This window comes from Taudactylus pleione, unplaced genomic scaffold (genome assembly GCF_031769625.1).
Source record: "Taudactylus pleione unplaced genomic scaffold, aTauple2 ptg000302l, whole genome shotgun sequence".
In the NCBI taxonomy this organism is placed as follows: Eukaryota; Metazoa; Chordata; class Amphibia; order Anura; family Myobatrachidae; genus Taudactylus; species Taudactylus pleione.
In genome coordinates, this window is record NW_028284703.1 from 2,361,830 (window position 1) to 2,506,008 (window position 144,179).

The following is a 144,179-nucleotide window of genomic DNA, read 5'->3' on the forward strand; positions in this document are numbered from 1 at the left end:
GAGCGAAGGAAAGTCCTTCGCTCGTCGTGTCTGGCGCATGCGCACGACGGAGCTCCCTCCGTCGTGCGCATGCTCAGTGCAGACCATCGACCCACTTGCGAGCGGACAGCCGCTCGCGAGTGGGTCTGAATCAGGCCCAATGTATATTATCCATGTCCTTGTCCTTCATTGTATTGTATTTTACTGTAAGTGACTTTTTGGATATGTACCTTGTAAGGTGCTGCGGAACACTTGTGGCGCCATATAAATAAACGATAATAATAATAATAATAATAATAATAATAATAATATGCACATAACTGAAAACATATCACATCCGTTGCACATGCACATAACTGAAAATATCTCACATGCACTTCACATGCACATAACTGAAAACATCTCACATGCGCTGTACATGCAAATAACTGAAAACATCTCACATTCGCTGCACATGCACATAACTGAAACATCTCACAAACATTGCACATGCACATAACTGAAAATATCTCACATGCACTTCACATGCACATAACTGAAATCATCTCACATCCGCTGCACATGCACATAAATGAAAACATTTCACATTTGCTGCACATGCACATAACTGAAACATCTCACATCCATTACACATGCACATAACTGAAACATCTCACATCCGTTGCACATGCACATAACTGAAACATCTCACATCCATTGCACATGCACAGAACTGAACATCTCACATCCGCTGCACATGCAAATGAATGAAAACACCTCACATCTGCTACACATGCAAATAATTTAAAACATTTCACATCCGCTGCACATGCAGCGGGGGGGCGCTGACACAATTTGCGTCATTTTGCCCCCTGCTTCAGAATGCCTGTTTTCGGCGTTGTGTAGCGGGTGCAGGGACAAAATGACGCAATCGCGTAGCCCCCGTCTCCTGTCACATCGGCAAACTCCCCTCAGCCTGCCAGGCCACGCCCGCTTTTGCCTGCCACGCCCCATGTTCTGCCGATCTGGCTGCTCCCTCCTGGAAGGAGCAGCCAGATAGTCAGGCAGTATGCATCTCACATCCGCTGCACATGCACATAACAGAAACATCTCACATCCCCTGCACATGCACATAACTGAAAACATCTCACATACGCTGCACATGCACTATACTGAAAGTATGTCACATCCGCTGCACATGCTCAAAACTGAAAACATCTCACATCCACTGCAAATGCACATAACTGAAACATCTCACATCAGCTGCACATGCACAAAACTGAAATATCTCACATCCGTTAAACATGCACATAACTGAAACATCTCGCATCCGCTGCACATGCACATAACTGAAACAACTCACATCCGTTGCACATGCACATAACTGAGAACATCTCACATCCGCTGCACATGCACATAACTGAAAACATCTCACATCCATTGTACATGCAATTAACTGAAACATCTCACATCCATTGCACATGCACATAACTGAAAAAATCTCACATTCGCTCCACATGCACATAACTGAAAACATCTCACTTCCGCTGAACATGCACATAACTGAAAACATATCACATTCGCTGCACATGCATATAACTGAAACATCTCATATCCGTTGCACATGCACATAACTGAAAATATCTCACATGCACTTCACATGCATATAACTGAAAACATCTCACATCCGCTGCACATGCACATAACTGAAACATCTCACATCCATTGCACATGCACATAACTGAAAACATATCACATTCGCTGCACATCACATAACTGAAAATATCTCACATCCGATGCACATGCACATAACTGAAACATCTCACATACGCTGCACATGCACATGAATGAAAACACCTCACATCTGCTGCACATGCACATAATTTAAAACATCTCACATTCGCTGCACTTGCACATAACTGAAAACATCTCACATCCGTTACACATGCACATAACTGAAAACATTTCACATCCATTGCACATGCATATAACTGAAAACATTTCACATCCATTGCACATGCACATAACTGAACATCTCACATCCGCTGCACATGCACATGAATGAAAACACCTCACATCTGCTGCACATGCACATAATTTAAAACATCTCACATTCGCTGCACTTGCACATAACTGAAAACATCTCACATCCGTTACACATGCACATAACTGAAAACATTTCACATCCATGCACATGCACATAACTGAAAACATTTCACATCCATTGCACATGCACATAACTGAAACATCTCACATCCGTTGCACATGCACATAACTGAAACATCTCACATCCATTGCACATGCACGTAACTGAGCATCTCACATCCGCTGCACATGCACATTAATGAAAACACCTCACATCTGCTGCACATGCACATAATTTAAAACATCTCACATTCGCTGCACTTGCACATAACTGAAAACATCTCACATCCGTTACACATGCACATAACTGAAAACATTTCACATCTATTGCACATGCACATAACTGAAACATTTCACATCCGTTGCACATGCACATAACTGAAAACATCTCACATCCGCTGCACATGTACATAATTGAAAACATCTCACGTCTGCTGCACATGCACATAACTGAAACTTTTTACATCCGTTGCACATGCACATAACTGAAACATTTCACATCTGCTGCACATGCACATAACTGAAACATTTCACATCCTCTGCACATCACATAACTGAAAACATCTCACATCCGCTGCACATCACATAACTGAAAACATCTCACATCCGCTGCACATCAAATAACTGAAAACATCTCACATCCACTGCACATGCACATAACTGAAAACATTTCACATCCATTGCACATGCATATAACTGAAAACATTTCACATCCATTGCACATGCACATAACTGAAACATCTCACATCCGCTGCACATCACATAACTGAAAACATCTCACATCTGCTGCACATGCACATAACTGAAAACATCTCACATCCGTTACACATGCACATAACTGAAAACATTTCACATCCATGCACATGCACATAACCGAAAACATTTCACATCCATTGCACATGCACAAAACTGAAATATCTCACATCCGTTAAACATGCACATAACTGAAACATCTCGCATCCGCTGCACATGCACATAACTGAAACAACTCACATCCGTTGCACATGCACATAACTGAGAACATCTCACATCCGCTGCACATGCACATAACTGAAAACATCTCACATCCATTGTACATGCAATTAACTGAAACATCTCACATCCATTGCACATGCACATAACTGAAAAAATCTCACATTCGCTCCACATGCACATAACTGAAAACATCTCACTTCCGCTGAACATGCACATAACTGAAAACATATCACATTCGCTGCACATGCATATAACTGAAACATCTCATATCCGTTGCACATGCACATAACTGAAAATATCTCACATGCACTTCACATGCATATAACTGAAAACATCTCACATCCGCTGCACATGCACATAACTGAAACATCTCACATCCATTGCACATGCACATAACTGAAAACATATCACATTCGCTGCACATACATATAACTGAAACATCTCATATCCGTTGCACATGCACATAACTGAAAATATCTCACATCCGATGCACATGCACATAACTGAAACATCTCACATACGCTGCACATGCACATGAATGAAAACACCTCACATCTGCTGCACATGCACATAATTTAAAACATCTCACATTCGCTGCACTTGCACATAACTGAAAACATCTCACATCCGTTACACATGCACATAACTGAAAACATTTCACATCCATTGCACATGCATATAACTGAAAACATTTCACATCCATTGCACATGCACATAACTGAACATCTCACATCCGCTGCACATGCACATGAATGAAAACACCTCACATCTGCTGCACATGCACATAATTTAAAACATCTCACATTCGCTGCACTTGCACATAACTGAAAACATCTCACATCCGTTACACATGCACATAACTGAAAACATTTCACATCCATGCACATGCACATAACTGAAAACATTTCACATCCATTGCACATGCACATAACTGAAACATCTCACATCCGTTGCACATGCACATAACTGAAACATCTCACATCCATTGCACATGCACGTAACTGAGCATCTCACATCCGCTGCACATGCACATTAATGAAAACACCTCACATCTGCTGCACATGCACATAATTTAAAACATCTCACATTCGCTGCACTTGCACATAACTGAAAACATCTCACATCCGTTACACATGCACATAACTGAAAACATTTCACATCCATTGCACATGCACATAACTGAAACATTTCACATCCGTTGCACATGCACATAACTGAAAACATCTCACATCCGCTGCACATGTACATAATTGAAAACATCTCACGTCTGCTGCACATGCACATAACTGAAACTTTTTACATCCGTTGCACATGCACATAACTGAAACATTTCACATCCGCTGCACATGCACATAACTGAAACATTTCACATCCTCTGCACATCACATAACTGAAAACATCTCACATCCGCTGCACATCACATAACTGAAAACATCTCACATCCGCTGCACATCAAATAACTGAAAACATCTCACATCCACTGCACATGCACATAACTGAAAACATTTCACATCCATTGCACATGCATATAACTGAAAACATTTCACATCCATTGCACATGCACATAACTGAAACATCTCACATCCGCTGCACATCACATAACTGAAAACATCTCACATCTGCTGCACATGCACATAACTGAAAACATCTCACATCCGTTACACATGCACATAACTGAAAACATTTCACATCCATGCACATGCACATAACCGAAAACATTTCACATCCATTGCACATGCACAAAACTGAAATATCTCACATCCGTTAAACATGCACATAACTGAAACATCTCGCATCCGCTGCACATGCACATAACTGAAACAACTCACATCCGTTGCACATGCACATAACTGAGAACATCTCACATCCGCTGCACATGCACATAACTGAAAACATCTCACATCCATTGTACATGCAATTAACTGAAACATCTCACATCCATTGCACATGCACATAACTGAAAAAATCTCACATCCATTGCACATGCATATAACTGAAAACATTTCACATCCATTGCACATGCACATAACTGAAACATCTCACATCCGCTGCACATCACATAACTGAAAACATCTCACATCTGCTGCACATGCACATAACTGAAAACATATCACATTCGCTGCACATGCATATAACTGAAACATCTCATATCCGTTGCACATGCACATAACTGAAAATATCTCACATGCACTTCACATGCATATAACTGAAAACATCTCACATCCGCTGCACATGCACATAACTGAAACATCTCACATCCATTGCACATGCACATAACTGAAAACATATCACATTCGCTGCACATACATATAACTGAAACATCTCATATCCGTTGCACATGCACATAACTGAAAATATCTCACATCCGATGCACATGCACATAACTGAAACATCTCACATACGCTGCACATGCACATGAATGAAAACACCTCACATCTGCTGCACATGCACATAATTTAAAACATCTCACATTCGCTGCACTTGCACATAACTGAAAACATCTCACATCCGTTACACATGCACATAACTGAAAACATTTCACATCCATTGCACATGCATATAACTGAAAACATTTCACATCCATTGCACATGCACATAACTGAACATCTCACATCCGCTGCACATGCACATGAATGAAAACACCTCACATCTGCTGCACATGCACATAATTTAAAACATCTCACATTCGCTGCACTTGCACATAACTGAAAACATCTCACATCCGTTACACATGCACATAACTGAAAACATTTCACATCCATGCACATGCACATAACTGAAAACATTTCACATCCATTGCACATGCACATAACTGAAACATCTCACATCCGTTGCACATGCACATAACTGAAACATCTCACATCCATTGCACATGCACGTAACTGAGCATCTCACATCCGCTGCACATGCACATTAATGAAAACACCTCACATCTGCTGCACATGCACATAATTTAAAACATCTCACATTCGCTGCACTTGCACATAACTGAAAACATCTCACATCCGTTACACATGCACATAACTGAAAACATTTCACATCCATTGCACATGCACATAACTGAAACATTTCACATCCGTTGCACATGCACATAACTGAAAACATCTCACATCCGCTACACATGTACATAATTGAAAACATCTCACGTCTGCTGCACATGCACATAACTGAAACTTTTTACATCCGTTGCACATGCACATAAATGAAACATTTCACATCCGCTGCACATGCACATAACTGAAACATTTCACATCCTCTGCACATCACATAACTGAAAACATCTCACATCCGCTGCACATCACATAACTGAAAACATCTCACATCCGCTGCACATCAAATAACTGAAAACATCTCACATCCACTGCACATGCACATAACTGAAAACATTTCACATCCATTGCACATGCATATAACTGAAAACATTTCACATCCATTGCACATGCACATAACTGAAACATCTCACATCCGCTGCACATCACATAACTGAAAACATCTCACATCTGCTGCACATGCACATAACTGAAAACATCTCACATCCGTTACACATGCACATAACTGAAAACATTTCACATCCATGCACATGCACATAACCGAAAACATTTCACATCCATTGCACATGCACATAACTGAAACATCTCACATCCGTTGGACATGCACATAACTGAAACATCTCACATCCATTGCACATGCACGTAACTGAACATCTCACATCCGCTGCACATGCACATAAATGAAAACACCTCACATCTGCTGCACATGCACATAATTTAAAACATCTCACATTCGCTGCACTTGCACATAACTGAAAACATCTCACATCCGTTACACATGCACATAACTGAAAACATTTCACATCCATTGCACATGCACATAACTGAAAACATTTCACATCCATTGCACATGCACATAACTGAAACATTTCACATCCGCTGCACATGCACATAACTGAAACATTTCACATCCGCTGCACATCACATAACTGAAAACATCTCACATCCGCTGCACATCACATAACTGAAAACATTTCACATCCATTGCACATGCACATAACTGAAACATTTCACATCCGCTGCACATCATATAACTGAAAACATCTCACATCTGCTGCACATGCACATAACTGAAAACATCTCACATCCGCTGCACATGCACATATCTGAAAATGTCAGAAACATCAGGTGCAGATCAGTTGTCCTCCATCCTGGTTAGTAGGTCTAACCTGTCGCAAACACGCAGATGGCCTCCTGCTGCAAACAAGAATGCAAAGGCTAATTTATGCATGCCCAGAAAACAGTGTTTAAAGGGTTCTGACACGCATGATTTTTTCTAGACACCCCACATTTTCTCCCCCAAACGCTGTCTACCTGTCACTCATTTTGAGAATGAATCCTCTGTGCAAACATAATCACAATACAATGGCTGTGCATGCGCAGTCTGGCTTATACACATGCCCAATGGCAAAAAATAATTGCTCAATCTGCGCAAACATCAGCATTTGCATACAAACTTGATTCAGGCCCAATGTTACATATTGTAACATTTCACATCCATTGCACATGCACATAACTGAAACATTTCACATCCGCTGCACATGTACATAATTGAAAACATCTCACGTCTGCTGCACATGCACATAACTGAAACTTTTTACATCCGTTGCACATGCACATAACTGAAACATTTCACATCCGCTGCACATGCACATAACTGAAACATTTCACATCCTCTGCACATCACATAACTGAAAACATCTCACATCCGCTGCACATCACATAACTGAAAACATCTCACATCCGCTGCACATCACATAACTGAAAACATCTCACATCCACTGCACATGCACATAACTGAAAACATTTCACATCCATTGCACATGCATATAACTGAAACATTTCACATCCGCTGCACATGCACATAACTGAAACATTTCACATCCTCTGCACATCACATAACTGAAAACATCTCACATCCGCTGCACATCACATAACTGAAAACATCTCACATCCGCTGCACATCACATAACTGAAAACATCTCACATCCACTGCACATGCACATAACTGAAAACATTTCACATCCATTGCACATGCATATAACTGAAAACATTTCACATCCATTGCACATGCACATAACTGAACATCTCACATCCGCTGCACATGCACATGAATGAAAACACCTCACATCTGCTGCACATGCACATAATTTAAAACATCTCACATTCGCTGCACTTGCACATAACTGAAAACATCTCACATCCGTTACACATGCACATAACTGAAAACATTTCACATCCATGCACATGCACATAACTGAAAACATTTCACATCCATTGCACATGCACATAACTGAAACATCTCACATCCGTTGCACATGCACATAACTGAAACATCTCACATCCATTGCACATGCACGTAACTGAGCATCTCACATCCGCTGCACATGCACATTAATGAAAACACCTCACATCTGCTGCACATGCACATAATTTAAAACATCTCACATTCGCTGCACTTGCACATAACTGAAAACATCTCACATCCGTTACACATGCACATAACTGAAAACATTTCACATCTATTGCACATGCACATAACTGAAACATTTCACATCCGTTGCACATGCACATAACTGAAAACATCTCACATCCGCTGCACATGTACATAATTGAAAACATCTCACGTCTGCTGCACATGCACATAACTGAAACTTTTTACATCCGTTGCACATGCACATAACTGAAACATTTCACATCTGCTGCACATGCACATAACTGAAACATTTCACATCCTCTGCACATCACATAACTGAAAACATCTCACATCCGCTGCACATCACATAACTGAAAACATCTCACATCCGCTGCACATCAAATAACTGAAAACATCTCACATCCACTGCACATGCACATAACTGAAAACATTTCACATCCATTGCACATGCATATAACTGAAAACATTTCACATCCATTGCACATGCACATAACTGAAACATCTCACATCCGCTGCACATCACATAACTGAAAACATCTCACATCTGCTGCACATGCACATAACTGAAAACATCTCACATCCGTTACACATGCACATAACTGAAAACATTTCACATCCATGCACATGCACATAACCGAAAACATTTCACATCCATTGCACATGCACAAAACTGAAATATCTCACATCCGTTAAACATGCACATAACTGAAACATCTCGCATCCGCTGCACATGCACATAACTGAAACAACTCACATCCGTTGCACATGCACATAACTGAGAACATCTCACATCCGCTGCACATGCACATAACTGAAAACATCTCACATCCATTGTACATGCAATTAACTGAAACATCTCACATCCATTGCACATGCACATAACTGAAAAAATCTCACATTCGCTCCACATGCACATAACTGAAAACATCTCACTTCCGCTGAACATGCACATAACTGAAAACATATCACATTCGCTGCACATGCATATAACTGAAACATCTCATATCCGTTGCACATGCACATAACTGAAAATATCTCACATGCACTTCACATGCATATAACTGAAAACATCTCACATCCGCTGCACATGCACATAACTGAAACATCTCACATCCATTGCACATGCACATAACTGAAAACATATCACATTCGCTGCACATACATATAACTGAAACATCTCATATCCGTTGCACATGCACATAACTGAAAATATCTCACATCCGATGCACATGCACATAACTGAAACATCTCACATACGCTGCACATGCACATGAATGAAAACACCTCACATCTGCTGCACATGCACATAATTTAAAACATCTCACATTCGCTGCACTTGCACATAACTGAAAACATCTCACATCCGTTACACATGCACATAACTGAAAACATTTCACATCCATTGCACATGCATATAACTGAAAACATTTCACATCCATTGCACATGCACATAACTGAACATCTCACATCCGCTGCACATGCACATGAATGAAAACACCTCACATCTGCTGCACATGCACATAATTTAAAACATCTCACATTCGCTGCACTTGCACATAACTGAAAACATCTCACATCCGTTACACATGCACATAACTGAAAACATTTCACATCCATTGCACATGCACATAACTGAAACATCTCACATCCGTTGCACATGCACATAACTGAAACATCTCACATCCATTGCACATGCACGTAACTGAGCATCTCACATCCGCTGCACATGCACATTAATGAAAACACCTCACATCTGCTGCACATGCACATAATTTAAAACATCTCACATTCGCTGCACTTGCACATAACTGAAAACATCTCACATCCGTTACACATGCACATAACTGAAAACATTTCACATCTATTGCACATGCACATAACTGAAACATTTCACATCCGTTGCACATGCACATAACTGAAAACATCTCACATCCGCTGCACATGTACATAATTGAAAACATCTCACGTCTGCTGCACATGCACATAACTGAAACTTTTTACATCCGTTGCACATGCACATAACTGAAACATTTCACATCTGCTGCACATGCACATAACTGAAACATTTCACATCCTCTGCACATCACATAACTGAAAACATCTCACATCCGCTGCACATCACATAACTGAAAACATCTCACATCCGCTGCACATCAAATAACTGAAAACATCTCACATCCACTGCACATGCACATAACTGAAAACATTTCACATCCATTGCACATGCATATAACTGAAAACATTTCACATCCATTGCACATGCACATAACTGAAACATCTCACATCCGCTGCACATCACATAACTGAAAACATCTCACATCTGCTGCACATGCACATAACTGAAAACATCTCACATCCGTTACACATGCACATAACTGAAAACATTTCACATCCATGCACATGCACATAACCGAAAACATTTCACATCCATTGCACATGCACAAAACTGAAATATCTCACATCCGTTAAACATGCACATAACTGAAACATCTCGCATCCGCTGCACATGCACATAACTGAAACAACTCACACCCGTTGCACATGCACATAACTGAGAACATCTCACATCCGCTGCACATGCACATAACTGAAAACATCTCACATCCATTGTACATGCAATTAACTGAAACATCTCACATCCATTGCACATGCACATAACTGAAAAAATCTCACATTCGCTCCACATGCACATAACTGAAAACATCTCACTTCCGCTGAACATGCACATAACTGAAAACATATCACATTCGCTGCACATGCATATAACTGAAACATCTCATATCCGTTGCACATGCACATAACTGAAAATATCTCACATGCACTTCACATGCATATAACTGAAAACATCTCACATCCGCTGCACATGCACATAACTGAAACATCTCACATCCATTGCACATGCACATAACTGAAAACATATCACATTCGCTGCACATACATATAACTGAAACATCTCATATCCGTTGCACATGCACATAACTGAAAATATCTCACATCCGATGCACATGCACATAACTGAAACATCTCACATACGCTGCACATGCACATGAATGAAAACACCTCACATCTGCTGCACATGCACATAATTTAAAACATCTCACATTCGCTGCACTTGCACATAACTGAAAACATCTCACATCCGTTACACATGCACATAACTGAAAACATTTCACATCCATTGCACATGCATATAACTGAAAACATTTCACATCCATTGCACATGCACATAACTGAACATCTCACATCCGCTGCACATGCACATGAATGAAAACACCTCACATCTGCTGCACATGCACATAATTTAAAACATCTCACATTCGCTGCACTTGCACATAACTGAAAACATCTCACATCCGTTACACATGCACATAACTGAAAACATTTCACATCCATGCACATGCACATAACTGAAAACATTTCACATCCATTGCACATGCACATAACTGAAACATCTCACATCCGTTGCACATGCACATAACTGAAACATCTCACATCCATTGCACATGCACGTAACTGAGCATCTCACATCCGCTGCACATGCACATTAATGAAAACACCTCACATCTGCTGCACATGCACATAATTTAAAACATCTCACATTCGCTGCACTTGCACATAACTGAAAACATCTCACATCCGTTACACATGCACATAACTGAAAACATTTCACATCCATTGCACATGCACATAACTGAAACATTTCACATCCGTTGCACATGCACATAACTGAAAACATCTCACATCCACTGCACATGCACATAACTGAAACATCTCACATCCACTGCACATGCACATAACTGAAAACATCTCACATCCGCTGCACATGCACATTACTGAAAACATCTCACATCCGCTGCACATGCACATAACTGAACATCTCACATCTGTTGCACATGCACATAACTGACCATCTCACATCTGCTGCACATGTACAAAACTGAAAACATTTCACATCCGCTGCACATGCACATAACTGAAAACATCTCACATCCGCTGCACATGCACATAACTGAAAACATCTCACATCCGCTGCACATGCACATAACAGAAAATAACTCAGATCCACTGCACATGCACATAACTGAACGTCTCACATCCATTGCACATGCATATAACTGAACATCTCACGTCCACTGCACATGCACATAACTGAAAACATCTCACATCCGCTGCACATGCACATAACTGATCATCTCACTTCTGCTGTACATGCACATAACTGAAACATCTCACATCCACTGCACATGCACATAACTGAAACATCTCACATCCACTGCACATGCACATAACTGAAAACATCTTACATCAGCTGCACATGCACATAACTGAAAACATCTCACATCTGTTGCACATGCACATAACTGAAAACATCTCACATCCACTGCACATGCACATAACTGAAAACAACTCACATTCGCTGCACATGCACATAACAGAAAACATTTCACATCCGCTGTACATAAACATAACTGAAAACATTTCACGTTTGCTGTAAATGAACATAACTGAAAACAACTCACATCCGTTGCTCATGCACATAACTGAAAACATTTCACCAGGTTTGCCTTCCCTCCCGATTTTGGGGGGAGCCTCCCAATAAACGGGTGCAGTTCCCGCCCCCTGGAAAGGCAGGCAAGCCTCCCACCTGCTGCCGATCCCCCGTCTCTACCCCGCCAGTACCTGTTAAACCCCTGCAGTGGGGGGCGCTGACGCAATTCGCGTCATTTTGGCCCCGCCCCATGCTTCACAGTGCCTGTTTTTCGGCGTTGTGTAGCAAGGGGAGGGCAAAAATGACGCAAATGTGTAGCCCCCTCCCCTGTCACACCTGCAAACTGCCCTCAGCCCGCCTGGCCATGCCCCCTTTTGCCTACCATGCCCCCTATTCTGACGATCTGGCTGCTCCCTCCCGGAAGGAGCAGCCAGATATTCGGAAGTATGCATCTCACATCCGCTGCACATGCACAATACTGAAAAGATCTCACATCCGCTGCTAATGCACAAAACTGAAAACATCTCACATCCGCAGAATATGCACATAACTGAAAACATCTCACATCCACTGCACATGCACAAAACTGAAAACATCTCACATTCCATGCACATGCACATAACTGAAAACATCTCACATCCGCTGCACATGCACATAACTGATACCATCTCACATCTGCTGCACATGCACAATACTGAAAACATCTCACATCCGCTGCACATGCACAATACTGAAAACATCTTACATCCGCTACACATGCACAAAACTGAAATATTTCACATCCGTTACACATGCACATAACTGAAAACATATCACATCCGCTGCACATGCACCTATCTGAAAACATCTCACATCCTCTGCACATGCACATAACTGAAAATATCTCACATCCGCTGCACATGCATATAACTGAAAATATCACACATCCACTTCACATGCACATAACGGAAAACATCTCAATTTCGCTGCACATGCACATAACTGAAAATATTTCACATGCGACGCACATGCACATATCTGAAACATCTCACATCCGCTATACATGCACATAAATGAAAACATTTCACATCCGACGCACATGTACATATCTGAAACTTCTGACATCGGTTACACATGCACATAAATGAAATCATTTCACATCCGACGCACATGCACATATTTGAAACAACTCACATCCGTTACACATGCACAAAAATTAAAACATTTCACATCTGTTGCACATACACATAACTGAACATCTCACATCTGTTGCACATGCACATAACTGACCATCTCACATCCGCTGCACATGTACAAACCTGAAAACATTTCCCATGCGATGCACATGCACATAACTGAAAACATCTCACATCCGCTGCACATGCACATAACTGAACATCTCACATCTGTTGCACATGCACATAACTGACCATCTCACATCTGCTGCACATGTACAAAACTGAAAACATTTCACATCCGCTGCACATGCACATAACTGAAAACATCTCACATCCGCTGCACATGCACATAACTGAAAACATCTCACATCCGCTGCACATGCACATAACTGAAAATAACTCAGATCCACTGCACATGCACATAACTGAACGTCTCACATCCATTGCACATGCACATAACTGAACATCTCACGTCCACTGCACATGCACATAACTGAAAACATCTCACATCCGCTGCACATGCACATAACTGATCATCTCACTTCTGCTGTACATGCACATAACTGAAACATCTCACATCCACTGCACATGCACATAACTGAAACATCTCACATCCGCTGCACATGCACATAACTGAAAACATCTTACATCAGCTGCACATGCACATAACTGAAAACATCTCACATCTGTTGCACATGCACATAACTGAAAACATCTCACATCCACTGCACATGCACATAACTGAAAACAACTCACATTCGCTGCACATGCACATAACAGAAACCATTTCACATCCGCTGTACATAAACATAACTGAAAACATTTCACGTTTGCTGTAAATGAACATAACTGAAAACAACTCACATCCGTTGCTCATGCACATAACTGAAAACATTTCACCAGGTTTGCCTTCCCTCCCGATTTTGGGGGGAGCCTCCCAATAAACGGGTGCAGTTCCCGCCCCCTGGAAAGGCAGGCAAGTCTCCCACCTGCTGCCGATCCCCCGTCTCTACCCCGCCAGTACCTGTTAAACCCCTGCAACGGGGGGCGCTGACGCAATTCGCGTCATTTTGGCCCCGCCCCATGCTTCACAGTGCCTGTTTTTCGGCGTTGTGTAGCAAGGGGAGGGCAAAAATGACACAAATGTGTAGCCCCCTCCCCTGTCACACCTGCAAACTGCCCTCAGCCCGCCTGGCCATGCCCCCTTTTGCCTACCATGCCCCCTATTTTGCCGATCTGGCTGCTCCCTCCCGGAAGGAGCAGCCAGATATTCGGAAGTATGCATCTCACATCCGCTGCACATGCACAATACTGAAAAGATCTCACATCCGCTGCTAATGCACAAAACTGAAAATATCTCACATCCACTGCACATGCACAAAACTGAAAACATCTCACATTCCATGCACATGCACATAACTGAAAACATCTCACATCCGCTGCACATGCACATAACTGATACCATCTCACATCCGCTGCACATGCACAATACTGAAAACATCTCACATCCGCTGCACATGCACAATACTGAAAACATCTTACATCCGCTACACATGCACAAAACTGAAATATTTCACATCCGTTACACATGCACATAACTGAAAACATATCACATCCGCTGCACATGCACATATCTGAAAACATCTCACATCCTCTGCACATGCACATAACTGAAAATATCTCACATCCGCTGCACATGCATATAACTGAAAATATCACACATCCACTTCACATGCACATAACGGAAAACATCTCAATTTCGCTGCACATGCACATAACTGAAAATATTTCACATGCGACGCACATGCACATATCTGAAACATCTCACATCCGCTATACATGCACATAAATGAAAACATTTCACATCCGACGCACATGCACATATCTGAAACTTCTGACATCGGTTACACATGCACATAAATGAAATCATTTCACATCCGACGCACATGCACATATTTGAAACAACTCACATCCGTTACACATGCACAAAAATTAAAACATTTCACATCCGACGCACATGCACATATCTGAAACATCTCACATCCGTTACATGCACATAAATGAAAACATTTCACATTCGACGCACATGCACATATCTGAAAAATCTCACATCCGTTACACATGCACAAAACTGAAAACATTTCACATCCGATGCACATGCACATATTTGAAACATCTCATATCCGTTACACATGCACATAACTGAAAACATCTCACATTCGCTGGACATGCACATAACTGAAACATCTCGCATCCATTGCACATAACTGAAACATCTCACATCCGTTGCACATGCTCATAACTGAAAACATTTCACATCTGCTGCACATGCACATAACTGAAAACATCTCACATTCGCTGCACATGCACATAACTGAAACATCTCACATCCATTGCACATGCACATAACTGAAAACATCTGACCACGGTTGCCTACCCTACCGATTTGGGTAGGAACCTCCCGATAAACGGGTGTAGAAGCAGGCAAGCCTCCCACCTGCCGCCGATCACCCGTCTCTCCCCCACCAGTACCTGTTAAACTCCCCCAGCGGGGGGGGGCGCTAACGCAATTTGTGTCATTTTGGCCACGCCCCCTGCTTCACAATGCCTGTTTTTCAACGTTGTGTAGCGGGGGCGGAGACAAAATGTCACAATCGCGTAGCCCCGTCCCCTGTCACACCCGCAAACTGCCCTCAGCCTGCCTGGCCATGCCCCCTTTTGCCTGCCACACCCCCTCTTCTGCCGATCTGGTTGCTCCCTCCCGAAAGGAGCAGGCAGATAGTCGGCCAGTATGCATCTCACATCCGCTGCACATGCGCATAACTGAAACATCTCACATCCGCTGCACATGCACATAACTGAAAACATCTCACATCCGCTGAACATTGAGAATGTAAGCCCTTGCGAGCAGGGCCCTCTACCCTCTTGTGCTTCTCCTTACTATATGTTCATCTACCTATTACTCACCACTAGGACACCTAACACTTGGTGCCTATGCTTTGCTGCTTATGTGGGTGTTATGGCCACCTATGTATCAATGGCCCTCATTCAGAGCCGTACGCTCTGAGCAGAGCGCACGCTCTGCATGAGGGCCGGGCTCCATTTTCATGGAGCGTCCTCCTGGACGCTCGTATAGCTGTGGGTCACCACCCACAGGCTATACGAGCGTGCATTTTGATGGCCGCGATGGTTGTGACCATCGCGACCATCGAAATTGCGAGCCGGAGCCTGCGGTTGAGGTTTTCAACCGCAAGCTCCGGAGTGATTTTGGCTCTATCAGAGCCAAAATCACTCCCACTGACATCACTAGTGATGTCAGTGGGCCGGCTTCTGACGGGAGGCGTTCCCGTGGGAACGCCCCCATCAGGGAGGCACGCCCCCGGCACGCCCACCAAAGGGGGCGTGCTGTCAATCAACATTGACAGCACGCCCCCTTTGATCGGACACAACGAGCGAAGGAAAGTCCTTCGCTCGTCGTGTCTGGCGCATGCGCACGACGGAGCTCCCTCCGTCGTGCGCATGCTCAGTGCAGACCATCGACCCACTTGCGAGCGGACAGCCGCTCGCGAGTGGGTCTGAATCAGGCCCAATGTATATTATCCATGTCCTTGTCCTTCATTGTATTGTATTTTACTGTAAGTGACTTTTTGGATATGTACCTTGTAAGGTGCTGCGGAACACTTGTGGCGCCATATAAATAAACGATAATAATAATAATAATAATAATAATAATAATAATAATAATAATATGCACATAACTGAAAACATATCACATCCGTTGCACATGCACATAACTGAAAATATCTCACATGCACTTCACATGCACATAACTGAAAACATCTCACATGCGCTGTACATGCAAATAACTGAAAACATCTCACATTCGCTGCACATGCACATAACTGAAACATCTCACAAACATTGCACATGCACATAACTGAAAATATCTCACATGCACTTCACATGCACATAACTGAAATCATCTCACATCCGCTGCACATGCACATAAATGAAAACATTTCACATTTGCTGCACATGCACATAACTGAAACATCTCACATCCATTACACATGCACATAACTGAAACATCTCACATCCGTTGCACATGCACATAACTGAAACATCTCACATCCATTGCACATGCACAGAACTGAACATCTCACATCCGCTGCACATGCAAATGAATGAAAACACCTCACATCTGCTACACATGCAAATAATTTAAAACATTTCACATCCGCTGCACATGCAGCGGGGGGGCGCTGACACAATTTGCGTCATTTTGCCCCCTGCTTCAGAATGCCTGTTTTCGGCGTTGTGTAGCGGGTGCAGGGACAAAATGACGCAATCGCGTAGCCCCCGTCTCCTGTCACATCGGCAAACTCCCCTCAGCCTGCCAGGCCACGCCCGCTTTTGCCTGCCACGCCCCATGTTCTGCCGATCTGGCTGCTCCCTCCTGGAAGGAGCAGCCAGATAGTCAGGCAGTATGCATCTCACATCCGCTGCACATGCACATAACAGAAACATCTCACATCCCCTGCACATGCACATAACTGAAAACATCTCACATACGCTGCACATGCACTATACTGAAAGTATGTCACATCCGCTGCACATGCTCAAAACTGAAAACATCTCACATCCACTGCAAATGCACATAACTGAAACATCTCACATCAGCTGCACATGCACAAAACTGAAATATCTCACATCCGTTAAACATGCACATAACTGAAACATCTCGCATCCGCTGCACATGCACATAACTGAAACAACTCACATCCGTTGCACATGCACATAACTGAGAACATCTCACATCCGCTGCACATGCACATAACTGAAAACATCTCACATCCATTGTACATGCAATTAACTGAAACATCTCACATCCATTGCACATGCACATAACTGAAAAAATCTCACATTCGCTCCACATGCACATAACTGAAAACATCTCACTTCCGCTGAACATGCACATAACTGAAAACATATCACATTCGCTGCACATGCATATAACTGAAACATCTCATATCCGTTGCACATGCACATAACTGAAAATATCTCACATGCACTTCACATGCATATAACTGAAAACATCTCACATCCGCTGCACATGCACATAACTGAAACATCTCACATCCATTGCACATGCACATAACTGAAAACATATCACATTCGCTGCACATCACATAACTGAAAATATCTCACATCCGATGCACATGCACATAACTGAAACATCTCACATACGCTGCACATGCACATGAATGAAAACACCTCACATCTGCTGCACATGCACATAATTTAAAACATCTCACATTCGCTGCACTTGCACATAACTGAAAACATCTCACATCCGTTACACATGCACATAACTGAAAACATTTCACATCCATTGCACATGCATATAACTGAAAACATTTCACATCCATTGCACATGCACATAACTGAACATCTCACATCCGCTGCACATGCACATGAATGAAAACACCTCACATCTGCTGCACATGCACATAATTTAAAACATCTCACATTCGCTGCACTTGCACATAACTGAAAACATCTCACATCCGTTACACATGCACATAACTGAAAACATTTCACATCCATGCACATGCACATAACTGAAAACATTTCACATCCATTGCACATGCACATAACTGAAACATCTCACATCCGTTGCACATGCACATAACTGAAACATCTCACATCCATTGCACATGCACGTAACTGAGCATCTCACATCCGCTGCACATGCACATTAATGAAAACACCTCACATCTGCTGCACATGCACATAATTTAAAACATCTCACATTCGCTGCACTTGCACATAACTGAAAACATCTCACATCCGTTACACATGCACATAACTGAAAACATTTCACATCTATTGCACATGCACATAACTGAAACATTTCACATCCGTTGCACATGCACATAACTGAAAACATCTCACATCCGCTGCACATGTACATAATTGAAAACATCTCACGTCTGCTGCACATGCACATAACTGAAACTTTTTACATCCGTTGCACATGCACATAACTGAAACATTTCACATCTGCTGCACATGCACATAACTGAAACATTTCACATCCTCTGCACATCACATAACTGAAAACATCTCACATCCGCTGCACATCACATAACTGAAAACATCTCACATCCGCTGCACATCAAATAACTGAAAACATCTCACATCCACTGCACATGCACATAACTGAAAACATTTCACATCCATTGCACATGCATATAACTGAAAACATTTCACATCCATTGCACATGCACATAACTGAAACATCTCACATCCGCTGCACATCACATAACTGAAAACATCTCACATCTGCTGCACATGCACATAACTGAAAACATCTCACATCCGTTACACATGCACATAACTGAAAACATTTCACATCCATGCACATGCACATAACCGAAAACATTTCACATCCATTGCACATGCACAAAACTGAAATATCTCACATCCGTTAAACATGCACATAACTGAAACATCTCGCATCCGCTGCACATGCACATAACTGAAACAACTCACATCCGTTGCACATGCACATAACTGAGAACATCTCACATCCGCTGCACATGCACATAACTGAAAACATCTCACATCCATTGTACATGCAATTAACTGAAACATCTCACATCCATTGCACATGCACATAACTGAAAAAATCTCACATTCGCTCCACATGCACATAACTGAAAACATCTCACTTCCGCTGAACATGCACATAACTGAAAACATATCACATTCGCTGCACATGCATATAACTGAAACATCTCATATCCGTTGCACATGCACATAACTGAAAATATCTCACATGCACTTCACATGCATATAACTGAAAACATCTCACATCCGCTGCACATGCACATAACTGAAACATCTCACATCCATTGCACATGCACATAACTGAAAACATATCACATTCGCTGCACATACATATAACTGAAACATCTCATATCCGTTGCACATGCACATAACTGAAAATATCTCACATCCGATGCACATGCACATAACTGAAACATCTCACATACGCTGCACATGCACATGAATGAAAACACCTCACATCTGCTGCACATGCACATAATTTAAAACATCTCACATTCGCTGCACTTGCACATAACTGAAAACATCTCACATCCGTTACACATGCACATAACTGAAAACATTTCACATCCATTGCACATGCATATAACTGAAAACATTTCACATCCATTGCACATGCACATAACTGAACATCTCACATCCGCTGCACATGCACATGAATGAAAACACCTCACATCTGCTGCACATGCACATAATTTAAAACATCTCACATTCGCTGCACTTGCACATAACTGAAAACATCTCACATCCGTTACACATGCACATAACTGAAAACATTTCACATCCATGCACATGCACATAACTGAAAACATTTCACATCCATTGCACATGCACATAACTGAAACATCTCACATCCGTTGCACATGCACATAACTGAAACATCTCACATCCATTGCACATGCACGTAACTGAGCATCTCACATCCGCTGCACATGCACATTAATGAAAACACCTCACATCTGCTGCACATGCACATAATTTAAAACATCTCACATTCGCTGCACTTGCACATAACTGAAAACATCTCACATCCGTTACACATGCACATAACTGAAAACATTTCACATCCATTGCACATGCACATAACTGAAACATTTCACATCCGTTGCACATGCACATAACTGAAAACATCTCACATCCGCTGCACATGTACATAATTGAAAACATCTCACGTCTGCTGCACATGCACATAACTGAAACTTTTTACATCCGTTGCACATGCACATAACTGAAACATTTCACATCCGCTGCACATGCACATAACTGAAACATTTCACATCCTCTGCACATCACATAACTGAAAACATCTCACATCCGCTGCACATCACATAACTGAAAACATCTCACATCCGCTGCACATCAAATAACTGAAAACATCTCACATCCACTGCACATGCACATAACTGAAAACATTTCACATCCATTGCACATGCATATAACTGAAAACATTTCACATCCATTGCACATGCACATAACTGAAACATCTCACATCCGCTGCACATCACATAACTGAAAACATCTCACATCTGCTGCACATGCACATAACTGAAAACATCTCACATCCGTTACACATGCACATAACTGAAAACATTTCACATCCATGCACATGCACATAACCGAAAACATTTCACATCCATTGCACATGCACAAAACTGAAATATCTCACATCCGTTAAACATGCACATAACTGAAACATCTCGCATCCGCTGCACATGCACATAACTGAAACAACTCACATCCGTTGCACATGCACATAACTGAGAACATCTCACATCCGCTGCACATGCACATAACTGAAAACATCTCACATCCATTGTACATGCAATTAACTGAAACATCTCACATCCATTGCACATGCACATAACTGAAAAAATCTCACATCCATTGCACATGCATATAACTGAAAACATTTCACATCCATTGCACATGCACATAACTGAAACATCTCACATCCGCTGCACATCACATAACTGAAAACATCTCACATCTGCTGCACATGCACATAACTGAAAACATATCACATTCGCTGCACATGCATATAACTGAAACATCTCATATCCGTTGCACATGCACATAACTGAAAATATCTCACATGCACTTCACATGCATATAACTGAAAACATCTCACATCCGCTGCACATGCACATAACTGAAACATCTCACATCCATTGCACATGCACATAACTGAAAACATATCACATTCGCTGCACATACATATAACTGAAACATCTCACATACGCTGCACATGCACATGAATGAAAACACCTCACATCTGCTGCACATGCACATAATTTAAAACATCTCACATTCGCTGCACTTGCACATAACTGAAAACATCTCACATCCGTTACACATGCACATAACTGAAAACATTTCACATCCATTGCACATGCATATAACTGAAAACATTTCACATCCATTGCACATGCACATAACTGAACATCTCACATCCGCTGCACATGCACATGAATGAAAACACCTCACATCTGCTGCACATGCACATAATTTAAAACATCTCACATTCGCTGCACTTGCACATAACTGAAAACATCTCACATCCGTTACACATGCACATAACTGAAAACATTTCACATCCATGCACATGCACATAACTGAAAACATTTCACATCCATTGCACATGCACATAACTGAAACATCTCACATCCGTTGCACATGCACATAACTGAAACATCTCACATCCATTGCACATGCACGTAACTGAGCATCTCACATCCGCTGCACATGCACATTAATGAAAACACCTCACATCTGCTGCACATGCACATAATTTAAAACATCTCACATTCGCTGCACTTGCACATAACTGAAAACATCTCACATCCGTTACACATGCACATAACTGAAAACATTTCACATCCATTGCACATGCACATAACTGAAACATTTCACATCCGTTGCACATGCACATAACTGAAAACATCTCACATCCGCTACACATGTACATAATTGAAAACATCTCACGTCTGCTGCACATGCACATAACTGAAACTTTTTACATCCGTTGCACATGCACATAAATGAAACATTTCACATCCGCTGCACATGCACATAACTGAAACATTTCACATCCTCTGCACATCACATAACTGAAAACATCTCACATCCGCTGCACATCACATAACTGAAAACATCTCACATCCGCTGCACATCAAATAACTGAAAACATCTCACATCCACTGCACATGCACATAACTGAAAACATTTCACATCCATTGCACATGCATATAACTGAAAACATTTCACATCCATTGCACATGCACATAACTGAAACATCTCACATCCGCTGCACATCACATAACTGAAAACATCTCACATCTGCTGCACATGCACATAACTGAAAACATCTCACATCCGTTACACATGCACATAACTGAAAACATTTCACATCCATGCACATGCACATAACCGAAAACATTTCACATCCATTGCACATGCACATAACTGAAACATCTCACATCCGTTGGACATGCACATAACTGAAACATCTCACATCCATTGCACATGCACGTAACTGAACATCTCACATCCGCTGCACATGCACATAAATGAAAACACCTCACATCTGCTGCACATGCACATAATTTAAAACATCTCACATTCGCTGCACTTGCACATAACTGAAAACATCTCACATCCGTTACACATGCACATAACTGAAAACATTTCACATCCATTGCACATGCACATAACTGAAAACATTTCACATCCATTGCACATGCACATAACTGAAACATTTCACATCCGCTGCACATGCACATAACTGAAACATTTCACATCCGCTGCACATCACATAACTGAAAACATCTCACATCCGCTGCACATCACATAACTGAAAACATTTCACATCCATTGCACATGCACATAACTGAAACATTTCACATCCGCTGCACATCATATAACTGAAAACATCTCACATCTGCTGCACATGCACATAACTGAAAACATCTCACATCCGCTGCACATGCACATATCTGAAAATGTCAGAAACATCAGGTGCAGATCAGTTGTCCTCCATCCTGGTTAGTAGGTCTAACCTGTCGCAAACACGCAGATGGCCTCCTGCTGCAAACAAGAATGCAAAGGCTAATTTATGCATGCCCAGAAAACAGTGTTTAAAGGGTTCTGACACGCATGATTTTTTCTAGACACCCCACATTTTCTCCCCCAAACGCTGTCTACCTGTCACTCATTTTGAGAATGAATCCTCTGTGCAAACATAATCACAATACAATGGCTGTGCATGCGCAGTCTGGCTTATACACATGCCCAATGGCAAAAAATAATTGCTCAATCTGCGCAAACATCAGCATTTGCATACAAACTTGATTCAGGCCCAATGTTACATATTGTAACATTTCACATCCATTGCACATGCACATAACTGAAACATTTCACATCCGCTGCACATGTACATAATTGAAAACATCTCACGTCTGCTGCACATGCACATAACTGAAACTTTTTACATCCGTTGCACATGCACATAACTGAAACATTTCACATCCGCTGCACATGCACATAACTGAAACATTTCACATCCTCTGCACATCACATAACTGAAAACATCTCACATCCGCTGCACATCACATAACTGAAAACATCTCACATCCGCTGCACATCACATAACTGAAAACATCTCACATCCACTGCACATGCACATAACTGAAAACATTTCACATCCATTGCACATGCATATAACTGAAACATTTCACATCCGCTGCACATGCACATAACTGAAACATTTCACATCCTCTGCACATCACATAACTGAAAACATCTCACATCCGCTGCACATCACATAACTGAAAACATCTCACATCCGCTGCACATCACATAACTGAAAACATCTCACATCCACTGCACATGCACATAACTGAAAACATTTCACATCCATTGCACATGCATATAACTGAAAACATTTCACATCCATTGCACATGCACATAACTGAACATCTCACATCCGCTGCACATGCACATGAATGAAAACACCTCACATCTGCTGCACATGCACATAATTTAAAACATCTCACATTCGCTGCACTTGCACATAACTGAAAACATCTCACATCCGTTACACATGCACATAACTGAAAACATTTCACATCCATGCACATGCACATAACTGAAAACATTTCACATCCATTGCACATGCACATAACTGAAACATCTCACATCCGTTGCACATGCACATAACTGAAACATCTCACATCCATTGCACATGCACGTAACTGAGCATCTCACATCCGCTGCACATGCACATTAATGAAAACACCTCACATCTGCTGCACATGCACATAATTTAAAACATCTCACATTCGCTGCACTTGCACATAACTGAAAACATCTCACATCCGTTACACATGCACATAACTGAAAACATTTCACATCTATTGCACATGCACATAACTGAAACATTTCACATCCGTTGCACATGCACATAACTGAAAACATCTCACATCCGCTGCACATGTACATAATTGAAAACATCTCACGTCTGCTGCACATGCACATAACTGAAACTTTTTACATCCGTTGCACATGCACATAACTGAAACATTTCACATCTGCTGCACATGCACATAACTGAAACATTTCACATCCTCTGCACATCACATAACTGAAAACATCTCACATCCGCTGCACATCACATAACTGAAAACATCTCACATCCGCTGCACATCAAATAACTGAAAACATCTCACATCCACTGCACATGCACATAACTGAAAACATTTCACATCCATTGCACATGCATATAACTGAAAACATTTCACATCCATTGCACATGCACATAACTGAAACATCTCACATCCGCTGCACATCACATAACTGAAAACATCTCACATCTGCTGCACATGCACATAACTGAAAACATCTCACATCCGTTACACATGCACATAACTGAAAACATTTCACATCCATGCACATGCACATAACCGAAAACATTTCACATCCATTGCACATGCACAAAACTGAAATATCTCACATCCGTTAAACATGCACATAACTGAAACATCTCGCATCCGCTGCACATGCACATAACTGAAACAACTCACATCCGTTGCACATGCACATAACTGAGAACATCTCACATCCGCTGCACATGCACATAACTGAAAACATCTCACATCCATTGTACATGCAATTAACTGAAACATCTCACATCCATTGCACATGCACATAACTGAAAAAATCTCACATTCGCTCCACATGCACATAACTGAAAACATCTCACTTCCGCTGAACATGCACATAACTGAAAACATATCACATTCGCTGCACATGCATATAACTGAAACATCTCATATCCGTTGCACATGCACATAACTGAAAATATCTCACATGCACTTCACATGCATATAACTGAAAACATCTCACATCCGCTGCACATGCACATAACTGAAACATCTCACATCCATTGCACATGCACATAACTGAAAACATATCACATTCGCTGCACATACATATAACTGAAACATCTCATATCCGTTGCACATGCACATAACTGAAAATATCTCACATCCGATGCACATGCACATAACTGAAACATCTCACATACGCTGCACATGCACATGAATGAAAACACCTCACATCTGCTGCACATGCACATAATTTAAAACATCTCACATTCGCTGCACTTGCACATAACTGAAAACATCTCACATCCGTTACACATGCACATAACTGAAAACATTTCACATCCATTGCACATGCATATAACTGAAAACATTTCACATCCATTGCACATGCACATAACTGAACATCTCACATCCGCTGCACATGCACATGAATGAAAACACCTCACATCTGCTGCACATGCACATAATTTAAAACATCTCACATTCGCTGCACTTGCACATAACTGAAAACATCTCACATCCGTTACACATGCACATAACTGAAAACATTTCACATCCATGCACATGCACATAACTGAAAACATTTCACATCCATTGCACATGCACATAACTGAAACATCTCACATCCGTTGCACATGCACATAACTGAAACATCTCACATCCATTGCACATGCACGTAACTGAGCATCTCACATCCGCTGCACATGCACATTAATGAAAACACCTCACATCTGCTGCACATGCACATAATTTAAAACATCTCACATTCGCTGCACTTGCACATAACTGAAAACATCTCACATCCGTTACACATGCACATAACTGAAAACATTTCACATCCATTGCACATGCACATAACTGAAACATTTCACATCCGTTGCACATGCACATAACTGAAAACATCTCACATCCGCTGCACATGTACATAATTGAAAACATCTCACGTCTGCTGCACATGCACATAACTGAAACTTTTTACATCCGTTGCACATGCACATAACTGAAACATTTCACATCCGCTGCACATGCACATAACTGAAACATTTCACATCCTCTGCACATCACATAACTGAAAACATCTCACATCCGCTGCACATCACATAACTGAAAACATCTCACATCCGCTGCACATCAAATAACTGAAAACATCTCACATCCACTGCACATGCACATAACTGAAAACATTTCACATCCATTGCACATGCATATAACTGAAAACATTTCACATCCATTGCACATGCACATAACTGAAACATCTCACATCCGCTGCACATCACATAACTGAAAACATCTCACATCTGCTGCACATGCACATAACTGAAAACATCTCACATCCGTTACACATGCACATAACTGAAAACATTTCACATCCATGCACATGCACATAACCGAAAACATTTCACATCCATTGCACATGCACAAAACTGAAATATCTCACATCCGTTAAACATGCACATAACTGAAACATCTCGCATCCGCTGCACATGCACATAACTGAAACAACTCACATCCGTTGCACATGCACATAACTGAGAACATCTCACATCCGCTGCACATGCACATAACTGAAAACATCTCACATCCATTGTACATGCAATTAACTGAAACATCTCACATCCATTGCACATGCACATAACTGAAAAAATCTCACATCCATTGCACATGCATATAACTGAAAACATTTCACATCCATTGCACATGCACATAACTGAAACATCTCACATCCGCTGCACATCACATAACTGAAAACATCTCACATCTGCTGCACATGCACATAACTGAAAACATATCACATTCGCTGCACATGCATATAACTGAAACATCTCATATCCGTTGCACATGCACATAACTGAAAATATCTCACATGCACTTCACATGCATATAACTGAAAACATCTCACATCCGCTGCACATGCACATAACTGAAACATCTCACATCCATTGCACATGCACATAACTGAAAACATATCACATTCGCTGCACATACATATAACTGAAACATCTCATATCCGTTGCACATGCACATAACTGAAAATATCTCACATCCGATGCACATGCACATAACTGAAACATCTCACATACGCTGCACATGCACATGAATGAAAACACCTCACATCTGCTGCACATGCACATAATTTAAAACATCTCACATTCGCTGCACTTGCACATAACTGAAAACATCTCACATCCGTTACACATGCACATAACTGAAAACATTTCACATCCATTGCACATGCATATAACTGAAAACATTTCACATCCATTGCACATGCACATAACTGAACATCTCACATCCGCTGCACATGCACATGAATGAAAACACCTCACATCTGCTGCACATGCACATAATTTAAAACATCTCACATTCGCTGCACTTGCACATAACTGAAAACATCTCACATCCGTTACACATGCACATAACTGAAAACATTTCACATCCATGCACATGCACATAACTGAAAACATTTCACATCCATTGCACATGCACATAACTGAAACATCTCACATCCGTTGCACATGCACATAACTGAAACATCTCACATCCATTGCACATGCACGTAACTGAGCATCTCACATCCGCTGCACATGCACATTAATGAAAACACCTCACATCTGCTGCACATGCACATAATTTAAAACATCTCACATTCGCTGCACTTGCACATAACTGAAAACATCTCACATCCGTTACACATGCACATAACTGAAAACATTTCACATCCATTGCACATGCACATAACTGAAACATTTCACATCCGTTGCACATGCACATAACTGAAAACATCTCACATCCGCTACACATGTACATAATTGAAAACATCTCACGTCTGCTGCACATGCACATAACTGAAACTTTTTACATCCGTTGCACATGCACATAAATGAAACATTTCACATCCGCTGCACATGCACATAACTGAAACATTTCACATCCTCTGCACATCACATAACTGAAAACATCTCACATCCGCTGCACATCACATAACTGAAAACATCTCACATCCGCTGCACATCAAATAACTGAAAACATCTCACATCCACTGCACATGCACATAACTGAAAACATTTCACATCCATTGCACATGCATATAACTGAAAACATTTCACATCCATTGCACATGCACATAACTGAAACATCTCACATCCGCTGCACATCACATAACTGAAAACATCTCACATCTGCTGCACATGCACATAACTGAAAACATCTCACATCCGTTACACATGCACATAACTGAAAACATTTCACATCCATGCACATGCACATAACCGAAAACATTTCACATCCATTGCACATGCACATAACTGAAACATCTCACATCCGTTGGACATGCACATAACTGAAACATCTCACATCCATTGCACATGCACGTAACTGAACATCTCACATCCGCTGCACATGCACATAAATGAAAACACCTCACATCTGCTGCACATGCACATAATTTAAAACATCTCACATTCGCTGCACTTGCACATAACTGAAAACATCTCACATCCGTTACACATGCACATAACTGAAAACATTTCACATCCATTGCACATGCACATAACTGAAAACATTTCACATCCATTGCACATGCACATAACTGAAACATTTCACATCCGCTGCACATGCACATAACTGAAACATTTCACATCCGCTGCACATCACATAACTGAAAACATCTCACATCCGCTGCACATCACATAACTGAAAACATTTCACATCCATTGCACATGCACATAACTGAAACATTTCACATCCGCTGCACATCATATAACTGAAAACATCTCACATCTGCTGCACATGCACATAACTGAAAACATCTCACATCCGCTGCACATGCACATATCTGAAAATGTCAGAAACATCAGGTGCAGATCAGTTGTCCTCCATCCTGGTTAGTAGGTCTAACCTGTCGCAAACACGCAGATGGCCTCCTGCTGCAAACAAGAATGCAAAGGCTAATTTATGCATGCCCAGAAAACAGTGTTTAAAGGGTTCTGACACGCATGATTTTTTCTAGACACCCCACATTTTCTCCCCCAAACGCTGTCTACCTGTCACTCATTTTGAGAATGAATCCTCTGTGCAAACATAATCACAATACAATGGCTGTGCATGCGCAGTCTGGCTTATACACATGCCCAATGGCAAAAAATAATTGCTCAATCTGCGCAAACATCAGCATTTGCATACAAACTTGATTCAGGCCCAATGTTACATATTGTAACATTTCACATCCATTGCACATGCACATAACTGAAACATTTCACATCCGCTGCACATGTACATAATTGAAAACATCTCACGTCTGCTGCACATGCACATAACTGAAACTTTTTACATCCGTTGCACATGCACATAACTGAAACATTTCACATCCGCTGCACATGCACATAACTGAAACATTTCACATCCTCTGCACATCACATAACTGAAAACATCTCACATCCGCTGCACATCACATAACTGAAAACATCTCACATCCGCTGCACATCACATAACTGAAAACATCTCACATCCACTGCACATGCACATAACTGAAAACATTTCACATCCATTGCACATGCATATAACTGAAACATTTCACATCCGCTGCACATGCACATAACTGAAACATTTCACATCCTCTGCACATCACATAACTGAAAACATCTCACATCCGCTGCACATCACATAACTGAAAACATCTCACATCCGCTGCACATCACATAACTGAAAACATCTCACATCCACTGCACATGCACATAACTGAAAACATTTCACATCCATTGCACATGCATATAACTGAAAACATTTCACATCCATTGCACGTGCACATAACTGAAACATCTCACATCCGCTGCACATCACATAACTGAAAACATCTCACATCTGCTGCACATGCACATAACTGAAAACATCTCACATCCGTTACACATGCACATAACTGAAAACATTTCACATCCATGCACATGCACATAACCGAAAACATTTCACATCCATTGCACATGCACATAACTGAAACATCTCACATTCGTTGGACATGCACATAACTGAAACATCTCACATCCATTGCACATGCACGTAACTGAACATCTCACATCCGCTGCACATGCACATAAATGAAAACACCTCACATCTGCTGCACATGCACATAATTTAAAACATCTCACATTCGCTGCACTTGCACATAACTGAAAACATCTCACATCCGTTACACATGCACATAACTGAAAACATTTCACATCCATTGCACATGCACATAACTGAAAACATTTCACATCCATTGCACATGCACATAACTGAAACATTTCACATCCGCTGCACATGCACATAACTGAAACATCTCACATCCGCTGCACATCACATAACTGAAAACATCTCACATCCGCTGCACATCACATAACTGAAAACATTTCACATCCATTGCACATGCACATAACTGAAACATTTCACATCCGCTGCACATCATATAACTGAAAACATCTCACATCTGCTGCACATGCACATAACTGAAAACATCTCACATCCGCTGCACATGCACATATCTGAAAATGTCAGAAACATCAGGTGCAGATCAGTTGTCCTCCAGCCTGGTTAGTAGGTCTAACCTGTCGCAAACACGCAGATGGCCTCCTGCTGCAAACAAGAATGCAAAGGCTAATTTATGCATGCCCAGAAAACAGTGTTTAAAGGGTTCTGACACGCATGATTTTTTCTAGACACTCCACATTTTCTCCCCCAAACGCTGTCTACCTGTCTCTCATTTTGAGAATGAATCCTCTGTGCAAACATAATCACAATACAATGGCTGTGCATGCGCAGTCTGGCTTATACACATGCCCAATGGCAAAAAATAATTGCTCAATCTGCGCAAACATCAGCATTTGCATACAAACTTGATTCAGGCCCAATGTTACATATTGTAACATTTCACATCCATTGCACATGCACATAACTGAAACATTTCACATCCGCTGCACATGCACATAACTGAAACATTTCACATCCTCTGCACATCACATAACTGAAAACATCTCACATCCGCTGCACATCACATAACTGAAAACATCTCACATCCGCTGCACATCACATAACTGAAAACATCTCACATCCACTGCACATGCACATAACTGAAAACATTTCACATCCATTGCACATGCATATAACTGAAAACATTTCACATCCATTGCACGTGCACATAACTGAAACATCTCACATCCGCTGCACATCACATAACTGAAAACATCTCACATCTGCTGCACATGCACATAACTGAAAACATCTCACATCCGTTACACATGCACATAACTGAAAACATTTCACATCCATGCACATGCACATAACCGAAAACATTTCACATCCATTGCACATGCACATAACTGAAACATCTCACATCCGTTGGACATGCACATAACTGAAACATCTCACATCCATTGCACATGCACGTAACTGAACATCTCACATCCGCTGCACATGCACATAAATGAAAACACCTCACATCTGCTGCACATGCACATAATTTAAAACATCTCACATTCGCTGCACTTGCACATAACTGAAAACATCTCACATCCGTTACACATGCACATAACTGAAAACATTTCACATCCACTGCACATGCACATAACTGAAAACATTTCACATCCATTGCACATGCACATAACTGAAACATTTCACATCCGCTGCACATGCACATAACTGAAACATCACACATCCGCTGCACATCACATAACTGAAAACATCTCACATCCGCTGCACATCACATAACTGAAAACATTTCACATCCATTGCACATGCACATAACTGAAACATTTCACATCTGCTGCACATCATATAACTGAAAACATCTCACATCTGCTGCACATGCACATAACTGAAAACATCTCACATCCGCTGCACATGCACATATCTGAAAATGTCAGAAACATCAGGTGCAGATCAGTTGTCCTCCAGCCTGGTGAGTAGGTCTAACCTGTCGCAAACACGCAGATGGCCTCCTGCTGCAAACAAGAATGCAAAGGCTAATTTATGCATGCCCAGAAAACAGTGTTTAAAGGGTTCTGACACGCATGATTTTTTCTAGACACCCCACATTTTCTCCCCCAAACGCTGTCTACCTGTCACTCATTTTGAGAATGAATCCTCTGTGCAAACATAATCACAATACAATGGCTGTGCATGCGCAGTCTGGCTTATACACATGCCCAATGGCAAAAAATAATTGCTCAATCTGCGCAAACATCAGCATTTGCATACAAACTTGATTCAGGCCCAATGTTACATATTGTAACATTTCACATCCATTGCACATGCACATAACTGAAACATTTCACATCCGCTGCACATGTACATAATTGAAAACATCTCACGTCTGCTGCACATGCACATAACTGAAACTTTTTACATCCGTTGCACATGCACATAACTGAAACATTTCACATCCGCTGCAAATGCACATAACTGAAACATTTCACATCCTCTGCACATCACATAACTGAAAACATCTCACATCCGCTGCACATCACATAACTGAAAACATCTCACATCCGCTGCACATCACATAACTGAAAACATCTCACATCCGCTGCACATGCACATAACTGAAAACATTTCACATCCATTGCACATGCATATAACTGAAAACATTTCACATCCATTGCACATGCACATAACTGAAACATTTCACATCCGCTGCACATCACATAACTGAAAACATCTCACATCTGCTGCACATGCACATAACTGAAAACATCTCACATCCGTTACACATGCACATAACTGAAAACATTTCACATCCATGCACATGCACATAACCGAAAACATTTCACATCCATTGCACATGCACATAACTGAAACATCTCACATCCGTTGGACATGGACATAACTGAAACATCTCACATCCATTGCACATGCACGTAACTGAACATCTCACATCCGCTGCACATGCACATAAATGAAAACACCTCACATCTGCTGCACATGCACATAATTTAAAACATCTCACATTCGCTGCACTTGCACATAACTGAAAAAAATCTCACATCCGTTACACATGCACATAACTGAAAACATTTCACATCCATTGCACATGCACATAACTGAAAACATTTCACATCCATTGCACATGCACATAACTGAAACATTTCACATCCGCTGCACATGCACATAACTGAAACATTTCACGTCCGCTGCACATCACATAACTGAAAACATCTCACATCCGCTGCACATCACATAACCGAAAACATTTCACATCCATTGCACATGCACATAACTGAAACATCTCACATCCGTTGGACATGCACATAACTGAAACATCTCACATCCATTGCACATGCACGTAACTGAACATCTCACATCCGCTGCACATGCACATAAATGAAAATACCTCACATCTGCTGCACATGCACATAATTTAAAACATCTCACATTCGCTGCACTTGCACATAACTGAAAACATCTCACATCCGTTACACATGCACATAACTGAAAACATTTCACATCCATTGCACATGCACATAACTGAACATCTCACATCCGCTGCACATGCACATGAATGAAAACACCTCACATCTGCTGCACATGCACATAATTTAAAACATCTCACATTCGCTGCACTTGCACATAACTGAAAACATCTCACATCCGTTACACATGCACATAACTGAAAACATTTCACATCCATGCACATGCACATAACTGAAAACATTTCACATCCATTGCACATGCACATAACTGAAACATCTCACATCCGTTGCACATGCACATAACTGAAACATCTCACATCCATTGCACATGCACGTAACTGAGCATCTCACATCCGCTGCACATGCACATTAATGAAAACACCTCACATCTGCTGCACATGCACATAATTTAAAACATCTCACATTCGCTGCACTTGCACATAACTGAAAACATCTCACATCCGTTACACATGCACATAACTGAAAACATTTCACATCTATTGCACATGCACATAACTGAAACATTTCACATCCGTTGCACATGCACATAACTGAAAACATCTCACATCCGCTGCACATGTACATAATTGAAAACATCTCACGTCTGCTGCACATGCACATAACTGAAACTTTTTACATCCGTTGCACATGCACATAACTGAAACATTTCACATCTGCTGCACATGCACATAACTGAAACATTTCACATCCTCTGCACATCACATAACTGAAAACATCTCACATCCGCTGCACATCACATAACTGAAAACATCTCACATCCGCTGCACATCAAATAACTGAAAACATCTCACATCCACTGCACATGCACATAACTGAAAACATTTCACATCCATTGCACATGCATATAACTGAAAACATTTCACATCCATTGCACATGCACATAACTGAAACATCTCACATCCGCTGCACATCACATAACTGAAAACATCTCACATCTGCTGCACATGCACATAACTGAAAACATCTCACATCCGTTACACATGCACATAACTGAAAACATTTCACATCCATGCACATGCACATAACCGAAAACATTTCACATCCATTGCACATGCACAAAACTGAAATATCTCACATCCGTTAAACATGCACATAACTGAAACATCTCGCATCCGCTGCACATGCACATAACTGAAACAACTCACATCCGTTGCACATGCACATAACTGAGAACATCTCACATCCGCTGCACATGCACATAACTGAAAACATCTCACATCCATTGTACATGCAATTAACTGAAACATCTCACATCCATTGCACATGCACATAACTGAAAAAATCTCACATTCGCTCCACATGCACATAACTGAAAACATCTCACTTCCGCTGAACATGCACATAACTGAAAACATATCACATTCGCTGCACATGCATATAACTGAAACATCTCATATCCGTTGCACATGCACATAACTGAAAATATCTCACATGCACTTCACATGCATATAACTGAAAACATCTCACATCCGCTGCACATGCACATAACTGAAACATCTCACATCCATTGCACATGCACATAACTGAAAACATATCACATTCGCTGCACATACATATAACTGAAACATCTCATATCCGTTGCACATGCACATAACTGAAAATATCTCACATCCGATGCACATGCACATAACAGAAACATCTCACATACGCTGCACATGCACATGAATGAAAACACCTCACATCTGCTGCACATGCACATAATTTAAAACATCTCACATTCGCTGCACTTGCACATAACTGAAAACATCTCACATCCGTTACACATGCACATAACTGAAAACATTTCACATCCATTGCACATGCATATAACTGAAAACATTTCACATCCATTGCACATGCACATAACTGAACATCTCACATCCGCTGCACATGCACATGAATGAAAACACCTCACATCTGCTGCACATGCACATAATTTAAAACATCTCACATTCGCTGCACTTGCACATAACTGAAAACATCTCACATCCGTTACACATGCACATAACTGAAAACATTTCACATCCATGCACATGCACATAACTGAAAACATTTCACATCCATTGCACATGCACATAACTGAAACATCTCACATCCGTTGCACATGCACATAACTGAAACATCTCACATCCATTGCACATGCACGTAACTGAGCATCTCACATCCGCTGCACATGCACATTAATGAAAACACCTCACATCTGCTGCACATGCACATAATTTAAAACATCTCACATTCGCTGCACTTGCACATAACTGAAAACATCTCACATCCGTTACACATGCACATAACTGAAAACATTTCACATCCATTGCACATGCACATAACTGAAACATTTCACATCCGTTGCACATGCACATAACTGAAAACATCTCACATCCGCTGCACATGTACATAATTGAAAACATCTCACGTCTGCTGCACATGCACATAACTGAAACTTTTTACATCCGTTGCACATGCACATAACTGAAACATTTCACATCCGCTGCACATGCACATAACTGAAACATTTCACATCCTCTGCACATCACATAACTGAAAACATCTCACATCCGCTGCACATCACATAACTGAAAACATCTCACATCCGCTGCACATCAAATAACTGAAAACATCTCACATCCACTGCACATGCACATAACTGAAAACATTTCACATCCATTGCACATGCATATAACTGAAAACATTTCACATCCATTGCACATGCACATAACTGAAACATCTCACATCCGCTGCACATCACATAACTGAAAACATCTCACATCTGCTGCACATGCACATAACTGAAAACATCTCACATCCGTTACACATGCACATAACTGAAAACATTTCACATCCATGCACATGCACATAACCGAAAACATTTCACATCCATTGCACATGCACAAAACTGAAATATCTCACATCCGTTAAACATGCACATAACTGAAACATCTCGCATCCGCTGCACATGCACATAACTGAAACAACTCACATCCGTTGCACATGCACATAACTGAGAACATCTCACATCCGCTGCACATGCACATAACTGAAAACATCTCACATCCATTGTACATGCAATTAACTGAAACATCTCACATCCATTGCACATGCACATAACTGAAAAAATCTCACATTCGCTCCACATGCACATAACTGAAAACATCTCACTTCCGCTGAACATGCACATAACTGAAAACATATCACATTCGCTCCACATGCATATAACTGAAACATCTCATATCCGTTGCACATGCACATAACTGAAAATATCTCACATGCACTTCACATGCATATAACTGAAAACATCTCACATCCGCTGCACATGCACATAACTGAAACATCTCACATCCATTGCACATGCACATAACTGAAAACATATCACATTCGCTGCACATACATATAACTGAAACATCTCATATCCGTTGCACATGCACATAACTGAAAATATCTCACATCCGATGCACATGCACATAACTGAAACATCTCACATACGCTGCACATGCACATGAATGAAAACACCTCACATCTGCTGCACATGCACATAATTTAAAACATCTCACATTCGCTGCACTTGCACATAACTGAAAACATCTCACATCCGTTACACATGCACATAACTGAAAACATTTCACATCCATTGCACATGCATATAACTGAAAACATTTCACATCCATTGCACATGCACATAACTGAACATCTCACATCCGCTGCACATGCACATGAATGAAAACACCTCACATCTGCTGCACATGCACATAATTTAAAACATCTCACATTCGCTGCACTTGCACATAACTGAAAACATCTCACATCCGTTACACATGCACATAACTGAAAACATTTCACATCCATGCACATGCACATAACTGAAAACATTTCACATCCATTGCACATGCACATAACTGAAACATCTCACATCCGTTGCACATGCACATAACTGAAACATCTCACATCCATTGCACATGCACGTAACTGAGCATCTCACATCCGCTGCACATGCACATTAATGAAAACACCTCACATCTGCTGCACATGCACATAATTTAAAACATCTCACATTCGCTGCACTTGCACATAACTGAAAACATCTCACATCCGTTACACATGCACATAACTGAAAACATTTCACATCCATTGCACATGCACATAACTGAAACATTTCACATCCGTTGCACATGCACATAACTGAAAACATCTCACATCCGCTACACATGTACATAATTGAAAACATCTCACGTCTGCTGCACATGCACATAACTGAAACTTTTTACATCCGTTGCACATGCACATAACTGAAACATTTCACATCCGCTGCACATGCACATAACTGAAACATTTCACATCCTCTGCACATCACATAACTGAAAACATCTCACATCCGCTGCACATCACATAACTGAAAACATCTCACATCCGCTGCACATCAAATAACTGAAAACATCTCACATCCACTGCACATGCACATAACTGAAAACATTTCACATCCATTTCACATGCATATAACTGAAAACATTTCACATCCATTGCACATGCACATAACTGAAACATCTCACATCCGCTGCACATCACATAACTGAAAACATCTCACATCTGCTGCACATGCACATAACTGAAAACATCTCACATCCGTTACACATGCACATAACTGAAAACATTTCACATCCATGCACATGCACATAACCGAAAACATTTCACATCCATTGCACATGCACATAACTGAAACATCTCACATCCGTTGGACATGCACATAACTGAAACATCTCACATCCATTGCACATGCACGTAACTGAACATCTCACATCCGCTGCACATGCACATAAATGAAAACACCTCACATCTGCTGCACATGCACATAATTTAAAACATCTCACATTCGCTGCACTTGCACATAACTGAAAACATCTCACATCCGTTACACATGCACATAACTGAAAACATTTCACATCCATTGCACATGCACATAACTGAAAACATTTCACATCCATTGCACATGCACATAACTGAAACATTTCACATCCGCTGCACATGCACATAACTGAAACATTTCACATCCGCTGCACATCACATAACTGAAAACATCTCACATCCGCTGCACATCACATAACTGAAAACATTTCACATCCATTGCACATGCACATAACTGAAACATTTCACATCCGCTGCACATCATATAACTGAAAACATCTCACATCTGCTGCACATGCACATAACTGAAAACATCTCACATCCGCTGCACATGCACATATCTGAAAATGTCAGAAACATCAGGTGCAGATCAGTTGTCCTCCATCCTGGTTAGTAGGTCTAACCTGTCGCAAACACGCAGATGGCCTCCTGCTGCAAACAAGAATGCAAAGGCTAATTTATGCATGCCCAGAAAACAGTGTTTAAAGGGTTCTGACACGCATGATTTTTTCTAGACACCCCACATTTTCTCCCCCAAACGCTGTCTACCTGTCACTCATTTTGAGAATGAATCCTCTGTGCAAACATAATCACAATACAATGGCTGTGCATGCGCAGTCTGGCTTATACACATGCCCAATGCCAAAAAATAATTGCTCAATCTGCGCAAACATCAGCATTTGCATACAAACTTGATTCAGGCCCAATGTTACATATTGTAACATTTCACATCCATTGCACATGCACATAACTGAAACATTTCACATCCGCTGCACATGTACATAATTGAAAACATCTCACGTCTGCTGCACATGCACATAACTGAAACTTTTTACATCCGTTGCACATGCACATAACTGAAACATTTCACATCCGCTGCACATGCACATAACTGAAACATTTCACATCCTCTGCACATCACATAACTGAAAACATCTCACATCCGCTGCACATCACATAACTGAAAACATCTCACATCCGCTGCACATCACATAACTGAAAACATCTCACATCCACTGCACATGCACATAACTGAAAACATTTCACATCCATTGCACATGCATATAACTGAAACATTTCACATCCGCTGCACATGCACATAACTGAAACATTTCACATCCTCTGCACATCACATAACTGAAAACATCTCACATCCGCTGCACATCACATAACTGAAAACATCTCACATCCGCTGCACATCACATAACTGAAAACATCTCACATCCACTGCACATGCACATAACTGAAAACATTTCACATCCATTGCACATGCATATAACTGAAAACATTTCACATCCATTGCACGTGCACATAACTGAAACATCTCACATCCGCTGCACATCACATAACTGAAAACATCTCACATCTGCTGCACATGCACATAACTGAAAACATCTCACATCCGTTACACATGCACATAACTGAAAACATTTCACATCCATGCACATGCACATAACCGAAAACATTTCACATCCATTGCACATGCACATAACTGAAACATCTCACATTCGTTGGACATGCACATAACTGAAACATCTCACATCCATTGCACATGCACGTAACTGAACATCTCACATCCGCTGCACATGCACATAAATGAAAACACCTCACATCTGCTGCACATGCACATAATTTAAAACATCTCACATTCGCTGCACTTGCACATAACTGAAAACATCTCACATCCGTTACACATACACATAACTGAAAACATTTCACATCCATTGCACATGCACATAACTGAAAACATTTCACATCCATTGCACATGCACATAACTGAAACATTTCACATCCGCTGCACATGCACATAACTGAAACATCTCACATCCGCTGCACATCACATAACTGAAAACATCTCACATCCGCTGCACATCACATAACTGAAAACATTTCACATCCATTGCACATGCACATAACTGAAACATTTCACATCCGCTGCACATCATATAACTGAAAACATCTCACATCTGCTGCACATGCACATAACTGAAAACATTTCACATCCGCTGCACATGCACATATCTGAAAATGTCAGAAACATCAGGTGCAGATCAGTTGTCCTCCAGCCTGGTTAGTAGGTCTAACCTGTCGCAAACACGCAGATGGCCTCCTGCTGCAAACAAGAATGCAAAGGCTAATTTATGCATGCCCAGAAAACAGTGTTTAAAGGGTTCTGACACGCATGATTTTTTCTAGACACCCCACATTTTCTCCCCCAAACGCTGTCTACCTGTCACTCATTTTGAGAATGAATCCTCTGTGCAAACATAATCACAATACAATGGCTGTGCATGCGCAGTCTGGCTTATACACATGCCCAATGGCAAAAAATAATTGCTCAATCTGCGCAAACATCAGCATTTGCATACAAACTTGATTCAGGCCCAATGTTACATATTGTAACATTTCACATCCATTGCACATGCACATAACTGAAACATTTCACATCCGCTGCACATGCACATAACTGAAACATTTCACATCCTCTGCACATCACATAACTGAAAACATCTCACATCCGCTGCACATCACATAACTGAAAACATCTCACATCCGCTGCACATCACATAACTGAAAACATCTCACATCCACTGCACATGCACATAACTGAAAACATTTCACATCCATTGCACATGCATATAACTGAAAACATTTCACATCCATTGCACGTGCACATAACTGAAACATCTCACATCCGCTGCACATCACATAACTGAAAACATGTCACATCTGCTGCACATGCACATAACTGAAAACATCTCACATCCGTTACACATGCACATAACTGAAAACATTTCACATCCATGCACATGCACATAACCGAAAACATTTCACATCCATTGCACATGCACATAACTGAAACATCTCACATCCGTTGGACATGCACATAACTGAAACATCTCACATCCATTGCACATGCACGTAACTGAACATCTCACATCCGCTGCACATGCACATAAATGAAAACACCTCACATCTGCTGCACATGCACATAATTTAAAACATCTCACATTCGCTGCACTTGCACATAACTGAAAACATCTCACATCCGTTACACATGCACATAACTGAAAACATTTCACATCCACTGCACATGCACATAACTGAAAACATTTCACATCCATTGCACATGCACATAACTGAAACATTTCACATCCGCTGCACATGCACATAACTGAAACATCACACATCCGCTGCACATCACATAACTGAAAACATCTCACATCCGCTGCACATCACATAACTGAAAACATTTCACATCCATTGCACATGCACATAACTGAAACATTTCACATCTGCTGCACATCATATAACTGAAAACATCTCACATCTGCTGCACATGCACATAACTGAAAACATCTCACATCCGCTGCACATGCACATATCTGAAAATGTCAGAAACATCAGGTGCAGATCAGTTGTCCTCCAGCCTGGTGAGTAGGTCTAACCTGTCGCAAACACGCAGATGGCCTCCTGCTGCAAACAAGAATGCAAAGGCTAATTTATGCATGCCCAGAAAACAGTGTTTAAAGGGTTCTGACACGCATGATTTTTTCTAGACACCCCACATTTTCTCCCCCAAACGCTGTCTACCTGTCACTCATTTTGAGAATGAATCCTCTGTGCAAACATAATCACAATACAATGGCTGTGCATGCGCAGTCTGGCTTATACACATGCCCAATGGCAAAAAATAATTGCTCAATCTGCGCAAACATCAGCATTTGCATACAAACTTGATTCAGGCCCAATGTTACATATTGTAACATTTCACATCCATTGCACATGCACATAACTGAAACATTTCACATCCGCTGCACATGTACATAATTGAAAACATCTCACGTCTGCTGCACATGCACATAACTGAAACTTTTTACATCCGTTGCACATGCACATAACTGAAACATTTCACATCCGCTGCACATGCACATAACTGAAACATTTCACATCCTCTGCACATCACATAACTGAAAACATCTCACACCCGCTGCACATCACATAACTGAAAACATCTCACATCCGCTGCACATCACATAACTGAAAACATCTCACATCCGCTGCACATGCACATAACTGAAAACATTTCACATCCATTGCACATGCATATAACTGAAAACATTTCACATCCATTGCACATGCACATAACTGAAACATCTCACATCCGCTGCACATCACATAACTGAAAACATCTCACATCTGCTGCACATGCACATAACTGAAAACATCTCACATCCGTTACACATGCACATAACTGAAAACATTTCACATCCATGCACATGCACATAACCGAAAACATTTCACATCCATTGCACATGCACATAACTGAAACATCTCACATCCGTTGGACATGCACATAACTGAAACATCTCACATCCATTGCACATGCACGTAACTGAACATCTCACATCCGCTGCACATGCACATAAATGAAAACACCTCACATCTGCTGCACATGCACATAATTTAAAACATCTCACATTCGCTGCACTTGCACATAACTGAAAACATCTCACATCCGTTACACATGCACATAACTGAAAACATTTCACATCCATTGCACATGCACATAACTGAAAACATTTCACATCCATTGCACATGCACATAACTGAAACATTTCACATCCGCTGCACATGCACATAACTGAAACATTTCACGTCCGCTGCACATCACATAACTGAAAACATCTCACATCCGCTGCACATCACATAACCGAAAACATTTCACATCCATTGCACATGCACATAACTGAAACATCTCACATCCGTTGGACATGCACATAACTGAAACATCTCACATCCATTGCACATGCACGTAACTGAACATCTCACATCCGCTGCACATGCACATAAATGAAAACACCTCACATCTGCTGCACATGCACATAATTTAAAACATCTCACATTCGCTGCACTTGCACATAACTGAAAACATCTCACATCCGTTACACATGCACATAACTGAAAACATTTCACATCCATTGCACATGCACATAACTGAAAACATTTCACATCCATTGCACATGCACATAACTGAAACATTTCACATCCGCTGCACATCACATAACTGAAAACATTTCACATCCATTGCACATGCACATAACTGAAACATTTCACATCCGCTGCACATCATATAACTGAAAACATCTCACATCCGCTGCACATGCACATATCTGAAAATGTCAGAAACATCAGGTGCAGATCAGTTGTCCTCCAGCCTGGTGAGTAGGTCTAACCTGTCGCAAACACGCAGATGGCCTCCTGCTGCAACAAGAATGCAAAGGCTAATTTATGCATGCCCAGAAAACAGTGTTTAAAGGGTTCTGAGTCTGACACGCATGATTTTTTCTAGACACCCCACATTTTCTCCCCCAAACGCTGTCTACCTGTCACTCATTTTGAGAATGAATCCTCTGTGCAAACATAATCACAATACAATGGCTGTGCATGCGCAGTCTGGCTTATACACATGCCCAATGGCAAAAAATAATTGCTCAATCTGCGCAAACATCAGCATTTGCATACAAACTTGATTCAGGCCCAATGTTACATATTGTAACATTTCACATCCATTGCACATGCACATAACTGAAACATTTCACATCCATTGCACATGCACATAACTGAAAACATTTCACATCCATTGCACATGCACATAACTGAAACATTTCACATCCGCTGCACATCACATAACTGAAAACATTTCACATCCATTGCACATGCACATAACTGAAACATTTCACATCCGCTGCACATCATATAACTGAAAACATCTCACATCTGCTGCACATGCACATAACTGAAAACATCTCACATCCGCTGCACATGCACATATCTGAAAATGTCAGAAACATCAGGTGCAGATCAGTTGTCCTCCAGCCTGGTGAGTAGGTCTAACCTGTCGCAAACACGCAGATGGCCTCCTGCTGCAACAAGAATGCAAAGGCTAATTTATGCATGCCCAGAAAACAGTGTTTAAAGGGTTCTGACACGCATGATTTTTTCTAGACACCCCGCATTTTCTCCCCCAAACGCTGTCTACCTGTCACTCATTTTGAGAATGAATCCTCTGTGCAAACATAATCACAATACAATGGCTGTGTATGCGCAGTCTGGCTTATACACATGCCCAATGGCAAAAAATAATTGCTCAATCTGCGCAAACATCAGCATTTGCATACAAACTTGATTCAGGCCCAATGTTACATATTGTTTTAGGGATTAAAATAGAATGACAGGTCAAATTTGGTAAAGGTGTATTAATCAGACTATTCCAATTTGTAAACCACTTGTTCTTGAGATGTTTGTGTAAATTACATAAGTTAATGAACATAATATTGATTTTGAGTAATATTGCTATACAATAGGGTGTTGTATCAAATATGGAAATTAAAAAGTGGCAATGAAAACTTACTTTTTTCAGATAATAGAAATTTACTATACTATATAGGAATAAAGTAAAATATTAGTGAGGCTTTCCTTTAGAATTATCACTGTAATCCAAAATCAATACTGAGGGCCTCATAGGCTAGATAAATACATGTTTTAAAAACTTGCTTATTCACATTATTTCTGTACTTATTACATCTTTCATTTGGGTTCAGTATTTTGCTATGATATATAATGAAGTCCAGTATCTAGGCCATAAGAAGGACGATGAGGCGTTGCCACTGCACAGGGTGAAATGCCCTAGGGGGGGAACCAGCCATACTCAACTTCCACTGCAACCCGAGTCTTGCTCTGGCTCACAGCTCCAGCACTGTGTGGGGAGAAGGTGATAACTAGGGCACTCAGTTAAGAAGGCTTGAGAGCCATGTAGTTGGCAGTTGCAGCACAGGGTGCAGTGGCACCCTTCTACGGGGCTGTACACATTAATTTGTAATTATGGTAATAATAGATAGATAGATAGATAGATAGATAGATAGATAGATAGATAGATAGAGATTTCTGCGTCTCAGCAACTGAAATTCTTACCGATTTGTCATGTCACGGAAACAGATTTGGATTTGGTGTACTGCCTTTGATAACTGCAGGAGAGAACGTCCAGCCGGCCAATCACTTCCACCACAGATGACAATATCTGCTGCATTGAAGGTCTGATTCAGAAGGACAGATGTATTTCAGTTAGTGATATTGCCGACGAACGAAATATCTGCACAACATCAGTCATGACTCATGAGCAACTGAGGTACAGAAAAAAGTGTTCATGTTTGGTTCCGAAGTAAATCACAGAAGTTCATAAAACCAATAGGATGTGATTACCTCTCATGCCCTTGATGTAGTACCATGACAATGAAGTGCAGTTCCTGCACTGTGTTGTTTCAAGCGATGAAACGTGGGTGCATCGTGTGACATGGAGATGAAGCAAGCATCCGTTATATGGAAGCATGCATCGTCCCCACCTTTAAAGAAATTCAAAACAACTCCATCAGCAAAGAAGGTCATGGTGACTATGTTCTGGGACCACAAGAGCGTGATTTTTTTTTACTTCCTCGCCAAGGCATATACTATGAATGCTGTCCTCTATTGAGACACATTGAGCCGGTTGCAGAGGACAATTCGTTGAAAACTATCTGGGTTACTGCAAACAAACATCATATTGCTGCACATTATTTCAAGGCCACACTCAGCCAACTGCATGCATCAGTTGTTATGGCGCTACCATTGGGGGGGCACTGGACCATCCTCCCTACAGCCCTGACCTGGCACTGAGTGATTTCCATCTCTTTGAAGAAGCACCTGGGTGTCAGGCGATTCGCAATTGACAGTGAAGTTCAGCAACCAGTCATGTACTGATTTTATGTGCTTGTCACTGATGTCTTCTATGCTGGGATAGATGCCTTGGTGTACCACTGGAACAAATGCTTAGACAAGTATGGAGACTATGTGGAAAATTATTCTGTACCAAAGCCATACGACTGATTATATGTACAGTATATTTAAAAGTTTAATATATTTATGCAATGGTAGGCCTTGCTACTTTATTTACTGAACCACCCATATATATATAATCCGTTCAGGAGGCACTCCCAAATAGAGTAATCAATAGTCCCAGGTGCCATCCATAGAAAGCTCCAACGGGGCTTCCAACATATACACCGTAATGGCGGCACTCTGGTAGTAATACATACAATGGCAGGCAATAGTTGTTCAACGTTTCGATTGTTTAATTCATCATCTTCAGGATACAACATATATAAAAAACAAACACTTACTTTATATCCCTCACCACACCACGTGCAAAAGCCACGGCTTCCGGGTCCGGACATGTGTCGCACAATCATGACATCATAAAATCGGCCCATTTGCCATAGTATTAAATTGGAACAAATATTGCTAATATTGATCTAATATTGCTAGATATCAAGGAGGCGACATGTGAATTAAGTCTAAAAAAAGATAAGATAGCCACCTTTGAGCAGATGCATAAAGAAACTATGACTATGGATACCCAAATTAATTGGATGGAGAAACTGAATGCCCAGTTGATTACTTATAAGAGGGACCTTATCCAGTTTAAGAAATCAAAGTTATCTAAAGTCATTAATTACTATGAACATAATCACGTATATAGGTGGATTAGTGGTGGTCAGAATGATCAGCCACGAAGGAGGGGTATACGCCGTTTACATCAGGAAACAGATTCCATGCAGGATGTTTTAACCACCAGTGATCCAGATAACTGTGATATTGGACGTGGTAATTTATCACGTGTCCCTTTAGGTACAGTAACCTGGAGACAAAAACTGGAGCAAGAAGGAAATACACATGTCGTGGTAAACAATGGATGAGGAAAAAGACATCCGGGACGACCTCCTCTGCAGAGAAGACACTAGTGTTTAACCTCTCCGAGAGACAATTTATGGACAACGAGATTAAGGTACTCTTGAAGGGGCTTTCTTTTGTAGCAACTGTCCCATTTGATGACCATAATTTGGAAATAGAAAAAAATAAACTTTACCGCCAATTAAAGGTTCACAAACATTTTAATGGTTCTGAAGCCAAACCCATTATTCCTATCTCCACTGATGTACCATATGCGGTCAAAAGACTAACATCTAGATCGACATATGAACCTAATTCCAATAATCATTCTATCAAAACACTGATGAATATGATAGATAAGGATGTTAATGTGATTAAGATTGGGAATGTGTTTGATGGATGCAATAATCTTAATAGAGAAGAATTTCAAGCCTTATGTTCACTGTCTTCCTATACTGACATTGTGATACAACCCGCTGACAAAGGCAGGTCCATTGTAATACAGGATCTACAATGTTATAAGATGGAGATATTGAGACAATTGAGTGATAGATCTGTGTATTTGCTATTAGATTGTGATCCAACTACACGATTCAGAATGAAATTACAAGATCTTTTAAAGGGGGCTGCTAAGAATGGGATTATTTCACAAGATTTATGTGATGTATTAATACCTAAACATCTGGTTATCCCACTTCTATATACACTCCCAATAGTACTTAAGACCATGGACAACCCCCCCAGTTGGCCCATTATATCGGCATGGGGGTTGTTGTCCCAGCCATCTTCTGTTTATCTGGATACAGTATTACAGCCATGCATCATGGGATATCCAGACTATCTGATGGATACTACCACATTTTTGAGGAAAGTAATGTCTGTAGGCGATGTACCAAATTAAAGTCTGCTATGCAGTATTGATATATCTAACCTGTATACAATTATTCCTAATACTGATGGCATTGGGGCTGTATGTGATTTGATAAAGGGGAACCCTTTGTACAATGGTTCTAATATTGATTTGGTTGCACAATTGTTAGACATGATTTTGACGAACAATTACTGTATCTTTGATGGTTATCTATATCTTCAATGTGTCGGTTGTGCGATGGGGTCCAATGTGGCCCCATCATATGCCAATGCATACATGTTTAAAATGGAATAGGAAATATTTTTCAAGTCATCTATTATATCAGAGAGTATTAAATTCTACACACAGTATATAGATGATATTTTTATTATTTGGACAGGTTCAAGGGTTCAGTTCATTGACTTTATTAATACACATAATGATTCTGACAGTCCCATTAAGTTTACTTATACTGTGGATGAAGCTTGTGTAATGTTTTTGGATGTTGAAATCCACAAGTGTAATGGTGTTCTCAGTACTAGGTTATACAGTAAACCAATGGACAGAAATACTTTTATACACGCTAGTAGCTTCCATCCCAAATCCACAAAGTATGGATTACCCTATTCCCAATTCCTGAGAGTCAGACACATCTGTAGTAGCCCGAGTGTTGCTTCTGATAAAATTGATATTATGATCAATAATTTTGTTGAGAGAAGTTATGACAAGTGTTCATTATTGGCAGCAAATTCTAGAGACATGTTGATACCCCATGAGAAGTTGTTATTGCCCAAGGTTATGGAACCAAAAGGGAAACGCATGCCATGGGTTAACCACTTCAACACTTTAAGTGATAGAATATGTTTGGTCTTCAAAAAACACTGGCCTATTGTTCAAAATGACAGTGAACTCAAACTTAAAGATATGTCCCTGATGCCATGTTATATAAGGGGCAAAAATTTATGTGATTTGGTGGTTAAAACAGACATTAGCAGGCTAGTCATGGAAGATGGAGATAGCCTTCTTAAATCTAAGCATGGATGCTATAGGTGCTCAATTGCCTCACATGTAGGTATTTGACTGTTGGAGATGGTTTTAATTATCCCCACAGTGGTAAGAGGTATGTTATAAGACATAGGTTAAGCTGTCAGACCAGATTTGTAATATATCTTATAACTTGTCCATGTGGACTCAGTTACATCGGGAAGACTGACCGGACTTTGTGTGATAGGATGGCCCTACACCGGTCAGCAATTAGGGTGGCAATCAAATCTGGTACGAGTGACCAACTGGTCGCTAGACATTTTGTTCAGGCAGGACATAGTCTAGCGGCATTAAGGTACATCCTTATTGACCACATTCCACTGTTTGATAGAGGTGGCAAAATATCGCAAAGACTCTTACAGTGTGAGTCACACTGGATATATAGGTTAGGTACATTATTCCCCAAAGGTCTTAATGAGAATTTGGGACTTCATTGTTTTGTGTAAAACCTCGCTTTAAAACAAAGGTATATATAACATGATAATGTGCTATTTCAATTTATAGGGTGTGCAGGGTGATATTTTTTGTAACTGTATGCATATTGATATATATTACATACATATAACAAAAATGTATGCACTCATGGAGTAACCACTGGAAGATACCACCACATATCCAGAGGGAAGTGGAGGCAAGGGATAGACCATTCTTCTAGAATCTCCTGATAAAGCAATACCATTATGTGCATGATTTGATATCATATATGGTACGCATATTTATTACCCTGTCTATTAAATATCTGAGTTATTCTAAATAATACACTATGAGGTGCTTTTTTCTCACCTTTTGTCTTACATAATTCTTTTTTGGACTTTGCAACAATGGACCCATTGGAGAAAAGCAAAGCTGCCTCCATGAACACGGGAGTGTATAGAGGGAAGAAAACCTATAAGGTTTAATTCTTTGGACATACAATATTGACATTTGGAGTAGTGCCGTTATTAGTACCATTTGTTCAGATATATATATATATATATATATATATATAGTCCTGTATTTCCACCAAAGGAAGGAGGCACTCACCACTTCAAATATTGTTTTAAAAAATTTTTTATTTATAGACTTTAGATTTGATTGGATGCATCCATATCTGGTCGACGTTTCAGATCCACATTGAACCGTTTTCAAGACCTCATTCAGAAACTGATAATAACAATTCATTCAAAGACACAGTCTGTGAAACACAGAAAAACATATTGACATGTCTGCCAGGCTCCCTGCAATAAATAAGTCACTAATTATGTTTAAATCACCCGTATGTGACACATGCATTGCCACTATAGGTTGCTGCTGGTTGCACATAATCATAAATGGACACCTTCACCAGATATCATATACAGCAAAAGGAACCAACCCTTAGTGATACACACACACCTCTCAATGTTTAACCACCTGCTGCTAAAAGATCTCTAATGTGAATACCTCAATTATCCATAGCACTGTAAATGAAACAACTGGTTTCACAACCCCTCCTGGTCCTAAACCTAAGGAGAACATAACACAAATGTGGTCAAAGTAAAAGTGTAGTGTTAACCGCTAAGTGTCTGTAATCTGGCTCACGTACTCACTCGGGGCTGCTCCCGCCTTCAGTACAGCGTCCTTTCAGTGTGCCGCATGCCCGTTCACCATCTGGTGCATGCCGCTTGTATTCCCCTGTCCAGCATCCGGCTAAAGAAGCCGCGAGACCGGAAGTGCAAAGTGGTGCTGTAAAGCACTTCAGCGTGTCTGTGTGAGATGCAAGCTAATGTGGGTTACCAAGGTAACCACTAACAGAGGCTTAATGGTGTCAGACTCAGGGTGTGTGCATATATTTATATATTTTATTTTAGCGCAACCAGATATAAACAAATATACAAATGTATCCACAATAAAGTGAACTACAATAATAACAATATTAACATGCTATGGGAGCCTGGTATATACATATCTACATGCTAGTACACCACAATAAAACACAGAGCTTATGCTGCATAACTGTAGTATAGCAAAACATCAGAAATGTAATACCTTACACATAAGTAGGTACAACATTCCATCCCCCAAAGGGAATTTGATCCAATGTCAGTCAATGTATGATAATAGGCTTAAAGAAATAAACACATGGATTGCACATAGGGAATCTTATTCATTTTAGCACAAAACCAACATACATACAAACAGGACTTTACAATATATACAAACCAAATATATGAAAATGTAAAAAAATAAACTATAGAATGATATTATCTAGACCTACATGGTCTAGTATATCCTAATGATATACACTCCTCAAATAATACATTCATGGTACTATAAAGATCCAGAAACGTGGACTTATATTGGGAAAGGCAAACTTATTTTTCTCTGCCTTAGTATTTAAATAAATACATTCAGCGGGTTACATTCGTTCAATCCCCTTGGCATGACCGTGTTTAGCTCATGTATCCTGAAGCTTTCACGCCTTTTTAGGGCCAAAATCCTATCAATACCCAACCTATGTGGTATCCAATCAATTAATTTACATCTTAGTGATGCTACTGGATGTGCTAGTTGCAAAAAATGCCTAGCTACTGGCTTATCACTTGCACCTGTTGACAAAGCTGCTCGTATAGACGCTCTGTGATTGGCCATGCGATCTCTGAATCTTCTGGCCGTAAGGCCAATATAATATAAGCCACATGGACATACTAAAATATAAATTAAATGGTCAATTGCACAGTGTAATCTGTACTTAATTTTTATCATCCGGCCCGAGTGTGGGTGGGTAAACGTAGACCCCACAATCATGGAGGCACAAGTGACACAACTACCACAAGAATAGCTACCAGGCCTTCTCAACATAAGGTCCAATATATCACTCTTCTTATCAGGATACAGTGTGGGTCTCATCAGTAGCTGTCATAAATTCGGCCCCCTTCTATACGCCATCATAGGTGGTGCCATTTTTTGAAACGGTAACGATTGATCACTTTTAACAATGGGCCAAAATTTATTAAGTGATTTTTGTGTAGACTGTGAATTACCATCAAATGTAGTGGTATATATAAGACGCGACTCCTTCTTGTTGGTGGTATTCCCTACATTTGATGTGGTCAAGGACATACATTTAGCTTTCTTCAGACACCTGGTTAGAGATTATTGTTGATAGCCCCACTCCAGAAATCTTCTCGTCATCTCTTCTAATTGAACTTCTCTACCAGCCTCTGTAGAGTTAATATGTATAACACGCAAATACTGTGACAATGGTAGATTTTCTTTTAGAGTGGTGGGATGGTGACTCGAGGGCAACAGAGCCAAATTTCTATCTGTCGGTTTCCTAAAAAGGGTGGTGGATAGTTTCCCATCGATATATCTTATCGATACATCTAAAAAGTTAATCGTTCTAGTATCAATATCATGGGTGAATCGAATTAGAGAATTCAATGAATTTAGATCAATCACCATCGATTCAAAGGCTTCAATGGACCCTTGCCAAATAAGAAAAACATCGTCAATGAAGCGACGATAAAATATAATCATATCACCATAAACCGACAATATGTGTTCCCTTTCATATTTAGCCATAAATAAATTGGCGTACGATGGAGCCAAATGTTAGCCCATCGCCGTACCCGATACTTGAAATAATATCGATCTTTATTTTGAAAATGATTATTATACAGGACTAAAGTCGCCAATTCAATCAAAAATTCCGTAGGAATCTTTTTGGTCTGTCTAGTTGACAATGCTTCTCTTAGTGCCTCCAGACCTGTGTCATGCGGTATTACTGTATACAATGACTTGATGTCCAATGTGGCTAGCAGGATGTTATACAAGGCTCCCATTTCTGATCAATTCTAGGAGATGTCCGGTGTCTCGAAGGTAAGAAGGATTACCACACACCAATGGTTGCAATTCATAGTCAACAAAAATAGCTATAGGCTGCAGTACCGACCCTTGGGCCGAGATGATAGGTCTACCTGGGGGCTTGACTAAAGTCTTATGGATTTTGGGTAGTGTATAGATGATTGGACATTGTGGTTTATCAACCGTCAAGAATTTCAATTCGTCTTCATTGATCCACATCTGTGTATGAGCGTGTTTTAAAACTGTATCAACATGAGTTTTAATTTCGTCAACAGGTCTAGCGGTAAGAGCTAAGTATACATTTGGATCATTTAATTGGGACATGATCTCCTCATCATAATCTACCCAATCCTGTACAACAATGGCCCCTCCTTTATCCGCAGAACGGAGGATGTGAAGGAGGGTCAAAAGTAGATGGTCCCTTGAATTTTTTAACTAGCATAGTCGAATTTCTATCTATAAAGAGTTCTTTTAACCTCATAGATCGTCCAAATTTATACATATCTATTGCAGTCTTGAAACTGCTATGCCTATAGGTGGGTACAAATGTTAAACCCTTTGCTAACACTTTCAATTGTACATCATCAAGTTGAATACTAGATAGATTTAAGACCAGACTTAAATCCGTTGTCCCCTTCTGCGTCGTCTTGTAGCCGCCCCACCTCGGGTGCGGTCTTCGGTTCTTCCTTGTACTCCTTCTTGTATATTCTGGTCTTGGTCCACCCCTTGTTCTAAAAAATGACTGCTGGTTGCAGTGGTACTATAGTGAACATCAGTGTCAGATGTGGACACAGAAGAGCCAGATTCCATCGGGTATCTTGGAGTACGATAGCGATGTGGGGGTCGATTTTGTATTCTAAGTTTAGTTTGTGCATTGTCACCAGATAACCAGTGATAAACTGTGTGATTTTGGTAATCACTGGTGACAACATTGAGTTTCTTCCTTTTAAAGAAAGTTAGATCCTTTTTATAGGTCTCAATTTGAGATTGCAATCTCTCCAACCAATTGGTGCCCTTGTCCTCTTTCAATTGAGGTAATGCCACCAAATTGGCTTGCTCAATGTCGTTTTTAACTTTACGTAGTTCAGTACCAACCTCCTCTATCACCAGAACCATCAGGTATAAAGAACATTTATTTAAAATTGCACACCATCGACTGCAGCATACTGGGTTGTTTCTACCTATGGTTGGGTTATTATTTATCCTAAAACCCCTGGGAAGCTGCTTACGCCGACGGTACTCAGATAGAAATTGGCCATGTAATAATAGATCTATCTCCCTCCTCTGTAGTCTTAATAATCTATAAAAGATATTGGCTGAAGATTCAGCTGGTAATTCACTAAAATCCAATTTTTCAAACAGTACCTTGCTAATCTCCTCATCAGTGAATGAGATTGCGCCACTCTCTGCCTGAGATAGTAAACATTCATCTAAGAAGCCAATATTGCCTGAAGCCATGGTTACAAATGATTAAATTGATATAATGATATTTGCTGCACACAAATGCAAGAAGCAGTGTACACTAAATAGGTGCACGGTGCTTAAATGGAATACAACCTCTTTAAAAGCTATTGACAGAAGAATATCGTGTATGTTAATAGGCAATGTATTTCAGATATTGTATTCATATTATTCACACGAATTCACACACATTGGAAAATATATAGATGTTGAGTCCCAGAGATCGAATTTACACACAAGTGAAGCAAACTCGACAAAATTTACATATTTAATATTCTCAAGAGTGTTTTTTTTAAAGAAACACAAATACAATGGCTGTGCATATCATAAGAATAAAAAGAAAAGATGCTTAAATTAATAAACAATTTGTGCTAATAGTAGAAAAGTCTCCTATATGTAGATAAGCACTACAAGTCAAATAATGCAATCTTGGTTTCCACAAATATTTTGAAAAAATATTGAAAAAAGTATATGTTGGGTTTCAGGAAAAGCGTGCACAGATATAAGTCAGATACAAGCTCAAATATTCCACAGTGTCCTGCACTCACAACAATAAAATATGCAATGTTGGAGTGCTTCCAAGGATCAAAAGTTATTGATCCCAAAATAGTCCTGTATTTCCACCAAAGGTAGGAGGCACTCGCCACTTCAAATATTGTTTAAAAAAAATTTGTATTCATAGACTTTAGATTTGATTGGATGTATCCACATCTGGTCGATGTTTCGATTCCACATTGAACCTTTTTCAAGACCTCATTCAGAAACTGATAATAACAATTCATTCAAAGACACAGTCTGTGAAACAAAGAAAAACATATTGACATGTCTGCCAGGCTCCCTGGAATAAATAAGTCACTAATTATGTTTAAATCACCCGTATGTGACACATGCATTGCCACTATAGGTTGCTGCTGGTTGCACATAATCATAAATGGACACCTTCACCAGATATCAATTACAGCCAAAGGAACCAACCCTTAGTGATACACACACACCTCTCAATGTTTAACCACCTGCTGCTAAAAGATCTCTTATGTGAATACTTCAATTATCCATAGTGCTGTAAATGACACAACTGGTTTAACACAACCCCTCCTGGTCCTAAAACTAAGGAGAACATAACAAAAATGTGGTCAAAGTAAAAGCGTAGTGTTAACCGCTAAGTGTCTGTAATCTGGCTCACCTACTCACTCTGGGCTGCTCCCGCCTTCAGTACAGCGTCCTTTCAGTGTGCCGCATGCCCGTTCACCATCTGGTGCATGCCGCTTGTATTCCCCTGTCCAGCATCCGGCTAAAGAAGCCGCGAGACCGGAAGTGCGCGGTTGTGAAGAAAAGCACTTCCGCGTGTCTGTGTGAGACGCAAGCTAATGTGGGTTACCAATGTAACCACTAACAGAGGCTTAGATGAATGTTTACTATCTCAGGCAGAGAGTGGCGCAATCTCATTTACTGATGAGGAGATTAGCAAGGTACTGTTTGAAAAATTGGATTTTAGTGAATTACCAGATGAAACTTCAGCAGATATCTTTTATAGATTATTAAGACTACAGAGGGAGATAGATCTATTATTACATGGCCAATTTCTATCTGAGTACCGTCGGCGTAAGCAGCTTCCCAGGGGTTTTAGGATAAATAATATCCCAACCATAGGTAGAAACAACCCAGTATTCTGCAGTCGATGGTGCGCAATTTTAAATAAATGTTCTTTAGACCTGATGGTTCTGGTGATAGAGGAGGTTGGTACTGAACTACGTAAAGTTAAAACCGATATTGAGCAAGACAATTTGGTGGCATTACCTCAGTTGAAAGAGGACAAGGGCACCAATTGGTTGGAGAGATTGCAATCTCAAATTGAGACCTATAAAAGGGATCTAACTTCCTTTAAAAGGAAGAAACTCAATGTTGTCACCAGTGATTAAAAAAATTACACAGTTTATCGCTGGTTATCTGGTGACAATGCACAAACTAAACTTAGAATACAAAATCGACCCCCACGTCGCTATCGTACTCCAAGATACCCGATGGAATCTGGCTTTTCTGTGTCCACATCTGACACTGATGTTCACTATAGTACCACTGCAACCAGCAGTCATTTTTAGAACAAGGGGTGGACCAAGACCAGAATATACAAGAAGGAGTACAAGGAAGAACCGAAGACCGCACCCGAGGCGTGGTGGCTACAAGACGATGCAGAAGGGGACAACGGATTTAAGTCCGGTCTTCAATCTATCTAGTATTCAACTTGATGATGTACAATTGAAAGTGTTAGCAAAGGGTTTAACATTTGTACCCACCTATAGGCATAGCAGTTTCAAGACTGCAATAGATATGCATAAATTTGGACTATCTATGAGGTTAAAAGAATTCATTATAGATAGAAATTTGACTATGCCAGTTAAAAAATTCAAGGAACCATCTACTTTTGACCCTCATTCACACAATGCCAGTTTGAAAACCTATTTAAGGCTAGTCAATAATGAAATTAATTCTAAAATCACTACCATGAGTTATGATAATTTATCATCAGATGAAAAAATTGCTTTACAGACTCTTAGGGATAATCCCCATCTGGTCATCCGTTCTGTGGATAAAGGATGGGCCATTGTGGTACTGGATTGGGTAGATTACGATGAGGAGATCATGTCCCAATTAAATGATCCAAATGTATACTTAGCTCTTACCGCTAGACCTGTTGATGAAATTAAAACTCATGTTGATACAGTTTTAAAACACGCTCATACACAGATGTGGATCGATGATGACGAATTGAAATTCTTGACGGTTGATAAACCACAATGTCCAATCATCTATACACTACCCAAAATCCATAAGACTTTAGTCAAGCCCCCAGGTAGACCTATCATCTCAGCCCAAGGGTCGGTGCTGCAGCCTATAGCTATTTTTGTTGACTATGAATTGCAACCATTGGTGTGGTAATCCTTCTTACCTTCGATACACCGGACATCTCCTAGAATTGATCAGTGCGATGGGAGCCTTGGATAACATCCTGTTAGCCACATTGGACATCAAGTCGTTGTATACAGTAATACCGCATGACACAGGTCTGGAGGCACTAAGAGAAGCATTGTCAACTAGGCAGACCAAAAAGATTCCTACGGAATTTTTGATTGAATTGGCGACTTTAGTCCTGTATAATAATCATTTTCAATACAAAGATCAATTTTATCTACAAGTATCGGGTACGGTGATGGGCTCAAATTTGGCTCCATCGTACGCCAAATTATTTATGGCTAAATATGAAAGGGAACACATATTGTCGGTTTATGGTGATATGATTATATTTTATCGTCGCTTCATTGACGATGTTTTTCTTATTTGGCAAGGGTCCATTGAAGCCTTTGAATCGATGGTGAGTGATATAAGTTCATTGAATTCTCCAATTCAATTCACCCATGATATTGATACTAGCACGATTAACTTTTTAGATGTATCGATAAGTTATATCGATGGGAAACTATCCACCACCCTTTTTAGGAAACCGACGGATAGAATTTTGGCTCTGTTGCCCTCGAGTCACCATCCCACCACTCTAAAAGAAAATCTACCCTTGTCACAGTATTTGCGTGTTATAAGTATCAACTCTACAGAGGCTGGTAGAGAAGTTCAATTAGAAGAGATGACGAGAAGGTTTCTGGAGTGGGGCTATCAACAATAATCTCTAACCAGGTGTCCTTGACCACATCAAATGTAGGGAATACCACCAACAAGAAGGAGTCACGTCTTATATATACCACTACGTTTGATGGTAATTCACAGTCTACACAAAAATCACTTAAAAAATTTTGGCCCATTGTTAAAAGTGATCAAACTTTACCATTTCAAAAAATGGCACCACCTATGATGGCGTATAGAAGGGGGCCGAATTTATGACAGCTACTGATGAGACCCACACTGTATCCTGATAAGAAGAGTGATATATTGGACCTTATGTTTAGAAGGCCTGGTAGCTATTCTTGTGGTAGTTGTGTCACTTGTGCCTCAGTGATTGTGGGGTCTACGTTTCCCCACCCACACTCGGGCCGGATGATAAAAATTAAGTACAGATTACACTCTGCACTTGACCATTTAATTTATATTTTAGTATGTCTATGTGGCTTATATTATGTTGGCCTTACGGCCAGAAGATTCAGAGATCGCATGGCCAATCACAGAGCGTCTATGCGAGCAGCTTTGTCAACAGGCGCAAGTGATAAGCCAGTAGCTAGGCATTTTTTGCAACTAGCACATCCAGCAGCATCACTAAGATGTAAATGAATTGATTGGATACCACATAGGTTGGGTATTGATAGGATTTTGGCCCTAAAAAGGCGTGAAAGCTTCTGGATACATGAGCTGAACACCGTCATGCCAAGGGGATTGAACAAATGTAACCCGCTGAATGTATTTATTTAAATACTAAGGCAGAGAAAAATAAGTTTGCCTTTCCCCAATATAAGTCCACATTTCTGGATCTTTATAGTGCCATGAATGTATTATTTGAGCTGTGTATATCATTAGGATATACTAGACCATGTAGGTCTAGATAATATCGTTCTATAGTTTATTTTTGAACATTTTCATTATTTGGTTTGTATATATTGTAAAGTCCTGTTTGTATGTATGTTGGTTTTGTGCTAAAATGAATAAGATTCCCTATGTACAATCCACGTGTATATTTCTTTAAGCCTATTTTCATATATTGACTGACAGTGGATCAAATTACCTTTGGGGGATGGAATGTTGTACCTACTTATGTATATGGTATTAAATTTCTGATGTTTTGCTATACTACAGTTATGCAGCATAAACTCTGTGTTTTATTCTGGTGTACTAGCATGTAGATATGTGTATACCAGGCTCCCATAGTATGTTAATATTGTTATTATTGTATTTCACTTTATTGTGGATACATTTGTATATTTGTTTATATCTAGTTGCGCTAAAATAAAATATATATATATATATATATATATATGCACACACCCTGAGTCTGACACCATTAAGCCTCTGTTAGTGTTTACCTTGGTAACCCACATTAGCTTGCATCTCACACAGACACGCGGAAGAGCTTTACAGCACCACCTCGCAATTCCGGTCTCGCGGCTTCTTTAGCCGGATGCTGGACAGGGGAATACAAGCGGCATGCACCAGATGGTGATCGGGCATGCGGCACACTGAAAGGATGCTGTACTGAAGGTGGGAGCAGCCCCGAGTGAGTAGGTGAGCCAGATTACAGACACTTAGCGGTTAACACTACGCTTTTACTTTGACCACATTTGTGTTATGTTCTCCTTAGGTTTAGGACCAGGAGGGGTTGTGTTAAACCAGTTGTGTCATTTACAGCGCTATGGATAATTGAGGTATTCTCAAATAAGAGATCTTTTAGCAGCAGGTGGTTAAACATTGAGAGGTGTGTGTGTATCACTAAGGGTTGGTTCCTTTTGCTGTAATTGATATCTGGTGAAGGTGTCCATTTATGATTATGTGCAACCAGCAGCAACCTATAGTGGCAATGCATGTGTCACATACGGGTGATTTAAACATAATTAGTGACTTATTTATTGCAGGGAGCCTGGCAGACATGTCAATATGTTTTTCTTTGTTTCAAAGACTGTGTCTTTGAATGAATTGTTATTATCAGTTTCTGAATGAGGTCTTGAAAAAAGGTTCAATTTAGAACCGAAACATCGACCAGATGTGGATACATCCAATCAAATCTAAAGTCTATGAATAAAAAAATAATGTAAACAATATTTGAAGTGGCGAGTGCCTCCTTCCTTTGGTGGAAATACAGGACTTATTTTGGGATCAATAACTTTTGATCCTTGGAAGCACCCCAACATTGCATATTTTATTGTTGTGAGTGCAGGACACTGTGGTTTATAAATATATATATATATATATAAATATATATATATGGGATGGGTACTGGATGCCAGTGCTTGGTATCCCGGTGGTCAGAATCCCGACATCAGCATCCTGACAGGGCTAGAATACCAACAGTTGTTGGTCAGAATTTTAACCCTCCCCCTCTCCCTACCCTAACCCTAACTCTCCCTCCCCTGGGCCTGACCCTAACATCCCCACTAGTGCCTAAACCTAACTTCCCCCTCCCCACACCCTAAATCTACCCTCCCCCATAGAGCCCAACCCTAACCATCCCCTTAGTGCCTAACCCTTCCCCCAACCCTGCTACTTACCATCGGGATTCTGGATGTCAGGATGCCGGCACAGAGATTTTGAAAAGTGTTGGGATTCTGGCACCAACATTCTGAGTGCCTGAATCCTTGCGGTCAAGATATTATATATATTTATATATATATATATATAAATATATAGATATAAAAAATTTTGGAATTTTACCAAGAGAATCTATAGGGTACAGTAGGCTCACTTTTAATCATTTGCATATATTTATCCTTTTTTTGGTAAATTGAACTGGAAGTTCTAAGTTGCATTATGCTATTTACAATGTACACTAAGTGAATAAAAATTACAAAATGAAGAACAGAAATATTCTCACAGTGATCAATAGGTGTACTAGCTACTACCCAGTGTACAATGAAAAATGCAACTATTAACAATACTGTAGTTAGTCATTTTGGTATACAAAATGAAGATGAGTTTTATAAATGTTAGCTTTTATTGCCATACTGTACTTAAATGAATTTACCGCACTGCAAACACAATTTCAATAACAATGTTCAGCATGTACGTCTGAGCACGGCACCCATTTAGATTTTTGTGTAGTAAAGTTACTAAATGGAACAAAACCAAGTAATCACAGTGGTTCTTATGTGAGTTAGTGACTAGACATTAAAATTAATAACCAGTAATTATTCTGTATTTTTTTATATGGCAATGCTTTGCTGTTTTACTCCTATCCATGCTCCTAAACCAACCCCACAACAGAGATTAAAGTAGTTATCTGTTGTTCCAGCTTGATTATAAATCCCACAAATAATATAGTTGCAAGTAAAATTGTAAAACGGCCAATATGGTGATTGGAAAAGTAAAAGTGGGACTCAAAGATGGTATCGCCAGAAATTCACGCCTCTGCTATTCAACCTAATTTTATTTGTGTGATAGTTCCTTGCACCTCCGCTCTTCACTGCTCACGAGCAAGGACATCCAGATAATGATGGTTCACTTTAACTCTAAACTTTTTAAAAGCTTTAAAATGTTTCCTTAAAATATATTGACACCTTTTTAACCTATAATTACAAAGTTACACTTATTTTTTTGCTAAAAATTACAAGAAATTAATTTGCATATTAATTATGTCTTTTTACTGAAATGCACTTAATTAAAAGTTTTAAACAAGATTTTTAATTAAACTTATGCAATCAAAATTGGGACTGTATTTATAATACTAAAGTATACTGCTTTATATAATTCATGTTTTATTTTAGTGCTTTTAGAAATACATTTTTATTTAATTTTTAATGTTGCTTATTTGACTTTTTTACTGTACTCTACTGATATGGTACTCTAGTAAAAAGGGTCTGTAGGCTTGCAGTTGATACTTAAATTAAATTCATTATAAATTCTACAGTTTTTCACTAATAATGTTTGAAGTATGATACGTCTGTATTTATATTAAATATAATATTGTTAGAGAAAAGAAATATGAGTTTGGGAGCTTGCACAAAATTAAAATAAGACATTTAAAATGAGCATATTACTTGGTTGCACATAATAAATTTCAAAAGATAGTGTAGAATTAAGACGTATGTTAAATGGCCTAATGACGATCTATGTTGAGACGCTAGGGTTGTTTGCTGGAGCCTCTTGGGAGGTCTGCAAAAAGATCTAATGAGAAAGACCCATACTGTAGAAAGGGTTACAAAAATAATGTCACTGCTCATTATTGTTAAAATTTCTACTGAAATTATAATGCATTTCTTAAAATTGTGTGCTACCACGATAAACTTTAATAAACAGATCTTCAAAAAAAATTAAATCATACAGTTAAATAATTTTCCCCAAATCTGTTTTTCACGGTTTTATTAAACAGCAGATGCATTTGGGAATCTCTATCCACAATGTAAAACAATTGTAAATAAGAAAAAATAAACTTACAATATTTAACAACATAAACTGTTGCTTTTGGCACCAAGGTGCAGCTGCTCAGCAAGTGTTTTCCCACACTAGTCACATGTGATTGGCTGAGCAGCTATTGCCTTTTCCCTAGAGGCTCCTGCTCTATGTTGAACAGCCTGGACTTGGTTCACATTATGACATGATGCCACACTGCAGGAATCCCAATTATATTCTGATCCATCCTTTGAAGCTTGGTTCTGGTTAATACTTTAACTTCAAACTTTTTGACCGCAATAAAGATACATGTTGGTGCTGTCATCATCATTAACATAAACTACACCTGCCATGGGGATGCTTTAATGTTATGCTGCCTAATTGGTGTATCTAGTGATGGCAATGCCTAGGGGTATGTGTTTCTCTGGCACAATGCATGCCCTTACTATACTAAACATAAATGAGAATTCGCCTGATCCGACTCTCCAGTCACACCATGCACAAGTGCATGTTTTCATAAATGAAAATTCAGAGTGTAAGCTTTGTTGCAGGGTGAGCACATTAAAATCCATTTATATGGAATAATTTAATTCCATGTGATGTTGCATAACATTACAGGAAATATAGGTAATGTGTGGAGTGCATATCACCCCATACATGCGGTAACCCAGCATTACATATTTTTCTGCCCACTCCGATGGGTATGCGAGGGAAAATATGAGGTGTTGAGATGATTTTGGAGCAATGTTGTGCCACTGTTATCAATGTTTACATAATTTTAATGCACTTCATGGGCATCGCTGCAGCATCACCTGGAATTGAATCATCCCCATGGTTTGCATTATTCATTTATTATTCACACAATTGATTTGATTTACAAAAACAACATTGCCAACCTTAAAGACACACAGATCTCTTTTATTGCGATCTGCTGATGTCAAGTATGAATTTAATCTGCTATAATTAATCTGCAATTTAAGAATTACCTCTTAAATCATTATGGACGCCCAACAGATCTAATCAATTGTTGCTCTGCTCGGGCACAAGTGGCATGGTTATCGCTCTTGTAGCGTGCCCTATATAAAAATATATTATAAACTCCCTGTGCCCAAGAGAACATAGTCAAACAGCACAAAATGTATATAGTCATTGACTTAAGACACATACCACCCTGTGCTTCATTCTCATTTTACAGATCCCAAACCTCATGAACAAACTGAATGAATTATAATGCCTGGACATGAGAATAACACAGTAGGTTGCCCAGCTACAGTGTAAAGTAAATTCAGCATATTTGCCTGCAGTGCATGCTGATACTCTATGCTCTCCTGCAGGGATGGACTGGGGCTGTATATCAGCCCTGGCAGTCCACCCTGCACTTCCATGTAGAGGAGGGCATGGTAAATGCAAGTGGGCGTGCCGTGAGTCACGGGGGCTGGCCTCGCGGCACACCCCTGTCTCTTTTTGGCCCAGCACAGCAACCGCCGGCCCATACACGCTGCCACCCCTTCCGGCTCCATGAAATCTTAATGATTTCAGAGCTGTTGGGTGGAGGGCAGGGGTTTTTTCCTTCACCCCTCCTCGAGCCGGTCCTTAGGCCATTGGCCCTTCTAGCATATGCCAGAAGTGCCCGATGGCCAGTGAGGATCTGCTCTCATGAGTGCTAAAAGTGTGTATATAAAAATATATATTTTTTCAATATAATGTACATTGCACAAAAGACACTATGAACTATATTTTTAACTACACAGTGACTGGTTTCTGCAAAAGGGGCCCATACTGTACATCTGTGACGGACTGCCGCAATTCCCCGTTCTGCTGACGTCTGTACATTCGGGATATTTAACATGTTTAAAAATCTTGATTCCTCCATTATGACCCGAAAATGGTCGGAAAAAGTAAGTTGTGGATTTCTAACATGGTGAATTTCCTTGATCTGCTGTTGGATTGCCTATCATTGATATCCATGGATTGGCAGAATGGGTCAGTGTAGAAATCGCCACTCAGGTGTATAAGAGCCTAAAGATTGTATCAAGATTCCTTCCCTTTAGTATAAATCAGCAATATCTGCATGATTCCATGTTTTATTAAAATTCACATATAGATACTGTATACATAATATAAATGCAGGTTTTGGCTTGGTCATATATATAAAGAGATAGATAGATAGATAGATAGATAGATAGATAGATAGATAGATAGATAGATAGATAGATCTACACACACACATACAAAGGTATGTGTAACATTTATCTATAAGTATTGTATGTTCTGTGAAACCTTACACCACATAATTAATATTATAATAACAGCATATTTTATACCTTTAAGTGAATTTAATATAGGATTATTTGCATTTCCGTACATGTAATATACATTTTATTGCTAGTCACAGTGATATTTTTAGATACTTATTTAGACATTTAATAGTGAAGACTGTCATTCGCTACATAAAATGTAGTGGAAATTATTCTCCAAACTGCTTCACTGCACCTCACTGGGTTGCATCAGCTTTCACATATTCTTTTGGTTCTCCTAATTGTATTCAGATTGATGCTGAGGCCATACATTAGCTACACTCAGTGCCTCAACTCTCTGGCCCCATTGTTACCCTGGTTAATGCCACATTCACTCATGTCTGGGAGTGCAGAATTGCATGAGTTAGTCTTTATACAAACTGTATGTAATTCACATCTGTAGTTCTGATGGGGGTGGTGACATTGGAGTCTATGTTCATTTCCAGGTACTGCTAGAATAAATTTATATATACAGTCAGGTCCATAAATATTGGGACATTGACAGAATTTTCATATTTTGTCCTCTATTCACCACCACAATTGCTTTGAAATGAAACAAACAAGATGTGATTTAACTGCAGACTTTCAGATTTCATTTCAGGGTAATTACATCCAAATCAAGTGAACGGTTTTAGGAATTACAATGGTTTCTATATGTGCCTCCCACTTTTTAAAGGGCCAAAAGTAATGGGACAAACTAAACAATCCTAAATCTAATTTTCACTTTTTAATACTTTGTTGCAAATCCTTTGCAGGCAATTACAGCCTGAAGACTGGAATGCATAGACATCACCAGACGCTGGGTTTCATCCCTGGTGATGCTCTGCCAGGCCTCTACTGCAAATGTCTTCAGTTCCTGCTTGTTCTTGGGGCATTTTCCCTTCAGTTTTGTCTTCATCAAGTGAAATGCATGCTCAATCGGATTCAGGTCAGGGGATTGACTTAGCCGTTTGCATAACATTCCACTTTTTAGCCTTAAAAAAACTCTTTGGTTGTTTTTCAGTATGCTTTGGGTCATTGTCCATCTGCACTGTGAAGCGCTGTCCAATAAGTTCTGAAGCATTTGACGGAATATGAGCATATAATATTGCCCGAAACACTTCAGAATTCATTCTGCTGCTTTTGTCAGCAGTCACATCATCAATAAATACAAGGGAACCAGTTTCATTGGCAGCCATACATGCCCACGCCATGACACTACCACCACCATGCTTCACTGATGAGGTGGTATGTTTTGGATCATGAGCAGTTCCTTTCCTTCTCTTCCAATCACTCTGGTACAAGTTGATCTTTGTCTCATCTGTCAATAGGATGTTGTTCCAGAACTGTAATGGCTTTTTTAGATGTTGTTTGGCAAACTCTATTCTGGTCTTCCTGTTTTTGTGGCTCACCAATGGTTTACATTTTGTGGTGAACCCTCTATATTCACTCTTGTGAAGTCTTCTCTTGATTGTTGTCTTTGACACATATACATCTACCTCCTGGAGAGTGTTCTTGATTTGGCCAACTGTTGTGAACGGGTTTTTCTTCACCAGGGAAATAATTATTTTGTCATCCACATCAGTTGTTTTCCGTGGTCTTCCGGGTCTTTTGGTGTTGCTGAGCTCTCCGGTGCATTCTTTCTTTTTAAGAATGTTCCAAACAGTTGATTTGGCCACACCTAATGTTTTTGCAATTTCTCTGATGGGTTTGTTTTGATTTTTCAGCCTAATGATGGCTTGCTTCACTGATAGTGACAGCCCTTTGGATCTCATATTGAGAGTTGACAGCAACTGATTCCAAATGCAAATGTCACACCTAGAATCAACTCCAGACCTTTTACCTGCTTAATTGATAATGAAATAATGAGGGAATAGCCCACACCTGTCCATGAAATAGCTTTTGAGTTGATAGTCCAATTACTTTTGGCCCCTTAAAAAGTGGGAGGCACATATTGAAACTGTTGTAATTCCTACACTGTTCACCCGATTTGGATGTAATTACCCTCAAATTAAATCTGAAAGTCTGCAGTTAAAGCACATCTTGTTTGTTTCATTTCAAAACCATTGTGGTGGTGAATAGAGGCCAAAATCTGAAAATTCTGTCAACGTCCCAATATTTATGGACCTGACTTTATATATTTTACAGAGGTCAAACATGTTGGGGGCTGAGGAACACTGCAATGTTGGGTAAAGAGTTTTGGCCCCGCAAAAGTGTCCTAGGGAGATAATATATCAAGCCTGCTTAGATTATCGTTATAGAGTCTTTATCCTCTCTTGTATATTCCATAATGAATTCCTTCCACATTCCTTGCACAGTGATACAATATTGGATATAGAGTCGTATTCAATTAGAGCGGATCCGCGATACTTTTCCGCTTTCCAGACTTTTCGCCTACATCGCGTCTTTTGTAGGCGGAAAAGTATCGCGGCCGTGCGCGATAAACTCCGTATTCAATATGGAAGTATGCGAAAACAGGACCCGGCAAAACTTGAACGGGCGGAAAGTACTGTCAGATTTGTGGAAATCTGCCTTACACCACCCAAAAGATGCTCTGACATGGGGGTTCACTATGGTACCCCCCAATTTGGCTTGCTAAAGGTATTTGGTGTTTTTAAATTGGCTCAATAGCTGCTAAATAGCGTTTTTGTATACATGGTGAAGAATAGTATTCAGGAATATTTTTTCCAGAAAATAAGTTATCCCAGCAAATTTGGGGTACTTGAAAATGGGGGCCAGCATATTTAAAAGTTGCTAAAGTTAAGTTGACAAAAATGTGAAAAATCCACCTGCCGCAAGCCCCTGCAATCAAAAAAAGCACTTAGGGCATACTTGGGGACCCCCCAGAGTCAAGTTGGCTAGTTTTTAACTTTGTCCCCCAAAATTTATTTTTTTCACCCCTAAATTCAAAGTGATTTTTTTTGGGTGTCCTTAAGTATTGTTTTTAAATGTTTTGACACAGTTTACCTTTTGGGGACTGTCTGAAGGCTGCACGGGGACCAACGTTGCACCCCAAAACCACAATTCTGCACTTTTTTCCGCCTGCTATTCATAGGCAAAACTGTTTCGCCTATTACATTGCATTGATTTTCTGCCTAGGCTTAAAGTCTTCCAAATTGAATACGGAGTAAAACCAAATCAGGCGAAAATGACACCATTGGTGAAAAGTTTTCGCCAAAAACACGTGCAAACGGCTTTTCGCTTCAAATTGAATACTGCCCATAGCTGGCATCCTAATGCACACAATGCCAGCAGTTAAAATCCAGGCTCCAGAATCCTGACAGCTTTGATCCTGACTGTGAGTATTAGGGTTAAGGGGAGGTTTAGGAAGAGGGTTATTGAGAGGGTTAGGCACTAGGGGGATAATTACAGTTAGGCTAGAGGGGGTGATGGTTATGGTTAGGCTGCCGAAAGGGAAGGTTAGGGTTAGGCTGCAGGGTAGGGTTAAGGGAAGGGTTGGAATACTTACCTGCATACATCAGGATTTCCACTGTCGAGATTCCACTGCAGGGATTCTGACTGCTGGCATTATCAGCACCAGGATTGCATGCCCAACCCATATACTCCATACATTACTTCTATATATACATATGTTTGAAAATGTGCTCTGACCAGTTCTTGTTTCATATGAAAAAAGTTACCTGTACTATGAAAAAGGTACCTGTACTCACCTAAACTCATATCCTGCGTGTGAAAAATCCTTTTACTAGGTTAATTATATCTCTGGGCTATAAGGTGTCTGATGATACAAGTTCCACACAATAGTGTGAAAATATACCAGTCATGAAAGAAAAATAACTTCCTGTACACGAAACAAAAGAAGTGCTTGTGCTCGGCACCGTTGAGTACTTTCAGAATAAAAAAGCACTGGTTCGGACAAATGTATTTTATTCATATGTTTGATTTACCACAGAATTAATTCTATATATTTTTTGACATCTAATAAGCTTTATTAATACATGTGCAATAAGTACATTATCACATTATATGTTTCGCTCTCTGCCTGGGTTTGTAATAACTCAGCATGTTTTCAAGGGCTGATGGCAGCGATGGCTCTTAGTCGTTCACATTATACTGAAGTAGCTCTATTGCATAACGGCTGTGTAAACATTCGCAAAACTTCTTCTAAAGGTATACTCTTATAATTGAAAACTACAAAACATTTATAATCTATTTTATTTTGCCTTGAACAGTAAAGTAAGTCAATGCACAGTAGGCAGTCTTGCAACATATTAGAAAACTGTTAAATATTAGCATAGATATCCACTGCTCCTAAAAGATCCAACACAGATAGATATAAATAAATTGTAGTCTATCTAAAAGCATAAAATAGATCATAGTGCAATTATTTATTTTATTTATTTATTAACAGTTTCTTATATAGCGCAGCAAATTACATTGCGCTTTACAATTTGAATCAAGATTAACATTATACTGGGTTGTAACAGACATACATACATGACATACATAAGGGTAAGAGGGCCCGCAATTCACTTAAAATTATTGTGTACATTTTTTATATTCATTTTTTATCGAGTCCTTTAGCTCCACTTCTCCTGGAGTCAGGTGTGTATCTTACATTTCATTTTTCATGGCCTAATCTGCTATTGTCATTTTGACAGGGTATGAATTTCGATATGTACAGAATATGCAATAACATGCAACCTGTCAACATTCACAATGCCCCTCGTGCCCATTTTACCTCTGAGTATGTGTGTATTAAGGTACATTAGAGACCCCTTCTGTTGGGCTAGCGCTCCTCCCACCTGCCCCAGGTGATTTTAATTGGTATGGGTCCTTTACATTGCAGTACACACATTTAAATGTGCTCTATTAAAGGTGAGTCCGAGATAACTTAATTTAATGTATCAGTATTAGGGATGTTAGGGATTCACCTTATGAGGTTCACCAAGACGTGGTAGGTGGACAAACATCTTTGGCCACACATTTACTAAGAAACTTACATAAAATACCATGTCAATTGTTAGAGATTATTATTATACATAGCTTGATCATCAGAATTCTTAGTGCTTCGAGTGTGCACCTGCATTTTACTTTATTACTGCATTAGAGATACAGGTCTCAGAATGGTAGCACCTCTTATTATGTTTAAGATTAGGATGTGCAGTCCAGCCCTCCCCGCCACCCTATTATTGTCAGAATGTTGACATGCTGAATGTTGACACTCGCTTTTAGGGTTAAAGTTAGATTAGGGTTAGGGATAGACTGCAGATAGGGTTAGGGTTAGGCTGAGGTCAGTTTTAGAGTTACTGTAAATGAAAAATGCATGCAAAATGTCATTGTATGCATGGCGACTGTCGACATTCACAATGTCAACAGTTTGCTCATTTCTATAAACCCAGGCCTACTGGGGTGTCTAAAACATCAACATTTGTTTATTTAACTGTCCAATATTTCATGAGACAGACAGTTGATAACTTTCAATTACTGGTGCAATTTCCTTGAAATGTACTGAGATTATTCTGAAATTAAATACTGTATTCACCTAAAATCGAGGTACATTTGCTACCACAAGGAGTTTGTGACAAGGCACATGCATTTAAGAAATATTGTAGAAATAATTTTTTGAGTAATAAATCCTAGGATATTAATAGAATGCAGTTTATACTCCTCTTGAAACATTTACTATTTGTAACATGACTAGGAAAGCAAGGAAGCAAATGATCCTTTACAGTATATGGCCTGTGGAAAGAAAATAGAAATAAAAAAAAAAGATTCTACAAAATAATCTTAAAGAAATCAGTCTATAAAGTACAGTTGTGGGCTTCTGAATTTTTCACATATGATCATAACTATAACTTGTCCTAAAAACTTCCTTTTTCTAACTTAAGCTTAATAAAATTAAATGGCATATTATCCTTATAAATATACTGGACAAATCAATAATTTGTGATTTCACTTACAATCATGGTAATTGCCAATAGATATCAATTTAAAGTCCCCCCACTTACAGCAGAAAGTCTAACAAAAAGACAATGCATAGGGTGTTTAATGAACAATACAGTATACTGGATGCTGATAAGATTCTCTTTCCAAGTAACAGGAATAACTGGATAAATTGTAGAATTGACCCAGGAACATCTAATTGTGTGGCAATACAATCATTCTGTTGAAAGAGGGTAGGGGATCTCACATGGGGATTTAAATTGTTATGATTTTACAATTACAAGTGAAATCGTTGCATTGCTGTACATTTAATTTGTCCCAAAAAAATTAAAAGTTAATGGAGTGCTGTATGCCAGGACTGATGTTCTTTTGTGTTCTATCTTTTCTCTGAACACATGTGAAAAACATCTGAATACCTATCTGGGAAATAAGTTCTATCGACAGAAAAAAGAAGCTTAAATTTATAAGCTACCAGAGCTTCCTGTAAACATATATCTGATGAGATCCCATGAAATCTTTGGTGTTTAATTTATGGGACAATTATTTGATTTTTTCCGTACTGTACCTACAGTATTTCATCATAGCCTCTGAAAATCAAGATGTGATTACTTTCCATATCACCTGTACTTATATCTGTAACTATATTAGTATACTGTAACAGACTATGTTAATGAACAACATTGTATGAAGTTTTTTTTCTCTACTTTTCCTACTTGAGAGTAAAAATGGGACATGGAGGGTGTCTTTTGTTGTGTCGACATTCATAACATCGACATGACGGTTATGTCAACATGCACAATGTCAATATAATCATTGTGCATGTTGATAGCAAGCATTTCCGCCTGCGGTAAAGTCCTTCCCTTCACCACAGCCTAACCCTATACCAAAACCTAACCCTAAAACTAACACTAAACCTAAAACTAACCCTAACTATAAATGTAACACTAAACACTAAACCTGTACTATCAACATTGTGACTGTTAACATTCACAATGTAGCCATAATGACTCTGTCAACATTATGTCCATATTGATGTTGTGAATGTCAGCATGAATGTTGATATTCTAGTATCGAAAAATTCTGGTGTTGAAATTCTGAATGTAGTCATTATAACTACATACCATCCCCAGAGCATGTAATAGGTGTAACACCAAAATCTCAGTTATCCACCTCCGCCATGAGACAGCCACTTCCCATTTCTGGATTGCCATTGCCCATTTGCTCATACAGAATAATCATATATTTGCTGGAAGGGTGGAAAACCACTGTAGTGATAATATAATCATCATCATCAACTAAGAGTTAACAAAATCAGTCAATCATGCTTACATTATTTTACATTGCATGCAGTTTACCTGTATGCCGAGATGCACTCATCTATGCAGCAACACTGCTGCTATTCCCTATCCTTCTTTATCATCAGGTACTTTCACCAAACCTATCATTGATGCAAAAGAGCCATCTCAAATCATATAGATCTCTGCATATATAAAGCACAGCATAGCCCATAATTCTATTTGGAAGCCCTCAACACACTCTCATTAAACTTAGCCTACTTACCAAAGACCCATTTCCACCTACTTATGCCCTTTTCAGCTACTAGCAGACATGCAACTGTAAATACAGTAGACTTTGAAACATGCAAATATACATATATTTGGCCATGGAGCACATGCAGTACTAAAAATCATAGATAAATCCACAAAGTGGTTTTACATTCGACTATACATTAGAGCCCAATGTGATGTATAGGAACTTTTATCATTATTAATTCTAAGAACACCTCAAAGCAGGTTTCAGTTTATCTCACACAGAAATGCTTCAGTACATTATTTATTTGCCTTGAAAAAAAACAGTATTAAACTAATAATAATAATAATAATAATAATAATAATAATACTTATTAATTCAACTCATAAGGGACTCAATATATGTACAAATACATTATTGTGTTGCACTTTTCTTGATGAAAACCTAAAATGCCTATACTGTAACTAGATTGGGAATATGCTGAATTAAATCAATTGATCCCTGGATTGAGAAAATTAACTTCCACGGTATCTTATCTCCTATGCCCCACTTGTCTTATTAATTGTGTAAATTGTATTCTGCTTAGAGGAAATTGATGTTATGATCATATATTGCAAGGTAAACTAATTTAACTAATCAGTTTTATGTGCATTGGACAATTTATCCGTTTCAGACCATTGCAGGCAATATTTGATATGGAATTTCAATTTCATTATTACTGTAGAATGTTTTGCTGTTTTGATTTTTCCATTAATTTTAAAATGCTGTTTTCTTTTCGTTTCTGCATAATATCACCTAGTATGTGTGTCGAAATAAGTCACAAGAGTGTTTAGATATATGCATTTGATCAAGTAATGTATGAGCCATTACGATATAAATGCAGTCAGACAGATGAGCATAATGTGTGCACATATGAGTGTGTCATTTATTTTGCTCAGGATGATGATTTGCCTTTTATAATTTTTCATCTCTATTATGCCTGAGAGATGTATTGGGAAGTTCCACGACAGCTTAATATTTCACAGCGAGTGAGGTTTGGATTCTCTTGCACATTTACTGTTCTTCACTTTATATTTACTTATTGCATTCTTCTTTAATGATCTTGCCCCACTATCATAAACTATCAATTTCTCTCAAGCATACTATCCTGGGTATGCCACCTGGGAACTCTATCCACTTCTTATTTAGCTAAAGATGTCTCCTCATACACTATGGCTTCTGTCATGCCAAACAGGCCCTCTCAGGTTCTAGGTGACTTAGTCACGTGGAATGTCTGAATTTGTATACAAAGTGCTACAATGCAGCGGCTACGGAATTTTCTCACTCCAAATTTTATTGGGCTTCCTCTGTGTCTTTGTATGTGTTTAAAACTAATTATTTTTCCTAAAATTAACTATTTTAGGAATATTCAGACTTGTTCTGGAGATGCAAGGAAAAAAACTCCAGGTGCTCAAAATCTAAAAGACCCCACACCAGATTGAATAGCAAAAAATCCAGCACCTGCAGGAAAAACCTTGCAGGTGCAGGATTTTTGCTATTCTCTCCCCCATTTGAATTGGTCCCATTGTGGGCGTCTCATGCCTTATGTCATATTGAGGCTACAGATCTGCCCAGCCACATTGTTGTCCATAGCGCAGCGAATTGCACTATGCATGGCGCGAGATGGACTCACTCCCACGATCGGGGATGCAATTTTGCATGACCATAGGACTGAATGGAGATGCACTCCTGCGATCGGGGATGCACCATAGCATAGCATGGCGATCAGCCACAATGATCGTGGGAACATCTGTAGGTTTATGAGGACACAACTGTACACTCCAAAGGTGGGAAATAAATATTCTACAAATATGTTGTACAGTCATTTGCTTCTTACTGTCTTTGTCTATAAAATTAAATATTTTGACTCCATCTCCCTCTTGTTTCACCTCCCAACTGAATATCCTTAGAGCTTGCATGGTACAGGAGTTTGTGTGAGTGGCACAGACATCTTTACACCTCACAAATGAGTGGATGTCACTGGTAATGTATAGAACAACATCAGTTTTGGTCAGTCTGAACACCCGGATTGCCCACCTGCACATAGACTTTAGTCATAGCACAGAAACTTGGACATGACACTCCGAGACTTCTACCAGACCCCCGTGCTACCAGCGGATGGGTTCTCTTGAGCCACCTACAGGGACTAAAGCTGTATTGGGCTTATAGTTTTTCAACAGATGGAGAGCTAGCTATGGCTTAAGCCTCAGTAAAGTAAAAATTCCAGACATGTAAAAAAAACTTTAAACCACCACTAACATATCAGTGGAAATTTTAACTATGTTGGAGGATAGCGCTCTGTGGCATATAGGGGTTTGATTGCATCCTGTGTATGGCAGGTATAAACCAGAGTGTGTTTTCTTCATAATAAACTCCTGTCTATAGTTATATACATGGTAGGACCTGCGCTCACTATATATAGAGTTGTACGTAGGTCAGCTGCAGGACCTATAGGGTGTAACCCATCCATATTTGTAATACAATAAATAGATGGAAAGATCTGCGCTATGGGTCTGTATGTTAGCTCTGCGTTTTCAGTGATGGGTGGTAGTATTAATCAGTGTGGATTTAGGTTCCAACGTGTATCAACCTCCAGGCCTTTCTCAGGGAATTAGATTTTAATATAAGCCAACACATCACTGGCATTACAAGAGGGTGCGGGGGGTGCGGGTCACACTGGGTGACACCATCTGAAGGGGGTGACATCAAAATAGCAGAGCTGCTCTGATATTTTGGTGTCACCCCATAGGATGGTGTCACTGTGATGCCAGGATGTGGAGAGAGGCAAGGAGAGACTGTGGGCAGCCCCAGCAGCTGCAGGAGCGCTGGGGAAGTCTACTGTGTGCCTAGAATGGGAGGTGGTAACGCCGCCCAGATCAACACACATAAGGGGCATGGCTTCGCGGGTGAGACCACACCCCATTATCACAGAGCCATGCCCCCTTTTGGGGGTGCGTGCCTAAGGCGCGCAGAGGACTCAGAGCGCCCGCACCAGGTGTCGCCAAGGTAGGTGATGCCACTGCATCACATCATTAATATTTTTACATATTCTTATTAGCCATCTGAGCATCCCTTCATTCCCTCCCCCCTCCCATATACATGTGCTAATATTCCCTATAGTAGCTATTGAACTAGAATAACTGGAGAGGAGCACTGTGACTCCAGTGACTTTTATAGTATAGAATAAAGGAACATACATCTTTACATCATTACTGTGTACCACTGTCCTTTTTTTTCACTGAACACACAAAAGTAACATACAGACCTTCCCATCTATTTTCCTGCCTACAGTTATCGCCCACCAGGACATAAAGAATACACACCGACTAATAATAATATGGATTCATTACTAATGACACGTATAGAGATGTACTAATACATCAAGGTTTACAGATAATGGGTCCACACAACAATTAAAGCATAAATAATAGGTTTAAGGCTTATACCTGCCATACACCGGTTGCACCGTAATTAAAATTTTCATTTAAGGAAGTCAGAAAACTTCCAAAGGAAGCAGCTAGTGATATCATATACCCCCACAGCCTGTGATCACTGACCGTGTATATTTTAATACTAACATATCAGGGGAACTTAGAGACAAAATGATGGAAGTGCTGATTGTGTCAGTCTCTTTTAGACTTGTATACAAAGATATATATGTAATACACTCTGTATATGGCCAAATCTCACACACCTATCTTGTTTATTTTAATTGGATAGAATAATTTGTATGGTAGTTTTGCAATGTAGTGTTTTCTGTGGCTATGTTTCAAGCTTCTTGCTTTGATATAACAGAGGATGCTTAGGTTGTAAAATAATTATACTTGTATTCCTTCAGTATTCTTGAATTTAGGTGCTGCTTTCTTACATTCTCAATCTTCTGATACCAATAAGGAGCCAACATATTTCCTAAGTATTTTCTCTGTAGAAAAAATCCATTGCCAATCATTGATGCTGCTCTGAAGTGTTACCAATAAGAAAGCCCATGCTGAATGCTCTGCATGAATTTGATTCCAACATATGCATGATCATTTATTTGAGCCTAGTGGTTAAATTCTTCTGACTTTGACTTGGAATATTGGATGTGGCTGCTTTTCCCTGTGGCTTGATCTGTCAATACCACTTACAGACAAAACGTGTTCATGAAATCTACAAATTCACTATATACTTTCATCACAGCAGTCTATGAGTGCTACCAGCAATGTTACATCCATTTAGGTTTTATTGTTACAGTGACTGGAAGAAAGATGAGTGTGATAAATTCCGTGATACACTGTAACCTACAGTACTATGTAAATTATCTCTTGTCTGTGCATACTGTAAAATGACTTTTCTCTTCAAACATTTGTAAAAAAAAAAATTGGAGATATATATATTCTATAGTAAAAATAATGAAATGCTCATGAGGAGCTCTTTTTTGTGTAACACTAAGCAGATCCTGGAATGTGTTAGTGCTCACAATCACAAGAGCCTCCCAGCAGGTGGGTCAATAAACAAATAAAAGTAGGAGCACAGTATATACCTCATGTCAATAATTATTAAATGTACTCAGGGTTCTGATTCTGATTTGGGAATAAAGCAAGAAAGAGCAAATAACTGTGCATCTTGGTAAAACCATTCAATGGTACAACAGTATTTACAATATAAATGTTGACATTTATGTTGCTACCATTGTTGAAATGTTGATATTGAACATGACAGCATGTGAAGAAGGGTTAGGGTAAGACACTGGGGGGTTAGGGTTAGACTGCAGGAGGGGAGGTTAGGATTTGGCACTAGGGAGAGGGTTAGGGTTAAGGGTTAGCATCAGGGCCGCCATCAGGGGGGGACTGCTAGGTCTGGAGGCCCGGGCAGAGAGAGGGGCCCACACAGAGGCAGACCTACAAGTCATGCAGCAGGTGCCCCTTGGGAGCAATGGCCTGCAGGTATCCTGGTGCATAGCAGATCCTTATCACTGAGGATCCACACTACAGCCCTGGGCACCTGTCAGTGACAGAGATGAATGAATGATCATAGCTTCCTTTCTTTACTTCCTGGTGGCTGGCCTCTCCCCCAGACCAGCCACCTGACAATGAGCACACAGCAGCTCAGCATATGCCTGACTGAGCAGTGAGAGCAGCACACGCCAGTCTGCCCACTCAGACTGCAGTACTCTAGGACAGCAGACTACTCCCCCTTGTTATAGACAGCAGTGCGGGCAACTCTGGGCACTGACAGAGGCAAGTTAATTGGGTAGGGGAGGTGGGGGCACCACTGAGAGATGGGGAATGTCTGATATAGAGGGGACTGTCTGGGAGGGGGGGCACTGATACATTGGGGAATGTCTGGGGGTGCACAGATACAGAGAGGAATGTCTGGGGGGGCACTGATACAGAGGGGAATCTCTGGAGGGGCATTTATACATAGGGGAATGTCTGGGGGGACACTGATACAGAGGGGAATGTCTGGGGTAGAGCACTGACAGACAAAGGGGAATGTCTGTGTGTGGGGGGGGCACTGACAGAGAAAGGGGAATGTCTGTGTGTGTGGGGGGGCACTGACAGACAGAGGGGAATGTGTGTGGGGGGAGTCACTAACAGAAGGGAATATGTATGTGTGGGGAGGCACTGACAGACAGGGGAATGTGTTTTGAGGGGAGCACTGACAGACAGGGGAATGTGTGTGTGGGGGAGGCACTGACTGACAGAGGGGAATGTATGTGTGTGGGGTCACTGAGAGAGGGGACTGTAGGGGGAATTGCTGGGAGAGAGGGGAGAATGTGGAGGGGATCCTTGAGAGAGAGAGAGGGTTAAGTAGGGGGGTGTCATTGAGACAGGGGGTAATGCGGGGGGATCTCTGAGGGAGGGAAATGAGGGGATCGCTGAGAGAGAGTGAAATGTGGGGGGATTGCAACTGCCTGGTATAATAAAGTTTTTTTTTTTTATTGAGGCAAGGCATGCATGACAATATTACATCAAGCACACTGCACCACTGATAGAGGATCCGGCCACAGCGCGAAGAGGAACAGCCAGAAGATACAGGAGAAGGTAAATGTCTGTGGTCTGTAGGGGGCAGAATAGAGACAGAGGGTTGCTTGCTAGGGAGACACTGTGGGGCTGGAGTTGCAGAAACACGGGGAGGGGGGGCCTGCCTATTTTGTGAGTCCTGGGCCCCACGATTTCTGATGGCAGCCCTGGTTAGCATTAGCAAACTCACCCCTGAAAGCACCACAGTATCTGCCAAAAGTCATCATGAAATCACCGCTGTACCTGGAAGACACCTCTGGAGCCACCAAACCCGCTGTACCAGGTAATTTACCAACTCATTTACAAAAGCCCGTTTTCAATAAGTCTCGCGTATGCGATAAAGTTTTGCATGCCAGACTTTTCGCCTACATTGGGTATTTTAGCAGTGGAAACTTATTGTGCGCGTACCCGCGATTCGCCCTATTCAATTCCAAAAGATGTGAAAACGGAGACACACAAAGTCAGAACAGGTGAAAAGTGGTGTCAGAATCGGGGAAATCAGTCTGAACAACCCAAAAACATGCAGAAACATTGGGGATCAATGTAGTTTTGCCCGATATGACCTAATTAAACTGTTTGGGGTAATTAAGTTGGCACAATTGCCTCTAATTGGCGTCTTTGAACAACTGGTGAAGAATAGCATTAAGCAGTTTTTTTGGAGAAAATAAGTATTCCTGTCAAATTTGAGGTACTTGAAAATGGGTGCAAGCATATTTAAAATTCGCTAAAGTGAAGTTATAAAAAAAGTTAAAAATGCACCTTAAACAAACACCTGCAATCAAAAAAATCACCCATACTTGCAGACCCCCAAAAAGTCTATTTTGCTACTTTTCATGTTTGTACCCCCACTTTGTACTTTTTTGCCCCCAAATTCAATCTACTTTTTTGGGGTGTTCCTTACTTTTTTTAGGTTTTTTTGCGCAGTTGTCCTTTGGGGGCTGTTCCAAGGGTTCTGAGTGGTTTCCCCACCTTTGCACCCATAAATAAAAATGTTGCACTTCTTTTCTCCTGCTATTCAGAGGCAAATCTTTTTCGCCTATTACATTGCATTGTGTTTCCATGTACGTGAAAAGTGGATGGAATTGAATATGGAGATAAGCTTCCACCTTGCAAAAAGTCGCAATCGGCGATACTGTTTCGCGGATCTCGGCTTTTTCGCTTCTAATTGTAGAAATAGTAAAAATTACTTAAAAATTAAATTGATTGAATAAATATGTTTGAATAGTGATAAATAAGAATGAAATTTTGAAGGATTGTATTCTATACTATTGAAGAATTTTTATAAAGATTCTTGAATGTTAACTGTAAATATATGACTAAGCAAAGATGAAGGCACCCATAAGGGAGCCAAGAAAATGGCACTGGCCATATTTGTATAGTCCAGATTAATTATGTTGTTTTCAGAGTTAAAACTGATATATAGAGATGTAAAACAATGCTCTATAGAGCACTGGAATTGACATATAGATTAAGACTGAGTAATGGACTGACCAATTGCAAACAGGGAAGATGGATATAAGGACACTCTGGTTAAGATTTCAATATGCTACTGATAAAGTTGGAAAATGAAATGCATTGAGCAGAGATCAGGAAGTGACTCAGTGTGATCTGGAGAAGACCTGGAGGAATCAGTACTATTAATGTTCCAGGGATTGGCAAACTGGTCAATACCTGAATCTGGAGACTTAGATGCATGTTTCTTGCTACTATTAAAATTATGTTTTTATACATTATCTTACCATTATGCACCCCCTTATTTGATCATACTTATTTATTTATTTATTTTCTGTCTACATTTAATGGCCATTCACATGTGTCATTTGGTCATTGCTCCAGTTACTGTAGTTTATTCAGGAAGCCAGTTTTCATCACTTTTGGCAATACACCAGGTCTCATAATCAAGGGGAAAATATTGTGTGTGAGGGGTGGATTGGGAGTGTAATGAAGAACATTTTGCCAAATTGCCTGATTTAATATTCAGCAATCTGGGGGTAAAAATTAAAGTTGCTGGTGATGTGACGCAGGTCTACAACTGACGTTGACTTGTGATAGTGTCTATTTTTCAAGAAAGCAAAAGAATAGGTGTGGACACCCCTCTCTACAATACACCAGTTCTATAGGGCCTCCAGAACTCCTGATTGGCGGTGTGTCATTGTGATGCTTGCAGCTTATTGACGGTCTGAGTGATTCAGCAGTAAAGTGGATATAATCCTAAGGGAGAAAAAGCAGACACTTGTTTGGACTTTAGGTGGACAGTGGCTTTGTTGGCAAATTGGTGCAGTGACATGGTGGTAGTGACACTGAGATATACAGTGGGAGAGGTAGAACAGTGCAAGGACAGGCATTTTTAAATGGTCTCCAAGTACATGCAAAGAGGAGCTGCTTGAGATTGGAACTGCCATGGTACATGAGAGAGGGATACAAGTAGAAGTACAGGGAGTCATTACTGTAGTGGCACTCTGATGTACCTGTCAGTAAGAAGACTGAGAGCCATGTAGCAATTGAGAAGGTCTGAGTGATGATTACCATGGTTTTATGATTGAAAGTAAAAACCAGTGTGATGATGTGCAGCTTCTTCTTGGGATAAGGAGAGATAGCTTTGACTGATTGTGTGAAGGAACTGTCTTAGTGCTGAATTTCTGGACAGAAGGTTGATTTCTATCAATTTCAGGACCATCAGTCCTGTGAAACTCCAGTCAAAATATGAAGAAAATAATTTCTAAAACAAAAATATAGATGATGCTTGCCAGCTGGAACTAAACACAAAAGCCTCTTCCCCATTCAACTGCTGAAGTCTAAGGACATGGTAATGGAGCTTTACCTTAAGAGCAAGTAACTCAGGCATGCAATTAGCTCAGAAAAGGGTTTACTGCACCACATTAAAAGTCATTAAGAAACATTAAGACTGACATGTTCAGTGATGTGGCGGCAAATTTAATATTAAGGAAAAGGAAAGACACTACAAAATTTAAGCTAAATTATTCTTTTCAGAGGTAGCTCCTAATAAATGTTATTTTTAAATGGGACTGGTCTAAGCAATTACAGTTAACTCAAGTATCTAAAGTATTCATTTTATAGCAGAAGATCAGGAGAAATTAGCCATTAATGTAATACTTCACTACTTCATAGACAATCTGTTCCAAGTTCAGTAGAGTGTGAGGCATTCAGGATAGAGTGAGACAATATGTGTAAAAATCACACCAGAATTAAGACCTGAGTCCAACTGAATAAAACTAAAAAGTGCACATACAGATATGTCTACTTGAATCTTTGCCGCTTGTGAGGCAAATCGTGCCACATATGGTGCCACCTGCAACCTAAACACCACTCACGACCCAAATGCAGAACACAGCATGGTATACAGTTGCTCACACATGGGAGTATTTGCACATAACTTTTGAATAACTGTAATAAAGGACATGGCTAATTAGAGTATATAACAAAAGGATATTAGGGTATATTGTGTTTATTGTGGATAGATGGTAAAGGGATAGCAAGGTATATTATGTTTAACAGGGTGAATTACTAAAAATTTTAACTTTAATGTAGGGGGTGAATTATATAAGGAGTTCTATATGTTTGAGTTGAAAACACTGATATGATAATTTTGTTACTAAGTTAGTATTGAACCAATTTGAAATAAATTTATAGTTTCCCTATTACTCAGTGTCCCCTTATTACTCAAGACGGTAGGGAACTTTGTATACCACATCCACTGACTCTGCATACGCAAGGGGTTTTCCTAAGCCAATTTTGTTTTAAAAGGTTGTAGTAATAAAAATTTATGAACGCAGCTAGAATAAATTATGAGTTTAAAAAAGGGAACACATAATGAATTATCATGACCCTGCATCCCATAAACCAGTGATACCAGAAAGGGTCCAAGAATATACATCATTGTGCTCTTAGCTCTTGGTAAGTCCCCTCCCTCCTCCAGTGGACCAGTCATGATGTGCAGGCCTATTGTTGGAGAGAGAAGTGGCCACACACCATTTATTTTTTCTCTTCAGAGCAGTTACTTACCAACCGGAGGCATTTTTATTGTTTAGTGTTTTTTTGCAGCATGTTTGGCATGTACTTGTGAATTTGGCACTTACAACATTCAGCAATTTCTATACTGAACATAATTAGTAAAGCAATTTGTTGCAACTGGATTGAATATTTTTTTTAAAGTTTGTTTATTGAATAAACTGAAAGTATCTCAAGATTAAATAACAAGTTATCAAACAGAATCAGTGGGATATCAGATAACAATGAGAGGGGAAATGTAAAATGAAAGAGATAAAAACAGATGTGGTCAAACTATTCTTGATTTGTCAATGATTTGGAGGGTTGGTAGGAGGAAAATAAAGAAAGGAAGCAGAGGGAGGATACAGTGGTAATGGTTGAGCAAATAAAGAACAAGGAAAGTTATAATGTAATGTGATGCTATAGTATGTAAAATCCCACATCACAGGTTAAGGATAGGATGAAGAAAGCATAAGGTCCAAGGAGCCCATATTTTGTGAAGGGATGCAAAGAAGTTCCACAGAATTATTGCAATCTATTCCATCTGGTTCACATACTATACTCAATTATAGACCAAATAAATGGTGGGGAGTAATAGAAAAGTAGTTTAAATGAATGTTTGTGCAACTCGAGGATGGCCAAAGGGAGTATGACATATTTTAGGTCATGTGAAATCTTTTAAGTCAGTATCTGGGTGATCAAAAAGATAACTTCTTTCCACAATGGTGGGAATTTAGGGCAGCCCCACCAAACATGCAGAATTTAACCAGTCATGATCCAAAGCACTTGAGTGAATGCTATAGAGCCTGCCTATGATATAACACTGTTGATACAGCAACTTATAGACAATTTCCTTAAGGAACACGCTGATGGGTGACATGACATGTCCCATTGTGCTTGGGAGGAGTCCTTAAATTCATCAGTGAAGAAAGAAGAGAGTAAAGCTGGCAATACTGTATATCTAAAGGTTATCTGTCCAACCAGCCAAAATAGTTGATTGGGTGAAATTAAAATCTGGTAACGTATGGGAGTAAATGTTGATCAGCAATTTGCTCATAAATGCCAGAAAACAGATGAAAATGGACGTTCAGACAAGTTTGTTAAATGTTTGATCTAAACAATTTGTTCAAACAAGTTTTTTTCCCTTTTCCAGCATTTGGGAGCAAATTGCTGATTGTCATTTGCTTTCATACCTTAACAGATTTTGATTCTAACCAATCAACTAGTTGGCTGGTTGGACAGATAATCTTTAGATGTGTGGCCAGATTTATTGAATCTGGATGTGAGGACCTTGGAAAAATGAGCAGTTAGGTAAAGGCACTCAAGTGGAGAAGTGGGCTGACACCAAAGACATGGACCAATTCGCTAGCATAATACAGTTTTATTAAGAAATTTATAAAACATTAAAAACAGTGAACAATCAGAAGAAAAAGCCACAAGTGGCCAACGTAGATTCCTACCAGATGAAGGAAGGTATGTGCATGTGTAGTCAATTACAGGTGACGGAAATAACACAGGCAGCACTTTCACTCAACAAACCTCCTCCCTGGTATGGATCCCATCTTCATCCCCTGTGATTCAGGATATGAACATAGCCTCTCCAGGTAGTGAATATCCTCCTTCATCTACTAGTTTTAGGCATACAAATGGAAAAGGCTACCCATTTATGAAAGATAACAGTTGCGGCTTTGGACAGAAAAACAGTGGGTGAAACCATACCAATATTTGCATTAGCATAAGGTAGTGAGTCTGGCTGGTGTGGCCATCTGCATTTACAGCCGGTTTGCATCCAGTTCAGAATCAGGCCCATTGTCAGCAAAGGTTTTGCATACAAATTGAGGATTAGACAGGTATACATAGGTCTTACCTGGGAATGATTTAGGGGTTAGCATCCCCAAAAATGGCTAAAATAAAATTGTTTACAACTTAATTGACCTTTCTATACAGGTGATGAAGAGTTTGTTTTTCACACTGTGAGTATGGTAAAGGTAGAGACCAGGTATAACTAATACCATACCATTATATATATATATATATATATATATATATATATATATTGGAATGTATTAATATAACTCATATATTTGAAATGGTTTTATTTTATTACATAGAGACATACAATTTTACTTGGATATGGATAATTTCAATATCAGAATGAGTGCTGCTTCTTGCTCTCATTTATCATACTGTGGTGAATACATACCACTTCTATGTGTTAACCAATAATACTGTAAAATTGTTTTTATGTGGGTTTTTTTTTTACTGTGAGTAGAAATTTGTCATTATGGCAATTATTACATTGTGATGAAACAACAATTTTGGATTGTAGAGTTTTTTTTAGTAAGGTAAGACACTGAATTTAAATAAATTCTTCATGTATATTAAAAAAAAAGAGAAGAAAAAACAAACCTTGAAAACTAAAAGCAATAAACTAGGTTAGGAAACTGCAAGCCTTGCAGTATACATTCAGTTTTGAGTCCAGCTGCAACAAAAGCATTAATCATTAGAGAATTATTTTGAGCAAAATAACTTTAGGCATAAGATCGTATCTTTTTTGTTTTTTTTTGTTTTTTGTGCGTGCACGGTACAGAAATAACTTTCTTGTTATTTTGAAAATAAATGACTACATGGTTTCAAAGATGTTACATACTGTAGATGGTCACAATTATTTTCAAACACAAACCTATTTAACATGAATGATTATTTCTCCCAAATGTATGTTCAATTAGTAGTTCACAGTTTTATCTAAAACAGAGAGAGAAAAGAACACATACAAAAAAATGCATTAATAATAAAAGTGATAAGTTAAAAATACTGGGCTGTTGTATAACAAGAGAAAGCTAAATATATAGTTGAATAGAACATCTGTGTACATAATAAGACAAACTGTTGTGGGACAATGTGATTGCATTTTTTAAAACAATACTTGTTCCATATCTGTAAAGGAAATTAGTCAAATAATCTGTTATAAAAAAAACAGAAAAGCTCAATGGATAAAAATTATAAAAATGAATCACAACCTTTTATTTATTTTCCCAAAATTGCACAATTTAAGTTTTTTTTTATCTCTGTGTCCAGATGCTCAACTGATGGTGAATTAGATGCATTTGCATAAAAAAAAACATCAAATACATAAAAATAGCATATACTGCATACACCTATATATTGAGCTGGAGGCTTCTCAAAATGCATGTGCACCATGTTTTCATCAGGTAAACACTCCCAGCCTGTCTATGAGAAATTTCTTCTCACATTTGTTTGGATAGCGATAACAGATTCACTGTTAGGTCTGATTTAATGAAAGTAGAAAAAATAATTTCTAATATACGGCCATGAAGTCATGTAATATTGGAATGGTCAAAAAATAAAGCAATATCAGTTTCTTAGATGAATCCACAACCAGCTAATCAGAAGCAGCTAGAAAATGCTGGTAATTGTCATCCTCATCAGTTTTTGCAAGCCTATAGGTACCTGCAAGAGATACGGGAACTGACAGGTGATTCTACATTGCAGGTCTGCTTCAATTTGAAATAACTTGAATACATCCTTTCTTTGATGGAACTGTGCTTATATGTCCCCTACTTCCCCCATTCCACCTCTCCAAGCATGAAGGCATCATATCTGCATATGGACATTGGCGTACATATGTTTTTGTAGACATTTGATTTACAAATTTGATTATTTTGCACTAAACAAAGAAGCAAATGTGGAACTCAGCATGAGCCTCTATGTGTTTAACTTCTTAATGGGAAAGGCAGATTTTCATTCTTACCTAAACTCTTGCAGTAACACCATAACACTCACGGCATACCTCCCAACTGAACTGCTTTGGGTGGTACAGTCCTGTCGACCCACCCATGGGCTGCAGTGTCTCGTAGGATGGGTGGGGGGAGTTGGGTGAGCTCTTTCACACAATTCTGGATATTTACAGACTCTAATAAGTGACTTTTAAATTGGTGTTTTCATCTTTTTATGGTTGTTTTATGGCACTGTAATGAGTTTAAATTATAATATAGAAAAACATGTTATGATAAGTATCCTCACAAAATAATAGTTCATTATATTTATTTAATGATGCCATCTAACCTATTTGGTTAATCCTACATGCAGTCCTTATGTGATGGATGTTAGAACTCTCGCTAATACCTGCATTTTGTTTTGGCTGTAATTAAAAGTATAATCTATATGGTTAGGCAGAACTGTCAAGCAGTTAGCCTGTTAGCATCTACACAGTGCAGAGAAGAGAACTTGGGCAGAGCCGTAACTAGACTTTTGGTGCCCTGTGCCAGAAAGAGCATTGGAGCCCTCCTCATTTTTCAAAAGGACATAATGAACCCAAAAAAGGGCCATGGCCTTATGGGGAAGGGCCAGGGAAGAGATAGGAGAGGCCAGGAGATGCTGGGGATGAAATAAGAGGAAGCTACAAGCAAGAATGATAATAAACAGAAATTTGATGGGCCCAAACAGCGCCCCCTGACCTGTGGTGCCCTGTGCGATGGCACCGGCCGCACTACCCTAACTACGGCCCTGAACTTGGGGGCAACCCAGCATCTACCCCCAGAGTGATGCAAATGAGGGTGTGCCATGAGGCCATACCTCATTCCCCAATAGGCCTCACCCCCATTAGGCCATGCCCCTTTGGCACTTGCAGAGGGCTTCCTAATTTATATTCTCATATGTTTGGAGGTATGCTCACTGGAATAGGCAGCACAGTGCTACAGTGGTTAGCATTCTCCATACATCAGTGCATATTGTAACATGGTGATCATTTTAAAGGAAAGTTAATAATTATATGACACTCTGTATAAACCACATCCACTCACTTGCTGTCTTTGTAAAAATCCAAAGAGATTTGTAATATACTGACTTAGGTAAACTATTATTATTGTAGTACCAAAAATAAAATGAAGCTATGTGTATTATTGTGTTTCAGAAATCAGAATATGTAATTTTAGATTGCACATAAATCTGAAGTACAGTATTGTCTTGGAAGCCTAGATGTTCTTCAGAGGAGAACAATCATCCTCTATGTTGTCTGCCTCCTAGCTAGCAACCGTGATCGAAACCTCAAAGGGCATGCAAATCCTAATGGTGATGGAATAAAAAATGGCACACAAAGCAGTAGTGTTATTGGCTATAACATCCAACACATCCATGAGGGCTCCTCCATATCAGTTAAGGCACCAATAACAAGCTTTGACAACCCCAAATGTATGTGCACTAATGAATTGTTAAGGTTGGAGCCACATATAAATTTGGCAAGTCACTTTCAACAGTCACCCAGTTTGGATTGATAATTCGTTAGCAAGGGATTGTGTACATTGATGTAAATGGAATGGACCACTGAAGTGTATGAGTGCGACATAAACATATTTTGTAGTTAAGAGGCCTGATTTTTGGTTGGAAATAAGCACATTTGTACAATACAATTTCATACCTAATGATAATAATAATAATATTTACTAGGGAATCCCGGCGGTAACCACCTTACATATGGAGAAATTTATGGATATTAGTTACTGAGGATATTATGGAGATAATGAGTTCATAATTTGAGGGTATTTGCCATAAAGAGTTCTGCTAAATATGTTGGAACAACCACATTGTGACAGCAGTCTGAAAAATGGTGTTAATCTCCAAGAAATGTAGGGCACCGCAGTTCACACATTACATGTCCATAGGACCCATGTAGTGTTATTGTTGCCAATATGTCAAGTCCAATGCACGAGGCATATCAGTTGATCTTGTGACGATAATATTCTTGACTGTAAGATTTTTGGGACTTCTTTTGGGAGGAACCTGTAAGGTTGATGTCCTGAAGGCCGACCTCAAGGCATGTTTGGTCTAAACAAAATGTGGAGAAGTGAATAATGAAAAGAAACAGCTGTCAGTTATTGAGGTCCTTGCAAGACACCCTGATACATGTGGCTGCAAATAACTGTTACAGGTTCCATATCACCCAGCACGTCACATGTAACAGGTTACCCAGCAGGTGCACAGGGACAGTTCACCCACTGTCACATTTTCCAGAGCACAATGGTGATGCATTTTAAATGGCGACCAGACATTTTGCCATATAACTCCAAAACAAAGCAACCAATTACAATGGCAATGTTTTATGCAAATCTACGGACTTTTTATTTGGTATATGATGTAATCTTCTCTGACAATGGCATCATAGAAATATGTAACTCATAAAAGCTATTAATATTTGTGCTTACTCTACACTGGTATAAAGTATATGCCTTGCAGTATGTGCTATATTTAAGGTTGCATGTTCCATAAAATGAAATGTAAAAAGCAAGTGTGCAATCTTAAACTGGGTACACACTGAGCGATGTGTACTGGTACAATATGTCGGCCTGACAGGCCAACACATCATACCTCAGGTACACATTAGAATGAGGTAATGAATGATGTAATGTTTGTACTCCATTACCTGCAATGGGGCTGCATGCAATATCGTCCGGTTGGATGTGCAGCATGGCCGACCGGACATTACCGCATGCAACCTTGGGAGCACACATATTATCCATACACAGTGAGCAATGCAGCCAATATTAGCCATACACAGAGAGTGGTGCAGCCTATATGTCATTCCGATTCGGCCAGAAAACTACATATTGTTCCTCTGAATCTAAACTGTCCCATGTGCAGGGCCAGACTGGCCATCTGGCACTTTTGGCAAATGCCAGAAGGGCCAATGGCCTGATGTGCTCTGCTTCCCGGAGCTCTGCTTGGCCAGGATACTGAAAGATGGGGTGTGCCGTGAGACCAGGCCCTTGTGACTCACAGTATGCCCCTGTGAGATGTAAACACACCCCCATGAGGGGAGAGCATGCCCCAGTGAGGCGAAGCCATGCCCCCTTTTATATGAGTATGGCACACACACGCAAGGAAATGCCAGGGCTGATTTAGAGCCTCAGTCCATCCCGGCCATGCTGTAAATGTACCTTATAAATTACCTAAATACTGATTTTCTTTTACTTTTATGCTTTGTTCAATTAAATTCAGAATGTAAATTGTCCAGAACATCAAACTACTGGTATATCTAAATTTAGAGATATTATTGCTGAAGAACATACTTAATTATATTAACTTATAAAGTTGCGCAAACATCTTTTCAACTTTGAACATCAGTTATAAACTATTTTGAAAACAAATAATTTCTGTGTCAAATCCAAGAGTTCCAAAAATAAAGAACTCAGCTTAGGAAAAACACAGTATTTGATGAAAACACAAATGGAAGCTAAAAACATAAATCCGAACACAATCCGAAGGCTGGGGAACCTTTTAAAAATAAATTTGCAGTATTCTGAGGAACAATTGAAACTTAACTGTTTTGATTCAGTTGGAAATAACTTCTAGCAATTTTTGTGGAATAATTAGGCACATTTGAAATTTCATAGATAATAATAATAATAATAATAATAATAATAATAATAATAATAATAATAATAATAATATTTTCTAGGTAATCCTGGCAGTAACCACCTTAGTTATGGAGAATATTATGAATATTAGTTACTGAGGATATTATAGAGATGAGTCCATTATTTGAGGGTATTTGTTATAAAGAGTTCTACTAAATATGGTGGAACAACCACATTGTTATAGCAGACTGAAAAGTGGACGTTAATCTCCATGAAGTGTAGGGTACCACAGTTCACACATTCCATGTCCATAGGACCCATGTAATGTTATTGTTGCCAATATGTCAAGTCCAATGCAAGTGGCATACCAGTTTATCTTATACATTGGTTGTGACAATAATATACTTAACTGTAAGATTTTTGAATTGTGCGCTCTTTGCAACCAGTAACGGTTCTACTACATTGACATCTTTAAGGCCAGCCTCTAGGCATGTTTGGTGTAAACAAAATGTGGTGAAGTGAATAATGAAACAAAGCAGCAGTCAGTTATTGAGGTCCACGCAAGACGCGCTGATATATGTGGCTGCAAATAACTGTTAAAGTTTCCAGACCACAATTTTTGAATTGTGCACTCTTTGCGACCTGTAACTGTTTCACCACATTGACATCTTCGAGGCCAGCCTCTAGGCATGTTTGGTGTAAACAAAATGTGAAGAAGTGAATAATAAAACAAAGCTGCAGTCAGTTATTGAGGTCCACGCAAGACGCGCTGATATATGTGGCTGCAAATAATTGTTACAGTTTCCAGACCTCCCAGCAAGTCACATTTCCAGGTTACCCAGCAGGTGCACAGGGACAGTTCACCAACTGTCACATTTTCCAGAGCACAGTGGTGATGCATTGTAAATGGTGGGAAGACGTTTTGCCACATAACTCCAAAACGAAGCAATCAATTACAATGCCGATATTTGTATTCAAATCTACAGACCTTCAATTTGGTATATGATGTACCCTGCTCAGACAACGGCATCATAGAAATATGTCACTCATAAAAGTCGTCCTTCTGATATCAATATATAGATATGGCACTTTAATTGTGAAATGCTTGAGTAAACAGAAGTCTTCAGTCTGTTTCTCCAGTATTTTAGAGTGGAGATCTCTCTAACTATCTGAAGAAGCGAGTTCCATAGAGTTGGAGCCACAAATCTAAAAGCTCAACCCCCAAATAAATTAAGGGAGTTTCTACTGTAGATACTGCTAATAGTCCTTTATCTACAGTAGTCAAGAAGGGCAGTAAAGAATCAAAAGCTACTTCTAGGGTCACTATCACTACAGAGTGAATTAGTAGATTGATGCAGTAGACAAGATAAATCATCAGGAGACTGAAGTAAAGGTTAGTACACAATATAGTTTCACTAGAATAAAATTACAGCATGGAGAACCAAGGGGGCATATTCAGCATACAACATCAAATGTATGTTCACTAGTGGCAAAATAAACAGCAGAATAGCATAAAATTGGGGATCAAAACTTAATATGGTCAAAGCAAGATTAAAGGGCAATGTACAAGAGAGAACACAGTTTGGGAGTACTTGAAATAATCAAGCACCATGAAACACATTTTCCTTGAATAGGCTGAGACGGATTTACATCAAAAGCAAGAGATTATAAAGGACTGGAGCAGAGAGCACATGTTGTGGCACCAGAGGCCAAATTCATGGGTTGAGCTTCAGATTTCACTGGCTGGCAATGGCGGTAAACTGCTGCAATTCATACTTAAAGGTAATCACCACAATATCAAGTCATCTACACCATGACTGAGCTACACCATGAATGGACAGTCACCACATGCACCATCGGCCAGATGATGGTACAGCAGCTGACACTGCCCCCTGTTACAAGTCCAGTTCAGGACTTGTCTCCTGCTCCTGACTATGTTTCTTGGTTGCTAGGAGATCCAGACATCAGAGGACTTCACATGTTTCCTTCTAGTGCTGCCTAATTGGCAGCTGATCCTATTTGAACTTCCTGGATTGTCGCCGCCCTGTCGGCTATAGAGTTTTCATGTGGAACTTTGGTTATGCTACTTGCTTCCTGTGCATCCAGACTTCTAGTTATAATCAGTACACGCATCATGTACTCTAATCACCAGCTTCTAAGTGACCCAAGTTCCTTGGCGTCAGCCGCATTGCTGTTTACTAGGCCATTCAGCAGTCATGTTTCACTACTGCGTTACAAGCATCGCTGTCTGCTAGGCCCTGCAGGCCATCCAGTGGGCTTTGCAGACCTAGATGATGTAAGCTAAAATATGCATGTTTAGAGACAAATAGTGTTGGTTGCAAGATGTGTATAACTCTTCATACAGCCGAATATATGCATGTTTTTCATGCTTTCTTCTTTGGAGCAGCGTACACTCAATTTTCTTACAATTCTGATGTGTCCACAAACTTACAAACATGAACACAGAAGGAAAGGACTGACTGGAACATGATGCTTATTATTAAGTAAGTGGTCAAATTAGTGATTTGTTCATCTTCATCTGCTGTTACAAACAGCACCATTGTTACACGATTTATCATTTCCTCAATTTGTGTTTAAACATTTCTGTTTTAGCCGGCTACACTACCATTGACATTCATTGGAGTTATTGTGGTGCTACCCAGTGGAATTGCATCACTTTGACTATGTGCTTTGTTTATATTTTTATTTTTCTACCTTTCAGACTTTTTGTCTAAGTAGATATTTGCTAATACAAAAACACTCAGAACTACACAAGCAGTAAAATTGTATATATTAAAAAAATGTATGTAACACCTTCTAGGGGATGGTGTTTGTAAATACACCCCTTTCAGTGTTAAAGCTTGCTTCCTGTTGTAGATATTACATTCCTGAAACCCTGAGGATCAGTTTTCAGATAAAGGAGGGGCTGGAGAGATAGACACGCAGGGGTGGGAAGACTTGGTGTGTAACAGACAGAGAAGAGTAAGGAGGGGGAGGAAGAACATAGGGATTGAGAAGAAGAATTTGGAAGAGAGGAGACATCTTTGGGGAGAGTCAGAGCTGGAAGCAGAAATGTAGCCCTCGTGCTCCCCTGGCAGGGGGGTATTGGCAGGGCTGTGGTGGCTGACCCGATGCCCATCTAACACCCAAGGAGATGGAAGTCTGGAGTGAGACCACTGAGATAAAGTCTGTGGGAGACCACAGAGAAAGAGCTGGAAGGTTGCAGCGTGAGCTGCCCAGTGAAGTGTTTAGAACCCATGAGAGGGGTAAGAGACACAAGTATTTATGTTGGAGAGATGGGGAAGAGGAATTTCCCAGGAGCTTTACTGTTAAAGTACCAGAGGAGTCCCTTATGCATAAAAGCTCCCCAGCAGCCATTAAAGGGGGGGGGGTCACTGTGCTAGCAGTGTGGCTATAGGAGCCTTTCCTGTAGGATAGGTATGGGCTTCAGCTGAGAGTGTAATAGCTGCAATAGAAAAGTCTGTATATTGCTGTCCCATGTGAAAGAGAAGGGGAGCAGAGAGAGGCAGACTGGGTATGAGGCACTCTGTAAAAAGAGAAAAAGAAGAGGCAGAGTGCATAAGAAGTTATGTGAGATGTGTGTGAAGCTGTGGGACTACAGGCACCAGCCAGCATAGGGCCAGGTAGACCAAAATGTATAAAGTGAAGAACTACAGGCACCAGCCAGCGAAGGGCCAGGTGGACCTGTGTTTGTAAAATACAAAGCATTCATTGTGACTGTGCTTAAAGACTGATGTAATGTAATAATATCGATAAGATTGTCCTATACCATCTGACATGCCACGTATCTGAGCTGGAGGGAAAGGAGAAGCTGCTGTAACCATATTCTTGTTCTATAAAGTCATGTGCAGAAGGAGAGAAATAAAGTGGTGTATTTTTATAAGAGAAGGTCTGGCGCCCAAGTTATTAAACAAGAACTGTTGAAGCATGTGTCTATACCTGTATCTATATGTGTGACTGTTATAAAGCCTGCATGGGCAGGGACCCCCTTCTCAGGTATTGCTCACACCCTGGAGAGCTAGCCTGAGGCAATAGGAGGTGTATCACTCCAAATGCACCTTGCACCACACCACACACTGAAGGGGGGGGGGTTACATGAATTAAAGGTAATTATGTAAAATACAGTATCAAAGTACCAAAATATTGATTTATTTTAATACATGTTTGAAACATCTTCCTGAATAAGCAAGAAATGGTTGCATCCTCGGATGTTGTCTTCGTAAAACGGTTCCCATTTCAGCATAATATATAATGCAATATGTTGAAATAGAATGTATTGTTTTTAACACAGATAATATCTTTACTAAAGATTACAGTTTGAAATATTATTAATAAAGTATCAGGTGAATGCTGAAGATACTGTGATACTAAGATATATATATATATATACATACAAACAACATGCGTTCCTCCGGCACTTGTTCTGGTGCCCTCCTCTTGGGAAAGATCCTCCTCTTGGGGTAGATACCCCTAGTCTATATATAACCCATGAACATAGGTGGCACTCAGAGACTTACAAATCAAAGACCCTCACCAGAGGGATGTATTTGGTGCAAAAGAATGAGTCAACGTTTCGGGGCTGTTGTCCTGAGGAAGGGGTGTCAGCCCCTGAAACGTTGACTCATTCTTTTGCACCAAATAAATCCCTCAGGTGAGGACCTTTGATTTGTAAGTCTCTGAGTGCCGCTTATATTAATGGATGATATATATATATATATATATATATATATATATAGTCATAATTGATGTTTGCACTCACAGTTTCAAGGAGAACGATGCCCGGTGCCTTCAACCTAAATCACGTGGCATAATGAATACATATACACAGTGACAGGAGCATCACTCAGGTCTTACAAAATTACAAATAAATAAATAGACAGCAGGCTGCGGAAGTTCCGATGTTTCAATGCCTTTTACTGCATTTGAGGAAAATGCAGTAGAAGGCATTGAAACATTGGAACTTTTGCAGCCTGCTGTCTTTTTATTTATGTGTAAGACCTGAGTGCCACTCCTGTCACTGTTTATATGTATTCTAAATTTATATATATATATATATATATATATATATATATAAAATCAAATATACAATCAACAATTCTTATAATTCAGGAAGTTCTTATCTAAAATAATATTCAAAACATTTAAATTTATACCAAATATTATAAAAGTTAAGGTTCTCTTTAGGAAGGTACATATCTCTGAGATTTTCATTTTGTAAAGGTCATTGGAGAAGTAGAAGTTACTGTTTAAAACTAAAGAATAAAATGATTTATTCATATTATCAAAAGCTATTTGACATCTATTGATGCATTCAGTTGTACTGAAGGTTGGGGAGAGCATTTAAAATTAATTTAATGTGGCATTTATGGAATTATATTTCAGAAATATATTGAGAATAAATTACTTCTCTAAATACATTGGTGAGAACATTCATACCGCAGGGTTAGTTAACAAATGCTTAGAGTGAGTGTTTGACTTCTTATACGATTTGAAAATTATGTTTTATTTTTGTTATTCAGTTTATGACTTATCCTGCACCCCAAATTTACCCTTTGCTACCCAAACTGCTCTCATTCAAAGTCACAGTTGAATGCAGTGACAAGTTTTCCTTCCACCATCACATCAGTAGATGAAGGGTGGTTTCCAAGGACAAGAAGTCTCTCTGTCAGGTCACTGGGATTTTGTACAGTAGATTCGGATCAGGATCATTGGAGTTAGCCTTTTTAGGTGGGAGAGTAGTGGAAGCTTGAGACCTTCATTGAGCTTCTACTCATTTAAACCACTACTAGAAGAAAATGTATGGGTACTATATATACAGATATAATGCAGTCTTCAGGAGAATACTGGACAGATTTCATGACAGCTATAGTCTCTTGATGATAGTGTACTCAAAACTGTAGCAAGCAGAGACAGGCAGCAGATGTGACCACAGAGGAGTGCATGTAATACCAGTGTCAGCCTGTAGGAGGTGATGATACTAGACTGCTGCACAGTACTGTGAGCAGGATAAATATGAATGGAACAGGTGCGAAGTGCAGAACAGCCTTGATGGTAAAGTAGATGCTTAGGATGAATGCGGACTGAATGGATGCAGGATGAAATAATATGCACTTTAAATACAGATAACAAAAGACTTTGTCGGATGCAGAAGCACTTTGTAAGCATAGATCACTAAAGGCTGAGTCAGATGCAGATGCACTTTGTAAATGCAGAACTCTGGAGACTGAGGGCCTGAGTCAGCAAAGATTGCTATTCTGCTAGAACACACTCACCGCAGTTGCTAATATTAGCGGTGAAATGTAAATGTTTGCAATCGCATTGCGATCATAGCTTACCATAAGGACGCCCACTTCCCATTACACACATCCATATACTTGGGCAACATAGTGAAATAATCTGTAACATTGAGTAACATTGGACCCATATGCACAGTTAAGGCAGATTAGACCTCACTCAGGAATTGCTAACTTCAGCACATGCTATGAGGCCTCAGGCTGCGTATGGTATTGCAGTAGATAATTAATGCACTCCCCTACAATGGCGTTACCACGCACTGGCACACTTGCATTCACCTGACCACCCCCCCATCACCACCCACAAATGGCACTTCCTGTCTTTCAATGTGCTCGGTGTCTGCGTAGCCTCTGCAAATGCATTTCCCATCGCACTTGATAGTTCGCAAACACGCACTGCGATGCATGCGCAATGCAAATTAATCGATTGCATGCATCTTTGCTACTGCGATCCTTGCTGAATAAAGCCCTGAGTCAGATGCAGATGCACTTTGCAAATGCAGAACACTGGAGGATGAGTATGAAACAGTATGCACTTTGAATGTAGATCACTGGGGGCTGTGTCAGATGCAGATGCAGTTTTTAAGTGCAGATTGCTAAAGGCTGAGTTAGATGTAGATGCGCTTTGTAAATGCGCTTTGTAAATGCAGAACACTGGAGTCAAATGCAAAAACTGGAACAGAGCTGGAAGCCATTGCAACCAGGAGCCTATTTTTAGAGAGAAGAGTGTTTGTTCTGGCAATGAGCTGGGTAAAGAATATGGTTTAAATTGAGTGCAGGAACTGACAGAAGGTTTAATGCCAGGTACACATGCAGCAGTGTCAGTGCAGGTCTCAGGAATGCCAGAAGCAACTAGTGTGAGCATGACAGTGATGTTACACAGTGAGATCTGGTAACTGGGGCTGACCCCCAATATGTGACAGTACCTCCCCTTATCAGTGGCCACCACACACTTAAGGTGAGGTTTAGTTGGAAACTTTTGATGGAATCTTTGAACCAATAATGGAGTATAACAATTTGATCCAAGCTCTTTCTTTTGGACCTTAGCCCTTCCAATAGACCAGACACTAGAGATGACCATGTCTAAAGCAAGAGTCCTAGATCTCCTTGACCACATATTCTTCTCCATGTTGAGTCTGGACCTTTAGAGGAATAAACTGGTAAAGGACCAGGAGCTTCAGAAGTGAAATGTGGAATGAATTAGGTACCCGGAGATATGGAGGCAACTGTAGCTTATCAGAAACTGGTTTGATGATGGAACATTGCTCTAATGCTGTGGAAGTTTCCTCCTCCATCATAGAGTGTGATAAAGTGCCAATTTTTTTATTCTTGGATTAGACATCCAAGTGACAGCATGTCACTTGGATGTCAAATTGTGAGAAGAATAATGACCATAGGATTGGATTGTGCAGATTTGAAATACAGTACATTTTTATGGTACTGTATGTGTAAATAGTAACTGGATAACATGCCCCTTCCGACAAGTGCCTCTACTTTTCAATTACTAGTTTCATAGTGAACAATTCTTTGTCTCTGATGGCATACAGTAACTCTTTTCTGCATAAAGAAATTTCAGAAACAACTCACAGGGATGCATTTGTCCATCTGGTGATATTTGAGAGAGGACTGCCCTTACACCAACTGAGGAGGCATCTACTTCAAAGAACCAACAGACTGACAGTGTCTGGTTGGAAGGTGGTTTTGGCTTCTTCTGACCATTTAGTTGGATTTGCCTCTTCTTTGTAAGAACAGTGATTGGTGCAACCACTGTGGAGTACCCCTGTATAAATTCACAATAATAATTGCAGTAGTCTAAGAATCATTGGACTACCTTTAAGGCAGAGAGCTGAGGCAAAGTGAAAATTGCTTGAGCTTTATCTGAATCCTTTCGCAGATCTGTCTCAGAGATGATGTATCAAAGGAAAGGAACAGAGTTCACCTCAAACCACACTTTTCCAGTTTGTAAAACAACTTGTTTTTGAGCTATCGGAGGACCTGTTTGACATGATGGTGGTGAGTCTGGATATTGGCAGAAAAGATGAGGATGTCATCTAAATAGATTACAACATTTCTGTAGAGCAGTCTAGGAAAATCGTGTTAACAGAGTTTTGAAATATTCCTGGGGCATTGCTCAAACAAAACAACATCACTAAATATTAATAATGTCTGTCTTGTGTATTGAAAGCCATTTTCCACTCATCACCTTTACAAATTCTGATTAGATTTGCTGGCACTCGGGATCCCGGTGGTCAGAATCCGGATGCCAAAATCCCAAAATGGTTAGGATACTGACACCTGTTGATCTTCCTATGCTAACCCTCCCTACCCGGTGCCTGAACCTTACCTCCCCCCGAGTGCCTAAGTCTAACCTCCCCCTCCCTGTACCCTAAACCTAACCCTCCACCATTAGAACCTAACCCTCCCCCAAGTATCTAACCCCTAACCCTAATGCTAACCCACTGTTTACCTCTGGGATTCTGGCAGTTGGGATTCCAGTGGTTGGGATGCCGGCACTGGGATTATGACAGGTGTCAGGAATCCGGCGCAGGAGTGCCAGAGTCCCCTTTTTCCGGGATTATGACACTCACCATTGAAGTTTTCTTGTATGTTCTGAGTTGCCCATTTCCCTGCCCAAACCATTTCTTATGAAACTTCAGTACACCAAGCTGTTACAGTCTCATTCTCTCATTGCCACTAAGATTGAGGAATTTTGGATTGATTATTTAACTTCTGCAATAGGATGTCTAGAAAATCGAAGATTGTACCACAAAGGTTGAATCTTCTGACAAATCATATATTGCAACCAGAATGCAAATATTTTATCACTTGGTGGGCCTAGGAATGGAGTCTGGGCAAGTTTTAGGGATGGGTCAAGCACAGCAAAGCACTACAAGAGAAATACAGCAGCTAAAATACATACAATAGATTTTCATTTGGTGCACTATAAGAATTACTATTGGTTTTTAATTGTGCTAACCCGCTATTGATCACAAAAGAAATTACTCTATATTATTGCATTTTTTTATTTGCCTTCTAGAATATTACAAAAATGAGTCAATGGTCAGTAGCACTTGCTGGTCATCACACCTCAGACTGTATTGTGCACATTGCAATTTAGTATGGTAAATCCAGGATAGTATAATAATATTAAAAACTTTAATACAAAAACTGGTTTTGCCATCTGCCTACTGGCTAAGACTCTCTTTGAGTATTGTAGAATTTGTTCTGTCCTTGCTCCTTGACATTTCACAATTATCACTGTATTGTAATTAATAAATAAATATTTGACAGAAGATGAAGATGAAGTTAAAGATGAAGAAAGAAGAAAGTGTGTGTGTGTGTGTGTGTGTGTGTGCATGCATATGTGTGTTTGGGTGGAGATTAGGAATGCTCAATTTTTTTTAAAGTTTGACCATATTTGTACTGGTTTAAACTAGAGATGTGCGCAGACCACAGTGTTTTAGCTTTGGTTTTACAAAAAACACCCTCAAAGGTTAAGTGTTTAGTTTTTGGATCTGCATTTCTTTAAAAATGTATAAAAACACCTAAAATATGGGCATGCTTTTGTTCCTACAGTATTATTAACCACAATAGCATTCATTTACAGTAATTTCCAATCAATTTTGACAACCTCACAGCTGACAATATTGTTTTAAGTTTTCACCCATATTGTTGAAAGGCTGCAGTGAGTTTACAGGCTAACCTAAGTGACAGAGCAGCAGCAGAACCACATGGCAGGTTAAAAAAGAATAAAGCACATCTAGGAAGCCATGGAGAACTGCAGTGGCAGACATGATGACAGTTTAATATAAACATTATTATTTTTTCATTAATCAAGAACTAGATCAGAGGCTAAAGGCCAGCAGAGGTAAATATAGTTGGAATACTATTTAGTGGAAGTCAGGTAAAGCATTTATTGATTGATTGATTAATTGATTAATTAAATGATTAATTAGTTGATTGATTAATTATCTAGTTTTAATAATGTAACTATAAAAAAGTAAATCAGAGAAACTAAAGCACTGTTACAAAACAAGCATTGAAAATCCCAATGAGGTTGATTGATTGATTGATTACAGAATATAACTATACATTAAAAATAATTTGATAAATAGAACAAATCATTAAAAACCAAGAATCAAAATGAGATTGATTGATTACAGAATATAACTATATATAAAAATGATTAATTGAAGAAACCATTAAAAATAAGAATCCAAATGAGATCGATTAATTGATTGAATAGTGTTACTAATTTAACTATAAAAAAGTAAAACAGAGAAATGGAAAAAAACACTATCAACAAGCAAGATTGATTGATAACAGAATATAACTGTACATGAAAAAGGATTTGATAAATGGAAAACAATTATTAAAAAACAAGAATCCAAATGAGATTGATAGATTACGGTATATTACTATAAACAAAAAAAATATAATTTGAACAAACCATTCTTATATAATACTCCAAATGACATTTCATTGATTTGATTGATTGATTGATTAATTAATTGATGTTAATAATTTAACTATTAAAAAAGTAAATTGGACAAATGAAAAAGAAACACTATTAAGAAAAGCATCCAAAATACCAATTAGATTGATTCCTTAGAATTCAGGGCAGAGTAACAACAAATCATATAATTATTAATTATATGGTTTGATTATACTAGTCTGTATCTGCTGAGAAGCTCAAGGAAATGTGACCCATATGCCTGGATGAGAATCTGGTTATAGATGGTATTGCAAGATACAAAAAAATCTGAATGTCCCAGTAAAGTACAGTAATATAAAATAAACACACGCAACCTTGGCAAAGCCCATATTGAAAAGTGATACACAATGAAATTGTCCTTAGCCCCTTCTATGCACTCTTATGTTGTATATTAAAAGAACATGCACAGTTTAACAAACCAAGCACATCAGTGACAGATCAGCACTTTTGTGGCTGAAGTGCTTGGTTTGTTTGAGTCCCCACAAAACAAGATACCAATGGGCTTAAGGCAGCTAAAAGTGTTGTTAGTAATTATTTCTTCAGTTACAATAGAAGATGTCATTATCATCCTCACCACACACTCTGATCAGTGTTTTTAATATCATCATCACACAATATCAGCTCATCCTCACTGGAATCCATCATTACAAAAGTCACTGTACTTTGTTACAATTGTCGGCAAAGGTCTTCTTCATGGAATTTGTATGAACATCAGTTTTTCCACATTTTGAGGAAGTTGCCTCCTTATAAGCTTCCCGGCTGTGCTAAACACTCTTTCCGAGTACACATAGGAGGGTGGGCATCTTAAATAAACCAAAACTAGTTTGTACAAGGGGCTTCAAATTGCCTTTTTTTTCTTCTCAGTATGCAAATGGACTGTGTGATATGCTAATTTGTACATTGTCATTAAAATAATCCTCACCATCCTATTGACACTTGCAATATCACACACAGGTGTCAATAATTGTGGTCAATTCTTTTAAGCCTGAATAGATGTCATAATGGTGTTTCACTCTTGTGTGCTGAGTTGTCTCATCCTCCCCACCAGAGGGTCTTTTGAGAATTGTCAGTTTTTTCCTGGCAGCAACATTTGCAGGAGAAAATGAAGGAGACATAATCATGTTGTCTTTGTGAGAATTGTTTTGGGGTGTAGAAGATGAGGGACACCACTGCACATACCGGGGTATATTTACTAAAGTAGGAGTTTTTAGAAGTGGAGATGTTGCCCATTGCACCAAACAGGTTCTAGCTATTATATTCTAGAAGGTGCTAAATAAATGTTAAGACAAATCTGATTGGTTGCTATGGGTATCATCTCCGTTTCTAAAAACCCACACTATAGTAAATATACCCCACCGTCTCTAATACTGGAAGAATTAAACACTATGCCGATTTTTTGCATGAATGGTTTTGTTATGTAGACACAGACAACACTGGCAATTGTTTGCAATCACTTGGTTTTTTGGTTTTAGAGAACAAGGATAAACCTTTTTTTTCAATTTTCTATATATATAATGGGGAGAAAACTCAAAACAAAGAGGTATTCTTCGGGTGTAGCAGCCTCAAACACAGTTGAGTATGTTTTTGATAGATAAACATTATAGTATACTGCAGTGAGAAAAAAAGGTGCAGTTTCACTTTAAGAAACATAAAACAAATAATCAACAGCACCACACACAAACAGTAGCCTGTTTGTTTGCACTGCAGTGTGTGAGTGTGCTGTGTGTGTGACAAACACACATACTCTGACAAGTGACAATGATGCCTACATTCACACTTTCCTGATACCTACTCCTGTCTCAAGGTCTACCTATTAAACTAAAACTTATAAACCTACAGTAAACTTAACTAAATCATCCTAACCTAATGTCACCCTATTGGTGCCCTGATGGCTTGCTAAAGGTGGTATTTTTATTACAGTGCCTCACAGTCAGGGGTGTAACTAGGTATTTGAAGGCTCCATAGCAAAAGTTTGTAAGGGTCCCTATGTACCACCCAATTGTGAAAAATGTAGTTAATACATGTAACTTTGACAAGTAAGATGGACCCCTCTCAGCTCTGGGCCCCATAGCAACTGAAACCCTTGCACCTATGGTACTTATGCCCATGCTCACAGTGCTCCAGCCCATAGTCCCACACCCTCTTCCTCTGATCTCCTGTATGAAATGGCACCCGATCAGGAGTGAGGGACTTTTTTATGCAATCCAAAACACATGAGATCAGGCTCCAGGAAGATGACATTTTGCCTCATTTTGGGATCTGAACTTCATGGGACTCCCGAAACACTCTGGTGCCCTAAGTTCAGGTTTCTTTGGTTTCCAGGGAAACCAAACCGATTATCTTTAGTACCAAACATGTTTGGGTGTAATGATTAAACTGTATAGAATATTTTAAATGTATTTTATTGGTTTTCAAGAAGGTCAATCACAAGTATAATATAATTGACAAAAGGTCCTATTAGTATACAGATCAATGGATATAGGTATATGAATTAGAACTGTATAAGATTCAAAAGTAATGACAATATCATATCACAGTAGAGAAGGGAGGAAATAATAACAATTTAAGCAGGTTCCTATTGTCACCCACATGTTTACATTAAAAACAAATTGTAAAGAAGCCATTGAAATTATCAACATTTTACCTTAGTCTTTTAGTGATTGACAACTATACATCAAAATAAACATCCATGTGACTAATGAACCATGAACTGTGATGTTCTCAGATGAAATTAAAAAAATTATCAGTTTAAAATGCTATTAAGTGTAATAAGGTAAGTTCTAACAGGCAATATTTTATTGTCTATCTATAATAACTGAAAATATAAACTAAGAACTAATATGCCATTGAATAAATCTGGCTAAATGTACAATGAACAAGTCTGAGACCCTGTTAGACAGGCTGGGTCTGCCTACATACAGATGTGTCTCCATACACTGTTGCTGCTGTTGTGCCAAACAGCCCTTCTCGGTTTCGCCAAGTCCCATGCTACTCGGCTTGAACCGGGTGTCTTGTTTGCGTCTTTTCAGTCTAATGTGCATCTTAGTTGCAACAAGATGCATCAAACATGCTGGGACTGCACTCATTGATTTGATTTCAATAGGGGGAAGGGGGTCAGGACAGGCTTCTGCACCAGTAAATAATATGTTGTAGAGATGCATATACCCCAAAAATAGAAATTATAAATCTCAATATTTTTAAGATCCTGGGGCGTGCTGCCAAGGACAAGAAATAGAAGAAATAGAAATGTCCTCTTTGCTGGCGCATTTTGAGATATTAATAAAAATTAACTTTTAATTATTTAAATTAAAATGATATACAGTCTCTTCAGTGAATGTTGAGTATCAATGTGAAGATAATGAAAGTGGTTAAAGTATCAGAACAAAGTTCTTAATGTAAATAAAAAAATAATTTTATCAAAAATGTCTTTAATGTTATTACACACACACACACACACACACACACACATATATATATATATATATATATATATATATATATATATATATTTATATTAACTGCGAAACACAAATATTTTGTAGAAAAATTCAAATCAAATAATGCAACAGTATGGTTCAATCTATCCATAAATCAGGAATAGCAAGTAAGTGATGCATTTAATTTAGACCAATTATTTGTGGAATGGTATTGATATATTGTACCTATTATACAATGACCACTGCATCAATTATTTAGCTAAAACACATGTTGATTATAACCATGCTGTATCTACAAATATTTATCAGCTTGCATGTAGTGAGAGTTCACACCCATATAATAGGTATTGGTAACTGTTGAAAACACAGCTTGCTATGCTTTGGATGTATCAAAAGAATGAACAGTAACTTCAGGGATACAATGTTGCGCTGACAGAGTTTATGTAGTAACAGTTGTAACTAAATGAGGATAATACCGTCCTAAAGGTGTCAGTATAAACCCTTATTACAAAGCTTCCACACAGGGAAAAACATGAAACAGAAAATTTCACTATTTCACTGTAAGGGTATGATCGCTATAGGGTAAATTTAGATAGCATTATTTGGATGGACATTACATCAGCCCCGAGTTGAGTTGGATCGTGCAATAAACATGCCTATATTCCTGAGTAGTTAATGAATAAGCTCAGGCAGACATAAAGCTGAATTTAACATCAAGATTCACGTGGACATTAAATTAAGCAGCATAATTTAAATGGGCATTACATCAGTCCCTAGTTAAATTATATCGTGCGGTGCACGTGTCAGCACATGTATCCAGTAATTGTTAAACATAAAGATGGATAAGTTGTTCTTACATAACAACAGACATTATATAATAATGTGTCTGCCGTTCATAGCAAGACAGTCACTACTGCCATATGAGTGGGCATTACATCAGCCCTAGGTAGTGTGACATCATGCAATATGCATATCCAGTGATTGTATGGTGTACAGACAGGTAGGTTATTTTCACATTAAAACAGACATTCTACAGTGATGTGTCAGCTAATCATAGCAAGACAGTCACTGCTGCCTTCGTACGTTTCACATGTAAATAGTTTTTTCAAGGCAACCCGAGCGTGCCGTGGAGTCAGTCTTTATTGAGTATAAGGAGTCAATCAAAAAGCTTTGTTGAAGTCATGTGGTTACCTACGTCACTGAAATGGTCACATGTAAGAATTCAGCCTATCATGATGATGCTAGTCTAAAGATAGGAGGAAAAAATGGAAAAGAGGTAAGTGAGAAAACAAGGTCTCTCACATGGATTCTGCATATCTATGACTAAATCCCGATCCTTATCCAATTAGCATAAATAAACATAAGGACAAAAGCAACTTGAAATATATACACATTAAGGTAATCCAGTCTTAATAAAATTAATAATCATGAGAAAAGGAGAAAAATAATAATAAAAAAGAAGGGAATGAGTGTATTGCACATAAATCTGATGCACTATTGTGTCAAATAATAGATGATGAAATAAAATACTCCTATCTATACAGAAAACTGTCCAATGATTTGTAAGGTATATATTAAATATGTTTATATTCAACTATTAACAACATAGGTTAACACATCTCCTAGAATACCATAAAAATGAAAAACAAAAATAAACTATAATAAAATAAAAATAAAATTATTAAAAATAATATAATTGATACTGTGACTCAGTAATCTGCAGTTAAAAATACAGAATTTATGATGTGATTGACTGTGTATGTTATACTTGATGAAAAATATATAAAAATATGCAAGGTGAGTGAAAGAGTGAATAAATATTTTATACTACATGCTTAAAAATGTGAAAAAGAAAGAAGATGAAGATAAAAGATCTTCAAATAAGTGATGGGTAGTGAAAAAACAAATAAGGTGGGGTGAGCAAAAAATAGTGAAGTGAGAGGAAAGGAAAATATTAAAATAAGTATAAAAAAGAGAAAATAATAAAAACAAATGAAATATATTAGGTTGGAATGTTAGATTGTGAACTATATTATATATCAAATTCTAATGTGACAAATATATTTTGTATAAGATTCTAATGTGACAAGTCAAAGATTCCTTTATTAAGATATTACCCTGAAGAATCCTCCTCCTAATAATAAAGAGTAAGGATGAATGACACTACTTAGATGGATGAGAAGTAGTTAAATAAGATAATAACATTCCTATATAGTATAACTAAAGAAATGGTAAGTAACTGTTCCATTCATTTAAGCCATTGGGATGCATGCTTTTAATCAAAAAGATCATTTTGGTTTCATATTTCAAAAGTTCATTATCCAAGTTACCCCCTCTTCTTCCCAGTTGGATCTGCTTCATACCGAAGGCCTGCAAACCTTTCGGGCTTCCCTCATGATACTTCAAGAATTGATTAGCCACAGGAGTAAGAGTTTTGAACTTGAGTGTATCATTTCTGGCATTTTTGATACTATTTACATGCTCCAGAAGTCTCAGCTTAAATGGTCTAATAGTCTTCCCAATGTATTTCTTTCTGCAAGGACATTCCAATTGATATATGATTCCAGCAGAATTACAATTGATATGATTCTCAATTATCCACTTCTTCCCGAAATTGTCAAAGAAATATTTGGTAGGTACCATAAATTGACAGGCCTTGCACTGCTTGCAACTAAAAGATCCTTTGGTCAGGAATATAGGTTTCTTGAGTGGTGACAGATGACTGTGAACTAGAAGATCTTGTAAATTACTTGATCTTCCTGAATGTAGGATGCTATTAGTTGATGTTGGTTTCCTGAAAATATCAGTAGTAATGCGACTATCCTCCTCAATTTTGATTATTAAGTCCAAAAAGTTAACAGAACATTGGCTAGCTTCTCCTGTGAGTTTCAGATTGAGGTTGTTATCATTAAGGATAGTTATAAATTCTTGCAGAAGGTCCATGTCTCCTTCCCAAAAGATTAGGATATCATCTATGTACCTTAAATGAATAAGGACATGATCGATATAAATCTCATGGTTCTCTGTGAAGACATATTCCCTCTCCCACCATCCCAGGTAGAGGCCAGCATGTGTGGTGGCACAAGCTGTCCCCATAGCTGTGCCTCTCACCTGGAGGTAGATTTACATGTGAAAAAAATTCTGTTTCTTCTATTTCTTGTGTACTCATTGATTTGATACTCGACACTTGTATATCTGTGTGTGAGTCTGTATACAAAATCATGGCTTTTTTTATGCTACGTTCCATTGTACAGTTTCAGACTTAGCTACACACAGATATACAAGTGTTGCATATCAAATTAATTAGTACAGTCTACTGAAGTGGTTTTGTCCCTGTCATCTGCTTAGGGAATAGTGCTATGCAGCAGTGATGTGCGGTGAGGTCAATGGCTGGGGAGGCACACATGGAGATGGGTCTGATTGCTGAGAGCCTATCTCATGCCCTACTCACTGCAACTCTCCCCTCACTACACTAAGTTGTAGTGTCTATTGATTCTCCTACCTGCATCACTGTGTCTTCTCTTGCTGGTGATATATGAATGTGTACATGATAACGACATGCAATAATGTAAGCACATGGGGAGGTGTCTCTGTACCTATCCTTCCTCTATGGCTCAGCCACTTAATCTACTCTCACAGTCTATTGCTGGCCATAGGTCAGATGGCTCCTTGTCTGATGTTGCCCAATGTTTTCCCTGCTGTTTTTTGTATTATCTGCCCTCCCCACTGCTGTCATTTATTCTCCTTTGCCAGCTCTGTGGAGCAAATAAAAAACAAACACACAAAAGTGGATTCAGAGGGAGAAGAAAATGAAGGGGGGGATATGGCAAGGAAAGAAACAAGTTAACTCAGCATGAGGGACTTTATGTTTTAGTCACTTATGTCCATCTAGTTTGGCAAAAAAAACTGTAAATCCTTCTAGACCCTTATTATGGATGGTGGTGAGTAGCAGGGCCTTGAATAGGAAAAACAGGCTTGATAAGACTAAGATCAGACCAATGGGACAACCCACTCACAAAACAAATATCATTACAAAACAATCAAAATCATGAAACCACATAACAAAAAAAAGGGTTAATAACTGTTTATTGTTTGCATGTAGCAGATTTTCATCGACCCAATGCTTTCATTTCCAGCATGGAACAATCCCACAGTTGCCAAAGTTGTGGCCCTGATGCAAAACAGATAAGTACAAGTATTTTGTTACTTTCATTCAGAAGCCACCACATCCCAGCAAACAGATGCATACTGTGTGCCCAAATTGGGTCCACAGGCTAATCTGTACATCTCTGCAGGTAGCCAAGGAAACAAGGTGGCCTTTAACCAGATGATCAGCTTTAGAAATGTGTATCCCACACAACTTCACTGTTCCTCTCCGTACAGTGAGGTACACTTCTGCTCAGTTCGCCATCTCAAGTTGGCAAAATGAAATGAAGAAGTGAAGAGAAAACAAGAAATTTCCATTCTTCTATTAATCACTCTCCCCATTCTAGTGTATGGGGAAGCGATTCTAACACATCTCAGCAGCACAGCCGGAGAAATCTCAGACTTCTCCATGGTAACCTCCCTCTCTGAAAATGAGGAAGCAGTGAAAAGACCTGTGTTTCAAGAAGCAGACAGTTTGGGGAACATATTTAGCCTATAGTCAGAAAATACTAAATCAAATGACCTAAAGCGCAATCTTATAACAGCTACTTCAGACTTCTGTATCCCTGGGGACACTTTTCAGAGAAACATAGAAAACAAATGTTTACATGCCCTGTTAAATCTCAAAGATACGGCCAGACAAATACAAAGATATGCACAATTTTGAATTATTAGGGATGCTAATAATTTCCAAGCATCAGGGACAAGGAAGCAATGCCAGTTCAACTCTACAGATGTGTCACAATCCCATAATGTACATTAGCAATTAATGGCAAGATATTGGACATTAAGCTGCACATTAATTCACTTAAACAACCGGTATGAGGTCAAAATGTCACCTGGAAGATAGCCAGAACCTGCAACTGGCATAAAAACCTCACTACATTGTATATCTCTTTTAAAACCCAGATAGATAAGGTCAGATGAAAGTGGCATGAAAGGTGTCTGCAGTACATAAATAGTTAGAACCCACTGTAGGAAAATTATTTTATTTATTTTACCATTTTTATTTTGGTTTTTGCTTCAGGAGAGAAATGCTGTTTCTAGTTAGAGGATACCTGATGGTGGTGCCAATGGAAATTTGTAGTGACAGACTACACTCTTGACCTTGTGCTAACATAGAAAATAAAACAGTGTGTAGTGCAAATGAACAATGGATAGGATCCTTGAAAAGTAGGTACTGCTAGCAGATGGTACAATATTAACAGAACCAAGCCTATATAGGGAGAATAAAACCTGCTAACTTCAGAAAGCTAGTATCACAGTACTACCCAATCATGATGGCAGAGCTGGGCTATTTAATGGGAAACATATATCATGTCTAGGTCAACATAATTAAATAATCCCATCTAAGATGGCCTATTAATAACAAATGGAATATAATTAAAATAATTAGGCAGAAATAAGAGAAAATGGAATCCAGTATATAAGTATGCTTCTGACTCATAGGCAGTAAAAGGGGGTTAGATGCAGAATGGGAATAGATGAAATAGAAGTCCTGCACTGTAAGCATCAGAAATGCATCAAACTCATACAGATTTAGTTAGATTCCTGTTCCCAGATGAATATCAGACAAAAGGCGCAGAAATATATAGCAACTGAATGATGATCAAATTCATGACCTCAGTGCTGTGAGGGAATAATGATAACTACAACACCAGCGTGCTGCCCCAAAGGTGTGGGGGGAACAGTGTGTTTATGTGTAGAGCATAGAGATCTTGGGCTGGATGCATACACTGCAAAAATATGGGCAAACCTCAAAAAATACTGCTTTCAGAGATCTGACTGCATTCCATATATGCACCAAGTTCCGGAAAGTGAAACCCAATAGGCAATGACAACATTGCCTAACAGTAGCCTGCGGCCTTCTCTCTGCATTGTTCCCAGAGAGGGATTCATTCAGATCCCTCTCAGCATTCCCCATGGCTCATACATGCACAGAAGGACTCACAGAAGTCCTTATATCACAAAGGACAGCTCTTATCAGGAGAGCTGGGGATGTAGATATATGACCGGCCACCTCACAATCCTGATGTCGGAATGCCAGCTAAGGAGTAATGACAGGCGTCAAGATACCGATGCCTGTCATAATCCTGACACCGGAATACAGAATGCCGCTGGCCCAATTGTGGTAAGTACGGCCACCAGTTTGGAGGATTAGGTTTAGGGCACCCAAGGGGACTTAGGGTTAGGCACCCCCTGGGGAGGGTTAGGGTTAGGCTAGGGGAAGGGGGGGTTAGGGTTAGCCACCCAAGGGGGAGGTTAGCATAAGGTACCCCCCGGGAGGGTCAGGTTTAGGGAGCTGGGAGGGAGGTTAGGTTTAGGCACTAACAGGGGGAGGTTAGGGTTAGGCACCCCTAAAGGTGGGTTAGGGTTAGGGGGAGAGAGGGGAGGGTTAGAGTACTTACCTCAGCCTGTCAGGATTTCAGCCTGTTGGTTTCACTTTGTCAGGATTTGAACCGGTGGCATTTAGCCGCTGGTAATACAATCCCATTCCAGGGAGCTGTACCTTGTGATTTTACAGTACTTTTAATTGTACAATCATATGGTGTTACCAAACACTGCTATGCTAGCTATCAGTGGCGGCATGCATCTCATGCAAAGTGCAATGCTTGACGCATCCCACCCTTTTGTGGTACAATATAATAGCACTTGTCAACACACATCAAGCTGGGAAAATAATAAGCTTGGACATGAAGAGTAGAGATGTAGACAATAAAAACAGTCTAGAAATGAGAAACTACATGCACCAACCGAGCACACACAAAAAACAATCACCCAGAGAGGTCAGACATGGAAGAGCTTGCCTGGGGATACCCAAGATGTATGGAGTGGAAACATGCACACCTAGGTATTTGCTCACTGGAATAAAAGGGGTTGGGCATGGTGACAGCATGTATATGAAAGAATAAGGCAGGAGTGTGAACAAAAATATCACCTTGGAACAATGGTGACAGCTGCAGCTGCTGCAAAACCACACAGAAGGGAAACCCTATGCACATCAAATGCTCATTCTTCATGGACAAAACCCAATTTATCAGCCTAACAAACTCCACAAGGGTTTATCTGATAGTGCTGGGACTTGCCTTGGGAAACTGTGGATCAGGGAGAAGCTCGGTCAGAAGCAGGGTTACATTCTGAATTCAATTGTGCCTTGGAGTTGGACATTTGGATTATAGGTTATATGAAGTGAGTTTAAAGATATCTTTGGATAGGAGAAAATCTGAGGATAGGAGAAAAGCATGGATAATTACTGACTGACATCTTATCTTTATGTCTGGAATTGTATCATCCACTGCCTTCTTGTGAGAAGATTGAAACAGAAATAAACCTCTCATTTCAACTGAAGAACCTATTGTGGTTATTGGGTAAGACACCCTGAAACCTTTCAAAGCCTCTTGATATATCTTGTCTTCTCTTTGGTTATGCAATTTTCCTTGTTTTGCCCTAGTAACTACAGATGTGTACATATAAATCTATCCTCAATTAGCACCAAATAGCCCTGTTTGGCACACTCATTTTCTCCACCATGCATTATACTTTTGTTGCATTAGTGATGCGAATAATATTGTATATTTTGTGAAAAAGTCTAAATCGCAAAGATTTACAATTTTTCACAAAATATACAATATTATTCACATCACTAATGCAACAAAAGTACAACACATGGTGGAGGAAACGAAATGTGTGTTATTCTGCAGTGATTAATGTACTTTTTTTTAGCCCTTTTGATCACCCATCCTTCTTCTGGTGTAACTATTCCAATGTGTTTATTTATAGGACTTGAACTAGTGCATTATCATAAATATTTTATACTGGAATGATCTAGCCACACAGGAAGTTACCAGGGGAACATCTCACTTAAAAATCACCTAATGGTTTCATTTCCACCTCTACAGGGGACACTTAGGACTGAAGCCAATTACCCTGTCATTGTTCCTTCTATTTGCTTCCCATTGTTCCTCTCTGGACTTTAACAGACATCCTGGTGCTAACCCAACATGGCGAAGGTAGGAGGGAGGGATATGATAAGGGACCCAACCAATCAGGAAAGAACAAGCACGGTACTTCTGGGGGAACTTAATGACTAGATATCTGCAGCACAGACCCTGACTAGGTATTACGGTGCCATCAATTTAAAATGCCCCCCCTTCTTTTGCAGGTCAGCCAGTCTGTGACCTGTGACTGGCTGGCGATTGAGGGTGACTATACTGCAGTGCAGCAGGGATCCAATGCTCCCGGGTCCCGCTCCATTCCAGATGCAGCATAGCAGGAAAGAGGGAATCAGAGAGAGGGGCTGGCAGGGGGGATCAATTATAGAGAATAGCAGGGGATGAGAGAGGGGAAAGCAGGCAGGGAGAAGTGGTGGGGGGTAAGAGAGAAGAGTGAGAGATGCAGTGGTTGAAAGAACTATGGGCTAAAAGGGTAGCAGGGAGTGAGAGATGTGAGTGGGGGGATGTGATTCAAATCCCCATACCCCCACCTCTAAATTCCCACTTCGGGCACTGGTTCCTATGCTATATTTACATCATGTTCCTTCCTGTGTATTATTGATTTCTATATGCTGTGAAATAATAAATCATTACTTTGGTTTCATCTGCTCGGTGTCTGGTTGATTAAAAGAACCCAGTATTCTCACACATGGGTGCCTTGAATACTGATATTGGCACTCCATGTAACTTCTGTGTGCAAAGGGCAGAGTTCCGATGCAAGCGTTCGCACAATGCCTCGCGCCACTTAGCGTTATATTCAATCTGTCACTTTACAATGATTCCTGTGCAACAAAAGTACTAGTTTATTGTGACTGGTTTTTTTTGAGCATTTTTGTATATGGCTGTGATGTGAATAAGGTGCAAAATTCAGTAAAACGTATGGATCGCTACCTGTGGCTGAGCAACTTAGTCGCCCCAAGCAGCAGTCTGTCAAAAGTGGTGGCTCATGGAGATTGCAACCTCATGCTGAGAATTGGAATGTGTAGAATTTCTGTGGCTCCACAGCAATCGTTTCCATGGTTTAACTCCACAGTAATAAAATCACCACTGGTTTGTAGTTTATATCAAAACATCTACAGTATATTTTATAAATGTTACTGACTTAGGGGTATATATACTAAAGCGCAGGTTTTTAGAAGTGAAATCAGATTCTAGCTATAATTTTTAGAGTAGATTCTGATCGGTTGCTATGGGCAACAACTCAAATTCTAAAAACCTGCACTTTAGTTAATACTGTATACCCCTTACCAGAGCTGTAACTAGACTCTGATGCCCTGTGCCAGAAAGAGCATTGGCGCCCCCTCATTTTTCAAAGGGACATAATGCACTCAAGAAAGGGCCATGGCTTCATGGGGAAGAGCCAGGGAAGAGATAGGAGAGGCAGGAGATGCTGGGGATGAAATAAGAGGAAGCTACAAGTGAGAATGATAATAAACAGAAATTTGAAAGGCCCAAACAGCGCCCCCTGACCTGTGGTGCCCTGTGCGATGGCACCAGCCGCACTACCCTAGCTACGGCCCTGCCCCTTACTGTCTATATACAGAATACAATCATTTTCCAGTTATAATTACCAATTTGCCACAACATGTTTTTCCTGAATTCTTCAGTGCATATCCAGTTTTTTAAATATGTTTCTTTTGGTGAGTTTACTAGAGTTTATTTTGTTATTAAATACTGTATCTGTGTTTACATAAAATCTCATTGTTATTAAGATTTTTTTTAATAATGTACCCAACTGGAAGGAACATTTTGCCAATGTTATACCTGTTGATGATTTGTTTTCACTTTGCTGTGTTAAGTTTTCATAAAATAGGTTGAATACAATGATATAATCCATCTGGGACTTTTTTAACCTTGAATTATTCTACTAAAGTCAAGTTGTGTAAAGATGCAGCAGGGGGTTAGAAAGTATTCCTTATTTACTGTATGAAGTGCCACTACTTTAAGTGGCTTGTAACTGAGTCATAAAGAAGAGGATCTCCGGAGGATTAATCAACTGTTATGCATTGCCAACTGATATCACACTTTACGGATATTCTGCATTTCATCTGCCTGTGTATTTGATCATAGACATATTGGCATATTGTTTAAAAATACACTGCATTAATATATTTATATTACTTAAAGTTATAAGGAAATGGTTGAAATGCTAAAGTCAAAAATATTAAATACCTTATGTAAAATAAACTAACTTTTGCAGACTTTGGCATTTTCGGTCTAGCAAAGAAATTTAGTGTAACTGATGGCTTTCTTGAAAAATTTTAACTTTGTTCAGTAAAATATCTGGATGTTATTGAATCCAGTCAATTAAATATATGAAACATTTTAAAGATATAATAAAATAAAGTGACTATAGAGCTATTGGTTGGTTCCAAAGAAAACCACTTGGCTGGAGTAGCTATCAGAGGCTTGCCATGTTTTGCAATGATAGTGTATGAGGAACAAGCTGAAGTCAATGGGCTGTAGAAAATAAAATTGTGAGGTGAATTGGTTATAGAAGTTAGTGAAGCTTAAGTCTATAAACAGGCAAACAAAACAAGACACTTCAAACCACAAACAGAGACATGCAAGTCCAAACTTTAATCATTCATAGGTTTGCTTTGCCTTAAAATTAATCAGATGCTTTACATCTAGACTTTCATTAAGCAACTATTCCCAGTATGTGGTTTGGGGGCCTATTTAGCATATAATATTTGCGGGATATTCCCTGAAAACACCCATTTTGGGGGACACCCGCAAATATCAAGGATACCCTGAATGTATGAAGGAGGGAGTGCAGCAGATATCTCCGGTATCTGCTACAGTCCCTCCATTTCCAACAGGTGCTGCAGCCCCCATACTGTGGCTGCAAAGTTGTAATTTCTATCAAATTCTGGAATGCAAAGAATTCCAGAGTTTGTCCCCGATAGGATAATGCTATGGTGTTGCCCTATAGTAGCCTGTGGGCTACTAATTCACAAAGATTACTAGCCACTGCACATGCCCAGTCTGCTGACCGTGCATGCACAGAACAACCATTTCACATGATTTAGAAGTGAAATCATTGCTTTTGGGATCATTTCACCACTTATTTACACATCGTAGGGATGGACTCCTTTCAGAGCCCCTGGCTCTGCATGTTTATATTGGTACATTTAGGTGAAATTTAATTTGTTATTGTCATGAATATGACATTTGATGAAAAGGAGGGAAGGCAATAGAGGAATGATAGGTAGTCTCCAGTGAATAAATGGTTCTTGGGATACTTCCAATTACCTCAGCACAATAGACAGAGCATTCCAGTAACCCTGGAATAATAAAATAGTCCCAACACAGAGCAGGGAGTCTTCTATTAACATAGAACAACACGGTTGGCTTTCGAGTGACCCCTGCATAACACAGGGAAACTTTTAGTGACCTTTGAGCAATACAGATAACTGTCCAGTGACCATAGATAAATACAGGCAGCTTTCTAATGTCATTGGAACAATACAGTGAATCTAAAACAACACAGGGATACTTCTTCTACCTCTCCTATACTTCCACTTCCCATAGTGGTTTATCAAGGTTCTGCCCTTGCCCACCTTCTTTTCTTCCTCTACAGCTCTTCCCTCTGTGAAGTCATCATGTCCTTTTGCTTTGGTTACCACTTGTATGCCAATAGGACCCAAATGAACCTTTCCCTTCCAGTCTTAACTTGTCCATCAACTTTATCCTCTTAGATATCACAACACTTCCTGAAACCCAATGTTTCCAAAACCAAAGTCATAATCTTTCACCCAGCAATGATTCTCACACCTTCTCCCTCTTCATTTCTGTTTATAACATATCCCTCAACTCTATTGTCCAAGTCTTTTCTGTTGGTGTCATCCATGACTCTGTCCTTTTCTTCTCCATCTAGTCCCTCTCCCTAACCTCCCATTTCCAAAGTATGTAACATTCTCACTCTGGAAACTAAGACAACTCTTAGCCTTGACTACTGTAATCTACTTCTCCTGGACTTTCCAACTCCTGTATCTCCCTTCTTCAATCTATCCATAACTCTGCTGCCTTCCTAACTTTTTTGTCTCATCACTCTGCCTGTGTTGTCCCCCTCTGCCATTCACTATACAGGTTCTCTATACCAATCAGAAACAAATGCAAATGTCCCTGTCTCACCTACAAAGCTCTCAACTACTCTGCTCCTTCCAACATTTCCAGCCTCATTTCCACTCACTCTCCCTCCCATCAATTTCTTTGTTCCAACTGGCTTCTCTATTCCTACCTGACAAAGGGCTTTATTCAGAGGCTGCCATACGGTCTACGACAACACGGCCGCCTCGATGTTTGTCCAGTGCGCATGCGCATGAGGGAGCCGGCTCCTTCGTGCGCATGCGTGAGACCCGCTACGACCGACAGCGCCGGTCGTAGTGGGTCTCTTTCCAAAGGGGGGGAGCTGTCGATGTTGATTGACAGCTCGCCCCGTTTGGAAGGTGGGCCGGGGGGTGGCAGCCCAAATGGAGGCGTTCCCATGGGAACGCCTGCCATTTGGGGGAGGCCCCACTGACATCACTAGTGATGTCAGTGGAGAGCTTCCAGTTATGACAGAGCCAGAAGCTCTCCGGGGCTTACGACAAGTGAGACCCTACCCTAGGGTCTCATCATAAGTCCTGATGGTCGCGATGGTCTATGACCATCGCGACCATCACCCTAGCGGTCATTAGAGCTGTGGGTGTAAACCCACAGCCTAACAACCGAAACAGAGGCGGCCGGTCAGGATGCAAGTGGCCGCCCAGTTTCTGAGCGACCGCTTGCATTCTCCGACTGCCTCTGAATGAGGGCCTAAATCTCCTCATTCTTGCCTTCAAATCTTCTCTTGTGCCAATCAAAACCTCCAGGTTGTCTTCCACACTCTATCATACTTGCCTCCCAGCCTTTAAAGGTGCCCATACCTCCTATCCCCAGTTTCCATACTCCCCAAATCTGATCCCCTCACCCTCTTTATGTCCACCCATATTCCTTTTAGATTGTAAGCTCTCATAAGAGCCATCTACTCTCTGTATTTTCTACATAATTGTATAATTACTGCAATTACTGTATGTAATTATGCATATATGTAAATGTACATATATATGTACATGTATATATATATATGTACATGTGTATATATATATATATATATATATATATATATATGCTCTTGTCAATACTGTCAATACTGTACTGGGTATCAGTTTTTTTTTTTTTTGCTCTTTCTCCTCTCTTTCTTCTCTATCACTTTTCCTTCTACTCTACTCTCAATCTCTCTCTCACCATCTCCTGTATAGTACAGCACTTCCATCTCTAACTTTGCCTTCTCAAGTGCTCTTAAAAAGGAACAAAAAAAACTTTATTTAAAATGATATCAGTCCCTAGTATCACAGATATCTCCTGCTTTTCTCTATCGATCTGGCCCGCTGTCCCCATACACTAGTATGGGGACAGAAATTCATCAAGCTCTGCAAATATTATATTATTGGAGCTTGACTCCAGGAGCTTTCGCCATCTTCAGATGGAATTTGCTCCTGCACCCCCAAGTCCTGGATTGTGAATAGGGATCCATTTGGATCCCTCCGTCCCTGCCTGGCTCCTTCCGCAGGACACCGGGGCATTTGTTCACACAGGTGCACTACTTTAACTGCTCTGAAACTGATTTAAGGATGATGAATTGCTTTGGTGCTCACCATGAGTTGAAATATTAATGATCAGGGTCCGCTTGAACCTCGATAGTTAACATAATGAATAGGGCTCTTAGAGAGACAATTAGGCTGATAATGTAGGTGGTTGTACATGTCCACATGGCACTGGCCACAACCACACAGCACTTGTAACAGATTATCTGCTTCTTGTAAAGGCCCTTAATCTTTTATTGACATTGGCCCTGATTCAGAGCTGGACGCTCTGACAGAGCGCTCGTTCTGAATCAGGGCATCTTTTTTATATGGAGCGGCCTCCTGGCTGCTCACATTGCTGTGGGTTGCCACAAGACCATCGCGACCATGGGGCTTGCGACGAGACCCTTGTGGTAGAGTCTCGTGTCTGTAAGCTCCAAAGAGCTTTCGGCTCAAACAGAGCTGAATGCTCTCCCACTGACATCACTTGTGATCACTTGTGATGTCAGTGGGGCCGCCCCCAAATGGTAGGCATTCTCTGGGCAGCCACCCCCCCCGGCCCGCCCACCAAAGGGGGCGTGCTGTCACTCAACATCGACAGCATGCCCCCTTTGGTGCGAGACCTGGAGTGACGGATTGCCCGTCGCTATCCGGGTCTCGTGCATGCGCATGACAGAGCCGGTTCTGTCGTGTGCATGCACTCTGGGCCAACATCGACCTGCTTGTGAGCACTCAGCGCTTGCGACCGGGTCTGAATCAGGCCCATAGGCCAATGTGGGCCAGCATGTTAAACACTATGCTAATGCTACTGTTACAAGTCCAGTTCAGGTATTGTACATGGCTCAAGATTCTCCTGCTCCTGATCCTGTTCCCAATGGACCTGCCCCCAGGAGATCCGGACATCTCAGACCTGGGCTGTGTTCCTCCAATGTCACCTGATGAGTCCTTCCTCTATTTAAACTCACTGAACTTTTGCTGCCTCACTGGCTATAGCATTTACTTCAGCGCTCGGCTCTGCTGCATGGTCAGCATTACTTATTTGCTACAAGTCCTCCGTGTCTCCCCCGACTGCTCGGCCACTCCAGGACACACTTCCTCTCGGCCACCCTAGTGCTGCTTCCAGCTCTCCTAGCAGCAGCACCAGCTGTTGTCTACTGTCAGCTGACACTGAGGGAGTACTCAGCTTCCTGACCGACTCCCCCGGCAACTCCTGCAGCACTGCTATTCCAGCATCCATCTGTACCCGGTTCTATCATCGGCACTCAGACGCCGCAGTACCAGCAGTGCCTCCAGGACATTGGCTATCATCACAGCTCCTGCATCCTCGTGCTGTCATCAGCTCCTCAAGCTGCAGCACCCATCGCTTTCCAGCACCATCAGCCATACCATCGGTCCAGTGGCAGTCATCATCGGCTTATTAGCCACATCATTAGCCCATTGGCCGCAACATCGACCCACTGGTCACAACATCGGCTCACCAGCCGCAACTTAGGCCCGTTGGCCTTCATCATCAGCTTATTACCTGCATCATTGGCCCATTGACCGCAACATCGACCCACTGGTTACAACATTGGCTCACTAGCCGCAACTTAGGCCTGTTGGTCTTCATCATCGGCTTATTCACCGCATCATCGGCCCATTGACTGCAACATCAACCTACCAGTCAATACATCGGCTCACCATCTGCAACATCGGCCCATTGGCCACTTTCATCGGCTCATTAGCCACACCATCAGCCCAGTGGCCGCACCATCAGCATTAGCCGCATTATTGGTTCTTAAAGACCACAAAAACCAGATTCTCATCTCTCCCCGCACCATGTGTTCCACCACCGGCCGTCTTAGGAACTCCTGTTCTGACATCTACTTCCTGTCTAGCTGGACTCTAACGGCTACCTAAAAAGGTATAGCTAGAGACCATAACAGCTACTTTGGGGAATTGGGCCAGCACAAAATGTATCCCTCTCCTTCTTTACTTTGTGCAGTCGCTGACCCTCTCCAAATATGGTTCCCTTCTGAACATTTGTGGTATTTGTGAATTTTGATACTTCTGCAAAAAAATAAAATGCTGCATGATTATTTTTTCTCTTTATATGATACATCAATGTTATAACATTGAATAAAGTGAGAATAATGACTACATATGTTAAAAACCTAAGTGAATTACAGCTTGTTTGTACATATTAGAATACTAAATTCATATTACTTATAAATTCATGTGGCACATCAATCCTGTCTTTTTGACACATAAATGTTTCCTGACACACTGCGTGGGAAGTCACTGCCTTAGGCTTTGAATAGCCAGTAATTCACATAACCGGACCTTTCTCTGAGGTGACAAGTTCTTTTTAACATGCTTTAACATCAGTCACCACTCAGACAGTGCTGCCTGTAGGCACGGGTCTATTGTGCTGAATTGTAAATCTGGTTCTGGGACCAGCCATAAATACATTATTAATGTAAAGCCCAAAATGAAACAATAAAGTTTGCCAGTTGTGAAATGAGGAAACTTCATGATACATGGGTGTTACCGTGTAACGGCTCTTGTTTACATGGAGTAATGCATGTTGTGAGAAGTATAAGAGGACTTTCTAGTAATAATTAACGTGACAGGAGCTGTTTTTCAGGTACTTTTGGACATATTTTGCTACACAATTAACCGTCTGTCTGTTCTACTGGTCAATATGGTACCACAATTTGTATTGAAAATAGAATACAGAACCACGTTGTGTAACAGTACATAAAAGTGTTATGAAAATGTTGATAGTGACTATTTTGTTTTGTAAACTGTAAGATGACACAGCGAATGACGAGTCCAATATACTAATATAACTAGAACTATAGCTGTAAAGATGAATTGCAGTATTTTGTAGATAGTGTGTGGCCATAATAATGTGATTCATGTAGCTCCCTCAGTTGCCCCTCGGAACCTCTCTCTCCAGGATATACTGAATAATAATAATAATAATAATAATAATAATAATAATAATAATTTTATTTATAGAACACTTTTCTCCTAAAGAACTCAAAGTGCTTTACATTTACAGTACAAAATACAAAATAAGCTTAAACAAGGGACATTAGTGAAATGCTTGGGTGAATAGGTAAGTCTTGAGACTATTTTTGAAGGATTCTAGAGTGGAGGCCTCTCGAACTGTGCGGGAAAGTGAGTTCCAAAAGGTTGGAGCCACAAAACTGAAAGCTCGACCCCCAGACGAATTCCGTGAGATTCTAGGTACTGTAAATAGTCCTTCATCAACAGATCGCAGTAATCGAGAGGGACGGCAACGAATCAGAAGCTGCTTCAGGTACCCTGGGCCATGGTCATGTAGGTCTTTGTAAATTAGTAAGCCGATCTTGAAAACAATTCGCCGTCTGACAGGCAGCAAGTGAAGGGAGTAGAGAATGGGTGTTATGTGGCTGGAGCGTGGCTGGTTGGTTGGTTAACAGCCTGGCAGCTGCATTTTGTACCATCTGCAAGTGGTGCAATTCTTTTGCTGGGAGATCGATGTAGAGGGCATTGCAGTAGTCTAGGCGTGATGATATAAATGCATGTATGACTTTAGGAAGATCTTCTGAGGGAATTAAGTGCTTTATTCTGGCTATGTTCCTCAGATGAAAGAATGAGGATTTGACTGTGGCTGATACCTGATGAATTACTATTTAAAAAACAAAAACAAAAAACATCTGTTTGTCCTATATTTGCAAATATGTGTAACTTAGGGGTTTATGTACTAAGCCTTGGAGATAGATAAAGTGGATGGAGATAAAGTACCAACCAATCAGCTCCTGTCACTTTACCGACTGTGAGCCTCAAATTTAAAAGAGTTGTATCATTCACAATGAGTGATAAAACTTGTTGCGTATGATAATGGTGCTCCAGCCAATCAGCTCCCAACTGTCATCTGTTTAAAAAATGTTAGGAGCTGATTGGCTTGAGCACCATTTATCATATGCAACAGGTTTTATCACTCATTGTGAATGATAAAACTCATTGATAAATGAGGCCCTGTGTTTGAAAAATGACAGGTAGGAGCTGATTGGTTACTACTTTATCTCCACCCACTTTATCTTTCTCCATATTAGAACATAGATTAAGACTCTTACCTTTTGTTTATTAATAGGAGGTAGATATATCATATAATATACTGTAAGTCCATACACAGTAAAGCCATCAAATTCAGGAAGTGTAAGTTAATGGTGCTTGCTGTATTGTTTTAGTTTGAATGCAAATTCATTATGATGTTTAAAATAGTCCTCATCTCGAATATTGTGATAACAATGTAAGATATGAAAGAGCATAGGTGGACTTGTAGCTTTTTAATTCATTTCCAGTCTTTTGCAAAGCACTTATTCAGCCTGCCCCAGCATATGCAACGTGGCAGATATTCCAACCTATAATCAAAACTCCAATGTAAAGAAATTGTCACAATGCTTTCAGAAAATAAAAGCTATTTCAAAATTGCAAATTATTTATTAAGCTGCATGAAAGCTTATGTTGCTTTGTAATTATGGAAATGCAGGAATATACAGCAAATGGCAGCGCAAGCAAAAATATCAATATGATAAGCAAATGCATTGCATGTCAGTCATTGACATTAAAGCTGTCTGTTTCTGAACTCCAACTGCTAAGCCCAAGGCTTGAAACAAGGAAACGATGAGGTTGGCAAAAGAGGATGCATATAGATTGATGCTAATGTGTCATGCCTATTCCTAAGTTAAAAATAAGCCTGCTGATACACACAATATCAGGCAAGACATTGCTTAACAAAAGGCAGAAACCTGCAAATTGGTCACCAGTGTAATGGAAGACATTAATAAACAATATTGGAGATATTAATTCAGAAAAAAGTATGTCAGTGATATATGTTTATTTCACATACAGTATACATGGTATCTGTTCTAATTATATTAACAATGACATTGCTATATCATGATCATTTCTGTTTTCAGTTTTTGGGGGATACTCCATGTTCTATCGCTAGGCTGGGCTTAATTAATAACTTGTACAAAACAAAAAAAGGTGCAATACCCATACAGTACTTGCCTACTCTCACTGAATGTCTGGGAGACTGAGTAGACAATCCTTACACATCCCATCACCTACTGCAGTAAATCCAGTGAGGTGGGGCCACGATGACTCAATTTACTGTGAATCGCATCATTGTAGCCCCGTTTTCCACTGCAAAATGCCTAGAACCGGAGATGGGGTAATTACAGTATGTGTTGATTTACGGTGATACACCCCCTGCACCATACTTACTGACTTTACACATCTCCTCTCTGATAGCAGCCCAGAGAGGACATGCTGCTGACAGGTTTGGGGGCGGGGCCTGACTGTAGACATCAATAGACTCCACCCCTTTACAGAAGAAGCCTGCAATTTGCGAGTCCACGAGGAGGGGGTGGGGCTTAATGATGGAATTTGCATCATTTTAGTCCCACTTTGTCCCTATGGACTTGCAAATTCCTTGGAAAATCTCCCCACCCTGCCTGCTTCACTAGGAAGGCAGGATGCAGGAGATCTGCCTACTCTTCCGGGATGCGGGGGGCTACCTGAGAAAACAGCAACCTCTCACAACTTCCCGGAGAGTAGGCATGTATGCCCCTGAAGTTGGCCCTCTCCATGATCTTCTGAAGGTGAGCCCTAAAAAGTCGGCATCTATGGCTATGACTGTTTTAATATTTTTCCAATAAAATCTGCCTCATACTGGACCTGATTCAGAGTTGTATGCTAAGTGCATGCAATGTCAGTGTTCAGTAAGTTGAGAGATAATTTGCTGCTTCAGATGCACACAATATTTAGAAAACCCCCACAGCACATGTATTACCCTGTGTGTATGCACAAATGCGCTGTTGTATATGGCAACATTGGTATCAGAGATGGGAGACAAGACCATGGGCATTTCTGGGTGGTGACTGGGATATTGCCTTAAGTGAGTGCAAATACAAAATCTGTGTTATGGGCATGACCATCAAGAGTAGGAACAGGTCGGATACTGATGGGGGTGTGGCAAAATACATAGCCACACCCCCTTAGGAAAAAATAAAAATACAATCTGCAGCACCAGGGAGGGGGGGGGGCACTGTGTGCCCAGAGCAGATCCAGGGGTGAGGTGCAATCTGTGTGATCGCTCACCCTACAGCAGCATCATCATGCTGAGAATCATGCTCCTCCAACAATCGGGCCTGGGTAATTAGTATCCGATCCCCCCTCTTGTTGACCCTCATTATGGGAGTGTCATGTCAGTGAAAGAGTCTGCCCAGGTGGGCGGGGAAGAGCCCCGGGCTTCAGCCCAAGCCTGGGGTTTTGGGAGAAGGGGGACCCTTCTTGGGAAGGTCTCCACCTCCCCTGAGATCCCCGAGTTGGGCTGACTGACATTGGGTGTTAATGCTTTGGCCATGGAGCCCTGGTGATAGGGTCTCCTGGCTGTGACGTTACACCCCGGTCGGTTTGGGTCCAGTGCTGGTTTTAAATATAGGGAAACCCCTACGCCTTTCTTCCCCCCTATATTTAAAACCAGCACTGGCACTGTAGCCAGGTGCTGATTTCTAAATTACGGGGGAACCATACTCGTTTTGTAAATCATAATTGTAGGAACCAGGACTGGCTGAGCAGTCCGGTGCTGGTTATGCTTTTGGGGGGGGGGCTATGTAATTTTTTTTACATTTAACCTGTTTTTTACAGGTACAACCAACAAGCAGCCTTCACATATCTCACTAATATATGCAGGCTGCTTGCTCGGGAGAGTTTTGCTGAGAGAAGACACTGCAATCTCGGGTGAGTAATCTCATCTAAACTTGCTACTCGGGGGAGAAATCTCGATCTGCTTCACCAACAGCCATTTCACTTTCAGCTAAACTTACTTCTTAGTAAATTTCTGAGTTTAAAAACAGGAAAATCACATGAGTTTTGGCGATCCAAATAGAGTTTAAAATTAAACAAACTCGATCAGACTCGATACCCCTAAATGTCATGAGTATGGATATATATATTAGAGATGTGCAGATCTGTTCTCCAGATTTTTGTGAATCGTGGTTATGATCTCCTTAGGAGATCCGGGTAAATTGGAGTCATGGTTCTGATCTTTTTGCGGTTGGAATTTGGATTGTATATATTATGATTGTAGCTGTTTATAAAAACTTTTTATCTATTTAACAAAAAAAAAATCCAGATTCAAAACCAAAACAACTGAGTGTGGTTTTGCAAAACCAAAACACGAAGATGATTCCAGATCCAAAACCAAAACCAAAACCCAGGGGTCAGTGCACATCTCTAACACATACAGTATATGGTATATTTAGATATGTCTATAATGTTTGCGTGTAGGTGACAGGTACTACTCAATGTTATCTTTGTAGGAAATTGCTTCATAATATGGAAGATGCCATGGCAATGAAAATGGTCGAAAACAAATATAAGTTAGTGAATCCTGGTACCCATATACTCTCAAAACATAGCTAGCAGTGCACATGGACAATACTTTCAATAGCCAGAGAAATTTGCCTAAAAATTTCAAATAAACTATAGGAGGATTAGAATTTCAATTTCTAACTGTTTAGTGAAATATTTGTTTTCCAAAGTCAAACCATGGCAATGTAAAAACAAAAAATAATTAATTGAACTTCAGCTTAAACTACTGTGCACAAGAGACTTTCTCTCTACATACAGTATGTGTGCTGTTTTTATTGCTACCATATAACTCATGTTAAAGAAAGAAATGGTCCTAATACTGAATCTGCAATCATGTACAGAGGAAAAAACATTCCAAAAGCTTTAAGAGGCCCATACACGGTGCGATATGCACCATATATGACAAAGGCCGATCCGATGCCCGACATATCGGGTGGTCCCCACATACGGAGCGAAGTGGTAGCTGACCGTCTGATATAAAACTAAAAAAAAATGTGAAACTTTTTGAATTAGTAGGGATGAATCCATGTAGGAACTCAGCTGATTGCAGGAAAGTTACCAATGGAATGGCCCTGTAGTTCACCTATTTGGGGGGAGGATAAGTGTTGGATAACATTTTTAACACTTTAGTGGAGACTGGAGTTCTCATTTAGGGCCTTATTTACTTAAATTTAGTAAACTCTGAAGTTTTTAGGGATTGTTCTTATTTTTTATTCCCTGGAGGATGCAATGTCATCACAGGGGCTAACATACAATTGCTCCCCATGCAAAGCATGGCAAAGCCAATTTGCACATATTTAAGAAGAACAGTGATTTTCTATTTTTCTATTTTTATTAAATTTTTTTTATTAATCTGCACTTTGAAACCTGGAACCGAGTCCCAAGTGCTCTTCACATGTGTCATCAGGCAATACCAGATCAGTCATGGCCAGAAGGAACCCAGGGTCTGATTCAGACCCAGTCGCTAAACCTGCGATCGCACTCTATGGCCGATAGTTACCCATCTGCACATGCATATGCGTCGCAGTGCGCGTGCATGAGCCAGTCACTACGATTTGAGTGACAGACAGTGCCGTTTGTGGGTGGTAACAGGGGAAGGTTCTGGAAAACTGGGGAGTGGATGAACGTATGCAGACGTGTCTTTGGGTGTGCATGATTGGAATTGGAAGCGTTATTGTACACATCACCTGGTTGTATTTCAGCCTGCAGTGTTCGCAGTGCTTGCGGCGGGGTAGGGTCTTCCTCAAGGGCTGCGAGCGGCTCCGATGGCACTCGATGTTACTAAATAATCATACACTTCCTGTAGTTGACGTGTGCTAAGAAAGAAAAGTGGGCATCATTACACCGGCGTGCGATCACTCTGCCATTTCTCTCTAAGACATAGAGGGCATCCTTAAGCATGGCCGTGCGATTGCGGAATTTGCATACCAAGCCCCTGACGGCTGCGAAAGTGCACTGCTTTGCGTCCGGGTCTAAACTGCCCACCCAGACTGGCTGACTATGCAACTGGATCGGCAATCTTATTTTTGTTACTTACTGTAGCTCAATATTTTTTTCCTTGCAATACTGTCCACATCTGAATCAGGCCCTCAACTTTCTCCTTGCACATTGTACGGCATTTTTTAAAACATCTATGACTACATCGTTTCTGTACCAATGTCATTTTACCTTTATAACCTTGAAATTCCTGTCTGCTATGCTACTACTTTTAAATTTATAATATTGTTTGCTCTTGTATTTTATTCCTGAACTCATGACATCTCCTGAATATTCCACTTAGCAATACACTATTGTAGTCATGCTTGTTTATTTTCCAACACTGTACAATTACCTGCTTTTTTTGCCAATCCAACTGCACTGAATCTATATTGCAACTTCCATTCCAACTTCCACTTTACCTCCACCTATTTCCCTTATTCACACCATGAACATCTTCTCTGCTACCCACTCACTCAGGGGGTCATTCAGACCCGGTCGTTAGCGCCGATGCGCTCGGACCGGGTCGATGGCCCCCCACAGAGCATGCGCACGTCGGCGCCGTCCTGCGCATGCATGAGGCCCGCTACGACCGACAGCGCCGGTCGTAGCGGGTCTCGATCCAAAGGGGGCGAGCTGTCGATGTTGATTGACAGCTCGCCCCGTTTGGAAGGCGGGCCGGGGGGGTGGCAGCCCAAATGGAGACGTTCCCATGGGAATGCCTACCATCTTGACGTAAGCCCCGATGGTCGCAATGGTCTCTGACCATCGCGACCATCACTGGAGCGGTCATTAGAGCTGTGGGTGTTAACCCACAGCCTAACGACCGCAACAGAGGCGGGCGGTCAGGATGCAAGTGGCCGCCCAGTTTCTGAGCCACCGCTTGCATCCTCCGACCGCCTCTGAATGAGGCCCTCAGTGTCTACATAATCCCTTCTCCAACCATAATCCCCTTCATCCTAGTCTCCCTTCCATTCCTCTGCCCTACTTCTCCCATTCCTCCATTTTCATTCACTTCTGTCCCACCATGGTCATAATAATCCACCTTTAATTCCTGCTCACTCCCTTATCATCTCTTCTCCTTTCTGTTTGCATCATATTAAACTCATTGCCCATCACCTGTAGTATTCCATCCTTGCTCAGGACCCTGCACCATCACTACACTCGCTTCATCTCTATCCTCCAAATGAATCTCACCTCCATGCTACAGCAACCTTGATAATCTCATTTGCATCTCTCCCATTACCTATGTCCCTTTCTCCTGTGCCCTCTGTAATACCAGATCTGTTTGTAATAAACTAGCCCCCACCCATGACTTCTTCATCACCAACTCCCTCAATATTCTATCCATCACTGAATACTGGATTTCCCACTTATACACCATTTATTCTGGATTTCCCCCTCAGGCACCACTTCTCCCATTGCACTCTCCTCTGGGGGCCTCGCATTCCTTCACACACCCTTCCCTGTGGGGTGCCATGGTGGTAATGTAGGGGTCCTTCTATCCTCTGATTGCTCCTGCAAACTCTTACCCTCAGAATTATCCATTAAATTTTCTACAAGTTCACCCTTTTTGCCTCTTCTAACCTGGTCACCTTTGTATAGCTGTCATCTATCGTCCCCTTGGCCCTATCTCCAAATTCCTTTACAACTTTGTTTCCTGGCTCCCCCACTTCATTTTTTCATCCTTCCCTCCCTCATCTTTGATGACTTCAATAACCCTATCAATATCCCAGCTGACCTCTCTGCCATCAAACTCTTTACCCTCACATTGGGCTCTATTTACTACAATCCGCATATTGAATGCGGATTGTAGTGTGATATTACCGAGTGAATTCGCATTGCGAATTCAGGTAATACCACAGGGATTTACTATAAATCCCTTGCAGGGACAGAGCTTGCGATAAAGCTCTGTCCCTGCGGATCCCATCCGCACTCTAGTCGCGGTATTTTTTCCAAAAATACTAAGAGCCCGCGCATGCGCCGACCGACCACCGCTACTACCCCCCCCACCGATGCTAAGCCCCGCCCCCCGGTGCTAAGCCCCGCCACCGCGATCGTGGACCCCCGCGAACCCCCCCTCCCCCCCGCGACCCCCCTCTCCCTTCATTACACTTACCTGCATCCTCCTGGCCTCCGGTGGTCTTCTCTGGGCTTCCCGATCAGGTGATCTCTCATACTGCACTGGGGCCCGATCACCTGATGACCGGGCCCCAGTGCACTGTGGGAGACCAGCTGACCGGAGAGGAGCCATCACCGGAGCCCCGATCACCGGTCCCTGGATTCAGGTAAGTGAAAAAAAAAAGTTTAATTTTTTTTTTCTTTTTTTTACAGCAATCAGCTTGCGGTCTCTTTAGACCACATAGCTGATTACTGGTACCGGCTCCCGCCTCTGCTCTCCCCGTTAGAGCAGAGTGGGAGCCCGGTAACCGGGGGAGACCCTGGATAACGCCACCTCCAGGTGGCGTTATTATCACAGGGCTTCCCCCGGTATTTTTTTACAATTTATTTTTAGTAACTTGCACACAGATCACATTTCCCATTACAATTATGGGAAATGCGATCTGCTTTACTAAAAATAAGTGATACTGGGGGTTGGAGTAGAATTTTACTAATTCGACACCAATTGCCCTGTAATAAATACAGGTGATACTAAAATAATGTGAAAAGGGTGTGAAAACACCCTTTTTCACTTTATTTTAGTAAAAATAATGTTAATAAATAGAGCCCATTGTTATTTGGTCTCTCTCAATGGGTCATCTCACTCTCCCATGTGAGTCGACACTCACTTAATCTGGTCTTCTGATTTTGCCAATGACAAATTCCCTCTGTCTAACCATCATCTTCTCTCTTTTAACTTTTCCCTCACCCCTTCTCCACCTTTGTCTCCTAAGGCTACCATCACTAAGTGCAACCTTGAGGCTTTTGACACTGTATCCTTATCTTTCCTGTTTAAACCACTTCTCTCCCATGTTGTTTCTCTCTCTTGTCCTGACCAAGCTGTTTCCATATTCAATGTCCCACTTACTTCTGCTCTTTACTATTTTGTTTTGTCACTACTCACCTTTGCAGATCCATGCCTCAACCTACCAAATACGTTAGATATCTGCAAAAGTATTCAGGAATCACCAAGTGACAATGAAAGAAATTATGCTCCAATGCAGACTTCCTCCATTTCAAATGTATGCTCTCTAACTACACTGCTGCACTTTCCCTCTATAAAGAATCTTATTTCATGACCTTATATCCTTCCAGTTGCCCAACCTCCTCCTAACTGTCCTCCCTGCCTCCCACCTCTCTTCACTTTAATCTGTCCTCAATGCTGCTGCCAGTCTCATATTCCTCTTCAAAATATTACATCTGCCTCCCATGTCTTACAAATTTTACACTGGCTTCCCTACCTCTTCAGAACAAAATTGAAACTTCTCACACTCACTTATAAACCTCTCACCTAATTCTCTCATATTTACATCTCTAACCTTACCTCACTCCTGCCTGCCGACTTTGCTTCACAAATGAATGTTGCCTCTCCTCCCAACTGATTACTTCCTACCACTTCCACCTCCAAGATTTTGCCTTGCTACTTCTTACCTCTGGAACTCTCTCCCTCCCCATATCAGACTCTCCAGCTCTCTACTAAACTTCAAACATGAAGCCAAATGTAATAGGGTGAGAGCTTAGAAAATGTGAGAGGTTTCTCACACTTTTTAAACTTGCCCAATGTAATAGAGTCCGAAAACAAAGCAACAGAGCAAGCTCGCATATTTTTCAGACTCAAAAGACTCTCACGATTTAAAATCTCATCCAAATTTTTTCCCATTTTGAAGATTCACATTGGTTGAGTTGTGAGTTTACTGCTAAACTCTCACATTTTCTAAACTCTCACCCTATTACATTTGTCCCAGGATCTCACTTCTTTGTCAAAGCCTTCCAGCTCTCTTCCTAACTCACTGTTCCATGCTCCTTGCTCATTGTTTCACCCCTGTCTGTGTGCCCTTCCCGTTTAGACTGTAAGCTTTCATGCAGTTCCACAGCTGTGTGAGGGGACATTAGGTTAATTTGATAATAAACACTATATAAAGCAGGCTAATATTAATGTGGAAATACTGTATTTGTTCATGCAGCTTCAAGTGTATCACTCTCTCCTGGGTCCACAGAGCATGAGAACACATATGGTACAAAAGGTAATATGTAAAAATCAATGTATCTAAAATAATGATAGTTAAATTTTGAATGTATTTTATATTTTAAATTACGTTTTACGCAATCCTTTGCCTTCCCCACGATAGTACATATACAGTTCCTGGGAGCACAACTGTTCAATTTTTAGTGCTGCTATAAAAATATTATTAATGTGATGAAATTTAGTCAAATTGATTTTGAAAGAAGAGAACGCCTTTAAGCTAGTCATATACAGTAAATGCTTTCAGATTTGCCAAAATTTTTATTGTATTGATTTTTTTAAAATATGTAAACGTTAACCTAATGCACAGCGTGAAATTTCCTCTGTACGGCAAAACATAAAACTCTACTGCAGATAAGGCAGTTCAACAAAAAGTATAACAATAATATCATTATTAAGCTAAATGAGTATAAGGTTTAAAGAAAGACTTAATGCAAATTGCACATAACTATCTTGTAAGTGAAATACAGTTATAAAATATTCAGTCAAAATTTACATTTGAAAATCACGGCAGATCTAGAAAATGAAATGAGCATATTATGTAAAATAAGAACAGGGAGCGATTTCGAAATGTTCCACTTAATGCAGCAATGTTTGCATGACAAAACATCTTAATGCTCTCATCATTACTAAGTTTGGCTCTGCCAGATATTATATTCAACAGATCAGGTCTTATATTCTGACAGAGATTTTATATTCCTTAATATGCATTAAAATATTTTAAATTGGATTATGCTGCAAAGTTCTTTAGCCACCTAGACATTATATTTCAGGTTTCATATCATTTTTCTTTTTTAATGTATTAAAAATGTGACATATTGTAAAAAAAAGGGATTCCTGCCAAATAAAAGTCATATGGATAACATCATCTGATCCACTAACATCCTTTTATATAATGTGAGGCTGACTGATTGGTAGCGCTGATCAAATATTCACTAAAATAAGTAATTATAAGAGGAATCATTTCAACTGATTTGAGTTGGAAAGTCAATGAATAGTTTATATTCATTGAAATTTAATGGAGAGCTCCTCAAAGATAATAGAAGAGTCCATGGAGGATAAAATATTGGGTCATGAATTAAAACTAAATTAACATGTATTAAAAAGTTTTCAGCCTATTTTATTAACTACTGCTTTTGTTAGATAAGCCAAATTTATCAACGCAAATCTTGCCCATTTCTAGAACAAATGCATTGCTCTTGATGTTAAAAGAGTCATAATAGAAGTTAATTACATGCTCTGACACTAATTAACACGGAACGATTATTTTGATCCAAAATGGTCTTGTTTTTTTTCTGCCAATATAGGGCCTGATTCTTGGATGGATTCAGAGGTGGAACCATTGTTGATGCTGAATGCAAGTGGTCAATGTTTTAAGTCTGCACATACATCCGAGTTGCACTGTGAATGCCCCCTAATGGTTACTGTTGTCCCACAGAATGAATTTGGATGCAAAAAGAGGTCATTTCAGTGGGCATTATTGGGAGGTAACAGGGGGCTGGCTAGCCAGATGCGGATGTGTTGTGGGCGCTTTGTGCCCAGCGACTGCTGCTATTTCCGCAACTGCTTTTGGTGGTCTGATTTAGATGGATAATATGTGCCTCCATAGGGCTGATGCAATGTTCGATGGTGTGACTGATGTGCAGCCAATGGTGCATCTTAATATGCACAGCGGCAGATTAGCACCGTAGCTGGTGGACATCTCTGTACGAATCCCATTGGCTGCAGCATTAGCATAAAGACACAGTCACGCTGCAGAAAAAGATGCAATCGCACCTGCAAAGTTTCCACCTCTGAGTCACACATAAAGTGATCACAATTCCAGGTGCATTTAGAGGCCGTATATCCCATACGAACATCTGCCTGTATTGTGAGACAATTTCATCTATGCAACCACGACCAGCCCTCTGCTTGCGATAGCAGCTGTCATCACTATCATCAGTATTTCAACCAGCCCCATCTTTGGAGCAGGAGATCCAACATAAATCAGAAGAATCGCTGCATACTGTATGCTCACCCCTGTCTACTTGCCCGAGACACATACACGGGATACATCTTTTATGTACTAACGCCCTATTGCCACCCACCAATGCCCATTGTGCATGCAATTCAGAATCAGGCCTATAGCCCTTGTCCTGTGGTTAATCGTTAGACCCACTCTCTAGTGCATGTGTCTATCAATTTCCTTTATTGCGTAAACTCCATCTCCACGGGTGCAGGGCTTAGTCCATTGTATAAGAGCCCAGCTGTCACCAGTGAGCAATGTGAATAACTTTTTTTTGCTACCTAATTCAAACAGGTGAGGTCAGCCAAATGATATAATGGCGTTGTAGGCCAGGAGTAGGAGAAGCATTGCATACTCCCAGACTTCCATAGAGCCTGAAAACAAAGCTAGCACTTGATAATGTCACAAAATAAATTAAAAGTTATCCAAAAGTGTTATATAAAAAAAATATGAAAACATAACTTCAAATCTAAATAACAGCACAGAGAAAAAAACCTTTGAATTAATTAATGTTGCATAAATTCTATAATATTCAATACACATAATTTCTTTGTACAGAGATGTAGTGAACCTCAACAATCAAACCAATATAAATTGTTAAGACGTCCAGGTAAATAGTTATGTTTATACGGAAAGAGAAGCCGTTTATTTGTTCGACCTCTGGGAACCATTAATGTTATATTGTTTCCACTACCTAAGTTGTCTTTTTTGCTTTAGGCTGTGTACAGTAAAGCTGAACAAATTGTTGTGACATCATTGTCCACTTAAAAGGACTTGCTACTTACAGTACCAGTTATATAGACACAGCTTAGAATTATTTGTTTCAGAGAAACAAATACCATCCTGTATCGCAGGATGGTAAAGACGTCTCCTGTTTGGGGGCACTCTTGTAAATAAAAATATATTAAAACATACGTTTTATTTGTATTAACACCTAAAATCCGTAAAGGAAATTGTACTCAAGACTGTTAAGGACAAACATTTTGGGAGTGACACCAATTGTGTCATAAGCAGTAAGATACAATAATAATGTGTGATTACACAAATGTATTATTTCCCAGCATCAAAAAGAGAGATGGTGAAATAGCAATATGCTTGTTGTCATGGTATAATTATTATCTGATCAATTCCAGTGTCCCGCCCCTCTCGCCTTCAGCCTTTGCTGCATGTTTACGGGCGGTCAGCAATCCACCCATACATAGTGGCCGATGGACAGATATATCTGCAGAAAAATATGCCATCGGCTATGCAGCACAGCCGATGCGATATGTCTGTGAACGATGCCGTTCACAGACATATCGCAGGTACACATTGGCCGTTGGGCACCAGATATATTGGCCGATCAATCAATCAGCCAATAGATCTGTCAGTGTGTACCCAGCTTTAGGCTTGGGGAGATATAGAGTGGAATAAGATAAAGTACAAGCCAATCAGCTCCTGTCAGTTTTTCAGACTGCATTTGAAAAATGACATGAGCTGATTGGGTGGTATTTTGTCTCTCTCCAAGGCTTATTGCATCTACTCCATACTGAGATAAGTTCTAGCAAGGTAGCATTAATTATGCAGAAAGAAATAAGATGATCAGACAGAGGCACCAGATGCCCGATATAGACAATAGACTGCAATCAAATGTTTATTGTCTTTATTATTTGCTTGTTATAAATGTTATAGATTATTTGCATGTGATAGAATGTAGATAATTTTTATATAAAGAACCATTAAGATACTATGTTTACAGAAAGTGCAACGCTGGGTACACACTAAATGACTTGTGTACCTAGCGATGCATCACATGACCCAGCTGCCAATGGACCGACATATCGGGCGGTCCATGCACACTGTGCTATGCTGTGCCTGACCGTCGGTAATGCCAGCCCCTGCCACATAGCGCTGTAGGGAGCAGATGTGAGGCAGGCAGTGTGCCACTATCGCAGTGTGTAGGGAGCAGATGTGAGGCAGGCAGTGTGCCACTATCGCAGAGTGTAGGGAGCAGATGTGAGGCAGGCAGTGTGTCACTATCGCAGAGTGTAGGGAGCAAATGTGAGGCAGACAGTGTGTCACTATCGCAGAGTGTAGAGAGCAGATGTGAGGCAGGCAGTGTGTCACTATCGCAGAGTGTAGGGAGCAAATGTGAGGCAGATAGTGTGTCACTATCACTGAATGTAGGGAGAAGATGTGAGGCAGGCAGTGTGTCACTATCGCAGAGTGTAGGGAGCATATGTGAGGCAGGCAGTGTGTCACTATCGCAGAGTGTAGGGAGAAGATGTGAGGCAGGCAGTGTGTCACTATCGCAGAGTGTAGGGAGCAGATGTGAGGCAGGCAGTGTGTCACTATCGCAGAGTGTAGGGAGCAAATGTGAGGCAGACAGTGTGTCACTATCGCAGAGTGTAGGGAGAAAATGTGAGGCAGGCAGTGTGTCACTATCGCAGAGTGTAGGGAGCAGATGTGAGGCAGGCAGTGTGTCACTATCGCAGAGTGTAGGGAGCAGATGTGAGGCAGGCAGTGTGTCACTATCGCAGAGTGTAGGGAGCAGATGTGAGGCAGGCAGTGTGCCACTATCGCAGAGTGTAGAGAGCAAATGTGTGGCAGGCAGTGTGGCACTATCTCAGAGTGTAGAGAGCAGATGTGAGGCAGGCAGTGTGCCACTATCGCAGAGTGTAGGGAGCAGGTGTGAGGCAAGCAGTGTGCCACTATCGCAGAGTGTAGGGAGCAAATGTGTGGCAGGCAGTGTGTCACTATCGCAGAGTGTAGGGAGCAAATGTGAGGCAGGCAGTGTGTCACTAGTGCAGAGTGTAGGGAGCAAATGTGTGGCAGGCAGTGTGTCACTATCACAGAGTGTAGGAAGCAAATGTGAGGCAGGCAGTGTGTCACTAGTGCAGAGTGTAGGGAGCAGATGTGAGGCAGGCAGTGTGTCACTATCGCAGAGTGTAGGGAGCAGATGTGAAGCAGGCAGTGTGCCACTATTGCAGAGTGTAGAAAGCAGATGTGAGGCAGGCAGTGTGCCACTATCGCAGAATGTACGGAGCAGATTTGAAGCAGGCAGTGTGCCACTATCGCAGAGTATAGGGAGCAGAAGTGTGGCAGGCAGTGTGCCACCATCGCAGAGTGTAGGGAGCAGATGTGAGGCAGGCAGTGTGCCACCATTGCATGTGTCGCTATTGTTGAGCACATAGAACAGTGGAGCATACATTACATTGAAGCTCTGAGCTGTATATGAAGTGATGGGTCAAACTGAGGTCCTTTACTTTGGAGGGAATGCTGACCCAGAAAAATCCTCTGTTTGTGTAAGAACTTTCCAGTTACTCTACCTTTTAGTTACCAAGCTCCTAATAATTCTGCATTCACAGTGAGAACTACCCTATTGTTTGCCTTATACCTAACATGCTCATTTAAGACATACTTGCAATACCCAAAGTAACTTATATACCTGCTGTTGGGGGCAGTGGTCGAAGTGGGAATTTTGAAGTGGGGGTATGGAAAATGTAAGGTGGTAGGGGGCGTGCCCATGCAGAGGGGATTTTATTCAATATAGAGTACCACACTCTAGTATCCCTTAAACACATTATGCTATTCAGTAGTAGTACCCCTTATACATTATGCGCATTGAATACCCCTCATAGGATTCACATAAAAAAAAAAACCACACAATAAAATAAAATAAAAAGAAACAAAATCATAGAACATATAAAATAAAACACATAGGCTTCACATGAAAAATAAATCACACACACACACACACACACACACACCGACACACACACACACACACACAGTCATCGATAAGAAAAAAAACAAACACATTACCCACAGGGAAAACATACACAGACATAGGCCCCCACTGGAATAAACACACAGGCCCCCACTTGAATAAACACACTCACAAATAGGCCCCCGCAGGTGACAAATAGGCCCACACAGGAAAAAAAATCACTCTCACATGTAGGCCCCCTCGCAGGAAAAAACACACTAACGTATAGGCCCCCCACAGGAAAAAACACTCACATATAGGCCCCCTCACAGGAATAAACACTCTCATATAGGCCCCCTCACAGGAAAAAACACACTCACATATAGGACCCCCACAGGAACACATATAGCCCCCCCATAGGAAACACACACTCACATATAGGACCCTCCACAGGAAAAACACACTCACATATGGGACCCCCCACAGGAAAAACACACTCACATATAGAACCTCCCCACAGAAAAAACACACTCACATAAGCACCCTGGATGGTAATACTCACCAGGTGCCTCTATAAACAGTCAGTAGACCTGAGAAAACCTGCTCCAGGTAGGCAGGCTGTTTGCTTAGATGGTGTCTGTGGGTGGCAGAGTTAGAGAGGGATCCAAAGGCATTGTAAGACAGTCACAGAAGGAGTGGAGATGAGAAGGGGAGCAGGGAGCGGAGTCCCGACCATAGATAACCCGGACGCAAACCCCGGGGAGCTGGAAGCAGCAGCAAAGTGAGGAGCAGGGGAGGTTAGGCACAGAGGGAGTGAAGATGTGGTCAGGAGCAGGGACTTCCATCCAGTGGCAACCCGCACCCACACAGGGGCCAGGAGTAGGGGGAGGCACATGGGGAGATGAGAAGGGGAGTGGGGGCAGTGTCTGCATTTCTGACCATCGCTAATCTACAGGTCCACGGCAGTCGAGCAGCAGTCAATTGATGAGGAAGGGAGGGGATAGACAGAGGGCGTGTTGATGATGAGGGAAGGTGCAGGGACCGGAGATCCATCAAGCCACAGCAGCAGCAACAGTAGCGGTAGTCAAGGGCCATCCAGCCTCCAGCCAGCAGAATTTACTGTGGGACATAGCCTTATACAGGATTGCGGCACTGCAAGGGCTCCGGAGTGTGTGGCTTAGTCACATATCCAGCGTTAAATCCTCTCACCCACTGTACAGACCCTTCTGGGTCAGTGCAAATCGAAGTGCCGGTATATCATACCACCGCATACCGGCACACTTCGACCACTGGTTGGGGGTAAATAGCCGTATCCCCATAATTAAGAAAAATGGGATATGCAAAGATGGGAGCTAAAAGGGAAATATATTTGCATGATCCCTGCAATTTCTGTTGGACACATTATTCTAGACCTACAGTACTAAAAAATAAACAAAATACCTTACTAAGTACTTAGGGAAAAGTTCTTGTAAATCTGGGAAGTGTCACTTTCTATTACCAGCAGTCTTTCAGAGTTATGCTACATAATTTTTTTACTAGACTACAGCCTATTCTGTGGGTTCACAAAATTACTGCTTGATACCCAGATGACGTTTTAGCCTTTAAAGCTAGCCAATGTTACATGGCTCCATGATGCACCAACAAGTTGCATCAAATACTCTTAATTATTTATTGTTTAAGAGCCTACTGTATCTTTCAATTTTTCTCATATAAGATTTTACTGAAATGTAATAGTTAGAATTTCTCTGTCTCTAAGGTTAAACTGTTACCATAAATGTTATTGCCAAATATAGTGTGTGCCATGGGCTGAATACTTACCAAATAGTAATACACTTCAGCTGTTTGCAGAACCCTGGATAATGAGTTTATTGAATTATTGTTAATATCTTTTAACTATATAATGTAAATGTTTTGGAAATATATTGTATTAATGTCTGTGAATTTTTACTGTTACCAAAATATTATATTTAACCTGTTTCTTACATACTCAGTTGTAACTGACTTTACTGATACCAGGTTGCAGAATAAACATTGATGTGTTTTTTACATGCAGACTGTTGCATTTCTCTGTAGTTTCCCTTGGGGAAATCCTTGTCTCTCTGCTGAGACATGCTTCAGCAGGCAGTCACTACCAGTGAGAGACTCTTGAGTTATACACACCACCCTCACAACCCTCTCACCACTACGGTGTACCACACAAACATAGCATATAGTATAGCAGTGGTGGGCAGTCCTTGGTACTTGCACAATAAGGTGGCATTTGAGAATGTTTTGAGTGGCACTCCTTGGGTCAGTCCCTTTCCTACCCCCCTTTCATCTTCCACCTCCTTTCCTTACAAATGAGACCCTTTTGATGCACTGTAACCTCTCCAAAGCCTTGCCCTCTGGTGTGTGAACCACCGTTAGACCTGCTCACAGTAGAATAACAGTACAAAATTCTGAAGCATGTCTTTGACTCTATACTACAAATTATCAACTTACCCTGAGCAAACAAGCTTATGAAAAGTAAGGAGAGGGAAGCCAATACCATTTTTAGAGCTCATCTATTAATTGCTGGTGGCACTCTGGAAACTTTTTGGCTTGTACTTTTGAATGTCTGGCACACAAAGCAGAAAACATTCCCTGCACCTGCACTATCGTGTAATAAAAGAAAACTTTCCACTTGCCTGTTAACCACACATTGGGGATGATTAAGAGGTGGACTCAAAGAAGTAGCAACTGTGAATTTTTTTGCAGCCACTCCTTCAAAATAATGCTAATACTGCAACCGATGGGCTGTCAATTGAGACACCCACTGGCTGCAGCTCTAAGATGTACAGTACCATTGAGTGGACATTGGACTTGATTCATTACGGATTGCAACTGCGATTGCAATAGCTATTAGCATGCAGTCTCACTGCAATATTAAGATAATCCTTTGTGATTGCTATGCCGTTGCGGCACAACATAAGGGCACATCTCACACACATCCCTAAAGATTAGCAAGACTGCAAAACCATCAATAACATCGAGTACCATCACAGCCTTATGCACACTTGCACAAGCTCTGACTTTGTGCAGGAATTGCTTACTTCATCACACGCTATGAGCATTAAGGCTGCGTATGGCATCTCAGTGGATAATGAATGCACACCCCTGCAATGGCGCTCAAACGCACTGACAAACCTGCGGTTCTCTGATCACCCCCCCATCACCACCCCAACATGGCACTTCCTCTCACTCACTCTGCAATGGGTCTGCATAGTCACTGCAATCACAGCCCCATTTGCAGTGGCTGGTTCATGCACGCACACTGTGATGCATACACATGTGCAGGGGATGTAGTTAATAGACTGGCAGATGCAATGCTGCCAGCCTAAATCCTGACAGGACCAGCCTGACAAGTGACTTAAGATAGGTGTTGAATTAATCCTGATGCCAGAACACCAACCCCCGCCATCCTGATTGCCCTGTTATGGGTAAGTATAACACATAGCCCCGGGATGGGGGGGTTATGTTTAGGGACCCCCGGGGGGACTTAGGGTTAGGCACCCCCTGAGGAAGGTTAGGGTTCAATTAGGGGAAGGTAGGGTTAGGGTTAGGCACCAGGGGGGGAGGTTAGGTTAGGCTTTAGCAAACGTCTGATAAAAACAGCAAAGAATGAAGTTCTGAGAACTGACAGATAATCTCTTATCTTTGGTCAGCAACCCAAGAAAGTAAATACTAATATCATCAGGTTTATTGGAGATTTCTGTAATAACTGGAAGGATGCGAGGGATATAGTACAAAAACATTGGCATATCCTCCGCGCAGATGCCGATTTGGCCAAAAGCTTGGAAGAAAAAGTCAACATGAGTTGGCGGAGGGCACCTAATCTTAAAGATCAATTAGTTAGGAGTCATTTTATTCAGACTCCCTACAAAATCCCCACCACCACGGGCACTCATCCTTGTGGGAACTGTAAAACATGTCCACATATACTTAATATCACGACTATTACAGATAAGTTTGGCCAAAAACACATTATCAAAGATTTTTTCAATTGTAAAACCACAAATGTAATTTATTGCATCACTTGTCATTGCAATATTAAATATATCGGGATGACCACGAGGATGTTGAAAATCAGAACTCTCGAGCATCTAGGTAATATACGTAATGCTGAAATAGACCTACAAAGAATGAAACAACTTACGTCAGTGGCGAGAAACTTTCATCTCAAACACTCCAGACAGGAAAAAGACCTTAAAGTGTCCTGTTTAGAGAAAATCAAATCGGGTCTAAGAGGTGGTGACCTCAGCAGGGCCCTCCAAACGAAGGAGAGTGAGTGGATCTTCAAGATAGGAACATTAGTCCCTAGAGGTTTGAATGAGAGTATTAATTATAGTGTGTTTATCATGGACTGAGGAATACATCCTTGGTCATTTTTCAAGTCAGTTCTCCTATATTTCTTGGTATGGAAGCTTCTGTCCATACACGTACACTACCCTTCTTTTCCCCTCACATATTGGCTTTGTGCTTTTATACTAACCTTAATACACATTATCCTGCACTACAAGCCTAATGAGAGCATTAATTACAATATGTTCATCACGGACTGATCACACACGTCCTTGATAATTTCAAGACTTTTCCTTTATATCTCATGGTATGGGAGTCACTGTTCACATTCTTCACACTACTTTTCCTTTCCACTCACTCGTCTATTTTTCTATGTTTTTCATTCTTATTTTTATCATTTCTTAATTTTCACATATTATTTTTTAATAGATATTTATTAAAAATGTTTTTTATTTCTGGATATACCTTCACAAGCATACTACACTCTACTACACAATCTATTTAATTATAATTTTTCTTTTGTTTGCTACTGTCAATACTTAGCCACATCTCACTTCTTATCCACTTAGCTCCATATCATAGAGAACACACAGATACAGTTTTTTCACTGCTCCTTCTCCACTCACCATTCTCACTTAGGTTCACATATTTTATTTATTTATTTGTTCACTTTTTATTTTTTATTTTTTCCTTACTATTTACTTTGTTTTACTTTTCACATAATTCCTTTATTTAATATTTTATTTATATTTATTATTCACTATTTATTTTTTTATTTATTTATTTATATATTTTTTATTTTTATACTCCTACCAGAATTTTTGTTATATTTAGTTCATTTCCTTCTCTCAATTATATTTATATATATTTACTCCTAGTATTTTCACTCTTTACGATACCTTGTTTTCATTAACTTTTATATATAAAGCTATATATTTTTTTCCCTCTAATATAATGGGTCAACTCTCCACTTGGATGATGATCCTCTCACACTACCCTCCTACGATTATGTGTTTTCTATCTTTGTACTATATACCTAAAGTTAGCTTGTTTTTGGAACAACCCCGTATAGGTAGCGCTGTTTGTTTACATATGGTAATTCCCTTCTGTCATAATACTTTCTCCTCCCCTTATTTTCATAGGCTGATTAACCTGCCTATATCTCATTGGCTGCTGGTGCAGTCACTCCATACTCATAACAAGGTGATTGGTCACTTAAGAGCTTAAACAGGAGACAGGCAATACTCCAGCGATCAGGTGACCAAGCCCTCCGGCGAAATGCGCGTCCGTGTGTAACCCACATGCTGCCCTCCACAAACTTGTGCTGCTCTCAAACCTTCCAGACCTCAGGTACTTTTCTGTCTCTCCACTGCGCCCCCACACTGAGGACATCAGCGGGTGACTCCCCCTGCAATACCGGATGGTAAC